At 38.2% G+C, this 134,976-nt stretch overlaps 21 protein-coding genes across 31 annotated transcripts; 6 read left to right on the forward strand and 15 right to left on the reverse strand.

Moving 5' to 3' along the window:
- Nucleotides 1-921: 921 nt before the first annotated feature.
- On the reverse strand, nt 922-3,133 carry LOC103455630 (protein C2-DOMAIN ABA-RELATED 4-like). Its single transcript, XM_008395205.4, has 4 exons — nt 3,027-3,133; nt 2,344-2,568; nt 1,826-1,921; nt 922-1,447 (listed from the first exon to the last, which is right to left on the reverse strand). Exons 2-4 carry the CDS (start codon nt 2,503-2,505, stop codon nt 1,157-1,159), a joined length of 549 nt encoding a protein of 182 aa, XP_008393427.1. The 5' UTR covers nt 2,506-2,568; nt 3,027-3,133; the 3' UTR covers nt 922-1,156.
- An 808-nt stretch (nt 3,134-3,941) lies between these two features.
- On the reverse strand, nt 3,942-9,658 carry LOC108169367 (translocon at the outer membrane of chloroplasts 64-like). Its single transcript, XM_017322519.3, has 13 exons — nt 9,194-9,658; nt 8,424-8,576; nt 8,080-8,204; nt 7,667-7,792; nt 7,146-7,328; nt 6,892-7,036; nt 6,387-6,555; nt 5,874-6,008; nt 5,530-5,730; nt 5,154-5,281; nt 5,025-5,076; nt 4,659-4,728; nt 3,942-4,365 (listed from the first exon to the last, which is right to left on the reverse strand). Exons 1-13 carry the CDS (start codon nt 9,394-9,396, stop codon nt 4,283-4,285), a joined length of 1,773 nt encoding a protein of 590 aa, XP_017178008.1. The 5' UTR covers nt 9,397-9,658; the 3' UTR covers nt 3,942-4,282.
- A 1,010-nt stretch (nt 9,659-10,668) lies between these two features.
- LOC103455631 (uncharacterized) lies at nt 10,669-14,213 on the reverse strand. The gene is made up of 6 exons (XM_008395206.4): nt 13,631-14,213; nt 13,032-13,166; nt 12,801-12,888; nt 11,792-11,886; nt 11,467-11,634; nt 10,669-11,137 (listed from the first exon to the last, which is right to left on the reverse strand). The coding sequence occupies exons 1-6, from the start codon at nt 13,980-13,982 to the stop codon at nt 10,977-10,979; spliced, it is 999 nt and encodes a 332-aa protein (XP_008393428.2). The 5' UTR covers nt 13,983-14,213; the 3' UTR covers nt 10,669-10,976.
- A 637-nt stretch (nt 14,214-14,850) lies between these two features.
- Nucleotides 14,851-17,857, forward strand: LOC103455724 (zinc finger protein VAR3, chloroplastic-like). Its single transcript, XM_029093229.2, has 7 exons — nt 14,851-15,267; nt 15,788-15,905; nt 16,028-16,374; nt 16,816-16,938; nt 17,099-17,212; nt 17,335-17,427; nt 17,528-17,857. The coding sequence occupies exons 1-7, from the start codon at nt 14,906-14,908 to the stop codon at nt 17,637-17,639; spliced, it is 1,269 nt and encodes a 422-aa protein (XP_028949062.1). The 5' UTR covers nt 14,851-14,905; the 3' UTR covers nt 17,640-17,857.
- A 311-nt stretch (nt 17,858-18,168) lies between these two features.
- LOC103455632 (ERAD-associated E3 ubiquitin-protein ligase component HRD3A-like) lies at nt 18,169-21,389 on the reverse strand. The gene is made up of 6 exons (XM_008395207.4): nt 20,751-21,389; nt 20,137-20,628; nt 19,706-19,921; nt 19,146-19,469; nt 18,824-19,066; nt 18,169-18,654 (listed from the first exon to the last, which is right to left on the reverse strand). The coding sequence occupies exons 1-6, from the start codon at nt 21,306-21,308 to the stop codon at nt 18,436-18,438; spliced, it is 2,052 nt and encodes a 683-aa protein (XP_008393429.1). The 5' UTR covers nt 21,309-21,389; the 3' UTR covers nt 18,169-18,435.
- A 553-nt stretch (nt 21,390-21,942) lies between these two features.
- On the reverse strand, nt 21,943-24,395 carry LOC103455633 (uncharacterized). Its single transcript, XM_008395208.4, has 4 exons — nt 23,830-24,395; nt 23,635-23,684; nt 23,176-23,302; nt 21,943-22,851 (listed from the first exon to the last, which is right to left on the reverse strand). The coding sequence occupies exons 1-4, from the start codon at nt 23,942-23,944 to the stop codon at nt 22,124-22,126; spliced, it is 1,020 nt and encodes a 339-aa protein (XP_008393430.2). The 5' UTR covers nt 23,945-24,395; the 3' UTR covers nt 21,943-22,123.
- A 608-nt stretch (nt 24,396-25,003) lies between these two features.
- On the reverse strand, nt 25,004-36,377 carry LOC103455635 (uncharacterized). Of its 2 annotated transcripts, none has more exons than XM_008395209.4 (42): nt 36,136-36,377; nt 35,899-35,974; nt 35,336-35,407; nt 35,155-35,235; nt 34,973-35,040; nt 34,786-34,840; nt 34,654-34,702; nt 34,324-34,461; nt 32,917-32,992; nt 32,722-32,800; nt 32,575-32,621; nt 32,233-32,427; nt 31,901-31,976; nt 31,703-31,783; nt 31,551-31,631; nt 31,392-31,468; nt 31,241-31,295; nt 31,097-31,145; nt 30,823-30,960; nt 30,616-30,697; nt 30,440-30,518; nt 30,244-30,290; nt 29,870-30,081; nt 29,675-29,762; nt 29,387-29,506; nt 29,164-29,282; nt 29,004-29,076; nt 28,791-28,910; nt 28,409-28,477; nt 28,133-28,303; nt 28,000-28,047; nt 27,696-27,837; nt 27,472-27,569; nt 27,241-27,385; nt 27,008-27,096; nt 26,826-26,936; nt 26,665-26,739; nt 26,183-26,248; nt 25,893-26,081; nt 25,693-25,803; nt 25,524-25,604; nt 25,004-25,371 (listed from the first exon to the last, which is right to left on the reverse strand). In XM_008395209.4, exons 1-42 carry the CDS (start codon nt 36,235-36,237, stop codon nt 25,192-25,194), a joined length of 4,110 nt encoding a protein of 1,369 aa, XP_008393431.2. In that variant the 5' UTR covers nt 36,238-36,377; the 3' UTR covers nt 25,004-25,191. The 2 variants fall into 2 exon arrangements, with proteins under 2 accessions (XP_008393431.2, XP_070667681.1); XM_070811580.1 differs by having other exon boundaries at nt 29,164-29,278; nt 29,383-29,506; nt 36,136-36,352.
- A 6,812-nt stretch (nt 36,378-43,189) lies between these two features.
- Nucleotides 43,190-47,558, forward strand: LOC103455725 (protein ALP1-like). 3 transcript variants are annotated; one of them, XR_003768376.2, is made up of 5 exons: nt 43,204-43,537; nt 44,742-45,192; nt 45,268-45,493; nt 46,149-47,009; nt 47,291-47,558. XR_003768376.2 is itself a non-coding variant. In XM_029092549.2 (4 exons), exons 2-4 carry the CDS (start codon nt 44,752-44,754, stop codon nt 46,658-46,660), a joined length of 1,179 nt encoding a protein of 392 aa, XP_028948382.1. In that variant the 5' UTR covers nt 43,190-43,537; nt 44,742-44,751; the 3' UTR covers nt 46,661-47,105. The 3 variants fall into 3 exon arrangements, 1 of the variants encoding a protein (XP_028948382.1); XR_003768377.2 differs by having other exon boundaries at nt 43,221-43,537; nt 47,340-47,558; XM_029092549.2 differs by lacking the exon at nt 47,291-47,558 and having other exon boundaries at nt 43,190-43,537; nt 46,149-47,105.
- Nucleotides 47,559-49,098: 1,540 nt separating this feature from the next.
- Nucleotides 49,099-50,490, forward strand: LOC103431245 (uncharacterized protein At3g17950-like). Of its 2 annotated transcripts, none has more exons than XM_008369382.4 (2): nt 49,099-49,773; nt 49,865-50,490. In XM_008369382.4, exons 1-2 carry the CDS (start codon nt 49,690-49,692, stop codon nt 50,378-50,380), a joined length of 600 nt encoding a protein of 199 aa, XP_008367604.1. In that variant the 5' UTR covers nt 49,099-49,689; the 3' UTR covers nt 50,381-50,490. The 2 variants fall into 2 exon arrangements, with proteins under 2 accessions (XP_008367604.1, XP_070668383.1); XM_070812282.1 differs by having other exon boundaries at nt 49,504-49,773; nt 49,844-50,490.
- A 1,990-nt stretch (nt 50,491-52,480) lies between these two features.
- Nucleotides 52,481-53,029, reverse strand: LOC103431264 (uncharacterized). The gene has a single exon (XM_008369400.1). The coding sequence runs from the start codon at nt 53,027-53,029 to the stop codon at nt 52,481-52,483; it is 549 nt and encodes a 182-aa protein (XP_008367622.1).
- Nucleotides 53,030-61,648: 8,619 nt separating this feature from the next.
- Nucleotides 61,649-67,372, forward strand: LOC103431244 (uncharacterized). Of its 3 annotated transcripts, none has more exons than XM_008369380.4 (11): nt 61,649-62,369; nt 62,510-62,767; nt 63,052-63,294; nt 63,448-63,597; nt 63,976-65,354; nt 65,522-65,595; nt 65,731-65,812; nt 65,895-66,020; nt 66,130-66,236; nt 66,588-66,745; nt 66,904-67,372. In XM_008369380.4, the coding sequence occupies exons 1-11, from the start codon at nt 61,929-61,931 to the stop codon at nt 67,153-67,155; spliced, it is 3,270 nt and encodes a 1,089-aa protein (XP_008367602.3). In that variant the 5' UTR covers nt 61,649-61,928; the 3' UTR covers nt 67,156-67,372. The 3 variants fall into 3 exon arrangements, 1 of the variants encoding a protein (XP_008367602.3); XR_011575430.1 differs by having other exon boundaries at nt 61,655-62,369; nt 66,102-66,236; XR_011575431.1 differs by having other exon boundaries at nt 61,655-62,369; nt 66,140-66,236.
- A 211-nt stretch (nt 67,373-67,583) lies between these two features.
- LOC103431243 (surfeit locus protein 1-like) lies at nt 67,584-70,795 on the reverse strand. The gene is made up of 6 exons (XM_029092369.2): nt 70,514-70,795; nt 70,318-70,415; nt 69,293-69,531; nt 68,595-68,769; nt 68,231-68,514; nt 67,584-68,129 (listed from the first exon to the last, which is right to left on the reverse strand). Exons 1-6 carry the CDS (start codon nt 70,692-70,694, stop codon nt 68,060-68,062), a joined length of 1,047 nt encoding a protein of 348 aa, XP_028948202.1. The 5' UTR covers nt 70,695-70,795; the 3' UTR covers nt 67,584-68,059.
- Nucleotides 70,796-71,856: 1,061 nt separating this feature from the next.
- Nucleotides 71,857-73,248, reverse strand: LOC108172941 (non-specific lipid transfer protein GPI-anchored 3). Its single transcript, XM_017331180.3, has 3 exons — nt 72,665-73,248; nt 72,306-72,347; nt 71,857-72,097 (listed from the first exon to the last, which is right to left on the reverse strand). The coding sequence occupies exons 1-3, from the start codon at nt 73,029-73,031 to the stop codon at nt 71,982-71,984; spliced, it is 525 nt and encodes a 174-aa protein (XP_017186669.1). The 5' UTR covers nt 73,032-73,248; the 3' UTR covers nt 71,857-71,981.
- A 3,208-nt stretch (nt 73,249-76,456) lies between these two features.
- LOC103455642 (ABC transporter G family member STR-like) lies at nt 76,457-79,426 on the forward strand. Its single transcript, XM_008395220.4, has 4 exons — nt 76,457-76,819; nt 76,930-77,109; nt 77,187-77,455; nt 77,598-79,426. Exons 1-4 carry the CDS (start codon nt 76,457-76,459, stop codon nt 79,258-79,260), a joined length of 2,475 nt encoding a protein of 824 aa, XP_008393442.1. The 3' UTR covers nt 79,261-79,426.
- Nucleotides 79,427-79,522: 96 nt separating this feature from the next.
- LOC103455641 (TPR repeat-containing thioredoxin TDX-like) lies at nt 79,523-82,723 on the reverse strand. Of its 4 annotated transcripts, none has more exons than XM_008395217.4 (10): nt 82,404-82,723; nt 82,252-82,285; nt 81,434-81,583; nt 81,246-81,333; nt 81,064-81,144; nt 80,869-80,933; nt 80,618-80,758; nt 80,434-80,547; nt 80,223-80,253; nt 79,523-80,021 (listed from the first exon to the last, which is right to left on the reverse strand). In XM_008395217.4, exons 1-10 carry the CDS (start codon nt 82,511-82,513, stop codon nt 79,687-79,689), a joined length of 1,149 nt encoding a protein of 382 aa, XP_008393439.1. In that variant the 5' UTR covers nt 82,514-82,723; the 3' UTR covers nt 79,523-79,686. The 4 variants fall into 4 exon arrangements, with proteins under 4 accessions (XP_008393439.1, XP_008393440.1, XP_070668312.1 ...); XM_008395218.4 differs by having other exon boundaries at nt 81,246-81,364; nt 81,434-81,601; nt 82,404-82,624; XM_070812211.1 differs by having other exon boundaries at nt 81,246-81,364; nt 82,404-82,623.
- Nucleotides 82,724-83,193: 470 nt separating this feature from the next.
- On the reverse strand, nt 83,194-87,582 carry LOC103431248 (protein TIFY 6B-like). 2 transcript variants are annotated; one of them, XM_008369386.4, is made up of 7 exons: nt 87,199-87,582; nt 85,121-85,314; nt 84,705-84,958; nt 84,498-84,588; nt 84,087-84,411; nt 83,887-83,947; nt 83,194-83,635 (listed from the first exon to the last, which is right to left on the reverse strand). In XM_008369386.4, the coding sequence occupies exons 1-7, from the start codon at nt 87,281-87,283 to the stop codon at nt 83,512-83,514; spliced, it is 1,134 nt and encodes a 377-aa protein (XP_008367608.2). In that variant the 5' UTR covers nt 87,284-87,582; the 3' UTR covers nt 83,194-83,511. The 2 variants fall into 2 exon arrangements, with proteins under 2 accessions (XP_008367608.2, XP_017186663.2); XM_017331174.3 differs by having other exon boundaries at nt 84,705-84,892; nt 87,199-87,540.
- A 3,183-nt stretch (nt 87,583-90,765) lies between these two features.
- Nucleotides 90,766-99,430, forward strand: LOC103455639 (probable serine/threonine protein kinase IREH1). The gene is made up of 17 exons (XM_008395214.4): nt 90,766-91,764; nt 92,338-92,402; nt 92,521-92,703; nt 92,798-94,171; nt 94,525-94,697; nt 94,926-95,163; nt 95,652-95,744; nt 95,828-95,968; nt 96,065-96,157; nt 96,580-96,784; nt 97,173-97,258; nt 97,394-97,479; nt 97,985-98,036; nt 98,135-98,191; nt 98,292-98,465; nt 98,583-98,660; nt 98,925-99,430. Exons 1-17 carry the CDS (start codon nt 91,056-91,058, stop codon nt 99,006-99,008), a joined length of 3,891 nt encoding a protein of 1,296 aa, XP_008393436.1. The 5' UTR covers nt 90,766-91,055; the 3' UTR covers nt 99,009-99,430.
- A 1,836-nt stretch (nt 99,431-101,266) lies between these two features.
- On the reverse strand, nt 101,267-104,478 carry LOC103455638 (probable inactive receptor kinase At1g48480). Its single transcript, XM_008395213.4, has 2 exons — nt 102,802-104,478; nt 101,267-102,262 (listed from the first exon to the last, which is right to left on the reverse strand). Exons 1-2 carry the CDS (start codon nt 104,135-104,137, stop codon nt 101,643-101,645), a joined length of 1,956 nt encoding a protein of 651 aa, XP_008393435.1. The 5' UTR covers nt 104,138-104,478; the 3' UTR covers nt 101,267-101,642.
- Nucleotides 104,479-114,502: 10,024 nt separating this feature from the next.
- Nucleotides 114,503-116,220, reverse strand: LOC103455637 (large ribosomal subunit protein eL42). The gene is made up of 4 exons (XM_008395211.3): nt 116,000-116,220; nt 115,044-115,223; nt 114,815-114,889; nt 114,503-114,727 (listed from the first exon to the last, which is right to left on the reverse strand). Exons 1-4 carry the CDS (start codon nt 116,000-116,002, stop codon nt 114,668-114,670), a joined length of 318 nt encoding a protein of 105 aa, XP_008393433.1. The 5' UTR covers nt 116,003-116,220; the 3' UTR covers nt 114,503-114,667.
- A 259-nt stretch (nt 116,221-116,479) lies between these two features.
- Nucleotides 116,480-120,410, reverse strand: LOC103455636 (uncharacterized). The gene is made up of 11 exons (XM_008395210.4): nt 119,980-120,410; nt 119,604-119,666; nt 119,304-119,399; nt 119,042-119,166; nt 118,751-118,946; nt 117,970-118,145; nt 117,544-117,673; nt 117,286-117,446; nt 117,067-117,149; nt 116,892-116,991; nt 116,480-116,804 (listed from the first exon to the last, which is right to left on the reverse strand). Exons 1-11 carry the CDS (start codon nt 120,277-120,279, stop codon nt 116,585-116,587), a joined length of 1,650 nt encoding a protein of 549 aa, XP_008393432.2. The 5' UTR covers nt 120,280-120,410; the 3' UTR covers nt 116,480-116,584.
- Nucleotides 120,411-128,550: 8,140 nt separating this feature from the next.
- LOC103455644 (nudix hydrolase 17, mitochondrial-like) lies at nt 128,551-130,594 on the reverse strand. Its single transcript, XM_008395223.4, has 5 exons — nt 129,990-130,594; nt 129,576-129,666; nt 129,375-129,458; nt 129,126-129,254; nt 128,551-128,995 (listed from the first exon to the last, which is right to left on the reverse strand). The coding sequence occupies exons 1-5, from the start codon at nt 130,169-130,171 to the stop codon at nt 128,876-128,878; spliced, it is 606 nt and encodes a 201-aa protein (XP_008393445.1). The 5' UTR covers nt 130,172-130,594; the 3' UTR covers nt 128,551-128,875.
- Between the last annotated feature and the right edge of the window lie 4,382 nt (nt 130,595-134,976).

Below are 134,976 nucleotides of genomic sequence, written 5' to 3' on the forward strand. Positions count from 1 at the left end.
AGATAAGTATTTGAAGCCAGCCCATCAAAGCGTTGGGTTGGACTTCAAGATCAAGTTTGGGCTTACGGTGGACCTTTTCATTTTTGCTTGACATCTTTGTTGAAAAAGCTGAAATTTTACTCATAATCAATGAACGAACAACGAGAGAAGTAACCTAACTCTAGCTATATAAGTCCATGCAAAGATTTCATTTATCAAATATCAATTTTACGTTATAGACGTTTATGGCTCCCCCTCTATGCCCGGCAATAATGATTCCTCTAGCATTATGATTTTATCTTCACCAAAATAATGATGTCGTACATCTAATTATTTTGTGGATTAATTGGATTTCACTTACTAAAATGAGACTGGTGAGGATGGAAATATTTCCTTTTACCCTGAGATTGATATGTCTGTTGACTTGGCAAAGTATGAAGTAAGGCAGAAGGAGGCACCGCTACTGTTTGGAAGGTCAGGGTCTTCTCATTTGGTTGGATCTGGCTTCCACTCCCTACTTGCTGATAAGGGGTGGCTGTGGGGGGTTTCCCTTGATATGTCATTGCCTCGGTGGAGATGGTTGTAAGCCTGTGCCATTACCTCAGAGGGCTCTAGTGTGTGCTCAGGATAGAAGTTTTGTATAAACACGTCACCATGCTATTAAGCATTTTAATTTAGGCTCTTCTTTTTATAAGGTTTATAATTCGACTCACATAAATAAATAATTTGTTAGATAATTATGACTGATCAATTATATAGCTTTAGACCAAATCCCCGACACCCCAATATCAATTGTATACAAAAAAGTTGAAATAGTAGATCGGTTGAAGTGTAATGATCTTACATATGTAATCGTTGTATGTCATATAAACGTACTCTTCTACGCTTTCTCGGAAGACATGAAGGGCTTGCAATTTGATATCATACCCAGCAAGATAGAGATGAAAGTTAAAAATTGTTCAACCCTAATTTAAGTACATACAATGTGAGTTTGTTTTTGTTATACATATAACGGGATTTTTCGGAGTATAGAATACTCCGGAGCACCATGAAAATTTAGCCTAGCAACAAACCATCCCAGCTTATGAAAAAACCATTCTGTTTAGAATCTTACAACCACAACAAACCAGCCCATATACTACGCAGGAACACGAATTAAGCATAGAAATTGAGGCACTCATAATCCCTTGGAACCAGGAAGGTCAATCCATTGCAACTGGACTTCGACCTCGCCGCATTCGACATTTCTCAATCTGAGGCACATGTCTTGCACCACCTTCCCATCCTTCCATTGGATGCAGCTCTCTTCAGCTAGGCAGTTTGCCCTATCTGGTTGTATTCTCGATACCGTAGTGCCGCTTGGGACGCCTTCCAAGTTCATCTTCAACGCCTCTAAATAAGGCGATATGCCGAATTCTGCATCTCCCATTTTGTCATCCTTGCTGAATGTGTCATGGTCAAACACAGTCTACAACCGCACACAAACAAACACCATCAACCAACTCACATATCTTTTGGTTTTGGAAAGCACCAAAATCCACTAAAAATCGAAAAATAAAGTGAAAATTCATCTAGACAGGAATGAATGGAAAATAGGAGAATCAAACATTAACCTATGAAGTAGAAGTGGTATCTGAAGCTAATCACGAATTGTCATGTAAGAAAGTTAAAACACATGGCAGTGCCTGATAAACTCAGGATACCGCCACCGTGACATCTAACACGTGTATGGAAGTTTCTCTCCTAAAGATGATAGCCGTTGGCATCAATCTTCTATCTGTTAGAAATTTAAAACGCTTATCACAACAGTTGGAAGGAAAAAGTAAAAAGTGCTTCTAGAGCTTACCAGCTTGATAGGTATACTGGGGTCTGTAATAGACAGAGTAAGATCTTCATTCCACTCTGGGTTAATATCCTTTTTAATTACACGAGTCTTCAGTTTCTGCATCAAAAAAAGGTTTAATCCTTGCACATAAATAAATATAAATAAATAAAGGAACATAATCCTTATTCAACAAAAGTAAAGCATTTGTGAAGCTGCAGCAAAAGCACAAATCAGATCAGATTGAGATTATTAAAAAGCTATGAAATTCTCAATCAAAATTGATGAATTTCATCACAAAAATGAAAAACCTGGATTACAAGCCAATTGCAACAATTACAAACGAAAAAAAAGGACTTTTTAAAAGGGTATTTTGATGATGCAAAATTAAAACACCCCACGAAAGAAATTAACAAAATTGATAAGAATTTATCAGAGAAATTCATAAAAAAATCAGATAAAAAAACAGAGCAAAACAGTAAAGTCAAAGTTGAAGAAATGGAGGAGGAGGAGGAGCAGGAGGAAGGGGAGGGGGGAATTACCTGCTTACCCATCTTGATGACGACGTAGGGATCGCTGCTACGGACGTCGCGGACGGCGAGATTAACACCGCGCTTGACGCGGATTCGGAGAAGACCTAGCAGATTCTCCATGAGTGACTTGCTACCGCCTTGCGCCGGTTTCTTTGGTGAGTCCGTCGACATGTGTTATGACCTCCCTTCCTCTTTTATACTAGCCACCAACAATCCTCGTTTATTCGTTATCACCTACCAATTTACCAACCCCATAAAAAAGTAATTATTATTTTTTTTAAAAATTAATACAAAATTGACCAAATGCAAATAACATGAACGGAAGCACATGACATTGTATTGTAGTGCAATGTTTATTAAAAAGAAAACAAATGAAAATGACATGATTGATTTTTTAGTGTAAGAATGTGATTTTTCGTTAAAGTAAACAGTACTAGAAACTTTTCGTTAAAGTTATCTTATTAAAACTATTGGTCAACCCATGTCTCCGACATACAAACATATGAAAGAACGGATGTCTGTATTATATCCGTTCATAATCAGGGCCAATACAAATGAAACAAAATACAAAGAAAGAAACCCTAATCGAAAATGAAATGACAATGTGTTGATAAACAACTGACGTGATCCGACAACAAATAAGAACAAAAATAATATGAAAAATGTAGGAAAAAAAGGGAATATGGCCCTACCAAGTTGGTACTATGAAGATGGAATAATCGTTTTCTTAATTTTTGTTTTGTTTTCTTGCTTCTGAGAAATTAGGTTGAATATTCTTTTGCCTCTGTTTTTGTGGGGGCAGGAAGAAGATGGGTAAAAGTAAATTGAAACGAGGTAAATTTTGGGACTCAAGGGGAAGAGATGGGTAGGTGACCGGGAGATCCGGTTGTCAGTTTCTGGATCAATGGATGGGATTTAATTATGGGTAAATTGTGGAGGTTGACTGGCAAAGATGTGAAGGCCGCAAATGACGCTTGTTTGGTCGGTCGCCGTGGTCGTCGTCGACCCTCGTGGTGTGGCGGCTTACTGGTCTCGGTCTCTCATCTTTAAAATTTTTGCAGGTACTGAAAACAGTAATATTATCATTTCACATACTATAATATAGTTGAATGAAAGATTAATATGTCTCAATTATATATAATTTGAGTTTAAAAGTCAACGACGGAGTCAAAATGAACATATTCAAGATATCTTATATCTATTTTCATTATGAGAAATTAAAGTAGGGAGTTACGCCAATCTCAGATATCATTTTGATCAAAAACCCAAAAAACTAGTACAATGTTTGAAAATTTATGTGATTTTTCTGTGGTTTCTGGTTAGTCAGGTTGTTGAAATGATCAAAATCTTGCACCCGAAATGGTATTGGTGTCTCATGCTCACTCCCAAGGTAAGGTTTTATGGTCATGGTGGAGACTGATAAATTACGATCTTTGTTTCTCTCTCTCTCTCCCTCCCTCCCTCCCTTTCTCTCTCTAAACTACGAGCTGATCACGTCGATTTTTCAGTTTACAATATGCTCAACTCGTTCTTTGATTAAGGCAATGAACGAGTCGAGCATATCGAGCGACATTATTTGCTTCCAGTGAAACCAACCAAAATACAAGTTAAGAACGAATGCAATAAATTGCAATGTGAAGGCAGAGATAAATATCGTAATGGCTGTGCTCATGATCAGCTTCAAACCTCACCTAATTACAACCGAATGTAACGTATCGAAGCAACAAAATTGGACTGTTAAGTACAAATTTTGGCGACAAAAATAATAATCTAAGGTTCCTAAAAACTGATATGATCAAACATTTATCCAGGCCCCCAAAAAAAACACCATGATCGTAAGAGTAAAGATTTTGAACTTCTCTCGAGTCTCTTCCATCCCGCTTCTCATTCGATTGGCTTAGACACATGGCAAACGGGTTTTTCACGGCCAAGCGAGAACTTCAATAAGCTACAGGAACAGCTTCCTCAATTTTTCAGCAGCAACGGCTGCTCGTTTGTTGGTTGGCTCAAGAACAAGTGTGTGTCTAAAGTCTGCAGAATGAAGCACCATCGAATCGAAGTTACTTTAGGAGATTGGAATGAATGAATTAAAAACACTCAGATGTGCTTAACAAACACACTCGTGTTCTGAGCTATGAAATAGAATACCGAAACAATTTATATCTGCAACTCCAATCTGAAATATATCTAGTTTGCACCCGGTAAACACTATTTTCCTTAAACTTTTACCCTTGGTTTTTAGCTTGAGGGTAGATGATGAGGGTAATACTGTCGGTCTCTCAGAAGGAAGTATAAAAAAAATAAAATAAACAACCAAATCTGACCTTCAATCGCTTCCTTATAGTAACCCAGCATCTCCCTTGCAGTGCCTCTTCGGAAATAAGCTTTCACATTCTGAAGAAACATAAGTAGGCAACAATGTCATTGTACGATGGTTATAAACATGTACTCAATAATCCGCACTAGAAGAATATGAAAGAACAATATCAAGGAAAAGATAATCAAGAACTTCACATGACCAAACTGTATTACTCCATTCTCTCTACAACCGACGAAAAAAACTAGAAATTTTTAATCACGTAACGTCATATAACAATGATTAATGAATGGAACACAATGAGCCCATGGTCTATAGCATCTACCCGATAATTGTGAATATCTAGTAATTATTACTTTTGGAGAGAAGTTACCTTTTTGTCAAGGTTGATGGCTTTTGTACAATCTGCCTCCGCTTGAATGAAACTGGACGGAAGAAGTAAATCAGAAACCTACTCCAAGAAATCAATTTAGAGAATAAATGTCCCAACAGATAGCGGTACCTTCCAACTTCAAGATATGCTTGAGCCCTGTTACTGTAATACGTTGCATTGTTGCCACTAAGTTTGATAGCTTCTGAATAAAAGCCAATAGCCTTCTGCCACTCTCTATCTTTGTATGCTTGATTTCCCTAATTATTTTGCAAAGATGACAGAAGAGGCTTTAGAATATGCAAACGCAATTCGAAAAGAAACACGAATAGCCATTATGCAAATATGACTTGGTAGAACTATTGTTTGTGTCAATTCATAATTCATGATGTTGAGCAAAACCAATAGAAAATTGATATCATGATGTTCTACGTTACAAAGCAAATCAACAAAGACAGCAACAACTTGAAAAGCAAAATGGACGATAATCACAATAGCAATGACCTACCTTTTCCTTGGCAATTTCAGCAGATTGTTCCTTGGTGAGAGCATTTTTGGATGATCTGGATTTTGAAGCAATATCGGCCTGCTCCTGTAAAGACATATACATAGTGTGTAGTGCATCCAGTAAAAAGCGATCACCCCCGTGCCTGGCTATGAAAGAAACTGAAACAGGGCACTTGTCATAAAATCCCAGAGGTGCTGTGACCTGAAGAGTAGACATCCAAAAAGTATAGGTGATTAGGAGAAATTAAAATCAGTAGATTCAGTACAAACTTATCACCATGCAATGAATACATAATGATACACGAAAATATTAAAGATTGGAGAGAGAGATTGATGGATTTTCACCTGACAACAGCCTGACAGGCTTGCAATACTTAAGAGACCAAAAGTACGATTCCGGAAGTCCTCAGAGAGCATCTCCTTCCCCCCAAGTTTTGCAGGGGGGTCTGCTATAGTTGGGATAACCAAAATTCCATCATCCTACAGAAGCAAATAAAAGAGAAAAGCATAATCAATATAATAAACCTCGATAAAAACATTAAAGAATTAGGAAAAAGAGCAGCATGTTTTAATTATACAGTGTCCTTAAACTGTAGTAAAGAAATGGAATTCAGGCATGTTAATCTTGGTGAACAAAGTAGCCTTAAAAGACTACAGTGGCACGTTGAGAACAACCACTATGGTTGAATCAGACATAAATTAAGAGCACTTGACAATCCAGTCAAGCTAATTTGGCTTCGTAATTAATAAGACAATCTGTACGTATGTGTGCTTGGAAGTGTGCATGTATGTGTGTAATGTATAGATATGTTTGCCTGTGAAAAAATTAGTAATAAGTTAATAATTAAAAATGGCTACCTTCAATAGAGAGCTGACAGCTGCCCGTAATTCATTCCTAATTGACTTGCATATCTCAATCTCCTCATCGGATGCCTCCAGTGGCCCACATATTTGCGCTGAAGTAGCAGACTCCAAAACAGGCTTTACCGAATCAATCCACTCCCCATGATTATGTCTGAACTCATGCCTATAATACGGAACACAATAAACCTCAATTACTATACAATCAAGGTAAATTTTCAAAATCAAAAGACAAACGAAATGAACAAAGTGAAAAACTGCCTTCTTATGACCCTCATATTTTGCCAAGTTTTTTTCTCAGGTTAGAAATTACTGCTTTTAAATTTTTATCATCTTGCACACACTTCCCCACACTTAAAAGAGTTTCAGCTTCCCCCTTCCTATTCAACCATAAGAATACACCAAAGATAATTGGAATAGAAGGAAAAAATATAAGCACAGTAACCTCAGTCTCAAAATTATGACATATACAGAAGATTGACTACTGACTAAATAACCTCACCTTTGAAGAAACTGCACAACATTGGCAAGCAATTTGAGGGATGAAGTCTTTACTTCACCATTTGTCTTCAGGCCATGAAACTTTTTCAAGCTTGGAACTTTTGAATTGCAGTAGTCCCCAATATTTTCATGTTTCAACACTTGCTCTGAACCAGTTTATCGAAAACTCAATCAGAAAACTTTCAAAACAGCAGTCCACCACGGAAAGGGAGCATATAATGGATCTATAAATCAAAGGAAAAAAAAAAAACATACTTCCAAAAAGCTTCTCAGTGGATTTGATAACCACTTGAACAATCCTATCAACTGGAATCTTTACTTCTTGAAAGCAATCATCAGCTATTACAATTTGTCTTGGACTGCGTGAAACTGCATAAGGAAGTTGCAGCAGCACATGTCCAACACGACGCAGGACATTAGGATCCCTAGCAAACCATCCTGAAAATGCGGTCTTACAAGTCAAATAATATCTCCATACAACAACAACAACAACAACAAAGCCTTTTCCCACTAAGTGGGGTCGGCTATTTAGCGTAAAGGGATTCGATTATCTACTTCTGTGGCTAGACATAGCATGGGTAGATAGTTAGAAACACAGTTAGTATATTCTGAAAGGAAATATTGACGAATTAAGGGATAAGTGCTAGCAACATGGGAATAATTTGAGTTTAATATGAATAACGGGATTAGATGGGATTGAGAATGAGGCATGGATAGTTGCACATTAACATATATTGCTGCAGCCTGGCAGCATACAGAATTGCATCAATACATACCAACAGTATCCAGACTTGTAGAAACAGGTATAAATCCAGCATGAGAAACAGAGCCATGTGAAGCTCGGAATCCAATGATGCCACAAGACCCAGCAGGTACTCTAACACCACCAACAGTATCAAGACCTGCACCGTGATGTTAGCATTAAGTAAATATTACAGTATCATACATGCAGCACTGTTGAAATTGAAAAGAGGGGCATTTTTGAGACACAATAAGATCAAGAACATGCTGAGTATCCAAATAAGAGAATTTTCAGATAAGAATCACAAGATAGGCAAAGGAAACGAAACCAATTCCTTCAAATATGCATTTCCCATGGTCAAGGCTAACAATAAAAGTTACAAAACTCAAGGGGAAATGTAAAGAAGATGAAGAACGATTTCAGAAAGGATAAGAAAAAGAAGCTTACCCAGTGAAAAGTCAACAAGATCAGCGGCTACAGCCACAGCAGCTCCACTAGAGGATCCACCTGGTTTTCTTGAAGATGCTGCTGGATTGGTGGGGGTACCATAATGCTTATTTTCTCCAGTAATACTGAAAATAAACACGCCGAAAAGAATTGGAATTATGCAACCGAGACTAAAGCTGGAGTTGGAGAAATTGAAAGGAAAATAGAGATGTCATTAGTTGGTGTTGATCCTCAAAACTATTTTCTTATTTCAATTTGATAGAAGATCCTCACAATCACATTAGGAATAGCACCTTCAGCCCGTCAAGGGCCCATTCAAAGTGTACGTTCATAGCTATACATACCTATATGCCAATTCATCCACAACAGTTATCCCAGTGCATGTGGCACCTCCTTCGACAAGAGTGGAAACCACAGGACACGTCCGGGAAGCCGCATCATGTGTTCTTCCCCAATCAGGATGACCAAAACCAGTTACATGTCCCTCAATTTCAAATCTGCAACCATGTTACAAAGTTCTTCACTTTTAACACAAGTAAATAGTCTAAAAAAACTATGACTGCAAAGCAAAGAAAAAGTGCATTCCTGTGTCTAAGCATCTACACATATCGACTCAATGTACAGAAAAGATGTTCATTTATTCTTTCAATGTCACATTCGAATTCAGCCGTAACTGCCATCCTGGGTTCCATAGATGTTCTGCTTTTTTTAGTATAGTAATCACTCCCTCTCAATCACTACACACAGCAAACCTATCGAAAACGTAAAACGAACCTATAACACAGTTCAAGTTCAACAAGCTACTTCCGAATGAGTAAGATCAATAAAAGCAACAGGCAGAACAGAAGACAGAGATAGAAAGAAAAATAAGTCATGAAGGCCTTTTCGCCATCCGGGTTCCAACCCAATTCAACTATCAATACTAACCATAACTTCAATCAGGTTCAATAAAGCTAACCAAAAGGTAAAGGCTGAAACTTTCAAAGTTCCATCCTTTATCTTTTTCTCAGCAGCCAAAGAGACATACTTTCTCTTTTTCCACTCTAACAAAATATTGGGTTTCAACTATTTTCTCGGGAAACAAACAGAGGGGAAGTGGGTAGAGAGAGCGTACACGTCGGAGACAGCGAAGGTGAGGCCGGTGAGGGGGTGTGGAGCCTTGGGAGGAGCAGGCTGCGGCGGAGGAAGAAGCTGAAGCCGCTCAACAAAGGCGCCAAAGTCTTCTCTTATGGTTTTCTTCAGCTTCCTTGTCATCAGGAGAATTCCAGCCAAACCTAAACCCAGCAGAACCCACAGATTGGCGGCCTGAGACCCCATGAACGTGTTTTTCTTTGAGATTCTTCGTTCGAACCCTCCGCAATTGCCAAAACAGCAAGTTAGGGATTTAGAGAGAGAGAGAGAGAGAGAGAGAGAGAGAGAGAGGAGGAGGAGGAGGAGGAGGAGAGAGAGAGAGAGGGAGAGGATAAAGCAGCGACCAGCGCAGCCTAACCTAGGCGGAAAGACGGCTCTCTTGGTTGAGGTATTACTGTTCACATACAGTGAAATATCACGAAGGGCCTCCAACTTCTCAACCTTTTTTTGTTTTTATTTGTAGTTAGGTCCTCCAAGTTCCTCATAATATCAATAAGGGTCATAATTGATCGTTGCTATAAAAAAAGAGAAATGCTAGGAAGACTCTCTCAAAATGTGTTTTTACTCCTTTATTGCCTCACCTCACCGGCCTCAACTTCTTCGTCTCCAAGAGTCTCCTTAACATTTTTCATTAAAAAAAAGTCACAATTAATATGGATGCAAATAACATCTCCCCAAGTTTAATAGAAAATACTAATTCACGAACAATACAGTAAAATTAAATAAAAATTAATAATAAATAAAAATTTAAAGGTAATATAGTAATATAGAGATGAAAATTCATACGTGTTAAACAAATCTAGTAACACATGAAATTAAAATTAAAGGACGGACATGGACGGTGAGGGGAAGGTAGGACCATTAGGTGATGGGGAGGAGTAAGGATCACTGAAAAGAGGAAAGGGAAACAGGCTAGGCGGAGGGGAGGGAAAATGGGGCCACCACCAATCCCAAAGCTAAAGGGGTTAACTGTGTTATGGGAAGGAGCGAGCAGCTACAGAGATCAACTTGTATTTATCTTTAATTATAAGCGATATTACTATTTTAAGCTACGTTATGAGAAAAAATGAGAGTAAAAGCCAGAGACACAATAAATTATAGAGAAATGTTTTACTTACAAAGACAATCCTTGCATTCCAATTCTTTGATTAGCAAAAAGAACAATTTGTGTTGGGAAAGTAACGAACTTTTAGCGGAAAAGTAGAGGAGTCTTAACGAAACACTTACTACTGTTCACTTTTAACATTAAGAACATTTTAACTTTAAAAAATCACTCTTGGTACTATTCACTTGCAACATTTTTTTGTCATTTTAGTTAAAAGTCAGTTTTCAAGTCATTTTCGTTAGTTTTTTAAAAATTAGAGCAAAGGAACAGTTTCCACATCAAATCCAATACCATTTGACACCGCAAAATAAGGCTTTTTTCTGCCAATAATTGAGGTAAAGAATCATAAAGAGTAGTCAGTAAATATCAATTGGATTGAAACTAATTTAAAACAAGGTCCACATCCCTTGGTAAAACTCGACACTCTGGTTTTCTTATTCCTTGTACTGCTAAACAATCACATCTAATGTAACGATAAACAATTTCCGTTTTCCAAACAATCGAATAATCGCAAAACGTTGCTTGTATTCAGACAATTTATAACTTCCGAGTGTCTCCTGAGAAATCTTTCTTCTTAGTATTTGATCAAGTTTGGTGACAGATACGGCAAACTCAAAAATGAAGTATAGAACCCAGCTACAAACTCGTCGGGATGTCCAATTTACTCCTTAATCCTTGCACGCTCTCCCACGGCACGCTCCATTCTTGAGTACCATTCACCGATGCGTGTGTGCTCCACCATATCTTTACCCGACCTCAAATAACGGATTGGTCTTAGCACCCCAAAAACAGCAAGGTCTGCCAAATTCGGTTTGGAGCCCCCTGACACAAGAAACATGTACATGTAAACAACCATAACTTACTTATTAAGGCTCACTCAGGCAAAGGGTTCACGATAGCGTTCTCTTCTCATCAAATGATCGTTGATCTTGATTTTAGTCTCTAGATGAAACTTTGTGCGGGTACATTCAAGTATCATCTAATAGTCGAGAGTACTAAATTTATTTCTTTTCTCATAAGCATATGCATCAATCTATTTCTGTGAGTGTCACTTAATTAATGCATCTCCTGATCATTTATTAAGTAAAAGATAACCCGCATGCCATCTCTATGTGACAGAACCTGCATATGCCACAAGTTAGAACACATACCAAGGAAGTCCCGCCCGTTAAGAGCATCAACCCATGTTTCTGCTGCTTCATACAGGGATGCACGCTCATCAGTAATATTATATTTCTTCTTTAGTTTCTTTGACACAAAGTACATAGCTGCAGCACCAGCATACTTCACTGAAATTTTTTCTGTGTAGCTAAAATTACCTGCAGTTACGGCAAAACTAACATCAGAATACAAATAACCACCAAAACATCAGAAGAAAACCGACGAGTAAGTATTAGCAACACAAACTGAAGAAGGTAATGAAGATTGCCGTAGAAGGCCCATAAAATCTGGGTGCATAAGATGGGATCTAGTTACCATTGCTTGTGATATAGTCAAAGGACTCAAGGGCCTCCGATGTATTTCGGTATATGTTTGGTGACAACATATGCACCAAGTGATTATCAACCCACCTATACCACAACAAGAAGCACACCAAAGTTATCAAAATTTAATATTCTATGGAACCAAATAAAAAGTATCAAAACTTATAGCAATAAACCTAGTACCACGTAATACACGCTCATGAATTTAACAGTTAGTGATACAAAGATACCAAAGCTCAAGGTATGCCACACCAACAGCTTCAAAGCTGAGGCTCCACAGAGTGAGTAATACACAACTTCTCAAATCATAACAACAATATATGAGTGTTTTTTTTTTTTTTACCTAAGAGTGTTTAGTCTAATGGTCAGGCCCTTGGTTTGTTCCCAAGAGGTCTGGGGTTCGACACCTCTCAAGGTACCCACCTAGCAATTGCTAGAGTTTCTTGCCTACCAAATGTTGTGGGGTCAGGCGGTGGCCTAGTGAGTAGTTGGGTCAAAGACCCGGAGACACTAGATTAAAAAAATATATATATATATATGAGTGTTTTTCATTTCACTCACCAAGTTCATACAAAACGAAATCTAATTTGCTCGACCAAAATCCATGTAAATCTAAAGAGGCTTCTACAAGAGATGTCTGAACCAAGGTTTATCGATAATGTCCATTTCAGACAAAGTTCCGAGCTCATTTCCCATTTTATGAACTTTCACAACAATAAAAATCTTATAAACTTTCAGCTCATTTACCAAAGGACTGGAGGCGTGCATAATTCAAAGTGGTCATCAGATCACAGATTCTTCTATTCTTGTAATAAGCTACTAAGAGGTGAGAATCACTCAGCAACATTCTCTCCTTTCCTTTAATTCTTAGATAAGTAGAACCATTAAGATCAGGGTTCAGTGGCTCACACCGGCGACCTTTTAGCATAACACCGCTCCTCCCATTTTATCCAAACACGAATATATGCATAAAAAGCTAGCTTGAGGAAAAGATAACATACTGGCGCCACTTTTTCTCTTCATCGTCATCTGAGGAAGAAGCGGCTGCTCTCTCAGGAACAATTTTGCTATTCAACTGATCAATTATAGCTGCAAACAGACACATGCTCAATTTTAATTGAGATATGTAATTATAGTACCTATATATTCAACAACGCGTAGATCACATTATTCTAATTAGAAATCGAATCAAGAAACTGAAGCAATCTAAAAACAGTCACAAGGACAGGTACCTGATGAATCTACCAGCTGCTCTCCGTCCACCATTAGTATAGGAACCTTCTTATAATCAGACCATTTAATCTCTTTCTTACTAAGTGGGTTGACCTCCACAACTTTGTAGGGTATATCGTGGTAATCCAAGAATGCTGATACAATAATAAAGTATCCCCAACTCATAAACAACACGATAATAACTATTTTTTGGATATTATTATAGTAGCAATAAAACAAATTAAAAATGTAGAAAACACGAAAAAATGAAGGTGATCTTAATAACTTCAAAAACTCCAAGTGTGGTACAGCATCGATTGCTTGTTTCAAGCAACAAGCAACCCCATTGCATTTTTTGTCCAAATAGTTCGATTCTTAGCGAAAGTTCATAATCGAGTGTCAACTACATGTAAAAGTTTCTTCTTTTATGAACATGTAAGCATTATAACTGCAGAGAAATTCAAATGTATGTTTCATCCATGCTAAAATGGTAAAATTGAACATTTTATCAAGAAAGCTCATCCATTTTTCGATATCCAGTGAAAAATTTAAACAGCTCAAAGGCAACATTAACACAACATCTCCAAAGCAATTCAACAAGTAAAGATTTAATTTTTACCTTTAACTTTGTTGCAGAAAGGGCAGGCTTCGTACTGGTAAAGCACAACTTCCTTCGGAACAAGCGCAGCCGGAGGCGGCTCTTTGGCATAGACCTCCGGAGCGAGCGACGTGGCGACCGCGACCGAAGCCAGAGTTCCGGCGACGCCGATTGCCAGCTTCCGACCCGAACCTCCGGAAAAAGAATCGAGCCATCGACGAGGAGCCTGAGAACCGGTGGAGGTGGTCCCGTACAGAGCAACCTGGAGAAGACCGTAGGTGGTGGGGGCTGAAGTTACGGCGCCGCCGCCGTGGGCGGTGGAAAGGGATCGGGAGAGGAGGGGGAGTGAGGCGAGAGTGGAAGCCCTTCTCATGGTGGAGCGACTGAAAGCAAAAGCAGAAGCAGAAAGCAGAAAGCCGATCGATTTTCTGTGGGAGATTTACTCCGGAGAGGTTAAGAAAGGGTTTAAGTCGGTTTTGTGATCCAACGGTGTGGGGTTTTGGGAGTCCAAATCACCGGCGGTTGTTTGGATCTAAAAATCCTAAATTATTTTTATTTTCTGTGATAAATCATCCTAATTATTAATTTCGCAGTCCAATTATTTATTTGGCGCAAAAAACCGCTAAGTTCTTAATTAATTCTATTTTCTTTTACTTCCTAAAACTATAAAAAAATAAAAAATAAACATTTTTCACACAAAAAAGGCAAAAAACTTGTCAAATTTTGTTTTCAAATCATTAACCAAGACCATTTTTGTTTTCTAACCATTAACTAAGATTGTTAAGTTGATGATTAACTAAGATTATGAGAAATAAGAAATAGGTATTGATTAAAACAAGTGAATTCAATCCAAATTATCGTTAATAATACTCGTTTTTATTTGCAAGTGAAAAGTCGTTTTCTACAAATGATGTTTTTATTTAATATTGTGTCAGCTGATGGTTTCGCCACAACAGTCTACCTACTCAAGATTGAAAAGACTCACAAAAACATTTCGACCTCCTCTTAACTAGCATTATGTGATTTACCAGCATCAAAATTCAAACTCAAAATTACTGTGTGAAATATGAATCTAACATTCAATTTTCACTTTGACAAAACCCACATCTTTTACCAGTTACCATCATCTTGTTCAATTTTCACTTAAATCCTCTATCTTTATTCAATTCCAATTACATCCTCTATCTTTTTCAATTTTCACTTTTTGCTCCCTCTAAAACCCATCACCCTTAAAGTACGTCACCTTGACAAAACCCTCATCTTTTACCAGTTACCATCTCTCTCTCTCTCAACAAAATGTCAGCTGCTTCAAAACTCATGCGTTTTGGGACCTCACTCCTCCACGCTCCCACAAGGACTCTCTCTCCTACCCCTTCACTTCTCTCTCTAAAACCCTTCGCCGCTCCCAAGTCTCTGCGCTTCCCCCGGTACGCCTCCTCTTCGGCTGCGATTGAAAGTATTGACACGGTCCCCGCCACCAGCACAGAAGCTCCGCCGCCGCACCACCCCTGGCCCGAGTGGGTGGCCTTCGTCGACCGCTTGAAGACCAAGGGGTACTTCACCGGAACGCCGCCGAAGGAGAGCGATGTTTACACGGATATAAATGAAGTTAAGGAGGCCTCTCTCAGCTTTGCTCGTGACCGCTATGATGTTTTCAAGTAAGGTTCTTTTTATTTGTGATATTGCTCTGTTTGGTTGCCGAGAAAATGTTGGAATTCATAAGTGTTGGTTGGAATTCTTAAGTGTTGGTTGAAGTCCCTTTGAATTATTGCCATTCTTGAGCTTTGGTGACGTTCCGTTTGCTACTGCAATTTCCATGAAGATATGATCTTTTTATATCTGTTAATGTATGGATTAAAGCTAGCTGCTTAATTAACAATCATGATTGCTTCTTATGGTGGCAAAGTAATCCATAGTTTTGCCATTCGGGTTGTAAGACTTAGGCGGCACGGAGCTGCTGTGGTAGTTGGGGAGTTAGTTATGTGATATGGATGAACTGAAAAGCTCCTGTACTGCAGTGGGAAGATGAATCTGATAAGAAAAGAGTTCATATTTCGATTGAATTGTGTCTAGTTATTATTGAACATACCGTAATATTTGCATGAGCATCTGAAAATGTGTTCGTCATTTCTTGCATGATTGCATCTAACCTTGTTTCGTTTTCATATTTTTGTGCAGATCATTGTCTATGGAAGATATTCAAGCAGTTGTGGAGGGTGGATGTCCCAATCTTTTCCGGAAAGCTGTGAATTCAGCAAAAAGATTGCGATTCCACTTGAGACTAGATGAAGGGGATGTATGTAATTGCTCTCATTTACCCGATTTTGTTTATTGTGCAGTTTTCACTTTTCGATGCTTCATGGGGAATTCCTTTATAAACCTTGAGAACTGTTTATGTGTTCTGGATGGTGCTTACAGGTTTGTGGTGGTTGTAATCTCCGAGGTTCCTGCGATAGAGCTTATGTGGTTCTTAAGGAATCTGAAGCAGCAGCACGTACAGTGGATATAGTGCGAATACTATTGTTTTATGCTCTAGACCCCGTTGTTTTTTCTGAGGGAGAGAAACCACCTGGTAGAGAGCTTCTGGAAACATCTGCAAGGAAGCTGCTCTCTGAGTTGCTTCAACTCAGTGAAACAGCTGTTGACCCATCACTTCCAAAGCCTGCTGCCAAAACTATTGAGAAGAAGAAATTTTATCCAAGTTTCATTGGTGATGAACTATCTCAAGATGTTGAAATGAAGAGAGGAGATTGGATGTGTCCCAAGTAAGTTACACCAAGTTATCGTGATCATCTCGTGCGTGTCATACCTCTTTCATTTCTGTCGTTATAATTTGATATCTTGTATGACTTTATGACTTGATCGGAGGAATTTATCTCCTCAAGTTAGGAGCCTTTTTCCCTGTTTTGTTTGTTGCGACAGATGACTAAAGTAATGCACCATGTGTATGTGTGTGTGGCGGCTTTACAGTGGTAACACTACATCAGTGACTTATAGTTTATTTCGGGAATTCCGTGAAATATCCACATCTGGAGCTTGTATACTTTATTTTGGGATTGATTGTCTTGCTTCGTATATGGATATAATAAAACTCAGTTACTGGAATTGGTTGCCGAATCTTTTAGTCAATTATTTGTTGTTCTTTTCACTTGTTGCAGTTAGTAGTGAACTAGTTTTCATGATAAACTGTTGTTATCTTGTTGCAGGTGCAATTTTATGAACTTTGCTAAAAATTTAAGATGCCTACAATGTAAAGAAGATGGCCCAAGAAAAGCTGATGCGGGTGATCTTGAAATCGAAATGAAAAAGGGAGACTGGATCTGCACCGAGTAAGCCACATCTTCTGCATGAATCCTTACCTTGTAATCAGTTTTTTCAGAGAATGTTGTTGTTATCAGTTTGTCACAGAATTACGATCCTTGTCTAGCTTACCACCATAATCTCGAGTTCCGAGTTTAACGTATCTTTACTGGTTCCATTTTGTTACAGATGCAGTTTCATGAACTTCTCTAGAAACATACGCTGCCTAAAGTGCAAAGCTGAAGGGCCAAAGAGAGTCGGTCCAGATGTTGAAATGAAGAAAGGAGACTGGACTTGCCCAAAGTAAGTCTTCTTTTTGTCCTGACAACCAACAGAGATCAGCAACTCTGAAGTATTTAAACGGAGTACGCTATTTTTTTTCTCCAAGTAAAGTTCTATTTGATCACTTAGCGTAAGTTCTTCAGGTGTACATTCATGAATTTCGCAAGCAATCGGAAGTGTTTGCGTTGTCAAGATCCACGGCCCAAGAAAAATCCTGCAGACTGGGACTGCCCCTCGTAAGCATCTCTTCCTCTTTGTTTGTGTGTGTGGGGGTGTGGTTTTAGATTTGATATCAACGTCAACTGCGTATTTACAAGATGTTTTCGTGTACTGCAGATGCGATTTCTTGAATTATGGCAGAAACGTGGTTTGCCTGAAGTGCAACGGTAAACGCCCTAAAGAAGAAACTACCGAGTACGAGGAGCAGATGTGGAGGCGTCCGCGCTAGTGTATTGTTACTAGGCCCAAAGACATTGTTTTCTAGGGAGATATGTGCATGACATGCTTGCTTACGGTGAACCTTGAGGACTCCGTAAGATATCAGGCTAGTGACTACATAGACGGGAGAGTGATGAAATGTTTGCGGTTTTAGCTTGTATACTGCCAGGGACGGAACCATTTGTGACCAATGATTTTATAGTTTCTATGGAAAGGTGTTCTACGTAAGGTTTTCAACTCTCAACAACAACAAGGTCTTATTTCACTAAGTGGGATCGGCTGTATGAATCCTAAAACGTCGTAGGCTCGGTTTTGCTTTAATTCTTCTGTTAGCTCCAAATACTCCATGTTTTTGCATAATTTAAAGTCTTCATAAATCTTCCTCTATCCTTTGTACTCTGAGCCTCTGTCACAGTCATATTTTTTAACCGAAGCATTTGTAGGTTTTCATTTAACATGTCCAAACCATCTTAATCGATTTTCTTTCATTTATCTATTTTAAATGTTGAAGACTTTTTAACTAAAATGATTCTTGAAAATGTCATAACTCGTCACTTTGATTATTGACAAAAATAATCAATAAAAGTGTTCTTTAATTTGTACACTGTAAATCATTTTGGTCATCCGGTAAAAATATGTCAATATCCTCCTTAATTTATCACGCAAAGTTAAGAGGCAAACGCATCTTCGTTTCCTACGTGCTCAAGTCTCTCTGGTACAATTTGTCCCAAAACATCGAAACCTTATCTCCACATAAACGATGGAAGAGCCTTGTCGTTCTTGGAAGACCACTGTTGCCAGCTAAACTACATGGGTGGTGCAACATGCTCATTCGGGTGGTGCAGTGCAGCCATCGCATCAGGGGCAGCAACAGCATGCCTGCGTTGTCGCTCGCGTAGATACAAGACGGTAAGGAGGCAAACAAAAAGAGTCAATATCGTCGCGTTTCCCTCATCAAGTAGCACGGTATCTACCCATTCTTCAACCTTGGGATAGGCTTCGGGCAATGAATCGATTATATGTACCTGCAGACAGACCCAGAAACAGAAGATCGCTAATGAATGAAGAGTCCAAAAATGAAAATAACCGGAAACAGAGCTTAATTATCCAAAGCAAGCTCATTCTGGACTATTAATAGCAGAGATTAACTATTATATGAGAAGGCATCAGGAAAGTAAAACAAACAGAACTTACCAGGAAACCATCGGCATAATTTTTTCGTATCCATAAGCTTGTGAGGGCTAGCGTGACAGGCAACTTTGCTGCTGAATCAATCTCTAGGGCTTGATCATAGTAACGCTTTGCAAGATGAAGATCCAAAGGCAGCCCATGTCCGTGCTCATGCATGTAACCAAGGTTGAACATGGCTTGGGCGTTAGACTGGGACCTTGCATGCTTGTAAGCCTCTGCCGCTCGTTCATAATCCCTCTCAGTACCCTGAGAAAGGAAGAAGGAAAACCAAAATACATCCCGAAGCTAGAGCAGTGACAAGCATGTTTCAGCATGAGATAGCTACCTGACCATAGTAATACGCATCCCCAATCAGCAAAGCAGCGTGTTCATTACCCTGCTCAGATGCTTGCCACCATAATGAATGTGCTCGCTGATGCCTTTCTGCATTAGTGCACAAACCGGATTCTCCCATGCACATGCTTCGCTCTCCATATTTGTCAAGAATCCATGCAGCGTTACTCTGCGCTACCTCATAGCCTAACTCGGCCATCCTTGAATACAAGAAAAATGCCTTGCCCACGTCCCCTCTTAAGTATGATTCAAGTGCCCATCGAGACAAGGAGCTCCACGGTCCCCTTTCTGCAACTAATTTGTATAATGCAGTGGCCTAAAACAAATTGAACCATAATCATGAATTGGAATTAATTAGTGCATAAGTGCCCTGGTGTATCTTAAGATCATTTACTTAGAATTAAATAGCGAAGTAAAATTTTCATTTGACAAATACAAACAAATTAATCGTCACAAAATCAAGATTATCTTGCATATTCTGTTTTCTTAAGCCCGAACAGAAAAGAGAGACGGTATGTGAACTAAACAAACATAAAAGAACAGCGAGTTTACCCGTGGAAGATTCTTCTTAAGCCCGACTCCTGTATGAAACATCTTCCCTAGCTGGTAGAATGCCTTGGGTTGACCAGCATTCGCAGCAAAGATGAAGTATTGACATGCAAGTTTAACATCTCTCTTTACCCCAATTCCTTTGAGATACATTACTCCCAGGTTATAGTGCCCGCCACCGTCTTGATTATCAGCAGCTTTCTCAAAATACTCCTTTGCCTACAACGAAAAGGATTGGCCGTAACATATGAATCAATCAACCTATCAATGTATCAGAACAAACTCAACATCGGAAAAAAATGATCTCGAAAGTTATTACAACTAACAATGTGGGATTTCATTCGCAAGGATTGCTAATTGAAATGTGTAACAAGATACAGAAACACATAAAGCTTCAAGATACACATAGAGATAGAGCCAAGGAGCATTCTTACTTTAGTGTAGTTCTTCTTCTCCACCCCATAACCTTTAACATACAAATACCCAATCCCGTTATATGCCGAATAATGATCCTGTTTGGCTGCAAGTGTAAGCCACTCCAGAGCCTTGGTGTAATTCCTCTCAACACCAGCTCCCCTAGCATAAATCTCTCCGAGGAGCTCCATCGCCCGAGGCTCTCCCTTCTCCAACGCCTTCAGAAACCACGACAACGCCTTGGCGTGGTCGCGGCGCAACCCTCTCAGCCCGAAATAGTAAAACAGGCCCAGCTTATACATTGCCGCGGAGTTTCCCTTCTGAGCTTGGTACTCCAAAATTTGAAAGTCCTCGTCTTCTTCGCCGCGGCTCTTCCTCAATGCCTCCTTGTTCTCCTCCGCTCCGCTGTGGATCCTCACAGCCTCGTTCACCGGCGAGTCCCTCGAAATCAGGAAGCTATTCACAGCTGCCTCGGCCAATTCCGAGTACAATTTCACCGCTTTATCAAACATCTGCAAAAAACCAAACAAAATCCAAACAGAGAACAACAAAATCAATCCTTCCACTTCCTCCTCTTAACTCCGCAACCAAACAGAGATCGATCGATCGATCAAACTCGAAAGAGATTCCGTACATCTTGCCTGAAGTAAGTATACGCGAGGGCCATCTTCGACTGCATGTTGCCGCCCTCGGCGGCGAAGTAATGGTACGCGAAAGCCTTGGCCTTGTTCTGCTTCCTCATCTGGCCCGTACCGTACAGAAACCCCAGAACGGACCGCGCGTGAGGGAGGCCGCGGGAAGCCGAGTCCTCGATCTCGGAAACGGCAGCGTCCATGAGCGCGGTGTCGCCGGAGCTAACGGACTTTATTAATTTGGATACGGTGGAGTAGTATCCGTCGTCGGGGTGGGTAGCCGGGTCGGCCTTAAAGGGGTCTGGTTCGAAGATTGGGCGCCAGGATCCCGGGTCGAGCTCCTCCTCTGACTGCACGGCGTCGGAGTCGCCAAACTCGTCCCAGTCCGGCGACTCATTTGGAGCTGAGTCGGCGGCGGACGGCGAGTCGTCGGGCGAGGTGGGGGTGTTTAGGAGATCGTCTTGCGAGAGAACGAGGATGAAGGGACGGGCGCAGAGAGAGAGGGGGAAGAGAGAGAAAATCAGGAGAGAGAAGAGGAGCTTTCGAGCTGCAAAATTCATTGCTGTTGCCAAATACTCACAGAATTTTGGAGAAGATGGAGAGGAAGAAGAAGATTGGGAATTTGTTAAGAGAGAAGGGTAATATTGGGACGAAATGAAAGTTTGTTTTGTATACTTGCCACGTAGCATTTTGTCATTTGGCGAATCACATTCTGCCACGTAAGCAGAGTAGAGAAATGTTCAAGAATGATGCATGTTTTGATTCCCTAAAAGGGGTGTGCTATCCACACACCCCAAATTACTTCTAACACACCCTTGTTAATTTATATCCGTTGATCTTCTTCAATTCATCCGATCCGACGGTCGAAAATTAGAATGGTGTGTGAGAAGTAAAATGGGGTGTGTGGATATCACATCCCCTAAAAATGTCTTTCTGGATATTTCTCAATGTCCGGGCTGTTCACGGAACGTGAGAAACAAATGAATAAGCATATGGTTCTGGAAAAAATCGAAGAATTTCTTGGGAATCCTACAAGATTCATTCGTTCTTTTTTCTCTGACATATGGTCAAAACTTCATTTGAGTTTAAGAATAATATATATTTTAAGATGATAAGAAATAAAGTTACTGACGCTAACAATTCAATTCACTAACGCTATAGTTTGTCAACAAAATAAATGAAAACGAATTTCCATAACCGGAAAAAATATGCATTCGGGTGCATTTCATTGCCAAGAAATAAAGTCATTCACAAAATGGACAAGGGGAGCAACCTCTAAACTCTAACATAAACAGAAGCATCTCGCCATTTATTATTACTCATCATACACGAGTACTTGGCACAACGGAAATGTTGCATTGACGAGTACTACACTTCACTCAACTGAAAACTCAAACAACATGGTGTGGCTGTACTTCTCACCGGGTTGAACAACAATAGACGGGAAGTTCGGTGTGTTAATTGCATTCGGGAACCCTTGTGTCTCCAGACAGAGCCCGGCATGCTTTCCATAGACAGCGCCTCCTTTGCCGACAACCCCATTGACATAATTCGCGGTGTAAAACTGCATCCCGGGGGCATTGCTCCATAGGTTAAGGACCCTCGAGCTGGATGGGTCCTTCACTCTTGCAGCATGTTTCAGGCCTTGTTTCTCTTCCCCACAGTCGAGCACATAGTTGTGGTCATACCCTAAACCGACCTCATGGATGGACTCACCGACCCTCTTCTCGGCAGTGAAATCAAAGGGCGTGCCTTTAACCGGCTTGATTTCACCTGTTGGGACTGTGTTTTCATCCACAGGGGTAACATGGTTTGCCCGAATTTGAATTGCATGGTCAAGTATGTTGCCCGAGTTATGTCCAGCTAAGTTCCAGTATGTGTGCTGAGCCAGGCTGACCGGGGTGGGCTTGTTCTCAGGCACTGCTTCCATGTCAAGTCTCATCGTCGTGCTTGAAGTAAGCGTATAAGTTGCAGTCAGTGAAAGATTCCCGGGGTAACCTTCCTCCCCATCATGACTGTGATACTTAAAAGTGATGGACGGGTTATCGCCCTTTTTATGTTCTGCTACCTTCCATATCTGCTTATCGTACCCCTTGTGACCACCTAATGCAACAGCAGGATGATTTGAGTGGCGTAAATATAAGCAAGCACAAATGAAGGAAAATAAAACACAAAGAATTACCGATACCATTACTCAAACGAAAAGAACGTCTGTTTTGGTGAAAATCGAAGACATTAGGCTTGAGAGTTGAGACAATATTCAAAATTCGTTCATGTCTCAATAAAGAATTAACGAAGAAGCCTTGGAAGGAACCGAATGCACGCTTATTTGTTTATTACAACGTAATTCAAACATCATAAAATTCTGCTGCAAATTAGCTAATCGAAAAGCAGTAAAAACGAGAATCAATGGTAACAATTCCATACCATGGAGACTGTTCGGAGGTCTGTTGATAGGCAAGGAGTACTCCGTTCCATTGAGCTTAAACTTCCCATCTTTGATTCGATTAGCAACCCGACCCACAATGCAGCCAAAGTAAGGAGCAAGTCCTTTCTGATCACGCATGCATCCACATTCAAAGACGAAACAAAAACATTAAAACAAAAGGCTGAAACAATCATACGAAAAGCTCAGCATCCCTATTCCTAATGCAAAACTCCAACATTTAATCCCAAAAACAACAAACAATAACAACCAAGCCTTATCCCACTAAATGGGGTCGCTGTATTAATCATATAACGTCATTGCGCTCGGTTTTGCAGCATATACAGCTTATGAGTTATGAATGCATTAGATCAACACACAAAGAACCAATTTTTGCATGATATCTCAAACAACACGATCAAAGAGCAAAAGGGTTCTCAGAAAAAGTGAAAGAAATTTACCACATAGGGATCCACGGAGTCGAATCCAAGAACAACATCAGCCAATTTTCCTGCAAAGTTCACCAACCAACAATCCAAACAAACATCAGCGACATTTTTCAGATCAAAAACACAAAACAAAACAGAAAGCATTATTCGATTAACCAATTAACTGAGAATCCAAACGGGAGATTATTTGATTGGATAGAAAGATACCGTCTTTTCCGGGAACAGACAAGGAAGTGATGGTGCAGCCAAAGTTTGTGATGAGGGCGCGCATGCTCCCATTGTTGAGCTCAAAGATTTCTGGATTCTGGTTCGCATCCGCCATTGTTGTCGTTGTCGATGTTCTTCTGATCGGAGGAGAGAGAGAGAGAGAGAGAGAGAAGTTACTGGACTCTGATGCGTGTTCCAAGTGTTTGTACGGGTTTTTGAGTTGTTGGGTGTGACGTCATGTGTCCCAGATATGTTGCGGCTTGGTTGTCGTTTTGTTTCTGACTTTGAACAGACTACTTGCCGGTCCTCTCTCAGTCTCAATCCAAGTCACGCGCCACACACGTGACCGTTACAAATTGGAGAAATTTTGTCAAAACTTTGGTTCAGGATTTGTTATTTCACAAAACAACTCTGACCCGGGCATAAGCCCGGAAGAGAAAGAAAGAATACATAAAATATTATGAGGCCACGAGCAGTGGCAGAGCCAGGAATTTAAAGCGATGTGGTCAAAAAATAGCTTTAAAAATTTGATCATACTTTTATTTATAATTGTACACGACGTGCTCTCATATTTTCGAAATGTCGTCTCACAACACCATTATCAGTAGAATCAAATACATCTTTCACATTGTACACAACCAACTATCATTCAACTATTGATCTACCCATCCTATTACGATGTGGATTCTCCATAATTTTCATCACTGAAAAACTCTTTCAACTAAAGCAGTTGCAACAGGTAAAATCAATGCTAATTTCACTAACAAGCACCAAGGGATACTATATATCCCTCTTTGTCTCTGCCAACTTTTGTACAAGGCTACTAATTCCTTTCAATGTAGTAGCATTGTTAAATTAAAAAAGTATTAATTAAAATTATTAGTGTTCATTAAAAATTATTTTTTATTTTCTTAAGGATAAGTTTAGAAGTAAAAGGTTTTTGGGAAAAGTTGACAGTGCAGCGTGCTGCTGCAGTGCCGCTATACAGGTTCATAAAATTTTCAAAGGGATAACTTGACAAGGTTATTGGGGTCAAGGGATGCCAATGCCCCCACATTGGCTCCGCCAGTGGCCACAAGACTTAGCTATATCTGCAACTAGCAACCGTTGATAAGAAAGAGTTTGCTCAAGAAAGACTGGACTCAAACTGCATGATAAACTCAAACGAGCCAAATCATCAGCAACAAAATTCTTTTCACGGTAAATATGATGAATTTCATAAGACTAATTTTGGTTCACGGATCCCAATTCGACTAGTGAAAACAATATTCTTTTATTATTAGGGTCCCTAATTCGATTATTCATCAGCTTAAATTGTTATATCAACAGTTTAGCTTCATCTGTGATAATGCTCCTTCTCCATCAAGCCTTTCCTGCTGAACCAAATAGATGCATCTTCTCTGCAACCACTGCTTTCATGGCTTCCTTCGCCGACGCCATAACGTGGACCAGGTCTTTCTTCGAGTTGCTAAGGGAATCCGTGTAAGCTTTTCGCACCTCGGTGTTTACATTGAACTTCCTCACACCATGCTCTATGCATTCCTGTTCATGGAGCCAAACAGTTTACTTGGACATTAAGCTTTAAGTGGAAGTAATGCAAATGTAGCTTGGAAGCATCTTTGAGGATCTTCAACTTGTAAACGAAAACCTACGAACCCGAATTGTTTTGAAATCGCTATGGATAAACGTTGTACCTTTATAAGTCCCTTCGACAAACCAGAAGCGCCATGAAGCACCAGGAGGACTCCTTTCTTCGAACTCAAAGCATACAGATCCTGGCATAAGGGAAAATGAAATCAGTTGCGCAGAAATTCAACAATCTAACATCAGTAATAGCGCAGATCGATAAGAGATTATCTCAACCTTAAGCAGATCGAGTCTCAGATTCGGGCCACTTGCAGGGTACTTTCCGTGCACATTTCCAATACAGACTGCCAAAGCATCTATCCCGGTTTTATCAATGAACTCCTCAGCCTGAAATTCGTAACGCCTTCTGATGATTAGGACAAGTTTAGGAGTGAAGGAAAGCTAATTCCAAAAAGTTGCAAGGAAAAAAAAATAACCTGCTTAACATCAGTCAGCCTTGCTTCATAATCTTCGACGGTTAAATCATCTTCTGTCCCCGACAATCTCCCCAGTTCCGCTTCTACTAGCACGCCTTTTGAGTGAGCAAAGAATGCGACAAACTTGGTGTATGAAACATTCTCGGTAAATGATAGATGTGAACCATCCGCCATGACAGAATCAAATCCCTGGAAAGGTAAATACAGTTACTAACGCTCTCTATATATCGACTACATTCTGAGTGAAAATCAAAGCAATGTGCAAAAACAATGGTAAAAATTGAACTTACCAACTCAAGAGCTTCCACCAGATCTTGCTTTGAAGTTCCGTGGTCAAAGTGTACAGTTATGGGAACCTGCCGTAACATATACATTATCTCGATGTCTTGATGAAAGTGGAATTTTGAAATTATTGTCGATTTTTCATGTCCAACGCCATTTGTTATATCGTGATAATGTTTACCATGTTATACCATTACAACGCAAAACCATCATGACTGTTACAGCATGGAACTGTCACGCACAACAAGAGAGCCAAGTACTAGAGTCACAGACTAAAGCCTCAGAAGTGAGAAAGAGTGGATTGAAGGAAGTGTGTGTTTCCAACTTTCCATGCATACCGCTCGATACCAGATATCAGGGACTGGGATTAGGTTCAGTAATGACAGAGTTTTCCAATATTTGTAAGCAATAAGATGGCAGCCTTCGATTTAAAGAAAAAGAATGAGAAGTCACAACCTGAAACACATGTTGAAGAATATGTGCCACTTACACTGGCTTGTTCTGCAGCAGCGATACAACATGCAACCAACGGGATCCCTCCTTGCTTCAAGGCACCTGGATGGATCTGATAATAAATGAAAATTAGTAACATTGGGCTTTTTTTTTTTAACTAAATCAACGAGATTTATCTAATGTTTATACTCTTTTAACCTGTAATATAGCCGGACTTTGTTCTTCCTCTGCTGCAGCAACAACTGCCTCTACTCCTTCCAAATTATATACATTGAATGCTCCTACGGCATATCCACCCTTTTCTGCATTCTTTACATACATATTAAATTGTCAGTACGCGAGGTGAAAATATTTACGAAACTTCAATTTATGACCCTTACCAGAAGAAGCTCTTTGGTTGATGAAAGTCTGACTGGACGAGCCCAGGACTTCACGACCTCCGCCAACGCTCTTTCGTCACCAACATTACCTAAGAATGAATAATTTTAATAAGTTTTGTTGATTTATCATTGTTACCAAAAACTTAAGCTTTCTAGATATGGACCAACTATTTTTGTTAGTGTAATACACGCTTTTAGTTAGCACAGAAATATTAGCGAACTCCAAAACTCACCAGGAAAAACAATGTATGGAACTCCCAGATGCCTACTCTCAGGACCTAGCTGCCATAAGGGAACACCAGCCAGGGCTTGTCCCACTATTTTTGCACATTTTGCTTCAAGAGCTTTCGTAGCAAGGTCAGATGAAGTGATTCCACCCTATATGGAGTGTAATTTCAGCAAGGAGGATACACATTCAATAACAGCAAAAGAGAACATTTTCTCATTTGAAAACGTATACGTACCTTTGCAAGAATGTAACGTGGTCTTGTAGTTATGCGTCTAACTATTTCCACCAGTGCCGAGCTAACTTTGAAATTGATTTCCAAACTCTCAGAGGGAGCTGCCCAGTGGACAAGAAATCGCCATTTCAGAACAGTTTGGCAACAGCAGAGCAAGTTTTTTTTGTGGTATTCGCAAATATGATACATTAATATAAATCTCTGAACAAAAAGAAATGAAGACTGACTTTTTCCGGTAATAAGCTCCCGACTGGTCATTATTAGAGTGTCCTTCCGAGCTGTAAGGAAAATATCTGCCATCTCAGCTGCTCTACTGATTTCCTCCTCCCTCTCTTCTGTAGAACTCATGGCTACTTTAGCAACCGAAACCTACTTATGGCATGTTCAGTTCTGAGTCAGTATCCGATGGCCATATTTGTTTGTAATTGTTCATTTGGGAAGACTAATTTCTAATTACAGTCTTGTGTTCAGAATTAACTGTAACTTAACAATTAAACATTAAATACTCGAGAGAGAGATTATGTTGGTCACCTCAATGCTTCTCAAAATCTGGCTGCACTGTAGTTTAAGCTCTTCCACCTATGAATTATGAGTGTGAGCCATGAGATAAAAATCAAATATAAGGAAGGTATCACTCAACATATATCCAGATAACCGGTTCAACCTGTTTTGTCGTTTTGGGAACATATGACCCGACAACTATGAGACCTCCGTTATTTTCCTTGTTTATTCCTAGATCCTTGGGCAGAATTGGAGCTTTGGGGATAATTCCAATCCTGGCAGAAACAAAGCTAGCAGCAGTGCGACATAAGAAGCGCTTGCCTTTCAGTTCCGCCTATCACACCAAACAAAAACTCATAAAATGATCTGCCCGGAACTTGATGAAAATATACCAGAAGTTTCATACAATAACATGGTATAAGTATAGCAGGGAATTTGCCTTGATCATTCCAGCTGCAAAAACAGCCATGTCCCTGTCACTAGCTGCGTTAACTATGCATGTTGATCCCTGTTTCATGTCACAAATTAAGAGTCAGAGGATATAAGTACACAGTATCTCACTAAACGACATGCTATTTTCGATCAGTAACTTCATTTATCGCAGGGATTCTTATCCTTTGACCCTTGTAAATTTTTGTAGCCTAGCACTCTTTCGCATCAAAACAAGTACGGAATTGATGCATTGGATGCACCTCCACCCATATTACACCATATATTATTAGTAGCTTAAAAATCCCTGTCCGTGGTGGAGAAATATAACCATTGTATTTTGCTTGCATGAAAGAGGGAGAGAGGGAGAGAGGCTGCTGGTTCCTCCGTACCTTCTGCAAACTGCAAAGACGCTCACAAACGGCATCTGGCCCACCTTTTCTTAGAATTTGGATAGAAATAGATGTAACACTACTGGCTGGTATGCGGCCTGCTGTTTTCTCCTCAACCCACTGCAGATAAGTTCAAATTTACAATTCAAGCTAATATCAATCATAATATTTGTCAAAGCTATGAATTTGAAGCACAACATATAAATATTAGACCTCGCGAAGGTTTGAAGATTTGTAGCCAAATGCAGCATCTTTAGCGAATCCTGTATCCCCTGCAGGGATAAGCCTGAAGAACCCATGAACCATAAACAATGTTAACTCACCATTAAATTGTTATTAAGTACTTTCTAACATGAAAATGAATGAATATTACTGATCCGAATCTGCAACATAGTGTATATCTCCAACAGTATAACGCCCTCCTTGAAGAAAAAAGGGGCAGATGATCCATGCATCCATCTCGCCCAGTACTGAAACAGCGGCATCAGCTTCCTAAACAGACAAGGCAGTCTCATCAAATGATATGACAAGTCCCCAGAGTGTTGAATGACTTTACAACATGATAATTCAATATGGTTAAAAGTCACAGTACTTGCCTCTGGGAAATGGCCACGCAAAGTTGAATCGCCTCTCAAAACTACTGTATAATCAGCATTCTCAACTGATTTGGCTGCAGTACTCAGGTTTGTGCAGATGTCTTTAATTAATGCAGTAGCCTGTAAAAACGTCAATCTACGTTACTATTTATGACCGAAGTAATTAAAGTAGGAAAAAAATCATTCCTTGGAATGAGATGAATGTTTTTCGTGAGGAATTTATTTCTTATATAATATGAAGCATGATTTAAACATTAAACCTTGATGTGTTTACACATAGGCCTTTACCTTCTCAGAACTCAAGGCCCTGGAGTTGGTCAAAATGAAAAAGCATTTAGGACCTTTTCTGAACTGCTCCGTTAGTGATTCAACGGTCCTACAAAGAACAGTCACCATTTATAACAACTCTGGAATCTCAGCTCATTTTCTGATAAAACGGTATACATGGTTTCTATATAGCCTAAGGAAAATAAAGGCACTCACCATTCCGTCAATACCTCAATATCATGAACAGTTTGAGTTCCAGTTGGATCGTCATCAAGAACAACCAAAGTCTTTGAACTGTCCTGATTTAGTCTCTGTATTTCACCAGTGGGATCTACTGGCCACTCAACTGGGAGAGACTTCAAGACAACGTCCTTCTTAAGAACCGGAAGTTTTGCTTCTACCTTAACACCCGTTAGTGTCTCATAAACCTGCATACATACAATTGCTTCAGTTAAACCACCGACTGCCACCACCATTAATTTATACTTTAACTTAACACCCGTGTGGAATTTTGTTGAGATAATTTTACATGTGCTCAATAAACCAACTAACTTCAACTGAAAGAAAAAGCCAATAAAGCTTGCCCGTACCTTAACCACACCAGCATCATCTTGCCGACCCCAACCTGCAGCAGAACCTGCCCGACAGTTGAAACAAGTATTACTTTCCATAAGCAAGCTAGCAACTAAAAAGGAACCCAAAGGCCAACATTTGTCATATTCGGTGCAAAAAATGAAACGAGTATTAGTTTCCATACAGCATTAAGATCCTATGTATTTTTCGAACCTGACAGGAAGAGTTGATGAGCAACAGTCGATATATGAAGTGGAATTTTTCGAACTGAACAATCTTGAGAAACAATTCCCTGTAGACGATTGAATATTAGTACGCTGATAATCACTTATTATTATAATTGTAACTTGTTTCCATTCAAAAAATGCATGAGTGAATGTCCATCTGACCAGATCCTTCACAAAAATATCAAGTGCAGAATGCAGAGTATAATCATTGTCGAGCATGTGTGGAACACGATTTTCAAACATCCTGCAATTGAAAATGTTTGCTGAACGTTAACAATGATATTCGTTTAGATAATACTAGCTCACATCCTAATTTGGGAACATTTGAGGTTTTGAGAAAGTAAGTACTTAAACAAGGAAGAAAGTTACCAGGATGTTCCCTCACTATTTGTGATAAAATCAAACAACATCCTTGTATTAAGACCCAAACGAGCTCCAAAAGCCATTGCTTCAGCTCCCGACGCTATATGAACTCCAGCAAGCAATTGATTAACCATCTTTACACCACTATAGAACAAAATATAGGAGGAATAAAGTAATGGAATTTCACTTCCAAGATAAAACGAAAAAATAGCGTCATAGACCTACAATGATCTAATAGACAATGAGATACGATATGCAACAAACATTGACTCAAAAGTACCTTCCAGCCCCACAGCCTCCTTTGATAACATAAAGCTTCTCGCTTAATGCTGTTCACAGAATATAGTCAAATACCAGTCACAAAACTATTTATGAGAACCCTACATTCTGAAGCCTGATGAACCTTATCGTACACACTTAGTACCTGAGAGGACTGCACCAGCACTCTTAAGAGCTTCATCTGTACCGGATGCCATAATCTGAGAAAGACACAAAAATCCAAAAATCAGTTAAAACCAAAACATTTGAATCAGCTATTAGGACAAAAGTCAAAACCAATGGTTGTTCTAGCACACCGTAAGTGCCCCCATGGAGGCTCTCACAACCCCACCAGAAACAGGAGCATCCACCAACTTGAAATTCTTTCCTTCATCTATAACATTTCAAAATCCTGAATTTAATTTCATCACAAGTAAAGCATAATTACTTAGTGCGAATGGAATGTGAAGACATACTTTGCAAGCGGTGTTCTAGTCGGCTCACAAATCCAGGAGAAACAGTGGATGAAAGGATAATAGAAGCTCCAGACGGAAGTGCTATCAAATACAGGAATATGGGGTTAGTCCTAATAAAAATGGACTAGGGAAGCAGAGAATAATTTGTTTACCTGAAATAGCACCAAAGTCTCCATACAAAGCACTCTCAGCTTGAGCTTCATTTGTGACCATTATTACCAGCACATCAACATCTAGGAGAGAAAATGCGTCAGAAACAGAGAGGTTATTGCACCAGACGAATAAGTAATGGATGGTCATCAAATTGTTTTAATCGCCTTCTACTTCTAGAACTTTTAATATGCATCTACCTTTACATACTTCTGCTGGAGAGCTTCCAATCGAGCCACCAGCATTGGCAAAACGAGTCAGTGTTGGTTTATATACCTGCATTCAAAAGAAGCCGGAAATAGATCAGTTTGACCGGTATCTTAAACTATAGTGTCAATCTTGAACTTAATCAAGGGGGTACAACAATATTAATGTAATTGTACACACACAAATGCAAGTGCATGTATCGACCCCCTATATGTACAAATACTGTTTAAGCATTGCTGTATGACGTCGGAAAATAGATGATACAGGAGAGCCTCAGTTAAATACCAGTTTCTTGTTTCAATCAGGATACAAACTGAGGACTTACATCATAACCACAAACAGAAAAGTTAGCTTTTAAAAGGTGAGTTGCCATTCCAAATCCCATTGCTCCAAGACCAATGAATCCAACTCGGTTGACGGTATATGATTTAGCAACAGTGTGGCTTGCCAATTCCTCAGGGATGTAAGTCTCAGCATTTGCTGCATCTAAAATTCTCACTCCAAGTTTCTTTTCCCAAACCTGTACAGCAATGTAAAGTGTACGAATAAGAAAGAATAAGTTGACTCGACGAAACACATATTTCAAAACAATTTTGATGTAACATGGAGGAATTCAAGCTACAAAAATGTCTTAATAATATATTTTTGGGCTTAAGTATAAGACAACCTTAATCAATGTAGCATCTTCATCATCTGTGTTATCACTTGGAGACCCTGAAAAAGGAAATGTATGAGAAAATCTTAAGCACAAAGCTGGTCATTTCCAAAGATCGAACAATATAACGTTACTTGATTGTGTTCTGAGATTCGGTACCAAGAATAAGTTGCTGATGAGCAACTGCTAAAAGCGGGAGAGGAAAGCTAAGCGACTTGGCCAGATCCAATATAACCCTCTACAGAAAATCCCATTAGTCTTATGTAATGGGATATTGCCTTTGACAGAAAACAGCCAACACCAGTATTGAAGTTGATCCAATATAAAGCACAAAAACTGTACGGTATATCTTACCAAGTTTTGAACAAGAGTATTCAAATCATCTTTGGCAGCACCCCTTAAAAACTGAGGAATATGGTTCTTGAAAACCCTGAAATGAATAAATACTTATAATAGTGGGCAGAGTATGAAGTGATCAAACATATAATAATATGGGGTGATTTTGTGTAAAATCAATAAAAAGTTACAATATTAACAATATATCAACAATATTTATGTGAATTATAAAAATATCAACAATATTTTTTACATTTGGATTCGGACACTGCATTGCATTGTCCATTTCTCATTTCTGGTTTTTTTTTTAGTTAAGCAGACTCCTTCATGTAAACGAAGGGAGGGAGAGAGAGAGTGATATAATATACATGTTCTAACTATTTATAGGATTCATATCTTCTACGGATCAATTCTATTGGGATAGAAATCCAACGGCCAAAACCTCTTCATCTTCCTCTCTTCCTCTCGACTCCTCTTTCTCCCTCGCAACGCCACACCCCACCACTATTAACAAACCCCAAATTTATTTGCAGGTCATCTGTGCTCTAAGTCTGATTTATTTTTTTGCTCTCTCTTACTGTTTTAGCTTTTTATTTGTCATCTCTTTCTTCTTCTTCATATTTGAGATTTCTCTCTCTAGTGTAACTTTGTCTCTCTATAATTCTTCCATAGTTATGGAAAAAATCTCTGCAACCAAAAGACATTGGTTTGCACGACCCCTCTATTTGTTGTTTCATTAATATCGGTTGAGATTTTAGGGTCAAGGGACCTGCAATTGAGGGGTGTGGAGGTGTTGGGGCTGATTTTGAGGAGGGTAAGGTAAGGGACTTGCTATTGGGGGTGGTGGGTTGGGTGGGTTGTGGCAATGTTGGGGCTAATTTTGAGGTGGGGTTGAATTTGACCAGGAATTGGGGGGCTGGTGGTTTGAGGTTGAGAGCTTCGAAGTGAGGGAGAAGAAGAAGAGTTGAGGGGAAGAGGGGAAGGAAAGAGATTTTGGGCGTTGGATTTGTATCAATTATGAGATCCATCTGTCCGAAGGATCCTCACAAAATTGATCCGGAGAGAATTTAAATCCCTATTTATAATAGCTTAAAACCCATATCACCTTCATAGAGAAAGAAAGAGAGAGAAGGATAGAAGAATCAAATTCTAACTATTTATAATGACTTAAAGCATATGTGACATTCATCATTGACCTATGCCTAATTAATAAAAATACATCATTGATTAAGTCTGAAACAAAAATATGTCATTGATATATGACTTAATAGTAAATTTTTTATTGACTTAATAGTAAAGTTTTTATTGACCTTATAGCGATGAACGATAAATCATATTCTCAATTGTATTTTGGCTTTGACTATAGAACATGATGCACTGTCATTAAAGAAATGTAGATAAAAAGTTGAACGCGTAGGCACGAACCATGAGTTTCCCGCAGCATTAGATATGATATCGTAGATTATCCACGGATGAATACCAGCTTTGGTGCCAAGAGAAATAGCCTCCAAAGAAGCAACAAGATGAATACCCTCAAGCAGTTCCTTAATCATCCTAATTTTGCTGCAATACCAAGGAAACTATAACATCATAAGACAAATACCATTTCTGTCTTTTCATACAAGCAAAACTAAGGGAGGGGGAGCAGATAAACATATATTGAACAAAACCAACATATTAGTTGAGTGACTATTCCTCCATTAAATACAGTTTTTTCGTATTCTTAACTACGTAAAAGGGTTACAAAGTGATTACCTTCCAGCGCCAACTTCACCCTCAAAAACATAAAGCTTATCGCACATTGCTGCAAGAAAGAAGTATCGTTCAATATCAGTCATCAAAAGTATCTTCCAATATCAGTATTGCAGTTTATTTAATGAATATTACCAGAGAGAACTGGCCGTGATTTTAAAATGGTTTCTGAACCTCCGGAAGACGCAATCTAAGGCATCAGAAAAACATCAGCACTAACAGTTAGGATGATTGGGGAGCGGGGGAGGGAGGGCAACGGGGGAGAACCTTCGCATCCACCACTACAAGCAAGAAATGGTAAATGGTGAGCAAGTGATCTTACAATGATCTTTCCATTTAAACCATCAGATACTCCCTTTGTGGCATATATATCTACAAGATCAGCTGTATCTGCAAGAATAACAAAACGTTAAGTGGTTATCTCAAATCTTAATAAAGATATCAAAACACATTTCTATAGAACTCATCATCACATAATGCCAATGATATTAGGGGTTAAATTGCCTGTGAAACGCGTCTTTAGATTCTGAATAGACGATGGTAATATTGTTGAACGAAGTATGACAACAGTATCCTTCTGAAATCCTGCATCCGATGCATGTATGTATCAGTATATGTTTAAAGCAAATAGAAAGAATAATGGATATGGTATATAATGTCAAGATTCAATAAGCTTCGGAAGGACCTTTCGATGCACCCTCATCACTGAAAGTTGCATCATTTACTTGATCTGCTAATACAACCAAAGCTGCCACATCTGCAAGCCATTGCAAAGAAAGAAGAGCGGGGGATGAACATCACTACGTCAGCCCCTTTGTAAACTAAGATCAGAGATTTAATCCTAACAAATGATCACACTGGACCACAGGAAGTAAAATGTCAATGAACAGGAGATACGATGCGAAAAAAGCCATACAATATGCTCAGATTGAATAAACCTAGACAGAGATTTAAAGTTTGATCTGACGACATATCTAAATCGACAAGTTTTCGACTTTACAATCCAAAAATAGATGCTTATGTTCAAGATCGTTGGTCTAATTAAAGTTCCGCCTTTTTGCACTACACAATACACACAAACGTATATACGTAATACACACACATACATACATATATATATATATATATATATATATCAACCAATTTACTGTATATCAAGCTAACATTTGGCCAAGCTAGGAATGGTTAGTGCATAAAAACAATAAATAGTCTGATCAAACCGGACTCCACGGATTGTATTGATATTACCTTTTCCTGCCTCCTCTGGGCCGCCACATCTGGTTCCTCCAAGCTTCAAAAACTCACTAATCAAATTCCCATCCATCTGCAGATGAAGCAATCGCTATTAGAAATCGAAAACATTTCCCCAAGATAAATCACTTCCAAATCCAAATCCAAATCCAATCAAACTGAAAAGTAACACGGAAACAGAATCGAAACGAAAACGAATCGAGCAAAGTGAAGTCAAGGAGGAAACCGAGAGACCTCGAAAGCTTGGACTTTGTAGCCACTGCGGAGGAGAGAGGAAGCCAAGTCCAAGCTCAAGGCATCCAAGCCGACGAACCGAACAGCTCCCTTGGACGCCATTCCTGCTCTGCTTCTTCTGCTGCTTTGATCGCTTGGTTTTTGCAACGACTGTCACTGTCACTAAAAACCGGACTGACCAATTTTGATTCTTCACAAAAGGAGGGATGAAATTAAATTATTGAAAGTTGAAACTTGACAAATATATAGACGGATTTGCTGACGTGGACTTGGGTAGAGTCCTACGGATGCCAAACGTCTCCACGTTTCCATCGTTGTGCGCCAGTCTTTGTTTTTTTCTCCATCTATTTTATTTACTATTTATTGGACATCTTGCACCTCAGTTTTGCGTTTTATTTCAAATTCATACAACTTTTTTTAATATAAAAGGGCTTGCAATTTCGTATTAGGGGTGTGATATCTACCCACTTCTTTTTACTTCTATCACAATTTTTTAGTTTTCGGCCGTCGGATCGAATGAATTGAAGAAGATCAACGGATATAAATTAACAAGGGTGTATGAAAAGTAAAAATGGATGCGTGGATAGCACACCCTCTCGTATTAATGTCGTCGATAAAAAATTTGTTAAGTTGACTGTTAAATAATGACATGATAAATTTATTATTTATAATTTGCTGACGTGATTATCAAATTTGTATCACGTGACAAACAACTAATTGGAAACCTAATTTTTCTATAAATGTTTAAGAAAAAATAAAATTTAGTTAGGTTTTAAATTATTAAAAAAATAGTGAAAAACAAGCAGCTACCCCCTTTCCTGTCACCACCGCACCTCTCTTTCTCGTTTTAGATCTACAAACTCCTTAAACCACTTTTACTTCCTTTTGTGCTTTTCCTTTTCCTTTATATGTGGAGAAAAAAAATAGTGAAACGACGAAAAATGGTATTTTTGTATTGGCAGTAATTTTTAAGGGTCTGTTTAGTATTTTAATAAAAAAAATCATCATTTTTAAAACATCTCTAAGAACAATTTTCTTTAAAATTTAAAAATTTGTTTGGTACAAAATTCACAATTGTTTTTAAAGAAAAAAAATTTCATCCTACACTAGGAACTTCTAAGAGCAAGTCCACCCCTAAGGACTTTGTGCCAGCACCCAGCCCATTTATCCACTCCAGTGAACAGTAACATACTCCAATGAACAGTAATTGGCCAATGCATCTCCACCCCTAAAAAAATATGTTGGCACCCAGTGAAAAAATACGCTGGCACAAACAATCTCCACCCCTACAAAATGCGTTGGCACCCAACCCATTTAAAATATTTTTAAATTTTTTCTAAGACCATCTCCAACCCTGGGCTAAAAGCCAAATTATTCCCCAAATTACCCCCCCAAACACTCTCCAACTCATGCTAAAATTTTAGGCTAAATGTCAAATGCTATTTCTGGGCCAAATACCCCCCAGGTTTCCCCCCGGGCTAAATGCGAAATTTTTATCGGAATTTAAAATTTTTTAGATTAAAATGTTCATAAAATTAATTTACAATAATCTACATATTTATTTTAAAAAAAAATTGATTTAAGAAAAAAATTTAGGCTAATTTCATTCTTTAATAATTCCGGGCTAAAATTTTAGGGTAGAAGGGTTGGAGCAGAAAATATGTTTTTGGGCTAAAAGCTAAATTTTCCGGGCTAAAAAATTTGGCTTTTAGCCCAAGGGTTGGAGATGGTCTAAAAGAATAAAAAAATAAAATAGTTTTAATTTCGGATAGGATTTTTAACCAATCTCGTCGCGCCATGTGTCATTATCTGAACGTATTATTTTGTGAATAGATTTCCGCTAAGATTTTCAACCAATCCCGACACGCCACGTGTCACTTCCGTTTTACAATAATTTAGCCAAGATTTCGATAAGATTTTCAACCAATCATGTCATGCCACGTGTCATTATCCGAACGTATTATTTTGTGGATAGATTTCCGATAGGATTTTAGACTAATCTCGACACGCCACGTGTCACTTCCCGTTTACAATAATTTAGCCAAGATTTCAATAAGATTTTCAACTAATCACGTAGTGCCACGTGGCATTGTCCAGAACCTCATCCTTTCTTTTTTTGTCCATATAAACCCTACATCCCTACGACGCGAGTCCCGCCTCTGAAAGGCTGTCGGGCACTCGCGCCAGGCAAATAACCCAGCTTCTTGGTCAGTCTCTTTTAGGCTGGCCCAGAGACCAGCTCGGGCTGGGTACCAGTCATGTTGAAGGGGTGGACTAAATTGACAAGGTGTTGGCCTTGTTTTTAGACAGGGTAATGGGCAATGTCCACTCCGGTGGACTTGCTCTAAATTCAATAGAGAGAAAGAGGAGAGAGAAGGAAATGAAAGAAAGAGGAGATAGAATAGAAGAGGATAAGAAGAGAGAAGATTAGAAGAACAAGTATTAGGTGTGAGAGGAAACATAAGAGATTCAAGATTCAAATAAAATATCAAACATGCCATAAGGTTTAGAGCTTTTATTAATGGATTGTGTTGTGGGAGAAGAGAGAGAAGAAAAGACGGTGAACATGAGAAGTTGAAGACATTAGTGGACAAATTTGATTGTCACGTCAGCAAAAATAGAATGCTAAAATTTGTGACATCAGTATTTTATTAACTTAATCAATTTTCTAACGATTGTACGATATTAGACAAAATCTTAAGCCATTTTATGAAATTGAAAAAATTAAAAGACATTGTGTCAATTTAAAATTAAATGTAAACCTAAAAGCATTGTTATTCTCAGCCTAACGCCGCATAGGCCCTAGGCAACTAGTCACCACCCCGATTAATTCTCTAAGCGTTTAAAAATTAAAAAAATGAACCTATATCTACTTAGATGCCCGCCTAGACCACCTAAGCCTCCGTCTAGGTTGCGACTCTCACTTACACATAAAATAGACAACTCTCATTTTACATTTTATTTTCAATAAAATGTAAGAGACTTGTTGAATACTTATATTATGTTTGTTCTATGTTTTCATTATATTCTAAAATTTTATATTTTATATGATATTTTATTTTGCAATATATGTATCACAATACAATTGCGTATTTTTTAAATATAAGTCTGCACTTACTTATACAATATATATACTTAAATCTGTCTAATCTGCCTACGCTCTCACCTTGATCCATCTAGCCACCTATGTGTTAGGTCTCAATTCTATGCCAAACTAGCACTAGTGTTTTTCAAAACATTGCCTGATAGAGTAAAATATGATTTAGCTTAGTTTTTTAGGTTTTATATATGGGTGTGGAGGTGGTCATCTACTTTTTTATCCTTTTGGATGGTTGGACGTGCAATTGAATCTAATCCAATGTGTAGCATGATGACGATGACGAGACGATGACTCAGAAATGCACTTTTCCATATTAAACAATAGTTTCAGGTTCAATCATTATACGTCGCTTCCCGCATATGAGGTGACCCCGTGATAGTAAGTAAATTCTTTTGGTAATAAATATGGGCCTTTTCTGCGAATATTTTATTTTATTATAAAAGATTTTTTTTTTTTTTTTTGGGTCAAACGAAAAATTTTAGACCATCTCCAACCCTTGGGCTAAAAGCCAAATTTTGTAGCCCGGAAAATTTAGCTTTTAGCCCAGAAACATATTTTCTGCTCCAACTCTTCTACCCTAAAATTTTAGCCCTGAATTATTAAATAATGAAATTAGCCTAAATTTTTTTCTTAAATCAATTTAAAAAAAATAAATAAATATGTAGATTATTGTAAATTAATTTTATGAATATTTTAATCTAAAAAAATTTAAATTCCGATAAACATTTCGCATTTAGCCCGGGGGGAAAGCTGGGGGGGGTATTTGGCCCAGAAATAGCATTTGGCATTTAGCCTAAAATTTTAGCATGAGTTGGAGAGTGTTTGGGGGGGGTAATTTGGCTTTTAGCCCAGGGTTGGAGATGGTCTTATTAGATTAATCACCGACAGGATTTAAACTCACGTCGTCATGAAAGAGCTCAACTCTTTTCCACCCCACTTTGAAAGATTTTTTTTCTTTCCAAATTTGAAAGAATGATTTTAAGGAAAACTAACGAAAAGTAAAAAAAAACTTTAGTTTTAATGAAAAATGACAAATAAAGGTGTAAGTTAATAGTACCAGGAAAGGTAAATATATGTTTTTTGCACTTGTTTAGTTTTATCGCTCAATTCTTTATTGATTTATTCAATTTAACAGTAAAATTAAGAATATACATAAAAATAAAAGTAAATGACTACAATTTTTTCATTATAAAAGTTTAGACTGAGAGGCTATCCAATCCCTGAAGAGGAATTTACACTAAGTACACAATGATATGGGTCGTTCAAATGCTCAAAGAAATACTTCATCGAAAATATTAATAAAAAAATTGGCGTTGCACACACTTTTTGGAATGCAACGGGGCATCTGGCACTATCTAGTTGTTTCCTCTGTGAGCTAACTTTTTAACTTCGCTCCGAATTATGAGTGTGAAATATATATATATATATTATAGGAAGCTTCATGGTGCACTGCATGTTAGGAACATGAGAGAAACCAAATGAAGGAAAAACACAAAAGCTTGGCTGAAAGCTTCATGTCTAACTCTGCACAACGATGTCGATGTTGTCCCAAAAATGAAAAACCCTCTGCACAAAGACAAAATTTAGGAAATTTCTCTTATATTTGGGGAAGTGACCTACCTGTCCTGGACACTTGTTGGAACGAAAAAATTTGGATCCTCCAATCCTTCAACAAGTAATCTTATAACCAGGTTAAGAAGCCCACGATTTCATTCTTCATTTGCCATTAATGAGGGAAGCAGGAGGTACCTACTGCCTACAAGAACACTCCAACACATAAATCAATCTTTCGCTCCAACAACATTCGAGATGCCCATTTGAATAATAAAAACCCTTGTATTTTAGTCTGCCAAATGACATGCTACAAGCACTAGTACAATTTTAATGGGTATTTTCCTCAAATTATAAGTGACAAATCTTAAATTTGGCTTGCATGGATGGCAAGCTTGATTCTATATTATCATTGACCTTATTGTGTGACTTAGACCTAGTTTGGGAGTGAGGTGCTTAAAAAAAAAACACTCATGAAAAAAAGCTGTAAGGGTTTTAGGTGTTTGGTAAACTGAAAAAAAAAGGGCTTATTTTGGAAGCTGCTGTGAGAATAAGCTGAAATCAAAGGAAAAAGCTGAAGCTACTATTTGCAGCTTTGGAAAACTGGCTTTTTTTAAAGCACACGGAGCTACAGTGCTCCTTTAATGAAAAGACCCACTATCAGACTGCTTTTTTTTCCAAAAGCACTTTTACAAAAAAGTTTACCAAACACTCTGCTGCTTTATTTCACAGCCGCTTATTCTCACAACACAGCCGCTTAGTCTCACAGCAGCTTTTTTCAAAGCACAGCAATACCAAACCAGCCCTTAGTACATCTTTGTACCCCAATACCGTTGTTTCAAATTTGCTTGTCTATATGACATCACGTTATGAGTTTGGGACAACGTCCCTTTGGCGTCCCCTCATTGCACGTAAGGTCATCTCCAACCGAATGAGGGCTAAAGGACTCCCTTTAACCCTATAGCCTTGCAATAAATTATATTTTAATGAACAGTGCTAGTTCATATTTTATATTATCTCCAACCGAGGGGGCCAAATGGCCATAGGCCAAACATAGCCCTTTGACAATAAACCATCTCCAACCGAGGAGGTCAAAGGATCATAGGCCAAACATAATTTATTATTTTAATTAAATTAATATGGTTAATTAAATTAAACTATCATATTAAAATAAGGTTTTTGGACATATTTTGAGTGCCACTTGTCGCCAAATGAATAAGCCTCCAGATTTCTTATCTTTATATAATCTCAATAATTTTTTGGATATGATTTCGAGCAACACATGTCGCCAACGTGAGTAACTCTCCAGATTTCTTATCTTTATGTAATCTCAATAATTTTTCGGATAAGATTTCGAGTGACACGTGTCGCTAAAGTGAGTAACTCTCTAGATTTCTTATCTTTATGTAATCTTAACAGTTTTTTGGATAGGATTTTAAGTGCCACATGTTGAGATGTAATTGGTTGTGCAAATTTTAGATATGATTCTTATTTATGTGACACTTCTTATCTTCAGCTTTCAATGTTGTATAAATGTTGTAAGTATTTATAGGAAAAAAAATTAGATTTTTTTTTAAATTCGTAAAAAAAAATTTCAAATTCCAATAGTAACATAACAGTAGCATAACATTAGCTAGCTGGTGTTATGCTTACGCTAGGTAGCCGTTGGCATTTAAATGGCCTGAGTTGGAGGGCTGGCAAAATGTCAAGCTTGACATTTTGGCGCTTGAGGGCTGGCTGGAAATGGCCAGCCGTGGAGCTGAAGAGTTGGCAAAATGTCAAGCTTGACATTCTGGCGATGGATGGATGGCTGGCTGGAAATGGCTAGCTCGCTGGCCTGATTTGGAAGTTTAGGTCCGGTGGGGCTCACAAGCCCTTTGGCCTAGTTCTCGGTTGGAGACGATTTTTGTGTCATTCCGAGCTTTTTTTAACCCTATGGCCCCTTGGCCGAGTTGGTTGGAGATGGTCTAAGTTACTATCGAGTTTGAGGCCTTCACTAGGCCTAGAATGGAGGAATTAACTTGGGCTTTATGAAAACACACTCCTACAAAATAGGGTTTCTTGAGAAATCTAGCTTTAGCCAAAAAGAGAAAGAGAGAAAAAAACCCTCACACCCGACAAACGGGCCGTGTTTGTCTTACTTATGTTGTTTTCAAATCATATCCGTTATTTTAACGGATCATGTCGTGTCAAACTTGTTGTCGTACAATGTTCTTAACAACTAATTCAATAATGAACAGATTCGTTAATGGGTCGTTTCGTGACGAGTAACTCAAGAAATTGTCATGTTTAATGTTTATGTATGACAAACGATATCTTATCAGATTCTTAAGGGGTGACTTGACTTTTTAACGAGTTCTTAACATGCGACTGAATAACAGTCCCAATTATTAACATGTTGCTCAAAACTTATTATTTTCATATCATGTCGTGTCAAAAGTAACAGTAGCAAAAGGATTTGGCAGCCTACCCTCCTCCCCCAGTCTGAAGTTTGCAGAAGACTGCAAATTACAAATTTATCGAGAAAAGAAAAAGGAGAGAGAGCGAGAGACGGCGAAGTGCAAACGGACACGCACAGAATCAACGGAGAATGTGACGTCACTCAGTGGCTCACCTCACTCACTCATAACTCCCTCAAATTCAAAAACCCAACGATTCCGTTCATCTCACACATTTCTCTCGTACCGCCCCCAAGCCGCCGGCGACGACGTCGTTTGCCTCCTGAAGTTGCAGAAGCTCAGCTCTCCGCAGGTATGGGCGTTCGATTTCGATAAATTCTCACTTGGGTTTTGTTTATTGGCGATTATAATTTCGTTCGTTCAACTTGGATTTTAATCTTTTGGTTAATTTCATTCAAATTGCAAGTAGAATTCGTCAGAAATTGATTTTACATTCGGTCAATTTCTTATTTCAGATTATAGAATTCAGCAGAATTGCGTACAATTTCTGTTGATGTCCATTTGAATGTGTAATTTCTGTTTGTGATGCTTTAGTGGTTAGGTCTGCACATATTAGATTCTGGGTTTCTGTAGTTTTCGAGTTTGATGAAGTTTTCAGGCAACTTTCGCGGTTTTCTGCGTAGATTATTTGTTACCCTGTTTGTGATTGCATTGTTTTGGTTTATGTTTGTAGTCCTTTTTATGAAATTTGATCCAGTTGGTGTAGCTTGGTTTAGCATTAGCTAGTACTTTAGTCTCCCCTGTCTATTGAATGCTGATATTTTCGGGCTTTGGACGCTTATACAACGACTAATGTGAAGGAAGTACACATTTCAGTGCACTGCCACATCTTAGAACCTTATTCTGTGTGTGTGGATGCACGCGTGTGCTTCTGTTACTAACATTACGAGTGTATCAGTGAAAAAGACCTTAAAATAGATTAGGGCCAAGTGTTTAGAAAATATTGATGCAGGTGACTCCTTCATTCGCTAAAATGAAGGTTAACTTGAGTTGAGTCTAAAGTACTTGAATTTGAGGGAGCGAGCATCCGTAATTTTCTGCATTTCTTCGCTACCAGACTTTAGTGTTTTTATCTTACTCTTCATCTTTTCTTTCCATGTGTATTGAATGGTTCATATTATGGTCTCATCATCATTTAAAGATGGTCGCTCTTCGTGTCTAAATTAATGTACTCAGTTATCCTGGTGGATTCATAGATTTTCACTTTTAAGGCGATTTACAAAAGTATCAATGTTGTAGAATGCTTATGAGGAAGCAACGCCTCTTTGAATTATGGGGTTTAACAGTTGACATTCTTTCTTGTTCATATATGACCTTTTCATTTAGAAATCATGTAATTTCGATATCATTTAGCTGGCAAGAGTTGTTAAGCTGTACTCTCTTATTGATGTATTCTATTCCAGTATAGAATCTATTCCTTTTGTTTTGTCATTTCTTTATGTTTGACCTCCATCCATATAATTTCTGATATTCAATGCATACATCGCTGTGCAAAGGTCGTTGGTAATGGAGATCTCTGATGATGAAAAGGATACAGTCTATGAGAATTATATACCGAAAGAACTCAGTCATGCTTTATCATCTACTGGTGCAAAGTTTATAGATGAAGTCCTTAATGGTCAAAATGAACGCTGTTTAGAGAACTTTCGCATGGATAAGCATGTCTTCTACAAGTTGTGTGATATTTTGCAAGGAAAAGGCCTACTGCGCCACACAAATCGAATCAAGATTGAAGAGCAATTGGCCATGTTCTTGTTCATAATTGGTCATAATCTACGGACTCGAGCTGTTCAAGAGTTATTCCGTTATTCCGGAGAAACCATCAGTCGTCATTTCAACAATGTCTTAAACGCAGTAATGGCAATTTCGTTAGGTTTCTTTCAGCCTCCAGGATCTGATGTTCCTCCCGAAATTTCAGAAAATCCTAGATTCTATCCATATTTTAAGGTAATCCCACAGTAACCAAGTATGATATGTATCTCGTTTCTATGTGATTTACAATTCAAAAGTTCTATCCTATAGGATTGTGTGGGAGCAGTTGATGGCATACACTTCCCGGTGATGGTGGGGGTAGATGAGCAAGGACCTTTCCGCGACAAGAATGGCTTACTTTCACAAAATGTTCTGGCTGCTTGCTCATTTGATCTCAAGTTCCTTTATGTCTTGGCTGGTTGGGAAGGCTCTGCTTCAGATTTGCAAGTTTTGAATTCTGCTCTCACCAGACGAAACAAATTGCAGATGCCAGAAGGTATTGCCAACCCGAATTGGACTATTAAATGCTCAGTTAATGTAGAAAACTGCGTTTCCTCCTTAAATTGATAGTCATTAAAAAAGTATTCTTCTGTTTAGTTGATTTCATATTGTTATCATATATAAAAATCAGCATGATAGCGCTAGTGTGATGCCAATATGGACACAAGTTTGATTGCCTGATTATGGATCATAATTCATGTCAATCACTAAACATCCTTGAATGTGAGATTTTCTGTTGGACAAAGTTGTCCTTTCCTATTCTGTGAAATTACACTGAAGCCACCATATGAAGTGTGAACTCTCTTACACATCTGTTACATTTTGGTGGACATATTTGTCCCATCTTCCTTCCAAAGAGCAGCTCTATCTTGGCTAGCTCGCATCATAATGGGGGAGGATGTAGTGGATTTGCATTTTCAACTGTCAAAATACAATGCAGATTAAATAGATTATAATTTACTTATTAGACAATAATTTCTAGAAGTAAATGTACTGTCAAAATTAGATATGAACTGGAAACTGCGGGATCCCATGTATGCAACACATGGTGGTTTACTTGTTTGGAAAATATATAGTAACGATCTTATTCTGTCAATACTACAATTACTGTGGGATCTTACTACCACTGTTGGGATCAAAATTTGTAACAGGCAAATACTACCTCGTGGACACCAAGTATCCAAACATGCCTGGCTTCATTGCTCCGTATCCTGGTATACCTTATCACTCAACGGAGTTTCCTAGTGGTTATCACCCTCAAGATGCAAAAGAGCTATTTAATCAGCGACACTCAGTATTACGAAATGCATCTGATCGCACTTTTGGGGCTTTAAAAGAACGCTTCCCTATATTGATGTCAGCCCCTCCGTACCCATTACAAACACAAGTCAAATTGGTTGTGGCAGCTTGTGCCCTACACAACTTCATCCGTGAGGAGAAACCAGATGACTGGATCTTTAAAATGTACGAAAAGGACACCATACTGCAAATGGAGGAATCAATTCCCCCGTTAGGGGAGGTGGAGCAACCAATCATGCATTTTGAAGCCTCTGCTTTGGACATTGCTTTTGAAACCGAAGAACTGGAATTCACTTCGCAGACGCGGGATTCGATTGCAAGTGAAATGTGGGATGACTATATCCATGATTTATCTCCCATGTAGATCAAATTGATTATGGTCACAGATTCAAGCCAGATTGACATTTTTTCTGGGTTTGAGTCCACGACAACCAGACGAAGGTTTCGTTAATGTACATTTCTACTTCTGTTTATAGAAAAGGAATATATTGGTAGGGTTTAGAAAAAGCAATCATTTGGAGGGGGTTGATGTTGCTGGCTTTTCCACCACCTTACAGCTGAACTCCAAAAGCATGAAGCAGGAAACTTTGAAGATTGGGAGTGCATGTGTGGTAGGGAATACAATCTGTGACAGAAAAAGCAAGTGTTAAAGTGGTGGATCTACATTTCCATGTAAAACTGGCTGGTTTAGCAGTGGATTTGATCACTTTTTGGTACTATTATCTTCACTTTTTTGTCTGGTCCTCCATTATTTTATTTTATTGACTTTTTTGATATTATTATCTATTTCCGGGTGACTTTTTTTCGTATTATTATCTATTTTATTGCCTTTTGGTGCACCGGGATATTAATGGGGTATGATGAAGCTATAGGATCTTTGTTTTCAATCTCATCCGTTCATTTCAAGCAATATGATCTTGTAGATTTTCCGCTTGTTTTCTTATTATTTGCTTAGATAAACACAAGTGTTCAGTGTTTAATGTGGTATTTCCAGGTTTCTAAAATTGTACCTGGGGAAAGCATAACTGAATACTGCAGTGCAGGTGACTATTTGTCAGACTCAGGGACCAAATTATAACGACCATCAGATCGTGCACGCCGGTGAGTGGCCAAGGCCAGGCGACTTCACCAGTGGTCGCGGAGAGATCCTACTGTGTATTCCGGGTACATTCCTGGCACCCAAGATTTCTCTCTTGTATGCATTTTACGTTTCGTGATAGATAAGAGATTCTACTGAGTAATCGGAGATATTAACCCCTTTATATGTCTCGCTCAAATGAGTGGGAGATGTATCTACCTCTTGCACCCAAGTTTTTCTCGTAAGATAGGACGTCCTACCAGCCATATGGAGTTTGATATGGAGGCAGATTGTCTGCCTTCCTGTTATGGTGCATTTTCCATCCATTCCTATTTGTGCGGTCACGGTTAAGATGCGTTAACATTTTATATTGATTCTTTTATAGAAATAATAAGACAAAAAGCAATAGGAATATAAAATGTTGACGTGGCTTAATCGTGACCGCACAAATAAAAATGGATGGGAAGGGCACCATAACAGGAGAGCAGACAATCTACCTCTGTTTGATATAAACAAATCCACAGCTCTGGACCATTAAAGTAAAATTCTGCTCCTCTGTGATGTCCCATGTCTTTGGAGATAAGGGCATCTGACAGTTCTGATAGTAGCACATGGGAAAGATAGGATTAGTCACAGTCAGGGGAGCCTACACCACCTCTGCGTTATAGTTCGAAAGAATTAGTTATCAATGAGACTCAAACCGATGTGGGACTCGATGCACGCCAACACGAGGTGTTACGTAGTTTTTGTAGCAAAGCAACGTCGGAGCATGATAATCTATGCGACTCGTCTGGGGGCAATGAATGCTTCTTCTGCCTGGAATATTTCACATTGAGAAAAAACTCGGGGAGAGATACACAACCACGTCATTTATATGGAACGTCTTATATCTCATAGATTCACTTGTATTTTGGTCCGGCTGATCAAAGAAAATTGGGATTTCACGATAAAATTAATTAGTAATATAAAAAATAATAAAATTACTTATAAGCACAAACAAAATTCGAGTGCCAATCCTAGAATTTGCATGAACTTTAAAATCTGTGACCTGGATTGTTTGTCCTTCCCCATTCCATCCCCTCTCCTCTTATTTGAACGATCACGGTTAAGTAACGTCAACATTTTATATTTCTAATGTTTTTTGTCCTATTATCTCTATAAAAATCAATATAAAATATTAACGTTACTTAATCGTAACCATTCAAATAGAATGAGATGGGGAGGGGGAGGGGGAGGGGAAGGAGATGGGGAGGGGGAGGCAGACAATTCAGGTCCTAAAACTTAATGTTTACTTTGACCATATTATCCATACGTCCCCATGAGAGGAGTGAGGACCATGAGTCTAGTGGTCACCGGTGTCGTGTCGGCAGCTTTTCCTCTTTTGGGGACAAAGCCTGCAAATGTGCTTCCAAAGTCGTTTGTTTGGCAAGTTAAACTGTGAGACTAATAAATGCCGAAAGATCAAATCCAAAATCTTAATTATACCAAACAAATCTACACGAACAACACGTATTAAATACGAGCACTTGAAACTTTCATTACCATAGTGTATTGAATGACTTATTTGACTCAATACAGTACGGTATAACCCCCACTCCTAAGAGGTCTTTTATATGTATTAGAGACGTTATAAATGAGAACGATACTTGATTGTTCAAATATGAAATAAGTAATCATCACGGTGATTCCTTAATTATTCAAGACGTACTTAATTTCAATGTGTTGGGACAACCCCTCCCCCACCCCCAACCCCTTTTTTATTATTTTATATTAAAAACGAATTACCTTCAAATGGGGAAAATGTAAAGAGCAAGAGCAACTTAGAATATGTAAAGGACATATAGGGCCACTAGTGATAATATAGAAACCTAAAGGGACTCATTTGATATTAACCATTTCTTCAACAAATTATGGAAAAGGACAAAGCACCTCCAAACCCCCAAACATTAATGATTTGAAACACAATCCAACTTCCGGTAAGGAGAAAATTTTCAATATGATGAGAACACGAATGATATATCATGTATTTTTATGTAAGCAGTAAAAAATTTTATTTTTAAAGTTATTAATTTTTTAATACATATATCTCACAATTTGTATAATAACATCAAACGTGATGTATTACTTCGTATGTCAATCACGTTAAAAAATCTCATTCATCACCGTCACCCCCACCCCACCACACTTTAAATAAACCTTCAAATTTCAAACAAGAACAAGATCAAAATCCAAATTCCCATCTCAATTTTCCCGAGAAACAAACAGAAAATCCTCTCCCCAAAACCAACACGCAGAAACAACAGAAAGCGGGGAAAATGCTAGATCCGAGAAATGATATGCTTCCGCCGCCCTCCTCCCCCACCAACTCCTCCGTCTCCTCCTCCGATCTCGACACCGAGGTAACTCATTTCCCCCATTTCTTCCAATTTCATCAATTTCTTAATTTTGATTTACAAAATCTGTGAAAAGTTGGGAAATTTTCAATCGCAGTCTACAGGCTCCTTCTTTCACGATCGGAGCACGACGTTAGGAACACTAATGGGAGTGAGCTTCCCCGCCATCACCTTCAGAGCTCCGAGCCAGCACCACCGCGACCCCCAACCCGGAAACATCAACAACATCGGTAGTACTAGCGCAAGCAGCTCCGGGAAGACGAAGAAGCCGAAAAAGAAGAGCGCCGCCGCTTCGTCGGCGGTGGGTGCGCTGGCGGGGCGGCGGAGGAGGTGGTGGCGCCTCTGCCAAGACGACGGCACCAAGCCGGCTTCGCTCGGGGAGTTTCTTGAGGTGGAGAGGAGGTTCGGAGACGCTGCGTTTTACGATACGGCCGCGGAGCTGGAAGGCGTCATGGTGGGCCAGCCCAGAAATGGACGGCTGTTGTTCGCCGACGGGAGGGTTCTTCCGCCGTCGAATGTTGATGATGGGATTGGGACTTCATCGACGGCTGCTGGGGTTCTCTCTAGATTGCCGGTTTCACTCACTGCCATCTGTGGTGGCGGTGTAGCATAAGCCCCCGTCCCGCTTCTTTTTTTTTCACTCTATGTCTTTTTTTACTTTTTAAATGTTTAATGACATCATCATTTAAATTTATTTGTTTAATGACATCATCATTTAGCTTCTTTTTTTGTCACTTCCTTTAACTATCTGTTAAAATATATTAAAATAATAGTTTACCAATTAATTATATATGTTTTTATATATTTTAATTATTAAATTAATATTTTTATGTTTTTTTATAAAAAGTTAATTGGAGTGATCAAGATTGCAACTTTGTAAAACACAAAGCTTAAATTAGCTAAATTAAAAATACAGCGATCAAAATATATTTTAATCATAAACACATTGACCAAAAAAGTATTTAACGCGACAAAAAGGGTTTGGCTATTGGATTTTGCTTTCTTCCTTTTTTCTCCCCTCCTGTTATTGCGTTTTCTTATCATATGTTATCCATCCACGTCACGATTTGGAAGCTAAATGGCTCTGTGAAAATAGTACGTATTTTATGATAAATCTTGCAAGAAAAAGTTGTGGTTAACTTTGGACAAAGCAACATTATCAATCACACTTATGCTAATAATTTCAGTTTAGGTACTAACTAGCCAAGGCACCTATTGTTGCGGGTTTACAATTCTACGTACACATATTAACAACGATGTTTACAACTCTATTTACATATATATGTACATCCATATTTACAATTATATTTTCACAAATATACTATTCAGCACTTTCGAACTTTGTTGATCGAAACTTCAAAGTTTGTTTTCCCTCATATGCATATGTTTCTATGTTACAAATTGAAACGAAACTGTACTTATTGAGGAGATTTTTTTTAATTGCTATAAAAGTTGGATACTTTCTATAGTCAGTTTTCAAATGCATTTAATAAGAAATGTTAGGAAAAAAAAAATATATATATATATATATGTTGATCTAAGTGAAATTTTAGTTTATTTAGCATTACTCTCTTATAAAATACTAGCATTTGTCTATATGTATGAACACATTTTTTTAGAAAATGAGAAGGAGAAAGGGAGAGAGGGAGAGGGGGGGAGAGAGAGAATGTGGGAGGAGTCACTTTTATAAATAGACAACTCCCCTCTTGGCATTAGATTTCAAAAACTTTCATTCAATTTTTCATCCATCCAATTTTTCATCCTTTTTGTTCTCATATAGTTGCCATGTGTTGTTTCCGTGATGAAGATTGATGAAAAATTGGATGTAAACTTTTAAAATCTAATGCATGAGGGAAATTGACTATTTCTAAAAGTTCAGGGGGTAATCGGCTAAAATTAAAGTTCAAGGGAGAAATTGGCTAATTATAAAAGTTTAAGGGGGTAATCGGCTAAAATTAAAGTTCAGAACATAAATTAGTAGCTCTATATAAGTTCAGGGGTAAATCGACAAATATGCATATAAAATATATATTGTCCAAAAAACATTACGTAGCAAAGAGTTGAATTCAATTTTGAGAGAATATCGCTTTAGCAAATAAGTAAACAATATTATTAGAAAAAAAACTAATGAAAATGATTTGAAAACTTTGATTAACGAAAATGACAAAATAAATGGTAAAATGAATAGTATTAGGATTGATTTTTTAATGTAAAAATATGATTTTTCATTAAAATGAACAGTACCATGAGTTTTTCGTTAAAGTTCCTTATTATTAATCAATGTCACCATCATGGGATCTAAAACGAAAAGCCTTTTTTGTTGGTGGTTGGTTTTCTTGATTTGGCTTCATCACTTTCCAGCTTTAGAACAGGTGGAAGACAAAAGGAAGACGACTAATCTAATCCCAACCATTTTTAAATTAGAAATATATTAACATATTTTATTCACAATAAACAGCTAATTAATGCTGTAACATCCATATTGGAAAACAATGTGAATTAGAAGGGGAAAGCTAAAATAATGTCGAATGGAGGATTCAGACTTTCTTGCATGTCTGAGAACGACTTAAATTAACAAACGCATCAGCAACAAAATTGGCTTCTCTAAATACACAAACGAAACTTTCTCGTCATGAAGTTAACTAGATATTTAACTACTTTTAAAATTAATCCAAGAATAAATAAATCAAAATTAATTACACTGAAGAGGATATCAATGTGTGCAAGGAGTCTCATCAATGGTCTCCAAGGCAGGCTTCCATGATCTTTGCTTTGAGTACCTCTCCAATAATATTACTGGCTCTGGATTATTGTTTGAAGTAACACTAATTATTACATAATCATCACAATCCAGTCTCTTGGATTCCGAAACATTAAACAAGCGAAAATCTCCGAAAACCGGAAAAATCCTGCTGAAATTCTTGAAGCCTCTACTGTTCTTGAGTGCCTTTGAAGCCTTGTAAGCTAGGGAGCTGAGTTCCTCATGTGTTAGCACTGAGTAGAGGAGGTCCATGGGGAGGAGGAAGTAAAGCCGCCGTCTTTCCAGCGGTTTGTCGGCGGTGAGGCCGTGGATTCTGTTGCCTACTTTGAGGGTGGTAGACTCGCACAAAAACTGGCCTGGATTCTCTACCATTAGCTCTGCTGCTTTTACTTGCCTTGTGAAAACTTCCATTCTTCCATCCAAAGTTAAAACTTTTGCTGCTCCTCCTGGACTGCTTGGGAATATGATTAATGGAGCACAAGAAACTGCTGCATTCCCCATCAGAGAGGCAAACGGTAGGTTTTCTCTTTGGAGGAGAGGAGGAGGAGGAGAGAGAGAGAGATGTATGGTGGATGGGGGTTTGGAAGAGTCCGTTTGAGTATATATAAATGAAATTTATGCATGCATGAATATGAAGGTTATTGATTGACAGTGGGGGAGAGATATGAGATGGATTTGTCGTCTACCTAGATACCTGTCACTTGGTTACACCTAAAGCATACAAGTATCATACCCCCTATGTAGACTTTGAGTGCGAGTTTTGGCGTAACGAAAATGTTGCTTCTTTGTGACCAAAAGTTCAAGAGTTTGAATCGTTGAAACAACCTATTTGCAAAGTAATGGTACGGCTATGTACGATAGACGTTTCTCCTTATCCTCGCACAACAGCAAACATATTGTTGACTTGATGTTGCCCTTTTATAGAGGTCTGTTATTATAGAACGAACTGTTTATATATCACAAATAATGTGTTGATAATTACAATAGTGTATTTTAAATGTATAGGATTTCAATGGGATTTTGATGAATTTGTCAGTGTAAGGAGGGCACATGGTGAAGCATGGAGCAATTTGTTGGGCAACGTACTACAAACGGCTCACTTAAGGACACCACCAAACGAATGATTGGACATGGTTCCTGCTACAGGCTTACCTACCATTTCTTTGATATTATTCCTGCTACAGGCTCACCTACTGTATAAGTATATCTATACAAATACCTACAAATATATGTATATATATGGGGCGAATCTGTGACACTATTTTTTTATACACGTTTTTGTGAGGCGTACTACGTAATGTATTTTAACGATCCAAATTATCTATCTTTTAGAATATCATTCATAGATTATTCTTGCAAAAAATTAGCCAAATTCAAAACTATTAAGACATCCATAATGAAGAAAATCGACGAATATGATTTAACATAAAAGTGTAAACCCTTAATCCAACGGGCATATGGTTTTCAGATTTGAGTGATTTTTAGTAGACATAATATTTGAGGAAAAACTTAAAAGATAGACTATCTAGATCGTTGAAATACATTAAAATGTTCAATTATAGGATACTAAGAAATGCATGGACATACTTTCTTAGATTTGACATCAGCGAGGAGTATCTAGGCACAGAAATGGTCACAAGGTCAAATATTTTGCTTGTTATGCAATCACTATCCAATGCTAGCTTAAGACTGATAAACTAGAGGCTACCAATTTGGAGCTATTATCTAATCTCAACTGTATGATTAGTAAGTTGGGAAACCTAAAGCTTAATTAGTTTCCTAAATTGGTCAAACTAATAACATCCTTGATCTTGGTAGATATTAGCTTAATAAAGTTTCAAGTAAGTCCAAAAACAAATTAATTGTACTAAATCTGTTGGTGGCATTATTAGGAATTCAGACAGGCTTTTTGTTGTATGTTTAATTAGATTGGTAATTAGGTTGAGTATGCTTACTTTATAACCAAATGATTATGAAGCAAATCTTGATTGTTTATTGAATCAAGGAGAGTATGTCTAATATAGTACCATTGTGACAAACCTTATACACCCTATAACATGGAAGTTTCGGGTGGCTCAGTAGTTGGGGACGAATTTCAAGCTCGTATTTCCTACGACATTTCTTGGGTTTGATTCCAAACATTGGTGAATCGCATGATGGTGCTTAGGGGGGAGCTCAAACGCCTCTGTAAGTGTTCCCGACCCCCGAAAGAGTGAATTGTTGTGGCGAAGCCACCAGGTAGTCTATTAAAAAAAAAAAGTTAACATGAAAGTTCCCATTCCATTCAAAGTAGTTTTCGCACTCTTTTTATTCTTTTTTGACCGAAGATGAAAAAGAAATTGCATAAATAATTCTCATTCATCTAATTTGTGTCCAACCACTTGAGCATAAACATAAAGAGAAAGAACGTATACACATCCGCTGTCTTATACACTCCGGAACATGAAAGTTCATGATTCATATGATTACATAGAGGTGTGCCTCTAATACTACAAAAACAATCGAATTTGATTTAGCTCATACCTTTTATGCTCAGATTAATTATAATTTCCTTTTTTTTTTTGTTGGGTTTGTTTTTTGTAGTAATGGCATCTCTCCCACTTGGAAATTCTCCAAGTTGTAGTTTAGCATGTGAAAGAAGACCAATTTCCCTTCTGGGTATTTCGGCTCTGCCATTGATGCGCTTAAAGGCCAGAGCTTTTCATGGTTTGGTGAGAGGTCAGTTGTTTCTTGCCGTTCTTGACTATTTTTTTCAGCTTCAGTTACTTGGGTTTGCTCCGAAAGACTTCCCGTTCAATTTTCGGGTCTAATTCGAACTAGTGTAGAGGATATGGCTGTTGCATTTGATGTGTTTATAGACCTTTCTGATTGTATTTGTGCAAAACTTCCATTGGTTACGCAGAAATCGACAGGCATTGTATTGGTTAGCTCTAATAGAATGTGGGGGGTTTTCGCTTTTCATTTGATTAAAATGCTATCAAGTGTTTGGAGACAGCATCAGAGAATTTAAGCTGAAACTAACTGTGTAAGGTTTGCACATTGCAAAACAGAAAGAATTGTTTTAGATTTTTAGAGAGAATGATGTGCACATTTACCGTCTAGAGATGTGAAAGGCTCGACAATTTCTTTGTGTTTACGGTTCCTCTCTTCACGCGTGCAACATTTAATGTGTATGATTGACCGATTTATCCATTTTGGAAATTCCCACGTTACCTTCAGACTTGATATTGTTTGATTGTTCTATCTCTGACCGTATGTTTTCATATACTGTGATATGTAGGAGTGTTCTACTTACTTGATTGATTGAAAGGGGTTGCATACAAATGATATCTTTTGCTTATACAAACCGGCCATTTAGCTGATATTGCTACTTTTATACTAAATTCGTTAGGTGGAGTTATGATTCACAGCTTATATAGAAAGGAGACATCCCTTTTTAGCCGTGAAGGATCCAATAGCATCAACCGCATTATGCGAAAAAGGGTGCTCTTGACCATCCCCAGGAATAGCAGTTCGTCGGACTCTAATGGCGGTGAGGATGACTCCTCTGATCAGGCCAAGGCATGTATGAGCAACTGCTAATGAATGATTTGTTCTGTAACGCGAATACGAGTTATTTAGTATAGCTGGTCCTTTGGATCAGTGGGAAGAGGGTTCCTGGGATAGAGATGTACCATGTCTTGTTCTAACACTCAGTCATATCTGACCGGGAAGGAAAGATTTTCTTATTATATCTCCTTTTTTCCATTAATTTTTAACAGAAAAAACCGTTCGGATACTCAAGGAAGGATGTTTTATTGATTGGACTTGGAGTAACTGCCATAGGGATCGGCTTGAAAAGTGGATTAGATGTAAAATTTTCTGTTCTTAATAGCTCTCTTTCCTTTCAAGCCAACTCCTACTCTAGTTGTGTAATTCTTCTTGCGGTGATGTTTTATGCAGTTTGCTGGAGTTGATCCTTTACAAGCAGGGAACGTCGTTCAGCTGGTGCTGGTGTTGGGCCTGACAATTGGATGGATTTCCACGTATATTTTTCGAGTTTCCAATAAAGAAATGACATACGCACAGCAAATACGCGACTATGAAAGCAAAGTCATGGAGGTATCTTTTCTTCTAATTTCTCGTATGTCCATCATAACTCTCTCAAATACGTTATGAGTGTTGGATTTAGATATTTGTCGAAATTTGACAAATAAACGAAAAGGAAACGTAGGGCTGGTTTGGTATTGCTGTGCTTTGAAAAAAAACTGTTTCTGCTGTGCTGTGAGAATAAGCAGCTGTGAAATAAAATAGTAGAGTGTTTGGTAAACTTTTTGTAAAAGTGCTTTTGAAAAAAAAAGTAGTATTATAGTATTTGGTAAAATTTTATGTAAAACAGATGTGAAAAAAAGCCGGTTTTTCAAAGTTGGGTTTTGCAACTTCTTGTTTTTGGCTTTTTTTCACCCAAAACTGTGAAAAAAAACTGAAGCTGAATGTTTACCAAACACAAAAACAGCTCTCAATGTTTTTTTGATACCAGCTTTTTTTTTAGAATCACCTTAGTACCAAATCAGGCCGTAGTAAAGGGGTCATAAACAGAAAAACTTATGTAAGGGGGTCTGAACTGGACAAATCTGTTTTATAAACAGAAATGTGTTTGGAACACTATTTAAATATTTTTCTTCTGTCATTCTGATACAACGGCATTCCATATTACTTTCGGAAGGTAATGAGTTTCCTGTTAACAACGAGTATTGATGCTGCCAGATGGCTCGTTTTAGCCCCCCATCCATTCAAGATATTAATATTTTAATGAACAATACAGGGCTATATTTGCCTCCATCTCCAACCGAGGCCTAAAGGGTCATAGGGCTCGTTTTAGCCCTGTCACAAAAAAACATCTCCAACCGAGGGCCAAACATAATTTATTATTTAAATTTAAAAACTACAACAACTTAAATTTAAAAACAACAACTTATATTTAAAACTAAAAATTAAATTTAAAAACAACATTAACTTAAATTTAAAAACTACAACAACTTAAATTTAATATCCATAATCGACATCATCTTCATCATCTGCCATTGTAGGAGTGTAGTCAGAGATAAACAACTCCTGCCGGGTCATAATATATATTTTTTTCCTATCAAAATAGGTCTTACTCAATGGAGTGTAATTTGAAGTGTTCATTTCCATATTCTTATCATTCATCTTTTCTTGTATTTGTTTGGCCCATTCTTCTTGCCTACGGTTCCTTTCTTCCACGACAATGGCATTTTGCTCCACCATTAATCACAATGAGGCTGCCACTTCATGTTGAGTGGTGTAATCATTATTTTCCTTGCCCTTTTTCTTCAACCTTCGGGCCTTGTTTCATCCTGTAGCCCTAGGTATGAAACCTTCACCCGAAGATGGATTTTCTACCCTTATTTGTTGAATGGTAGGAGATCCATCTTCATCCATATTTGCAGTTGAGGATGCAGTTTTGAACACCGGCATAAGACCTACTCTATGTTGAGGTGGATCTTCAAATAACACTCACCCTTTACAAATTTCTCAACAACCGTGAAACTGAAAGGGTTTCGAGCTGCCATACATATACAATTCCTCCGCTTGGTGATGCGAAAATTATCTTAACACACAAATTAAACCTTCTTGTTGTCAATTGTAGTAAAGAATGTAAGTAGGGATCGTTCTAGGCCGGGGATTAGGAGGGATTGCTAAAACACTTGAAATTGACTTAAAAACGTAAAATTAAGTTTAAACCATCAAACTAGACTCAAAAGATGCAATACAAACTAAAAAGACTCAAAACTAGTTTAAAAGACTCAAAACAGCTTAAAACAATGAATTAGACTCTAAACTGACTCTAGGGATGGTTTTGGACGAAATTAGGTTCTAACTTGACTCAAGACACTTAAAAACACAAATCAAAACATATTTTGACTAATACAAACACTTTAAAGTAAAGGGGGATTTGATTTTGAAAATTTGAAAACAAAACAAACAGATTGTAAACTAAAACATATTTTTGGACGAATTTGGGTAAACTATGGATGATGGGCTAGCTAGAGGGTTCTTCTCCACACATGACATACTTGCACATAAACCAATTTTCAGTTGTTCTTTCGATCAATCATGAAATTCAACACCCCAGGTTAATTAAGTCTACTTAAATTAATCTTCAAGTTCTCCTTAAGTTATTGAATTGGATGGGAAAACGCATACAACAATTCAAGCATTCTTCAAAAGTCCTTTACGTGAACAGCACAATAAAGATACAATCAAAGATCATTAAGCATTATGAAAACCATATGTATTGACGAGGCATTCGTTACTATGATGAGCATGAAACTTCTGCCAAGAATTCATTTAACACGATCGTTTATAAGCGATCTCCACTACTTGTGAATATAAGTTTGTAACTATTAGGTAAAACTCCCTTATACTCTAGCATCATATTTATGCATGCAAACTAAGTGTGCACTCTTAATAAACATACACGAATAAGTTATCAATCAAGCAGTTAAACAAATGGAATTCACAACTTATGAAATCACAACTGAAGGTAATCAATTCATATTGCAAGTATGTTCATGGCTTTGAATTCCCTCATAGCTAAGGGGGGTTTAGTTCCTCATACTTACAAAGCAAAGATAAACAAATTTAGACATTGAAAACAAAAGAAAGAAAACACTTAAAACGCTCCAACGATCCAAGTTGGACGGTAAGCACGTCCAAGCACTTTCCTTCCCTTCCTTTGCTACGGCACAAGGTGTTGGTGAGTGTTTGAAGGTTTAGTTGTATGGAGGAATGGATGTGAAGATGAATGGATGTGTTTGGATGAAGATTGTATTGAAATGGGGATGAATTATCAAGCCAAAAACTAAGCTCTATGGCTACCACACACACGTCCTTTTATAGAGGAAGTGCACGACAAGGAAGGTGAATTGGTGGTATGTGCAATGATTCAATGGTGAAAATGAAGTAATGATGCAAAGCATGAGGGGTAAAATGGAGTGGTGTTGCAGCAATGAGTGCAAGGAGTGGTGTTGCAATGATTCAAAGGTGAAAGTGATGTGATGATGCAAAGCATGAGATTCCAAAGGTGGTGGATGGTGCATCAATGAGTGCATGTAGTGGAGGTAAAAGTTGTATGAAATCTGATGGGTGAAGGGAACAAGGAGTGTGCAGCAATTAAGTGTAATGATTCAATCTATTGATGCATGAAATCAGAAATATGAAGGAGACAAGGGTGATGCATGGCAATGAAGTGTAATGAGTGTAATGGTGCATGAAATGAGTTCAAGAAATCTGGTGCATGAAGGGGACAAGGGTGATTATGCATGGCATGGGTGGAAATGTGAGTAAGTGGTGAATTAATGAGTGCAAGGAGATGAAAGGATATTGTGCACATGGTAGACAAAGGAAAGGAAGTGCAATGATGCAACAAATGAGTCAATGGAGGGAACATGGATGATGATGCACGGCATAGGAATCCAAAGGGAGTGCAATGGTGGTGCACGGCAATGATGGAAAGGTGAATGGTAGAGTGACACCCCTTTGTGGCTGAGCTCTTTCTCCTTTTTACATTAATTATTCTTTCTCTTTAACACATTCCTAGCCTCTTTAATCTTCAATTTCGTCCATCCACCTTGCTCCATGCATGTGCTATCCATTCCAAGCCCAAAACTGCTCCAAAATACACCAAAATGCATCTTATTGCTTTATAAGGCCTATGGACCTACAAACACACGAAAATAGCTTAAAAAACATAATTAACTAAGAAATAACAACATAAATGCATGAGAACAAGCTAACTCAGTCGCATAAATATGCTCCTATCACTTGGCGTACCTAGAAAATATAATTACAAAAATTAAAGGAAATTAATTTATGAAATTAAATGTAATATAATTAAATATAGTTACAAAAATTAAAGGAAAGTAATTCATGAAATTAAATGTAATATAATTAAATATTTAAAATAAATTGTGAAAACACTTATTTCGTCGTACTAGTTAGCGCCGCTTTCATGTCTACTTGCGGCTACTAACAATGCTTGATGCCATTTGTTCAAACTTGGATGAAGATGTTTCTTCCATCTTGAAGAACAACTCTCGTGGTTTTGGATATTCAGTGGAGTGGTGCATTCGTAGAACTCTAAGTATTTTTTGGACACACGAGTCCAAACACCTTCACTTGTTTGAGAATTCCCCCTCACACTGTCTTCCGACACCCATCTATAAGCCCTGCAAAGAGCTTCATCTTCTTTTCGGGTCCAAACCCTACCTTTTATTGCAGACGAGGCCATTTGAAAATTATTGAAAGAATTGAAGGAAATATTTTTGAAAGAGGTAAGAAAATATGAGAATTGAAATGATGAAAATTTTGTGCGGAATGGTGAATGAATGGTTTAGGTATTTATAGGAAAAAAATGAGAATTTTTAAGAATTTTTTAAAAAAAATTTGGCCCAAAAAAAAAATGAATCCAACGGTAACTAGCCGTTACTCACAATGAACTAATAATAATGTGGTTCAAATTCGAATCGAAGTTAAGACTTCTCACTTACAAGTGAAAAAGAATACCACTATATCATAGTACTAAGTGACGACTCTCTGATAACTTATGTTTACACAATATTTCATAATGATGTCATGTGGATTAACTTTAAACTGTGAGGTGACAAATGGTCTATAAAGAGTCTATTTTTTAGAGAAAAAATGGTAAAAAGGTTCTCTAAAAATGGACTTTCCAAGTCTCCATAGTATTTTTGACACAATATTTAATAAAGTTAGCACGAGAATTGACGTTAAATTGTGAGGTGTCTGAGAGTTTGAATCTCAATTTTGTGAGTCTCCTTAACATTTATCCACTATGCTTAATAAATTACATACGGTGACGGTTGATGGTAATAAATTATTTAACAATTAAAAAAAAAATCAAAGTGTTAGTTGGCACGTGTCATTTAGTACTACAATTCAGTGATATTTTTCTTCCTTTATAAGTAAGAGATCTTAGATTCAATTCTCTTAAAAACCGTATTTAAAGTACATTATTATAACAAGCCGTGTAAGGCTTAGTTCATTTTTCTACCGTACCACTTTAGCGTAGATATTATGGCTTTTTAAAAATAAACTGACATTACGTACAAAATATGATTGGATGGCGTGTAGCGTCACGGCGTCGCCCATTTCGTTATGGCTTGATGACTACGTGTTCTTCTCTCCAATACTAAAACCACCTCTCTCTCTCTCTATCGTCTTCCGGCTACCGCCGTGGCTCCTCCGCTTCTCTCTGTAAAAACTCCCTCTTTCTTTGTCTAGATTCGTGCTGATTAAAAATTAACCAGCGGTATCACAAACATGCGATTCCGCGTTGTGAAATTCCGAGATTGACCTGGAGAAATCGCCGATTCTGATGGCGGTTGTCACCGGAGATCGCTACCTGGAGAAGCTGGTCCACTTCGTGGAGCAGCAGGCCGGTTCGTTGATCGACGGCAGCCTAGTGCTGAAGCTGAACCCGGCCGGGTTCCACTACGTCAACTCGCGGCTCGAGGCCTTGCACGAGCTCGAGAGCCTCCTCGCCGGCGCTCCCGTCGACTACCTCCGTGCCTACGTCTCCGACCTCGGAGACCACCGCGCGCTTGAGCAGCTGAGGAGGATTCTCAGGCTCTTGACATCCCTCAAGGTCGTTTCGGTGCTGCCGTCTCCCGCCAGGGACCCTACGCCGCTGTCGTTTCGGCCGTTTGGGAGGCTTAGGGTTTTGGAGCTTCGAGGATGCGATTTGTCCACCTCCGCCGCAAAAGGGTTGCTCGAGCTGAGGCACACCTTGGAGAAGATCATTTGCCATAATTCTACTGTGAGTTTTCCTGGATTTTGCTCTGCTTTTCAATGTTTTGATTAATATCTGTTTACTCAGCTACTTAATCAGCATTTTAAGTTCTTAATTTGGTTAACTATGCCCTTGATATGATTAAATTGTTGGAAAAATTATGTTAGGATGCTCTGCGGCATGTGTTTGCTAGTAGAATTGCAGAGATTAAGGACTCACCGCAGTGGAATCGCTTGTCATTCGTTTCGTGTGCTTGTAATGGCTTGGTTCTCATGGATGAGTCTTTGCAACTCCTTCCTGCTGTCGAAACTCTGGACCTTAGCCGGAACAAGTTTGCAATTGTTGATAATCTTCGGAAGTGTGTCAAATTGAAGCACCTAGACCTTGGTTTCAATCAGCTCAGAACGATTTCGTCATTCAGTCAGGTATGAATTTAGCTTTCGTTTGCAATGTATTGGTCCATCTTTGATTGCTTTGAGAAATTGTATGCACAAATTTGTCTGAGAAGAGTACATTTTTATATTCCCTAATATTGAACAGAGTTCAAACTTTTCAGTTAATATTTAGTCAAGATTGTTTATTTTGGCGCATATTACATGGATTGAAGTACTGAGAAGTGCTTTTTCTATAGTTTTGAGTTCTATTGCCACAAAGTTTCTATTTAGGAAATAGATTTGGACCCATACTCCGATGTTGTTGGACCATGCAGGTCACCTGCCGTTTACTTAAACTTGTTTTGAGGAACAATGCTCTAACTACATTGCGTGGGATTGAGAATTTGAAGTCACTTGAAGGGCTTGATGTTTCCTACAATATTATTTCAAATTTTTCGGAGTTAGAATACCTTTCTGGACTTCCATCTCTTGAAAACTTGTGGTTGGAAGGGAATCCGTTGTGTTGTGCCCGTTGGTATCGTTCACAAGCATTCAGTTATGTCACTAATCCATACAAAGTAAGTTTAAGATTCATCTTTTTTTATTTTCTTCGTTCTTCGGGACCTGAAGCACATCGATCTTAAATATAAAATTTTGAACGTATTTTTCAGGTCATTTGTTAGTTTTATTTTTCTAACTTTTGTCTTTTGATCTGTCGTATGGTGGATTAGTTGAAGTTAGATGATAAGGAGATCAGCACCAGAGACTTTTGGAAGAGGCAACTTATTGTTGCTGGCCGGCACAAACGACCGGCCAGCTTTGGGTTTTATTCTCCTGCAAAGTGTGATGATAAAGGAGATTCAAGTACTAACAGAAAAAGGGTAGGTCACTGTTACATTTGTTGGGAGTCTTTATCAAGTATTGGTATAAATTCATAGGACACCTTGGTATTGGGGGCTGGTTGTTCTTTACCCCTGAATTTGATTGAACCTCTGCCTACCCCACACATAAATAAGTTAAAAGGGTGAAGTGAATGTGCCTGGATTTGGGTTCTTAATCTGTAAACTTAATCTTATTTTTTAGCGTAATCGTTGCTGTATGTTGAATGAATCATGTATACCTTTTGATTTTAAATATTTGTGCTATGCATATCATCCACTCCATTATTGACTAGACAGTCATAAAATTTTGCATTGTCCACTCCATTATTGACTCGACAGTCGACAATCATAAAACCTTGCATCCTTGCTGTTTTGCAGAAAAAGGTATCTCGTCTTGCTTCAATTGTTAATGAAGAGGAGAACACATGTTCTGACCAGGACTCTGTGTCTTGTGACAATGAGATTCAAAGCAGAGAGGAAGTTGTCATATCTGACAATGAAGCTGAAATTGTTGATTTGATGACTAGAGTTGAGCTAATGAAGAAAGAGCGCTCTGTTCTTTGGTTGCGGGAGTTCAAGGAGTGGTTAGATCATGCTTCTGAGAATGATGCAGACATTGGTAGGTATAGCAGGGCTAGACTGCATATCGAGAAGGAAAACTATTTAAAAACCAAGGCAAGCTGGAGGCAGCTGGGTGAAAAATTAACATATGTTCCAGACTACATCCAAGCATCAGGAGATGAGAGTAGTACAAATGTTTTAGAATCAGACAGTTCCTTCTTGGATATATCTTCTGGACATGCCCATCACTTTGACCAAATTGTTTCAACGGGGAATGCTGGTAGGGTCAGCCCAGTTGGCATGGATAGTAGAGACCTCAGGGAGAATTTAAAAGCCTATTCTCATGAAGGGACAAGTACTGTCAGTTCAGAGGCTAAAAGTTTCCGTGCTCAGACGTTCACCACTCAAGGAGGTCATAGGATGATCCAGAATTTGAGCATGTCTGCATTATCTGTTATTGATGATATTTCAGAGTCTTATTCATCATCTGCTAACCCAGGATCACCGCCCCATTATCAAAAGGACATTCTTAGTCGTAGACATAACTTAGAGGAGGAAATTTTACAGTTATCCGCAGAGTCATATTCAGTGGCATCATCTGATAGTAATACCAGCTGTAGTGAAGATGAAAATTATGAATCTACGCAGTCGGTTCCTGAGAACTGGTTAAATGAGAGTGCTGAAGAATACCCACTTTCAAATCGTTTCAAGTATTATGACATAAAACGTGAGGTTGACAGACGTTCGGTTGGAGTATCTGCCAGTGATGTTCCTGCTGATGCTCATGATGTTGAAATTAATAATTGCATTAATGAAGAGTGTGATTTTCTGGAGAGGAGAAAAGGAAGACAGAAGACTAAAAGAAGAGTTACTGCTCTACTAGCAGATGATAACATGATTAGGCAAGCAGAACGAGCACCAAAATCAAATGGCATTCTAGATAATCATGTAGCGCAAGTCGAAAATAAGCAAGATAATCAGTATTTTTATGGGAGTGGCTTTCATGAAGTTAATAAGAGACAGATGTTGGCAGATAGAAGCAGTACCCCACTAACTGAATTCTTATCTTCAGGCAATGATGAATTTATTGAGAATTATTTCAATACAAATGTCGCAGATTCACGAAATCACGAGATTTGTAAGCAATGTTTGTGTTGCTGTTGTATACTTGAGCTGGATTTTTTTTCCAGAGAAAGGTGAACAGTTTGAATTTGTCTTTTTGTGCTTGAACCGTATACTGTGTAGTGTCCTATAAGGCTATAACAAGGTTTTCGTGTACATTGTAATATTGGTGCTTATGTTGGGTCAGCTTTTCAGACGTTTCTGCTCTTTATATGTTTATTTATCTTTATTTTACATGCAGAGAAGTTGCTGTTGTACTTAGTAGTGAAGACAAGCTTTATATACTGCTCATCGGTGTTGTAGGAGATGGGTCAGGTTAGGTTACACAGTCCTTCCGGGTGATTTATATATCATAAAATTTTCCTCTTTGACAATGATTACTTGGACAACTTGTTCTTCTATCTGGTTAGATATATAAATGCCGATTTTCAATGGGGTCTTTGTTTGCAGGCACTATGTTAAAGTTAAAGGGTTGCCACAGGGTTGAGGATATCAGAGAAGTTGTAGTTGGTATAGGGCTCCAGGTCGTGAGGTTAGTGCTTAATGGTACTTACTACTTATAGAAAATAGGTATAATTTCAACTTTCTAACAAAGTTTTTTCCTGTTGGCTTAGGGTGTATGTTGGGGGCAGTGCGACTTACGTGTTTAAAACTAGAAGCATTGAAAAATCAAGACAACTACTTTCTACCTTAAAAGCTATCGATTCTTTTGCGCCAAATGGAGGACTTTGCTTAAGAAGGTAGTTATCCTTTTTCCCTTTCAGATTTCTATTGTTTATTTGATTACCGATGCGAATATTAGGATTTCCTTGTTGTGATAGACTCGGGTTTTGGGAATTTAAATGGCAGTTTGGAGCAGGTTCAGGTGGAGTTATTTGAGAAACAAATATGCGGAGGTTCAAAAGTGAGCATATTCCAGTATTCTATGGTGCAGTTTTGGTGTAGTTATAATGAAGGTATGCTTAGGTCATCGATTTTCATATTTAATAGTCAATGATGGTAATAATGTCATGAATTGAATTATTTACAATCAAAAGGCACGAAGTGTGCAATAATCATTTTGGTAAACATGTCGAGAACATCTTAGAATAAAGGACGTATTCCCATGGTTAACTTTTGTTACGCTATTGTCGGTTTTGTATCTATGAAATTTAATGATGCTTACGTCACTATGCTGAGAACACTTCAATACTGAGGTTTCACCATCACACTCTTCGAACATCCCTTTTGCAGTCTAATTCCTTTTGGTTATTTTGAAAAGAAAAAAAAAATTCATGCTTGGTAACATTCTTGTATCTGTATGACAGGTGAATCATGGTTTTCAAGATCATTATTTGTGGCAGGAGGGCACGTATTTTTGTGTTTTGAAGACCTTATGCAGTTCAGCTCTTTGTCCGTGGATGCGCCTTTGCCCTCATATTTTTCACTTGACTTACGTTGCTCTATTGCCGACATATCTGAGTTGGTAACGCCTCGATCTGATTTTTAGCTTTTCCCTTAAAATTCAATCTAAACGAAATCTGGCAAATTAGTTTCTGGTTCATTACCTGGATTCAGTAACATTTTCTTTAGGGCTAGGGGGTAAAATCATTCAAGACATTAATAAGCACGTCTGTCATTCAGGTTGTTGATGTCAGAGAAAGTCGGTGTGTAACCTTAGCTGTTGAGTGTGCAATGTCCCAGTTCTGCCCCTCAGGCTCAGCCGTAGCGGACAATTCAGACTCAAGTGCAAATGAGAAAAAGATAGCTCCAGGCTCCATGACTTGGAAGCTCCGGTGGTTTTCCGAAGAGAGTCCGTTCAAGTTTGTGGCATTGTTGAAGGCGATCCACGGAGGGATGACCGTTACCCCTTTGCTTGTAAGGTGTATATCGTGAATGAATCCCTTCGTTTTTTCGCCCCACGGTTTTGTTAGTTTCATATTCATTTCATTCTTTTAAATTTGTTTCTTTACCCACTTTTGTTTGCCTACCGGCGTTAGTGTGAGTTGGCCGGAATTCGTTGATTTGTTTTCTTAGTTTTAGCAGTTCTTTTTCTTATGTACATTCTGTACAGTGTACAACATATAGGAAAGAAAATCGACACTTTTGCCAATTGTGTGCACAAATTTGGTTTCAAGCGAGCATTTTATCTGATTTGATACACGGTGCGATGTACGAGCTCGAATGCCCTTACCTTGCAACACTCGGTTCCAACGGTGATATTGCCAAGTGCTGCAAGGTGAAGGGCAAGCGACTTCTTAACCAAAACGAAAAGATGAAGTGATGTAAAACAAAAGAAAATCAAGCTAGAGAGAAATAAGATGTGCGGAAATCGTATCCCTTTATCTTTTATATCATCAAAACAAACAGCTGTTTGTGCCTTCGGGCTTTAATACAAAGAATACCCCCGAAACAAAAATGCCGTAGAATTCTAATTATTATTTTACATCGTACCTCGTAGCGTTTATATTATCGCTACGAGGGCAGCACAAACAGCTGAAAGAAGCTAAAACCAAAATCTGAACCCTTCTTACGGAGCTATAAACCATTGTCTTCAAATTAGCGAGTTTAGCTTTTAGTTTCCTCGCTGGAACGCTAGAAACTTTATTGTTTTTGGCTGCAAAAATTCAGCTTGGAACGAGCGGTTTAATGGTGAAAACAGCCAATATCCACCCCCAAATTTTCCAGTTTCCAATCATCAAGAGTCTAAACAGTTCGATAAGCAAAATTGACTTGACAGTTCCAAGTACTCTGGGGCATCAATTTCTTCGTATAACTATCGGAATCTCTTGCGTATCTGCTATCTCCGGCTCCTTTTGGGTTTTAGACTCATGAGAGCCATGAGTGTAACTGCTGCAGAGAGTGGATACCTAACCAAGAGAAAACAAATGTTAGGGAACGAGCCACAGTGGGTCAATATTTTTCGAGTCCTTGATGCGTGATATGATCATACGAAGATACAAAACCATACCATGTCAGAGTATAATTCAGGTGGTCCTGAGGCATGACTGAACTCCGAATCAAGGTATTGACATCCTTTGGAAGCGGGTAAGGGTTACCTGGATTAACATTTTCATTTACGTCTTCAATGTAAATAGTATCCTCAGGGAGTCCACACGTACGAGCTATTGCAGGAACATCAACATAGAACCATTGGTAGGAGTTTGGATCATTTGGTGGAACAAATATGCTAGGCTTTTCACTCCCTCGAACTACTCCAACAACTTCAACGGGAGCAACAACGCGGTTTTGATCCTGTAAGTTGCACGAAACTAAAATTAGATCTTCAACGTTCTTTTCATCATGCGATGATTGACATAATGATAACAAACAACCTCAACAACTTGGGGCTTCTTGGTCCAGAACCTCGACCAAGACCTTCTTTCAGTATCTTGGACAGAGGTGGGTGTTATATCAGAAGATTGTTCACCACCTTCTGAAACTTTTGAAGCCTCATCTTTCCAACTTCGCAGCACCCATCCTCTGTTGACCAAAATTGGTGGCTGCACACTGGAAATTTTGCATTTAATATTGATCATCAGCGAACAGATAAGCGTTGAAATTAGCTTGAAAGTCATGATGACAATCACAAATTAGTTTCCAAACATAAGAATATGTGAGGTCTAATGGAATCTTGAAGTTCTCTATATAATGTTAGAACCTAAAACCATATACATCCGGTACAAAAAAAAAAAAAAAAAAAAACAGAAGCGGTTTGTTTCCAACCCAAGGATGTACCGGACTGTATTAGAGCCTGAACTTGACGCTCAAGCACAAACCTTAAACAATGCAGATAAAATCACTCAATGTTAAAAGAAAGCAAACTAATCGTAGTGAACTTGAATCACAACCGAAGGTGAAGCTACATTAGATCATGGAAACAGTTAGTTTAATGTGATATGAGATCCTGGAATACCAAGCAGGAAGAACTCGTAAATGGTCCGATGTAATGTACCACCCTGTTAATTCTAAACCCCTATAAGCACTTAAAAAGTAAGGTTCATGAAGTACATGGAACTCCAACAGCTTTTACCTCTCATCTTTGTCAGGGACCTGGATAAGAGGTGTGATGATATAGTAGCCATTTTCGGTCACACCAGAAATGCTTCTTGAACGAGGGCCCACATAGATCGACCTTTTCTCATCAAAATACCCTTTGCATTTGACCCTCCTAAACTCCAACTGATCCAAATTTTGACTTGACGGAGAGGCATTGTTCAAGTTTAAAGGTTCCAATTCCAACCTCTTCTGTATATAATCTAACATTTGTATCTTTACCAAAAGAAACTCACCAATAATGGTCATATTTTTATGAGATTGTAAGGTTGAATGTGAAATGCACAAGGAACCAAATCTTCAGAATGGACAGGACCTGCAAAACAAAACCTAATACCATAACCAGATCGTAGATTCCGCTTTCGTTAGATTAATTCCAGTCAATTTCCACTTTTCATTCACATACCGATAAATCGTCAATCAAAACAGTCGGCTTAATCAAAAAGTACAAAGCCTCTAGTATTTTTAGTATTTCATATAACAGAAGTGTATGGACATAAATATAAACCACAAACAGAAACCGTTTTATAAGCAGAAGTTTGATCTCACAACAAAAACAACAACAAAGCCTCGTCCCACTAAGTGGGATCGGCTGTATGAATCCCAGAATGACACTGCGCTCGGTTTTGTGCCAAGTCTTCTGTTAGCTCCAACTTCCGAGTAAGAAAATGTCAAATCACCAAAGTATAATCGTGAATCGTCACTTATCTAAAATCCGCAAAATATGCAGACTCAGAATTAGTTTCAACATCTGAAATCTTTGCCCAACACAATGTTAATACAGAACGTATCGGGTTCAAGGCATTCCTTGAGCTCAAAAAAGTTATCTATCATAAGTAAGCACTTACCTGGGAATCCAAATTGTGCAACCAATCATATTTTCGGTACAATATGAATCCAAATATTCACAATGCAGCTTTATGCGTATTGCTAAAATAATCAATCTCCAAAATTGCTAAATCTGACAAGGTAATAAAAGATAGGAAGTGAAAAAAGCAACACCTTCTCTTGCCTTCTGATAATCTGCCAAGTCCCAAGCCCAAAAGTGATAGCTCCAGGAAGAAACAGCAACCATCTCGACCATCTCGACCTTTCCCTCCCTACACAAAAACCGAATAAAGCATCAATCTTTTGAATATTTCGAGCAAATTATGAAAACCCAGAAGCAGAAAGCACACGAACATCACAGAGGGCCCACCAGGAGCTTGGGAAGAGATGGTTGATTGAGACTCGGCCGCTGGGGAAGCAGCATTAGGGGAGGAGCTGGAGAAGGAGGAAGATAGTGAGAGTGGGGCCAGATGTTTGGGGTGAGAGGAATGGAACCCACTCGAATAATAAAGCTTGGTTATGGTTTTGGCAATGGAGGTTTTTGCTGCCATGTCGACGAATCTGGCATTTGGCTGTGTTTCTTGCCGCGATCGAGAAGGAGGGCTTAAAGTTTTGAACTTTTATGTACTGCGAGAAAAGTTTGCATCTTTGTGGTTTAAACCGGGTCCAAACTTCAAACCCAAGCGAAGAAGCCCAATAAACACTGGTTTAGTGGAACTATCGTGCTGCCACATAGTATTACAATTCAATTTGGTACAACATAATTGCCAAACGAGAAAATTTTGGATAGGATACCGCTGGGTGGTTAGATACTCACGCAACGGAGTGGACTGCATCGACGTTAGTTGGTTAAGCCCACCACATGGGTACAATTATAACATAAATATAAATACCAATCACGTCGTCCATCTAAATTAATCGGCTTCGAAATTCAAACCCAAATCGCCATCATCTGCTGCTTCTCCCATGGTAATACCTGCAAGCTTCATCTCTCATCATCTTTTTTATTGGGGTATGCTATCCACACACCCCTTTTTACTTCTCACACACCTCTTATTAATTTCTGTCCGTTGATCTTCTTCAATTCATCTGATCCGACGGCCAAAAACCAAAAAGGTGTGGGAGAAGTAAAAAGGGGTGTGTGGATATCACACCCCTTTTTATTTCACTCACTGTTCTTGGTTTTTTTTTTCATCTGGGTTTTTGTTAAACTGGACTTTAGTACAATTTGAAGAGTTTTCAAGGAAAAACGGCAATGCGTTTCTTGCGCGCTTGGTCCTCTGAAATGGAGGACTGATAAAATAATGCAGTCAGCCCTTTTAGTTGCCCAGGTTTTTTGAGCAGCTATGCTTGCAGCTGTAGATTCATCAATTGTGGCTCTTGCATTCAGACGCTCGTAAATTTCGATTTTCCCCCAAATTTTCTCTTTTTTTTTAAGAAATAAAATTTTTTTCTTTCTTTTTCTGATACTCAATCAGTTTTTCAATGTTTTGAGTTCTTAAAAATGGGTTCTTTTTGCGTATGGATTTGTGGGTTTTGGACAAATCATGGTTTTGTTTGATTTAATGACATAGCAGATTCATTGTTCACATTCTGTGATGAAGTGATGTACTAAATTACTTTTACTCTACAACAAGATGAGAGGATTTAAATTTGGATGCAATGAGATGAGCGCATTACTCTAGTCAACTAGACTAATTCACATGGCTGAGATGCTAGTAATAAAACTCGGTGTATAGAATGATTCGGAGCATACTAAAAAATTCCAGCAGCAAACAAAACAAAGTACTCATTAATCTGATTAGATAGCTTATGACTGATTAACTAAACCGAAAACCCTAAAATGCTGCAATGATCAAAGCCATGAAGACGGCAGCAAAACCAGATACGGCGAGTGGGGACAGCACATAAGCTGCACTCTTTGAACTGCCGGGAGAGTTGCCTGAGGAAGAACCTGGCACAAGCAATCAGTAAAAAACACTAATCTAACTGTGAAGCTATCAAAGTCCGGCATGTTTTCGCTGTCATTTAATCGAGCAAAGATACTAATCTAGGCGAGACGTGACGAGTTTGATCGCTGATCTGAGACCAAACTAGTTGAGAGTTGAAATGCTGAGATTTCGAATTGAAAAAATAGGTAAGAAAAAGCATTAGGAACTTACTGTTGTTAGAAGGTGATGTTGTACTGGCTGGTGATGCTGCATCTGTGATGAAGAAAACAGCAAATTAAGATAAACAATCGAGAGTATGTTCGCCTGTCTCTCTCTTGATGTCATATGTCATACGAGGAGAGAGAAAAAAAGTAACCCTGATATATACACCCGGTTACACTTAAGATTTTGTTCTAATTTCAGAGCCTCGGGTAAAGGTTAATGCCTTTCCTTTCTCGTTTTTCAAACAAGTAGAAAAGAAAGAAAAACATCTATAATCCATGGAAACAAACATATGAATCCCACAAACAAAATCCAAAATATTTAAATTTAATTTGATTTAATTAAAAAAAGAAAGAAAGCTCAATCACCCTTTTTGCATACTGAAATGTCAGCATTGGCATCACAAGCCTTGGACAGCTTCAAGGCATCACCCTGCGTTATGTTAAAGTTGCTCAACATGTCATCGTTGTTGAAGAGGGTGCAAAGGCATTCGGTATCATCCGAAACCAACTTCTTGAGTGGCGAGCAGCACATCGAGGGAGCCTTCTCCGGCGCCTTCAAATACGCCTGACAAGGAATCAGTTTCTGCACGCATTGCATGGAAGAATCACTACCGCCACCAGCAGCGCCCTCCTTATCAGGCAATGCAGTAAGCTTCTGGCCATGGGAGACTCCAAACAACTCGAAAAGGGACAGAAACAAGAAGAGAAGCAAGTGTTTTGAGATCGAAGCCATTTTTTGGAGAGAGTTTGTGTGTGTTTTTGTTGGTTCAAATGGTTTGGTTTGTGAGACTTGTTTGGTGATATCTTATATAGTGATGAATGAGTCAAATATGATTCGACAGACGCTAAAAACTTATATATGTGGAGTTTGGTTTTTGGTGACGGATTTTGTTGCCAATTCCTTCTCTCACTCCCATTGAGTAGAGGTTTTTTCTGATCCAGCGATTATTTGTTATATGGGTTTTACTTTATTTTCCATGGAAGTTTTATTTTTATGGTGAAATCCGTTGTGTCATCATCAAGATTTCCTATGATTTTTACCCTCAATCAGAACAAGTATATGCGTACAGAAATGCTCCTCCTCCGTAACCGTAAGAGCATATTTATATATTTATTTATAATTGCGAGAAATTTTTTAGTGTGGCGGTTAAACTGTTACGTCGTGTTGGTGATTAACGTGTGATAACAGACGTGAAGGGCATAGTTGATGTGTCTTAGAGTTAGCATCAATAAATAAATCCACGTGTTATAATATGAATAACATGATAATACTACGTGACAATATGACAGTTACACTGAAAAACTTATCGAATGTTTGCATAACTCTTTGCTTGAAAACAAAGTAAGAAACCTGCAACAACCGAATATTGGCAGTCATGACATTATGGTAAGTTGGTAACCAGCTAACAAAGTTACTCAATCAATTTGAATTTGTCATGTTTGAACAATAATTAAGCAAAGTTTACAATACAAATTTTGCTTTGGTACGAGAATTAACATGAAACAAGGAGTTGCCCCAACCCCTTTACTTGTATTACTGGTCAAACCAAATCTATAAGTTAACCTGAACCCCTGCAAAATATTGATGTGTGATTGAAACTGCCTCGTTTATGTTTCATTTTCATGAAAATTCTTCTATGTTTTCGGCGTATCTTATACAATAAGAATTTTAACCGATAAATCTTTGGTTATTAGATCCTTAATCAAGAATATATCAGTCAAATATCTCAATGTATAGAATATCATGAAGTATACTAAAAAATTGCCTATATTATTTTCAACAATCAATCCGAGAAAGATAGGCGATTGATAACGCGAAATTCATGCAAAAAGGTGAAAGGAAGTGATAGAGCTGCCTGAACCCCTCTTTACTTTTACAACTAGTTGAGACAATGCTACAAGTTACGCTAACCCCTTTATCATATTTTAGATCAAGGTCTTGTGATAAATATTGGAGGAAACTGAAAATATAAGCAATATTTAGAAAACGAGTACCTGGAAAATGAACAGAATCACAAGATTCCGTACGTTGGGAAGTAGGTTGAATTAAATGTTTGATGTTGTATTAACTTACTAACTGATTATCGCTAATCGTTTGAAAGCTACTATAAGCTCGTACTTAATATAGCTTAGCGTGCTTTGTAGTTGGAGATGAGTGTTTGTGTAAGAAATTTGAGTTTGGCACACTAGGTATTGGCACGGCTCAAGCAAATCATGGAGTCGAATCATGAATCGACACGAGGGTAAGCTTGAACCGTGCCAATGCCGAGATTGCTATCACATGCCTCGACTCAACGTGATCGGAATGGAAGTTCTGCTTCAAACTTCTCCATTATATCATGAGAGCATCGAACTTGTCTTATTAATTTGGGAGCCAAAACTGAAGCAAACAAGGCAAAAACTTTGGAACATTAAGCAAAACATTCTCCAAGAAATATGAAGCATCTGTCCTTCTCTTCACATTAAGGCCGGCAAAGTTTAAGAATTATTAAAAACGCAGCTGGTTGATTACAAGAACCAACGTTTTCAACCTTTTTCTTTACTATCATGCAACTTCTCATTTGAATCTTCTTGTTCAACTTTCTTGATTTTTTTTTCTTATCCTGCAATGTTTTATGATAATCTAAATTATTTATTTTATAGCTCACCTTTTAAAATCAACTATGCCGAAATTCAACCAACTTCGAAATTGTTTAGCCATCTAACGGTTATCTATTAAATAGACAAACCATATCGTTCAGTTAGCACTAAAATTTTGACAAAATTAATCGAACTACAAAACGATTTCTATTTTGGTTTACTTTTTGTGATGTTGGTCTTTAAAAAGTAAACTAAAAAGTAAACAATTCTAATTATCGTGCAACATTGCAAAATGAAAATAATCAAGAAGATAGAACGAGCAAATTTGACTGAAAAGTTCGGTAGCATCCCCATCCCACTTACTTGCATTGTTTCAATTGGACACCAAATCTTTTAACCTTTTCCTGACATTACCCCACTTTGGAGCCATTGCCAACAAATTCCTGTACTGTTAGTGCAGTCTACATGCATAATATTGTTGAATTAATTATAAACTAAATACTCGTAATTGTCTTGACGGTTTTTAACAAATCCCTTCGTTGTTCTAAGAAAATCCACCAACTCAAAGCTAAGAGACAACACTTTTATCATCAAACAAGAACATTTGTTCTTAGTTAAAAGAGGTAACTAAAGTGCTTTTAGACAGTAATTTGCTCCCATACAAAATCAGTGAACCATGAACAGTCGCTTATGTGTGCATCAATAAGATTATAAATGTAAAATCATAGTAATCAGAGTCCATCCGGGAATAATATGGTCACGTACTCTAGAACCATAGATGAATGGTTCGTAACCCCCTACATTTCTGCTTACAGGCACGCTTTTGTTATAAGCACAATTAATTTTGGAAAAAATTCCACGTGCTTCCATAACCAATAAAACTCTCTTAACCTTTTTTGTCAAGGGTCGCTAAAAGCTCAGCTGGTTATCAGAAAGCACATTTGAGCTGCCTAGAAGTAATCTGAAACAAGCCCTTAACAATGTTACGAATCATATAGAACTAACAAGCTGAAATTGGGTTATTGAGTTTGGCAGGATCAAACTATTGAGTTTCGTTGTTCTTTTTTGTTCGAGCGACATCGTCATAACAACATAATCTAATCCAATTGAACTTGGGTGCAAAGGAAGAGCATACTGCTCTAGCCAACTTGATTACGTTTAGGGTTCGTTAACTATGTTTTCGTTTACTTTAGAACAACAATGACAGACAGATTTGGAAAACTTTAACTCTGCCAAGTTTTCTTCCAATCGCCAGTGAAGAGGAAGTTGTCTCATGTGCACAAATGAAACAAGAACAGAACATCATCCGGAAATATCAAAGCTATTTACTGACAAACCAAAGGAGAATCGAAAGCCACAGGGACACACGTAAAAATGCTTTCTCATAATTCTTGCCGTCCGATTGTTCACAGCCTTCCAACACTAAAGTTACTTTGATTTTTATCGTCACCTTTTGTCGACATTTCATCCGGCCTCTCCCTTCTTTTATACCATATCACACTTCAACCCTCAGGTCTCAAAAATTTCGTGAGGCCAGAGCCAAAAAGAAGGGCTCGAACTGAGCATCACTGGTTGAAAATGGCGAAAGTGGCGAAAATGGGGCGGAATGACACCAACAGAAACCTAGAGAGTCTGTTGGACATGGACAAATCAGTTGCTGCAAAAAGTTCTGTCCCTCTTCGACCCATGAAGATGATTCCGGGCCACGGACTTGAGTTCAACAACCTTTCGTATAGTGTAACGAAGAAGCTGAAAAAAGACGGGGTTTGGATCAAGAAAGAAGCTTATCTTCTCAATGATATCTCTGGCCAGGCAGTACGGGGTGAGATCATGGCCATCATGGGACCTAGTGGTGCTGGGAAATCCACATTTCTTGATGCATTGGCGGGACGGATTGCTCAAGGGAGTTTGGCAGGCTCTGTTAGGATTGATGGAAGAACGGTTAGTGATATGTATAAGTTTTTCTCTGTGCAGGACGTCCAGTTTTTCTTATTTTTTTCCGGAAACTAAAAGAGAATGAATGCATATATAAAGTTGATTCTTATTTTCAGGTTACTACAAGCTACATGAAGATGGTGTCATCTTACGTTATGCAAGACGACCAGCTTTTCCCTATGCTGACTGTTTTCGAGACGTTCATGTTTGCAGCTGAGGTTAGGCTTCCCCCCTCCGTTTCGAGGGACGAAAAGAGAAAGAGAGTCCATGAACTCCTTGAACAACTTGGCTTGCAGGTAAATTCAAAGTGTCTTTCACACGTATGAACTCAACGGACAAATTATATCTTGATTCTGATGAGGTATATATGCAGAGTGCAACGCATACTTACATCGGAGATGAAGGGAGGAGAGGAGTGTCGGGAGGAGAAAGGCGAAGGGTGTCAATTGGAATTGACATCATCCACAAACCTTCACTGCTGTTTCTTGACGAACCAACATCTGGTCTCGACTCTACAAGCGCTTTCAGTGTTGTGGAAAAGGTAAAGGAGATCGCTCGAGGTGGTAGCATCGTGATGATGACCATCCATCAACCTTCATATCGTATTCAAATGCTCTTGGACCGCATGACTATCCTAGCAAGGTAAAATTTTGCTCAAATGTGTGCTAAATTTTTATGAATCGTAGGCCTCTCGGTCAGTTAACAATTAAGGGTTGCTAAAATAGACTTACGATTTGACATGTACAATGCTTGTTAACTAAGCTATCTAATAATGTGGTTGCAGAGGAAGACTGATATATTTGGGAAGCCCGCACGGTCTGTCTGCTCACCTTTTGGGATTTGGAAGGCCAGTTCCGGATGGTGAGAATGGCCTCGAGTATCTCCTGGATGTGATTAAAGAATATGATGAATCTACCGTGGGACTAGACCCATTGGTGTTGTACCAACGCGATGGCATCAAACCTGATCAGGCATCCAGAAGGCCAGCTCTGAAAACACCAAGAAGAACTCCTTATAATAAGACTCCTGCATCTAAGACTCCTGCATCCAAGCACGCAATCAGCCTCCGTAGTAAAGCCTATTCCATTGGAAACAGGACGCCTGGACCAGGCCAGTCTGGTCGGTTTGATTATGAGGAAGCTGACGAGGATGTTGAGGATTTCGACAACTCCCTTGAAAGGAAGTCGGTTCATATGACACCAATGCATCATCAGAACAGTGGTGTGTATAACCCTCGTCTAGCTTCGCAGTTCTACAAGGACTTCTCTGTCTGGATATACCATGGAGTCAAGAGAACCCCTCACCGCCCACCATCATGGACTCCTGCTAGAACAGCTGGAGCGACATCAGTCTCAGTCTCGGGTATGAGGAGTCAAGTTTCGAGCCAATATCCCACACCTCAACTCATCCTGCAGCCACCAAGACACGGTAGTACTAAAACCCCTGTACTTTTCAGCCCTTCCATTGATTCCTCCTATGCACCTACTTATGGAGAGTTGGAAATAGAAGACGTGCTTGATGAGCCTGACCTTGGTCCTAAATTTGCAAACCCATGGCTCCGTGAGGTTGCAGTCCTCTCGTGGCGCACAGCGCTCAATGTGGTTCGCACTCCTGAGCTCTTCCTCTCGCGGGAGATTGTGTTGGCAGTTATGGCACTCATTCTGTCTTCCCTTTTCCGAAACCTGGGTGGTGACACCTTCAAGGACATAAACCGGCTTCTCAACTTCTACATCTTTGCAGTCTGCCTGGTTTTCTTTTCGTCCAATGACGCTGTCCCGACTTTCATCCAAGAAAGGTTCATTTTCATCAGGGAAACTTCTCACAATGCTTATCGTGCTTCTTCGTACGTCATCTCTTCCCTCATTGTGTACCTCCCATTCTTCGCCATCCAAGGTTACACATTTGCTGCCATTACCAAGTACATTCTTCAACTCAAAAGCAATGTTTTCTACTTCTGGATCATCCTCTATGCCTCACTCATCACCACCAACGCTTACGTGATGCTTGTGAGCGCCCTCGTGCCGAGCTACATCACAGGGTATGCTGTTGTGATAGCTACCACAGCTCTTTTCTTTCTGACTTGCGGCTTTTTCTTGAAGCGCAACCAGATACCGCTTTACTGGAGGTGGGTGCATTACATCTCTGCGATTAAGTACCCGTTTGAGGCAATGCTAACAAATGAATTCAAGGGAATACGTTGCTACAATGGCACGGCAGCAGATCTCACCCCCGGACCTTTAGGAGATATAAAGATCAGTCACCTGCACTTAACATCTCCATTAGTAAGCAAGAATTGCGTGCTTATCGGACAAGATGTTATCTCCTCGATGGATATCAAAACAGATAACATCTGGTATAATGTTGGAATCTTGCTAGCTTGGGGTGTTCTATACCGGATCTTATTCTATGTGGTCCTCAGATTCTATTCCAAGAACGAGAGAAAATGAAGACTGTTTGTATTCAAGTACCTTTGCCTCTGCTTCCAAATTGATGCTCGGAGATGATAGCCGGTACCTTATTCATGAATCATGCAGCAAGCTAGTTCATGAAAGCAAGTTATCTTTCAACATTTTTTTGTTTGGAAGACTTCATAATAAACAATAAAGCTTACATTTCGATTCTTGATCATGTCGGGACATAAACATAAAGAGAAGTAGAGGAAATGCAGATAATTTCATATTCATAACTTCCAGTAAAAAAAAATCCGACTGGGCGAGAAAGCAACATTTTATTTCCAGTAAAATACACAGATTACTGTTTTTAGGACATAAGTTTTGTCGAAATATAACAATCTTCTCAGATGGAAATTTCTTTCAGTTTATGACTTACGAAATTACCATTCTAAAATCCAAGCGCATCGTGCGAGGATTAGCTCAGATTGAGCCTGCATGTTGCGCAATCTTCCTTTCTAGTGCAGCTTTGTCTGCCCCCACCATCTTGTCAACCTCCTTACCGTTTCTTACAAAGAAAAAGGCCGGAACACCGCTGATATTCCAGTTTGCAGCCACATCTCTTGCCTCATCAATGTCAACTTTCAAAAAAACGACTTTTTTGTACTTTCCAGCTAAGCTTGTATACAAAGGAGATATGAAGCGGCAAGGACCACACCATGTTGCGGTGAAGTAGAGGATTGCAAGGCGCGATGCCTTTGAAGCAGCACTCAACTTTGTCTCTAATTCTCTGGCTGAGTGTATACCAGTGACTTCCCCTGTCAAAACCAAAAAAAAAAAATGCATTAAAAGAATCCCAAGGAAAATTGGATGAGCCGGATGAGTTAAGGAAAGAAAGAATCAAAATTAAATAGATGATATCTTGCAAATGGTGTTATGAAGTTGATATGAACCTTTAAAAATACCTGCATTAATGTAATACTAAATGGCGTACGAATAAAAGAAATCAAATGTCATACCATCCTTAAGAGCAGACAACGCATCCCATTCCTGCATGGAATTGAAAGAATTGTAGTTTAGTATAGTATGAAGGTTCTTTATCATTATTTAGTGGCACAGGGAATTGAAAGGAAAATGACTGAATGAGCTAACAAAAACTGCCAACTTCTTAACAAAAGCGATGTGATATTTCTTAACAAAAGCGTTACTAACTCTAATACAAGTACTCACTCGAGCTTCAGCTTTCCGCTTTCCCTCCTGTTCAGCACTTTTTATCTCCCTTTCTTTACTCAGGCGTTCATATTTTCTGCGATGCTCTTCAATTTTGTGGACATTAGGTTCAACCTGAAATTAAAACGAAATTGTTAAGGAACAGTTTTGCTGAAAGCTTCTCCTTTAGAATGAAGAAAATCACCTTTTTAAGCACCAAACCAATCTCCTCATCATAATCTAACTTTGATGCTACATGCAGATCACTCGCCGCTTCTTCCCATAGACCCAACATGGCCTTAGCCATTCCTCTTATTTTATATCCTTTTGCAGAGTCGGGGTTGATCTGGAAAAACGTATATATAGAGATCACTTGTCAATATTCACCGCTGACAAAAATTCAAACTTCTTGTTCAGTGGATACAAGAACAAGTACAGTGAGGGTCATCAACCAACCTCTAAAGCTGCATTAGCATCACGAATTGCCGCATTTGGTTTATTCAATTTGACAAAGAAACTAGCTGAAAGCAAGGATACCAGGTTTCTAAGGAAACGATACATACGAAAAAAGGCGGCCAAGACATGAAAAAGATATAAGGACAACTAAACAAAAGAAAAAATTGAATTTAGAAAAAATAATAATCAATTTACCTCTGGTTGCTTTTAGTATAGCTGAAGCTGGATTCAACATTATGGCTTCTGTTATAAGATCCATGGCTTCGTCCAGCTTACCTGAAAAGAATAAACAACCAATTAAAAGATAGTGAAAAGACAAGCCGAGAAATCTCAACTACAAATGCTAATTACAGTTTCACAACAAGAAGAAGCCATGCCTTCAGAGACAGCATCGATAGCTTTTGATTTTTCTATTTGTGCAGCATCCTGCATTTCTTCCGTAACTTCAATTGACAGGTCACCCATCTGGACATGAGAAATAGACCCAGTACAGCTTCTAAAGGAAGAATCATCATTTAGAGAGTTAAAATATAAGCGTAACAGGTAGGGGAGGTATAACCCTTACCTTCTGTGGAGGATCATTATCAGGCTCCACAACGTCAGTAACATCCAACTCAATATCAGATTCAACAATATTGTCATCGTTATTCCCAGATGGATCACTTTTGGCATCAAAATGTTGTTTCGTGTCTGACATGTCACCATCATCTTTATCCTGTTACCAGAACCAACACTACAACAATATACAACCCCACAAACAACAAAAAGAATGCTCGAAGTTTTAGGGAATTTGTCAAAGTAGAAATATGGGTAATCATGTTATTTCTTTGTCTGGTATAATTCGTAAAAATAAATATCATTGAAGAGGACCACATCAACAAATTCTCTTATAAGCATGAGAAAAGTGAGCAAGTGTATGGATGTTAGGAGCCGTTGACCCAATTGCTATTGCGTTCATTTAAATCTTAGCAACCCAACGGCTTTAAACATCCACGGTCACTTTTCATGGCCATAGTAGGATTCCTCGAACCACAACACGATGCAACCAAAGTACTTAGGAAGTTTAATCAAGCGTGCCTGTGCACCTGCGTGTGCCAAACTCTTACAAAAAACACAGGGGGAAATGTAATTCCCGTCACTCATAAAACCTACTGAAATTTGAAATTCTGAGAAAATGAAAATCTCCTATACAATTTCAAAACAAGGAAAAGTTAGACTCTTGACGGATCAGCTGCACAGCATTCCCGGAACACCTTAAATTATGTAATTCCACAATTCCCAACATGCATATACACATATGATACATGAATACTAACTAGAGAAACTGAAATTTGTATAAAGATTGAAGCTTTACTGTTACAGTGAAGAAATAAGAGCTCTCACCATTTTCGGAACCGGCGGAATCCGAGCGCCGAGGCTGCAAACAAATAAACCCCACATGCCAAAAACAAAGAATTAGATTCCAATCACATACAATTATATACAATCAATATACAATTCTATACAATCGTATACAGACATAGCAAAGTTGATACCTTTGGAGATATGACTTGAAGAAGGCGAGAGAAGGGGTGTGAACAATTGAAGGGTTTGACTTGCACTTGCTGATGAACTCCTTCAGTTCTTCTACCTTTGCAGCATCCATTCTTCTCTCTCTCTGTCTCTCTCTCTCTCTCTCTCGCGAATCAGAGGAATCACTTTCCAGAAAAGTCGAAAGCCGAAAGCGCTTGAAGCTTGTGGAAGGAATTTTTGAAATGGGGATTCGGTGAGGGCGCACTGTACTAGTAGTGATTGGACTTAACCGCTACTCGACCCTCCAATTTTTACCGCGTTCGGATCTTCTCGGCTTTTGTTCAAGTGGTTTTTCAGAGCGGTGTTATTCCCATGTCATTTTTTTTCTCCTACGTACTCTCTAATTTTTTATCGTCCAATCGAATGCTTTAAAGAGGAACAAAGAAAAGGAATTAACAAAAGAATGTAAAAGATAAAAATAGGTGTCTGAATAATACCATCGAAAATATAAAAAGTTGGAAAAGACAGAATCATGTGAAAATCACTTTCGAAAATTAGGATTGACCTCAGTGATACACTGTTCTGATCAACTGATCTAATTCACGTATGTGATTGTGTTTGAGTGTTTAAAACTTAATCCCGACAAGTTTGCCGGTTAGGTCATGTAATCATTGTGTTTTTTTCTTTTTGAAAAGCACGTGAGACAAAGAGAATCGAACAGAGAACCTCAGGTGTCGAAATACCTTCTAACCACTTGAATTTCAAGTCAAATACATCCATTTATCCTATAATTGTGATTTGCATTCTTAGAAGGAAAAAAAATATTTGCTTCAAATTCATCAATGTCAATTGGTACAACATATCAATACAAAAACATGGCCTCCAGAATTTGCCTTCCAATGCAGAAAGTAAAACAATATATTTTTACACCACAGTGAAAGGTCAAAAACAGAACACTTTTATCATATATGTAAATATCTATCATATATTTATCTAATCCTTCAGGTCCAAAAATGATCTTACAACCACAAGCACAAAAGAGATTGGTAAAAACAACGATCTATCATCTATGCCGGTTGGAAGCTTTTGTTACTTCTTCCCTTTTCGACTGCACACCGCCACCATAAAACTCTAATTTGTAGCTTGGGGAGGACAAGAACCGGAGGAGTTGAACGAGAAACTCAAACCTTGTGATCCGGGCATGCTGCGGTCTGGAGATTTCCCGCTGACATTGTATGGTGCTGTACTCGTCATCCTAAATACACAAAGTTCAATGTCAGTCGATAAAAGTTAAGGATGGTGCTCAAGTCCGGAGGAGATAAAAAAACTGTATCAGTTTCACATTAAAGGCGTCTAACTTTAACCTAGATGGAGTTTATGCAGTTCCAGGAAATATTGATTGTGATGGGGTGTTGAAATTTGGAAATTAACAACGAATGGTAATTTCGTTTCTGTATAAACTAATGTAAGCATCTATAGAGGGGGGAAATGACCCCTGAAAGTTACCTTTCCTTGCGCTTCTCGAAAAACCGAGCCAAGGATGCTTTACGTGCTTGAGGCACAGGTACTGCAAACACAGGAATAAAGAATTGTTCATGCTCATATTTAACAAATTCAATGAAAAAACAAGAACAGAAGACGATGTATATCACAGATATAACCGTAACATTACTAGCATACCAAAAACAAAACCCACAAAGTTATACCTGCTGGAATCAGGTTCGTCATAGCCGATCCCACTGAACTGACTACTGGAGAAGGCTCTGAGCGGTCAATAGGAGACGCGGGTTTCACTATAGCTAATTCATTAGTGCTATTAAATGTTCCTCCAACGTGAGAACCACCATGTGAAGTTGCAAAAAGAGGGCTTGGAAGCGCAGAGACTGAACATTTAATATGGGACTGGTTCCCGAAAAAACCATCACCTCCTAGTGAAGGCCCAGGTATCGGTGCATGCACTTGAGCTACAGAAGGTGATTTACAATGAGTCGGAGACAATCCATCTCCAGCCAGCAACATAATAGCCTGGGCCTAAATAGACAAATAAAGAAATTAATAACAAATAACCTAGAATTTATGTAAAAACTGAAGAATCAAATATTCAAAATATAAGATACCTTCTCAGGAGATATATCATTATAAACGTTCACAGAACCAGCATAAAAGATGGTTAACTGAGCAGGCGCCCCAGCAGACTTGGATGCGTTCCTGCATAAGAAATTCAACTTAGCTTCTCGAATTTCCAACGAGTTATGATTCAATATATGTTGTACAATTCCATTTGCTAACAAGCAGAATTGTGGTCAGAATATGTGTTAAAGTACCTGAGATCGGTGGTACCAACTACGGAGGTTGTAGAAGGATGAGCAGATACAGGGGACAAAACTGGAACTCCTCCTAGTGATTGCAGTTTTATGGTAGATCCGTTATTCCCAACAGGAGCATGGGATTGGAGAACTGGAGAACTCAAAGTAATTGGGATCTGGGAGTGATGAACTAAATGTGCATCAAACTGCGGCACAGGATATACTGTCATTCCACAGTGGTTTCCAGCTTGCTTATCAAGAACGAAATTTTTCTACAAAATTTTTGCAAAAAAGAAGCCTATAAAGCAACTTTAAATCAAAACAACGATTCAAATTTCACTTGTTCAGTAAACCGACATGTAAGAATATTGTTCTCAAATCCTAAATACCCGAGGCCACGTTGAAAAAGATTCAGAAAGTAAGCGAAGAAATACCTGAATTACTCCAGAGAACGACTTCTGGCTGGAGTGAAAAGCATCAGCAGTTGAAATAGTCATAAATGCAGATGTATTATGATGAACAGCTTTTCTTGGCCTACCTTCTTGAGGAGCCTTGAAAGACAGGAATTGCGGAAGTGCAGAAACCTTGTTTGAAAACGACCACTGCATCCCTGAACTTCTAGGTACCGCTGCAAAATCAATAAAAACGGAGTGTCGGGATAACAGTTTGGACAAATAAATCCTTCACAAATAAGCAATATGGGAAGTTTTAGGTTACATGGCTCTGTAAATAGATGCCAACAAGAAACATGTTTTCCTTGGAATCTAGTTACAGTAATTTATATCCGAGAGCACAAAAACAAATCTCAACATGAGTGTTCATCACAGCTGTCTAACTGAGATGAATATATTATTAACACAACGAATCTTTTAAGTAAAAAGATCACTATAAACGATAATATGAATACAGCCATATGCAATACGCACATTGTCAACATACGTTAGTTTCTAAACAGACGAGGAAGCGAGAAACGAACAATGAACTTGAAGAACCAGAAAGCTCCTATAAAAGACCTTAAAGATCTAGCAAACTGCTACAACATTTTATAACCCTCCTTTTGGAACATTTGCGCTGCACGTTTTGTGATAAGAAGCCGTACACTGTAAAGTATTATTATTAAGGAAAACTAACGAAAAGTCCAAAAAAACTTCCCTTTTAATGAAAAGCCCTTTTTAAAGGTATAGTGAATAGTACCAGGGAAAGGTATAAATGTGGTTTTTCGTTAAAAGTGAACTGTACCAGGAGTGTTTTGTTAAAACTCCGGGTATACTTTATATTGGGTATGTTTATTTACTACGTTTTTATTATAAATCTCGGTTCCATCCAGAGAGGCAGTATCTATTCACAACAGCAGATTTAAGAACAATGTATATAAATTTCAGAACACAATAAGCTACATGGTATCAAAAAGAACTATTCAATTACTTTGCCTTATAAAATTCATCACTCATAAACTTAATATAAATGTTTCTCATTTGCAGAAGTTTTTTAATATACATGAACCACCTGCCAACCTTGATCAATGCAATAATTCTTTTAATATGCAAGTGAACATGACACATTACTTTAATGCATGACATCTCATATGCACGTTAGCGAAAAAAATTTGGGAGTTTTAACAAAACACTTCCGATACTGTTCACTTTTAACAAAAAATCACATTTTTACCTTTCTCTGATACTATTCACTACACTTTTATTTGTCATTTTTCATTAAAGTTAAGTTTTTTTTGACTTTTCATTAGTTTTCCTAAAAAAATTATCCTGCATAACCCAACAAACTAAAATATGGAGAAAACAATTCAAAAATGGAAGAAAACAAAAGGCACATTTTATTATGTTAGCAAGAAAGAGTATAAAACTAAAGACAACTACTCCATGTTCTTGTAACCAAGTCTCCACCGGCAAACAAACCGAAACGTTTCTATAAGACTGATTGATGCACAAGTCAACACAGTTACATTCAGGAGCCCGAATTTACCTTATATGTATAAATCGAACTTTTTTTTTTAATACAAGCGATGTTCTACGCTAAATTCATCTAAACTAGTGGGAAGGTCATTCAAACTTAGTGCAGAGGGAAGAGCACTTTGCTCTAGTCAACTTGAGCAAGCTCAGGTCTGCATGTATAAATCAACCTTGAGCAAGTTAAATCGATATTTATCTTTACTGCAACGGATTTGTAGCTCAAGGTGTTAAGAGCGTTTACCCTTGCACCTGAGGTCATGAGTTCAAAAAATCAGACCCCTCTCCCCCGATAACACTTGAGTCGAAAAAAATTCATCTTTACTCAGCAAGATGAATGCTTTTGATCAGGAGAGTGGGATTAAGAAACTAAAATGCAAATTAGAATCTTTAAATGAGTTTCCAAGCTCCACATGCAACCAAACAGGTTCAACACAAGCTCAGAATCCCACAAGTACCTCAACAATTTAATTAAAACTCCATAACATACAATTAATAATTAAATACAAAACTGAAATAAATAAATAAATAAATACTTGAAAGCAAACCTGAATTCTTGGCTTCATCATTGGTTTCTTCTTTCAGAGTCACACAACCATTGTTGGAGCTCAAACCCAGAAAATCCCTCTCCATTGTTTCGAACCTTTCAGCTCAAAACCCCACAAAATTTTCAGAACCAAATTCCACCAAAAGCAACAAAGAAGCTAACTTTCTTGAATTCTTTAGAACCCCAAAAGAACCCCAGCAGGAAAAATAAAAAAAGCCTGAACTTTCAGAACCAAAGCTCAAAATTCTTGCTTGTTTGGATAGAGAGGGAGAGAGGAACAGATCACATGTGGATGAGGAGGACCAGCTAAATAATACTCTCTCTCAATAGCTCCTCCCCTTTCTCCCTCTTCTCACATTTCCATTGGGTGAGAGTGTTGAATCTGGACCGTCGGATTTGTAAAGATTGTAATTTTGTGAGGGGTGGTGGTGCCCGGCCACCGGCTGGTTCCAGGTCGGAGACCTTGAGTTACCAGTCGAAGATCACGTGCGGCACCGAAGAGTGACGCTGGAGAGACACGTGGCGGGAAATTTTATTTAGTTTTAATTTACTTTTAATTTTTTGTTTGGACGTGTTGGCTTTTTTATGGCTGGTTTAGTATTACTGTGTTTTGAAAAAAAACTGTTTCTGTTATGTTGTGAGAATAAGCGGCTGTAAAATAACTATTTCTGCTGTGTTGTGAGAATAAGCGGCTGTGAAATAAAGCCGTAGAGTGTTTGGTAAACTTTTTTGAAATAATGCTTTTGAAAAAAAAAAGCAGTATTATAGTATTTGGTAAAATTTTATGTAAAACAGATGTGAAAAAAAACGGGTTTTTCAAAGCTAGATTTTGCAGCTTCTTGTTTTTGGCTTTTTTTCATCCAAAAATGTGAAAAAAAACTGAAGCTGAATGTTTACCAGACACAACAAAAACTCCCAACTTTTTTTTATACCAGATTTTTTCAGAATCATCTTAGTACCAAATCAGGCCTTAATGAGGTAGGGTTTTTGCATGCGAGCATGTGGATGATTTGTGTCACAAAAAATAAAGAGTTCACTTTTTAAGATTAGTTTTTTTTTTTTTAGCATTTCTCCTCTTGTGAATCAGTCTTTTTTGGAGATAGAATTCCCTCCCTTCTTTTTTTCTCCCATCTTTTATTTTCTCTTATTTGAACGATTACGGTTAAATCATGTCAACATCTTATATTGATTTTTTTATAGAAAAAGAAAGACAAAATAGAAAATGTGAAACGAGGAGATGAAATGGGATAGAAATATAATGGAAGAGAATCCTAACTGCTTTCTTGTGGTCCAAAACATGACGTAGTGTGTGACGTAGTTTGTAAATTAAATAATTAACTACTTATTATTCTATTGCGCAATGTGCAAAAAATAAATTAATAAATAAATAAATTCAAATGCTTTTATTATTGCATATTAAAATAGACTTGTGGAATGCATTGTCCTTGCTTGCATTATAAAAATACCCATTTGAGCTCACCAATATATTTAATTGGTTTATAGATATTCACATTTCAAAATAGTTATATTGAGCTTGTTCGTTAAATTCTAGGTGTTGCTATTTACACTTTTTTTTTTTCATATTCTTTTTAATTTCGACTATCAGATAAAATGAGTTGAAAAAAAATTAATTGATAAACATTAATAAGAGTGCGTAGAAAATATTTGGAATGTGTGAATAACAATATCCTATACTTTTTTGTTATCGTGTGCAAAAGATGAAGTCTTACAAACAACTTTTATTTTTATAAATAAAAATAATATTCTACGATAAATTAATTGAAATTATACAATATAAAACTTATGTTCAAGTGCGTAAGTGTAGTACATCTGCTTTTTATCAACGCATAAGTGCAGTACATCTGCTTGTTATCAACGCTAACAAGTCCTTTAGTATATTAATAATTAAAAAAAATGGATTAAAGGTCCAGTTTATATTGTTGTTACTATTTACACACTTTTTTTTTATTTTTCACATTTTTTTTTCAATTTCAATCGTCGGATTAAATGAGTTGAAGAAGATTAATGGACAAAAATTAATAAGAGTGCGTAGAAGATATTTGGAATGTGTGAATGACAATATCTTATACTTTTTGTTATCGTGTGCACAAAATGAAGTCTTACGAACAACTTTTATTGTTATAAATAAAAATAATATTCTACGATAAATTAATTGAAATTATACAATAGTAAACTTATGTTTGAGTGCGTAAGTGTAGTACATTTGCTCTTTATCAACGCTTAAGTACAGTACATCTGCTCGAGGCTAACAAGTCCTTTAGTATATTAATAATTAAAAAATTTGATTAAAGGTACAGTTTATATTGTTGTTGCTATACAACTACAACGCAACTTGTGCCTAAAAATAATATAATTAGCTTACAATATCTTATACTTTTTGTTATCGTGTGCACATTTCAAAATTGTTTCTAAATTGAAAGTGTCGGGGACCCTCTTCCCTTGTGTTCGAGGTTACCCACTCCTTTTCTTGTTTAAAATATCAATATCGCTTGTTTTTTAAGAAAATTTAAAATGAAATTTTAAGGATTGTCAAACATTAGTTTGGACGAAATATAAGAGTTTATTTGATATTGAACATATGTGCCAAAAATATCAAAAATATCTATCGATTTTAGCTTAAACTGAAGAGTTTTTCTAACACGAGATGAAATTTACACTTCAGTTCTATTTTTATATTTTATTTTTTATTTTTTGAATCGAAATTATACACACTGCCATTGACAAACAAAAAATTAAAAAAATTTGGAGTTCAATTTTCTTTTGTTCGAAGTCTTGGACCCCATCCGCAATCAAGGAGGCATTACTCATAATCCAGTTTGCAAATTGGCAAATTTAACCCAACTCATTGTGTTTTGGGCTTTTTGATGTTAAATGGGCTCAAAAGTTAAGCAACTTGCGGGCAAGGCAGGCCCAACTATTATGCACTACTAGTGCAGCGTGGGACAGCTTCTATGGGTCAACGTTCACTTTACGGATCACCGCCCTCTCACTAATTCATAATATCAACGGATAGTTATTTACTACTGTGGTCTAGTGACATTCTTCTTTATTTGTAAGTGAGATGTTAGGTTTGATTATCGATAGTCGAATTTGAATCACATTATTATTAGCCTGTCCAATGTGAGGCTAAACCCTAACTCTACCCTATCCTCTTAATATAGATAAGTATCATTTGTTCACAAAAAAAAAAAAAAAAACCAACTTGTAACAACAAAATCATTTGATACCATAGTATAGTGATATTTTCCCTGACTTTAAATAAAAAGTTTTAAATTCGAATTTCATAGATGATGAAATGTAAATGATCATTGCCCTCTCACTTCTTTCATTTCATTGTGATATATGTGTTATTTTCGTTTTGTTTTGAGTGCTAGTCTAGTGACAGTAAGGAGTGATATTCAAAATTAAAATCTGAAAAGATTCAAACTCAAATTATCGAAAGTAAAAATAAATAATTTCAAACAACGCCAGAACATAACGTTACCCAAACGGTTCATCCAAAACGCATATGTCTATATCTACAACTTTAGAATTACAAATTTCAAACATAGAAAATTGGAAATATCTTGTTAACATTTCAACGGTGTTTGAAATCAAAGGTTTGGAAAAATGATCACACGCGGAGGCGCTATATCCACGCCATTCGAGTCGACTCACATTCTTCTCTCTCTTCTCTTCTTCGTCCCTCTTTCTCTCTCTACTTTCAAACCATCGACACATCCATTTCTCGAACTTCCAACCAACTCCTCCACTTTCTCTCTCTAAAAGCAGCCCTATGCTTCCACGCTAGGGCTGCGCAGATTTCACAAGCCCTAGAAAGGAAATCTATATACCGCAATGGTGTTCAAGGGCAGGTTCTTCTCTTCCAAGAAATCCGACTCCTCCAACAGCCCCGATGGGTCGAATAACAGCCCGCGATCTCTGGGTTCCAACTCCCCGATCCGATCCGATAAGAAGAAGCCTAAATCCGCATCCAAAGACGACTCGCCCGGCCCGAGTAAAAGTTCCGGCGGCGGCGGCGGATTCAGTAGGCAGAGTCTAGTCAAAGACGGGTCAAAGAAGAAGGATGCGAGGGGGAAAGAGAGTCCAGCTCAGCTTAAGACGCCGGCGAAGTCCGCGAGCTCGACTGGCGCGACTCCGAAGAAGTCGTCTGCGTCCGCATCGGGGGCTGCGGAACCGGCGGCTTCGGTGTCTCCCATTCTGGCGTCGTCGCTGGGGTTGAATAGGATAAAGACGAGATCGGGGCCGTTGCCTCAGGAGAGCTTTTTTGGGTTTAGGGCTGACAAAGGGTCGGCGCTGGGCTCGAGTAATTTGTCGAGGCCGGGGGTCGGCGATCGGAGTTTAGGATCGGGAAGTGGGGGGAAGAAGAAGGAGGCTGCGAGTCAGAGTAGGATTGGGTTCAATGACAATGTGGCAAGTGGGAGTTGGGGTGATAATGGCAGCAATTCTGATGCTGCCTCAACTGGTAGCTTGCCTTCGAGAGACCAGAGCCCCAACGGGGTGGCACCTTCGCGGTTACGCAAGGGGGAATCTTCGGCTGAAGACGGTATGATTTCGAGCAATTATGCGATGCAGGAGTTTTATAAGTTGTGCTAATTTAGTTTATGCAGTATGCACTGGGTTATCGTTAAAGATTTACCCTTTAGGTCGTGTATTGAGTTGGGAACTTGGGAGTCACATGGTTTTCGAAATCACTCTTGTAGGCTGTAGGCATTACCATAAAAATGATTTGAGCTCCAACCAAAACTATTAAAGGATAACGTTTGTAAAAGGCATTGATTTTGAATCATCTGTGGAGCTGTGAAAGCTTTATCTTTTGATGAGTGTGCAATGGTGTGATGGGTGGACGAGGCTCCGGTTCAGGCAGGTGTACCCTACCACTACATGGATGTAGTTTAAGGTAGTACTCCACCCATCAATTTGTGTAAGCTTAGGAAAACATGGACGGCAAGTGCGGTTGGGCATAGTTAGTTTATCTCATGCTTCATGAGTTGATACTAGAATGCCTTTGGTCTTTTATGCAAATTACTGGATTTTTTGGTACACTTTCATATTTTCATACGATGAGTGGTGTATTTTCCCCTCTAATGGCTTTTGATTCCTCCATCATCCTTAACAGGGAGAAACATATCATCTTTTGGTCACTCTGGAGGTTTAAGAAGTTCAGATGTATGTACACCAGAGGTGCGGGTACAATTATTTTATTTACATCTCCACGTATTTATTTACTTATTTCTGATGGTTTCCCCGTTCTATTATTTCATGTCATAATGTGTTTGCGATTGATATTTTTTCTTAATAGACTGCATATGATTGTGAAAATCCCAAGGAGTCCGAGTCGCCCCGTTTTCAAGCTATACTCCGCTTAACGAGTGCACCAAGAAAGCGGTTTCCTGCTGATATAAAAAGTTTTTCCCATGAACTGAATTCAAAAGGTGTACGACCTTTCCCATTTTGGAAGCCCCGAGGCTTGAACAACCTGGAGGTACTTTTGTCTTCATCTTATATCACCTTTTTATGAGTAGTTAAATTTGAACTAGGAAATTTTACCTGCTTGGAATCATGCTTCTGATATGCAGGAAATCTTGGTTGCAATTAGGGCAAAGTTTGACAAAGCAAAGGAAGAAGTGAACTCTGATCTGGCTATATTTGCAGCAGACTTAGTTGGAATTCTTGAAAAAGATGCAGATAATCATCCAGAGTTGCAGGAAACTCTTGAGGATTTGCTGGTTTTGGCACGAAGTTGTGCAATGACATCATCTGGAGAGTTTTGGCTTCAATGTGAAGGCATAGTTCAGGAATTGGATGATAGACGTCAAGAACTTCCTCCGGGTGTGCTGAAGCAGCTTCACACTCGAATGCTTTTCATACTCACAAGGTGTACTAGGTTGCTGCAATTCCATAAGGAAACCGGACTGGCTGAGGATGAACACGTTTTCCAGCTTCGTCAATCAAGAGTTCTGCGTTCCACTGATAAAAGAATTCCGCCAAGTTTGGCAAAGGATCCAAAGAGCTTAAGTGTTGCAAAAGCCTCTAAAGCAGCTTCAGCTAGGAAATCTTACAGTCAGGAGCAACACGGTTTGGAATGGAAGAGAGACCATGTTTTATCGGGAAATTTGTTCTCACCTCTTGTTGATCAACCACCTAAGAATTCGGAGTCTCCTGCTAGTAGGGACCGGATGACATCTTGGAAGAAATTCCCATCTCCGGTTGCGAAAAGCTTGAAAGAAACTACTGAATTTAAGGAGCAGAGTGATCCTAAGGTTGAACATTTGAAAGGTTCAGACAACAAGAGAGGGACTTCTGACATTGATCCTACTTCTATTAAGCTTCCTGAGCCTTCTGGCAAGGATTCTCATGAGCGTTCTTCCAAGCACCAGCACAAACCGTCTTGGGGTTGGGGAAATCAACCGAATGTATCTGACGATAGTTCTATAATATGTCGCATCTGTGAGGAGGAGGTTCCAACTGCAAATGTGGAAGACCATTCAAGAATTTGTGCGATTGCTGATCGATGTGATCCAAAGGGTATAAGTGTGAATGAGCGTCTTGTCAGAATTTCTGAAACCCTTGAAAAACTGATGGAGTCCTTTACTCAAAAGGATATCCAGCATGGTGTGGGAAGTCCAGACGTTGCAAAAGCATCTAATTCAAGTGTGACCGAAGAATCTGACGTTATATCTCCAAAACTTAGTGACTGGTCCCACAGAGGCTCAGAGGACATGCTCGATTGTTTTCCTGAAGCTGATAATTCAGCTTTTATGGATGACCTGAAAGGTCTACCTTCCATGTCATGTAGAACTCGTTTTGGTCCAAAGTCTGATCAAGGAATGACAACATCATCTGCAGGCAGCATGACTCCTAGGTCTCCCTTATTGACACCAAGGGCCAGTCAGATTGACATGCTCCTCGCAGGCAAGGCTTCTTTCTCTGAGCAAGACGATATTCCTCAGGTATCTTATTAATCTATTTGATTTTACAAATACTTATTTGCTCTGGGAGTTCCCCAAGCACATGCTTGTGATGCAATTGTACGGCATTTGAATATCAATTTACAACCTGAGCTATAATCCTTGTCAAATTGAAAATTCAATGGAAACATCTTGCTGTCCTCTCCAAGTCTTTAAATTTTCACCTCAAATACCGTGCACCACCTGCAGATTATTAGTGTCTGCACACGCTGAAGTGGGATATATGTTTTATTCAAACTTTCAAAGTAGCATGAATTTGATTTAATTTTAGTATGTGTTTTGCTCAAAGTCTTATTTTTCATTCTATCAAGGCTAACTGCTTTTGGATGATGCAGATGAATGAACTTTCTGATATTGCTCGGTGCGTAGCAAATATGCCTTTGGATGATGATCGCTCTATGCCATATCTACTGTCTTGTCTTGAAGACTTGAGAGTTGTTATAGACCGCAGAAAGTTTGATGCACTTACCGTCGAAACATTTGGGGCACGCATTGAGAAGCTGATTCGGTGGGTACTTGCTGCTATTTTTCTTGGTTTTAACAAGCTTCAAGCCTTGAACTAAAGTGTTCATTAATATACCTTGAATGTGGGTACTTGCTGCTATTTTTCTTGGTATCTGCATTTCTCCTGAAATGTGGTATTAAACAATTCATTAAGAAATCATCAGAACTACGTGTAACCTTTTCAGTTCCTTTTTAAGTTCAATTTTACATTGTCGTAATGTTGATATTCTAGGGAGAAGTATTTGCAGCTTTGTGAATTAGTGGATGATGAGAAGGTTGATTTAGCAACTACCGTAATTGATGAAGAAGCTCCACTAGAAGATGACGTGGTTCGTACAAGCCCTATACCGTTTTCCAAGGACCGAACATCTATAGATGACTTTGAAATTATCAAGCCAATAAGTCGTGGGGCATTTGGGCGAGTTTTCTTAGCTAAAAAGAGAACAACAGGGGATCTTTTTGCGATTAAGGTACCACATAATTAGACATGTAATTTCTTGCTGACTGTATTGCTCCATGTCACCTTTAGTTTGATTAAGCTTCCTGTTTTGTCTTTGATATAATTTTCTGTATATTACCAAGTTTTACTTTTTTTAGTTTTTTCGGTGATTTATTCATGTTATAGCCGACCTTCTGTGTGCTTTTATTGTGATAGCTCTTCTTCTCTATTTTTATTTTTAATTTGAACCTGTGGAAACTTTTGGCATACATCAATTTAGTGGTTTTTCAACCACATTCTATTTTTGTTTGGAAGCTGTGTACAATTTTTTTTTGTTAAAACTTATTACAACTACTGTAAGTATGAAAATGATGATATTTTGGATCACACCTAGCCTGTCTAGTCTATAAAATTTCTGTGTTTCCATCCCCACAAACACCCTGAAAACAAAGAAAAGAATGTTTTGGTTTTGAGCATGAAGAGGATTTGCTCATTCTTATTTTGTATCATTTGTAACAGGTTCTTAAAAAGGCTGATATGATCCGGAAGAATGCTGTTGAAAGTATTTTAGCAGAACGTGACATCTTGATTTCAGTCCGCAATCCTTTTGTGGTGAGCAGGTGTTCTAGCAAAGCGTTTTACCTTGCCTTGAGAAACATTTTGTTTCATTCTAACACAAATTTGAACTGTATCAGGTTCGCTTCTTCTATTCTTTTACTTGTAGTGAAAACTTGTATCTTGTGATGGAGTATTTGAACGGAGGAGATCTATACTCATTGTTGAGAAATTTAGGCTGCTTGGATGAGGAGGTTGCTCGTGTATATATAGCAGAAGTGGTATAGGCTTGCAACTTCTTCAGAACTATTTTTCTGCATACTTCGCTTTGCAAGTTCGTAGTCTGAGGTCGTGTTTATCTATTTTTGATTTTGCAGGTGCTTGCTTTAGAGTATTTACATTCACTTCGTGTGGTTCATCGTGATTTGAAGCCTGACAATTTGTTAATTGCTCATGACGGCCATGTTAAGGCATGTACATACAGATTTATCTTTTAGTTTTGTTGCGTTTCAATGTCAATATAATAGTGCCTTTAATATCATTGAGTTTTTCAGTTGAAGCAGGATAGTGAAATTTGAAAATCCATCTCTACTAGAGCTCGTGATAATTACATGGTTTATCTTTAGTTGGATGCATATTTTTGTTCAAGATAAATGAAACGTTTTGTATAAATTTCAATTATTTCACATCATAAAATAGAGCACTAGCACTCACGTTGGCACATCCGAAGATTGCTCTCAATCTATTTCTTTCTTAAATAAATAATTTCAGTAGTTTGTGCCTAGTGGGTTGGAAATAATTTTAATTTTTGTGTAGCAGTTAAATGGGGGTTATAGATGGCTTTCACTTCTTTCTCCACCCAAATTTAACCTTTTGTATTCCATCTGAGCAGTTGACAGACTTTGGGCTTTCGAAGGTTGGTCTCATCAACAGCACTGATGATTTATCTGGTCCAGCAGTTAGTAGCACATCCCTTCTAGGGGAAGATGAACCCGAATTATCTCTCTCTGAGCATCAGCGAGAAAGCCGAAAGAAACGTTCTGCAGTCGGTACACCTGACTATTTGGCACCAGAGATACTTTTGGGAACAGGACATGGTTCGTATAGCCTTTTCTAAGTTTAAGGTGCTATTATTGCCTTTATCTTGTTCTAAAACTCTTCAGCCTTAGATTAAGCTTCAACATCAAGAAAGAAATACTAATTAGCCTGATGTTCAACTATGGGCTAAAATGTTTAAATCATTATTCATTGGTACTCTTTAGTCTTTCATGTAAGCTGAAAGAATGTTTAAGGGCACCCAACCATAATGCTCTTGTTTTCCCTGCTTTTCCCCAAACATGCTGTTCACTTATTTGGTTGATCACTATTTAAGTATTTAAGGGCGCGGCCATTATGCTCTTGTATTTTTGCCAAACAGCTTTCTGTTCTGTTTATTGGTTAAACCGTTGTAAGATTAACAACTTGCTCCCGTTCTATGGTCCACAGGTGCAACTGCAGATTGGTGGTCTGTTGGTGTCATTTTATTTGAATTGATTGTTGGAATTCCACCTTTCAATGCTGAGCATCCTCAGGTTAATACATTGCATCTAAAATATGTTATAATACATAGGCTTGGTGTTTACAACAAAAATTGTTTGTGATTTCACAGTTTGTTTGAGTTCTAACCCTTTGGCTTCTTTTTAACCATTTTCTTCTTTTGCTTGTAGACTATATTTGATAATATTCTCAACCGTAATATTCCTTGGCCTGGGGTTGGCGAGATGAGTCCTGAAGCACAGGATCTTATTGATCAGTAAGTGAAGCATCCAAGATTTTTATGTGATGTTATTGCTTTCAAAGATATGCTTTGTTACTGCCTTGCTAAGGAGGAAATATTTGTTTCTGTTGAAATTAGCATCTCCATTGAAGTTGACCATTAGTCAGTTTGTGTTGAGATCAAGGGCATTGGCGCTCTGTTTTGGTCTAGTTTTAAGATACTTGTGTTAACATTCTTGAACTTTAATTCTACTGCAAGTTATGAACCCGTCACTCATGGTTTCAGGCTGCAGGAACTTTCTTCTTATTTTGCATGGAGGCCTAAATGTGGAATAACAATTTTTATCCAATTTGTTAATTTGTTCTTTGAATGCATGGGATTGAAAAGTGATTTTAGATTTTGTTCGAATTTGTGTTCCAGTTTAAAGGTCCATTATGTTCAAACATGCAAATGCATATTCATGCATATTTACTTGTGATGTCTAGTGACAGCATGTACTTGTGATTTTTGTTTAGTTGATGCTGATGCAACTAGTTTCCAGGTTATTGACAGAAGATCCTAATCAAAGACTTGGAGCTAGAGGTGCATCAGAGGTATTTGTTAGTTAGATTTACTTCTTATTCATTATATTTTAGTGCATGATCTTTCAAATTTCTTCGATAAACCAACAAAACTGCAATCTGTGATAAAGGTGAAGCAGCATCCATTCTTTAAAGATATCAACTGGGACACGCTTGCCAGGCAAAAGGTGTGAGACAGCGTATTCATAAATCATAAAAATGAAGACACAGATTTTTCGTCTTTGGTTTGGTTGGCACCACTCCCTTATGACTTCTCATTTCTTGCAGGCTGCGTTTGTTCCCACTTCAGAGAGTGCTCTAGATACCAGTTACTTCACCAGTCGTTTCTCATGGAATCCTTCAGATCAACATGTATATCCACCCAGTGACATGGATGATTCCAGTGATTCTGACAGCTTAAGTGGCAGCAGCAGTTGCTTGAGCAACCGTCATGAGGAAGTGGTACATTAGTTCAAGAAACAAGTGCTTTTAACTCCTGATGAGAATATATTTTATATTGGCCGTACTTTTATATAATTTGCAGCACTGACATGATCTTGGGGCGACGTTCATTGACAGGGTGATGAATGTGGGGGTCTGACAGAGTTCGAGTCTGGCTCTAATATCAATTACTCTTTCAGTAATTTCTCATTTAAGGTATTTCTTAACGTACAAGGCTGTCGTTTCTTTTGTCATCGCTAAAATGACCACTCAAGATGCTCGTACTGTAATTAGTCGTAAGTTCTTCATGAATAGTGTGTCTTGGATGCCATGTATTTTTTGTTTCCTCGTCATTCCTCATCGTATGCTGATGTTGCTTTCCCACTGCTTTGCATGGATCTATTTTTGTTAATTATTTAGTTCATTTTTTTCACCTTTTCGTGACATATCTTACTTCATTTTCTCATGATCATGGTTCAGAATCTCTCCCAGCTTGCATCAATCAACTATGATCTGCTTTCAAAGGGTTTTAAGGATGATCCGTCATTGAATCCCAGCGCATAGCAAGCTGCTCCTGGTTGTCAAAACCCGGGATTAGGGATTTGCCACCGAAAAGATTTGGGCTTGTTTTTGGGGCCTAATCACCTCGTCGTTGTTTGTACATATGATCATCGATCATTTTTTCTTTCGTTTACAGTGTGAGCAGTTGAGAGCAATTTGAGTGATGAATTTGCACCTGGAGAGATGGGAGAATTCAGAAAACTCAAAAAGCCGAAACTGGTTCGGTTTGTGCTCTCCTTGCTCTTATAGGTAACTTATCCGCCCGCAGGGGCGTCAATTTTACAGTCTGAGTAGTCTTTTGTATCTTAAGGACTTTGATGTATCCTAATTAGTATGCCCTGTGCTGGTTGAGCTTGAGGATTTTTGTCACAAGTCTCTTGGTTTTCCTTCTCCATGGCAATGTGAAAACACATCCTCTCTTCCAATTCGCACTGTATCTTGTTTTATTCAATTTTTCGACAGATGCGGAGCGTTGTTTGTGTGCAGTGGAATAAAATAAATAAGACAATATTTACGAGGTTCGGCAAGTGTGCCTACGTCCTCGGGACATCATTAGTACTTTCTTTCATTATCTAAAATAATACGAGGATAAAAATGATTCTCACTATTCTCCTTTCTCTCTAGCATGGCTGATTGGTAATTTCTTCCGCATCTCTCTTCTTTCCTCCCCTTCCTTTTCCTTCATAACTCCTCTTTCTTTCCTCTGTATGTTTTTCTCTCATCTCTTTCTTCTTCTCACTACTTCCTCTGTATGCTCTCATCTTATAGGCCAAAAGATTACTATAGCAACATTATTTACTTTACAAGCTTTTCTCAAATGAATAGTGAAATACTGTGCATGAATAGTAATCTATCCGTTTTTTTTTATATGAATAATAATCTATCTGATTTTTCTTTGGATAAATATTAACGAACTATTGATGTGGACCATCCATATGTTATATTACAACAATTTTGACTTTTATTTGGAGAATATCCATTGCAAACGATTCAAGCATTTTGTGAAAAATGCATGAGCATTAAGGAAAGGGTAGTGTAATTCAAATATTATTTTTTACCTTTCACACCTCTTATTTATTGGTTGTTAGACAAAATGAAGTAAAGAGAAATAAATGACAAAAATTAATAGGGGTGTATGAAATGTAAAAATGAGTGTGTATAGCACTATTCTATGGAAAAGTTCTAATCCAATTTGAGGGCTTGTCGTCTATTGAGAATACAATTTTTTTGTGAATTTTGAAAGATTAATGGAGCACATCAATTTTTCAGATGTGTATTAAAAAAAATTATTCTTTAGGACATAATAGAAGCGTGGTTATTTTTTTACATAATGTTGCATATTTGTGAAAAAGTCGATTTTCAAATGTAGACAATGAAAAAAGACATTTAGTTTCAAGTAAGTAGAAGTAATGTTACACTTATCATCTATTTGTATTATCGTTCTAACAGAAGTACGGCCTACCTAGTCTCATCTATATTAAAAAAATTATACAAATAATAATACAAATATATGATAAAAATAATATATTTTTTTTTGTACGAAATGAATAACTGATACGTAAAAATCATCGGGAATATCCCAAAAAAGGTTATTAATTGGTCAAAATTGGGATTAGAGAAAAAGGTTTTAACTGTATAGATTATTCATAGTACACCCAAAAAAGCTTCAGGACAGGACAGCACAAGCCCAGGACAAAAATATCCCATACTTTGGAAAAAACCAAAATTTTGTTTACTCTCATGTATTGAAGGCTAGTTAATTGTTATGCACCACATTTTAATGAAAAGAGGACCTTGGATGCCAACAAAATCTAACCACAACCAAGGGCCACTCCATCACTCTTGTCTCCTCTCTTTTTACACTTCCTCCTCCACTTCAATGCATTAGTTTGGTCCACCACCAAGCTTCATCATCACCACAAAACCTCGAATAAAACGTAATGATATCTCAGATCATTCACACACTGTTACAAAGTTTTCTTCATCCTCAATTCCATCATAAAACATCATGTTACTTTCCGTCTTTCCCGAATCCAAAATTACAAAGTTCTCTTCATCCTCGTCTTCATCACAAAGCATCGTGTTACTTTCCGTCTTTCCTTTATTCAAAATTGTTATATCATCCCATACATGTAAAGATTTTTGTAACCAGACCACGTGACGAGAAAGAGAAATATGGAGAGCGAAACAATAACCAACAAAAGTTTGCTTAATTTCATAAATCTTTCACCTAAGTATGAAAAGACATGACAACAAACACATGAAGCAACCAAAAAACATCTTAATTTCAAGTAGCTAAAACAGTTGTAATAAATGATAACAAATAAAAGACAAAGGCAAAGGTGAAGTAATAATTACATAAAACCATCATCCACCAACAACAAATGGAACAGATATCCACCTCAAAAGTGTACCTAAAAGGGCAGTAAAAAAAAAAAAGAAAAAACTAGTGCATTGGGGAACAATAGGGTGAAAAAAAAAATTAAAAAAAAATTACAGTTTGGCTCCTAAGGAAAGTGAGAGGACTTGAATTTTTGACATACAACAAAACCACCAGATGTAACACAACAAAGCAAGGAATTGCCCTGCAAATCCATGGGGGAAGATGGCCGAAGGGCTGGCCCTGAGCAACTCAACTCATCGAGAGGATACGTTGTCTAAACCACGGACAACCTCGGGCTGCTCATCTCGCAAGCTAGAACGACGTAGCTCCTCAATGCGCCTTGTCACTTCGGAGATTGAAGGGCGTTTGTCAGGATACTGAGCCGAACAATCTATTGCAAGTTGCAAGAGCTGAACCATCTCCTCCTCGACATTCTGGTACCTGAGGAGCTCAACATCGAAAACCTCTGAAGTCCACTCCTCTTTGACTATGGACTGAACCCACCTTGGGAGGTCAACTCCTTCCTCATTCAAGAGGGCATGAGTTGGGGGCTTCCCAGTAAGTAGTTCCAAGAGCAATACCCCAAAGCTATAAACATCGGCCTTTTGGGATACCTTGCGAGGATCAGTAACCTCTGGTGCCCGGTAGCCAGAAACTCGGTTGGGAGTAGATGAGGGACCAACAAGATGAGCTAGGCCGAAGTCAGAAACCCGAGCTTCATAGGACTTTGTTAGCAGGATGTTGGATGACTTGATGTTTCCATGCGAGACAGTTTGGCCTTGAGAGTGTAGGTATTCAATTCCACGGGCAGCTCCAAGGGCAATTCCGGACCTGATTTCCCAATTCAATGGGGTCCTGCCTGCTCCCTTGTTTCCTGTAGTGTCAAGATAGAACGCAAGATGGGAAGTCGAACCAAAAATCTATAAAATGGTTTTGGAATAACAGCAATTCCTGATTAATGTCGCAATATACGAAGACTATGTTGATAGCATAACTTAGATCATGCAAAACAAAGTACTAAAAAAACTGAAATTACGAAGAATGTATATATCACTAATAGATTTCAACCGTACGAGAGGAAACAAGCACGAAAATGAGTAACACGGAGTTTGTGGAGATGCAAAATTATGCATAAAAAATCCTCAGAGACAACTCAAAGAGCACATTAACATTTCTAATCTTCCAAATCGAAGTAATCATCGAGATTCGGAGAAACTAATGATGCATCAGAAGAGATCATATCCATCATCATCAAAATTCCAGCAAAGAAACAAAGAAACGACAATATAACTGGAATGGCAGAGCAACATATATATAGATATATACGTGTGTGTGTGCATATATATATATATATATATATATATATATATATATACCAATAAAGCAAGCAATCAAATAGGAAGAAACACTGACCGTGCAAAAGTGCAGATAAGCTTCCCATAGGCATGTAATCATAGACAAGAAGCTTCTCATCTCTGCTGAAATAGTAGGCCCTCAGAGGCACCAAATTTTCATGATCCTTCACTCCCACAGCTTCAATCTTTTCTTTAAACTCGCTCTCCGAAATTGTCACATCCCTCAGCCTCTTCACAGCCACCACAGTCCCAGCCTCCAGAACCGCCTTGTATGCGGTCCCGAAAGTCCCCTTCCCCAAAACCTCCGCCGAAGCTCTCAACAAGTCCTCCAGATCAAACACCCTCGCCCCATTGCCAAAAAACACCAGCTTTTTAGCACCACCGGCGCTATTGGCTTCACTTTTCCCATTCCCCACCATCGCCGCCGCCGCAGCAGCCGCCACTGAAGACCCATTTCCGTATCCCACATTTTCAGCCTCCGCGGGCAGCTTCTCGCCGGGAATCTCGACTTCCGGGTGCTTCACGGTGGCGATGTCAACGGAGCTCGTCTTCTTGCTCTTCTTCTTTCGGCAGAAAAAGATCAAAAGCATGATAATCACGAGAAAAGCCAGCACGGATCCGATCACAATACCGGCAATAGCACCACCTGAAAGCTTTCTCCTTTTGTGGTTGTCATTGATGTTTATATCTCCTCCTCCGGCAGCTCCGCCGTCTCCAGGGCAAGCATCAAGCGGACCCCCGCATAGCAAATTACCCAGAAACGAGCTTGAAGGGTAAGACTGCAACTGCTTCGGAACAGACCCGTTTAGCAAATTGCTGGATACATTGAACTGGTCGAGATTAGGAAGCTTCAGCTCTGGAATCGCTCCAGAAAGCTTGTTGCTTTCAAGATACAAAGTCCTCAGGCGGGTGAGATTGTTGAAACCCAGTGAGATCTCACCGGAAAAATTGTTGGACGCCAAGTTCAGCCTGACCAAGTCGTGTAGACTGTACAAAAACTCCGGGATTTCGCCGGAGAAAAGGTTCCCCTGCAAGTAAAGGTTACGAAGAGTAACACAGGCGGAGAGATCTGACGGCAGAGGACCTCTTAAAGCGTTGAGACGGAGACTGAGAGTGCGGAGACTGGTCAGATTTCCAAAAATGCCACTGGGAATTACGCCGGATAGAGCCACGCCGGGAAGACGAATCCCCGTGACACGGTTATTCTCACAGTTGACGCCAGCCCACGAACATGGGCTGGTCTGGTTCACATTCCAGAGCAGAGTTCGGCCGCCGACGGCGGAGCGCAGGGCCAGTAGAGCGGAGCGGTCAGAAGCCAGATCTGGTTTTGCAATGGGGAGCAAAAGCAGCAGGGAGAAGAGGAAAAGGCAAAGCCTTTGGGTTTGGGAATGCATTTTGGTGGAACCCCAGATGGCGTTTTTGGTGAATTGGGTGGGGGTGTGGATTTCTGGGGTTTTCAAAGATCATACATTGTTTTGGTTTTTGGGTTTCAGAGGAGGGGAGAGAGAGAGGAGAGAGTGTGTTTTGGGAGCTGCATTTCCTCGTTTCTTTTTGGCCCTTTTTGTTGGCCTTCTGGTTTCCCTTGAGGAGGAGAGAGAAAGAAGAGAGAGAGAGTACAGACTACAGGCTGTGAGGTAAATACTAAAAAATAGGGAAGAAAGGAGAGAGAGTAAACCCTAGCTGTATGCAGTGACAGTGAGGAGAGTGAAGGAGAAGTGGTGACCTGATGGGTGGTGTAGTCAACTGTCATTTACTCTTTTTTCTTTGCTTTTTTTGGTCTTTTGCTTTTTTTCTTTTTTTTCTTTTATTTTTATTTTTAGAAATTTTAATGAAAAACTTTCGGTACTGTTCATTTTAACAAAAAAATACATTTTTATATTTAAAAATCAATCATGATACTATTCACTTTACCCTTTATTTTATTCTTATCGTTAAAACTCAAAGTTTTCAAATTCTTTTCATTAATTTTCCTTTCATTGAGAATTTTAACGAAAAATTTTCAGTACTATACATTTTACTGGATATTTTTTAATATTTTTCTTTGTTTTCTATCCCTATAAATTACATTTTAGATGGGTTTGTTTGTTTTCTGATATTTTGTTATTTAATTTATTTAAGAAATTGGCTTTTGTGTATTTGGATTGTTTTTACAAGTGTATGGTGGATGTTAATTTTATCAATTCTTTTAACAACTTTTCCTTGTAAACGTTTTTGTTCATCAATGAATTAATTGAGAAAGTGGCAATGACAAATTTGATATTGAAGCCTCATATAGACCAAAGTAAAATTCAAATACAACAATGAGTTATATATGATTATCTTTATATTGTTACGGGGTTTAGATACGAGAATAAATGATTGAGGTTAAAAATAAAAGATTTAAATAAGAGAGTTTTAACGAAAAGTTTGCGATACTGTTCACTTTAACGAAAAACCACATTTTACACTAAAAAATCAAACCTGGTACTATTCACTTTACCCTTTATTTTGTCCCTATTGTTAAAACTCAAAGTTTTCAAGCTATTTTCATTAGTTTCCTTTTAAATAATTGTAAAAGTCAGGTTTAACAATTAAAATAATTGTAGCATTAAATGATGCATATCATTGAAATCATATCCCGAAAATCACTTTTTAAGACCCCTATATTCTGTTGTACAATAGCCTGATTATTCATTGGACATACATAATAACAAATTCCATAAACAACTTGGCACAAGCTGTTGATCGGGGTGGCATTGAACCACTCCACTCTACTTGTACATTCAACACAAAAACCAAATGTAACTCGCGTATAGATTAACTATATGTATACATTTTAGTACTGAGTTAATTATCTTATAAAATAGGTGTTTTAGAGGACTTTCCAATTGTTAAACATTGAAGTAATACCAAACGGTGTACGTTTTTTTTTTGGTTTTTTTTGTAGGTATGACAACCATATTTTTCATCAAATCTCACTTTACTTCTATACTCTATAATATTTCATTTTATTACTTGCATTTTTTCTCCGTGTCCCAATTTACTCTTTACACTCTATATTGTTTCACTATAACACATATATTCTTTCTTAATGTCCCACTTTATTCTATTTCATCAAATAAGTTAACAAAGTCGTTAATTATGCTAGGGTGACATGAACAATTTAGTTCTTTCAACTATGTTGGTGGGTTAAATCCTTACAAAACGATCCAAAAACTTTGAAATTGACTCACTAACTTTGAAGTTCAACCTTCTTTTCTTCTTTGTTTTTTGTCTTAATATGGAGAAATCAAACTCTAGTTCGAATTTAACTCACCTCTCTTTATCCATGAGTTCTACTAAATTGACATGTCATATGCTACACAACTATGAAGGAAGGATGCATGTGATATAGTATATCAGATAAAGTGAGACACGAAGTAAGAGTGTAGGTGGCAAAGCACAAAAACAAAAAAAAAAACACTCAAAACTGCATTGGATACTATTATTAGTAAAGGGCAGTGAAATAACATAAACTTTCATCCCAATTTTCAACTGAGAAAAACTGAATTTTTGTCATTTAACTTGTTCAATCACCAACAATATATTTGTCGATATTTATGATAATCAACTTGCTTTTTCCAAAAGCCAAAACTTAAAGTTGATGACAAAACAAAATGTCTATTTCCAAAGAGGTTGACGATTTGGCACTGCTTTGCTTAACTTATAATCTAATAGCTAGGCATATTGTATTTTCCCAAAAGTTTAAATATTTCTAAATCTGTGTGTTTCCGGTGTTCATTTTATATTTCTTGGGGGTAATTCCCGTTGGGTTGTCGGATATTGTAAGCAAAAGATAAAGTATCACACCAGCTTTATTATATAATCAAGATGTTATTTATTTAGCTGAAAACAAAATTAAAGTACAAAATATTATTTGAAAGATTATAATGAGAATATTTTTGCTTACCAACCTCAAGTGATGGTGAAGTTCACAATCTTATTTATTATCGTTGGATGAATTTAAATTTCATGATTAGGGGCCTAGCGCCTAGGCGGTTGTTTTAGTTTTTAATTAAATTTGTTATATTACATAGAAATAAATGTTTATTTATACTTTAAAAAAATACATCATTGTATTAGGATACATAAATTGCAAGATTGAGTGACATATAAAATATAAAGTATTAGAACATATTGAAAACATATGAAACAAAGCATATAATAAGTGTTCATCCAAGTATTCAACACTGTCTGCAAAATGAAGGGTAATGCTAGGGAGACTCAATTTTTAGACTCAATTTTGGAAACTAAAGGACATGAAAGTTGATGATTTGTTTATTGCTTAAGAGTTGATAAATGTGTTTATTTCTATTGGTGACACATCATTTAGTTTGCAAATTTAATCTCCCTAACATTACCCCAAAATGAAAGTTATCTTTTTTTCTATCTAAGTGAGAGTCATGACCTAGGTAGGTGTCTAGGCCTAGGCGGGGGCCTATGCAGGTTTAGAAGTGACACACCCCGATCCAGAGGATCCAGGTGTGTTGGCCGTCACGTGAGCGTGACGTAACCATAAGTGCGACACGGAAGCGAAACAACAACATACATAAGCAGGAATTCAAACCAAACTCTAACAGAACAACCTACTAAAATATCCGGACTAGTTATAAAGAAAACAAGTGAATTCAGAGCATAGGTTTAAGTGCAGTCAAGTAGGACTAAAATAAAAATACATCACCCTCAGGTGAGTCCTACATGACAAGAGTCTGTCAGAATGCCGGAAAAAGACCTCGAGAGCCACCAACTGCTAACTAGAACCTGGAGGGGCGCAAAACAAAATGAGTGGGTCATTAAAACCAAAGAGTTTTTCAAAACATTTCATTAAAACAATTCTAATCCCCTCACCGTAAAAACCTGTATACTTTCCCAGAAAATAGTATTTATACATATATATATACGCCACATCATAACTCAGCACATATCCATCATCATAATATCTCAGAAATGATATGCCATGTCCAAAATATAATCAGAATGCATCAATATCAATCAGGTGAAATAATAAATCAACCGGAGACCCTACAATGGTCCTGTACGGCTGATTCTAAAGCTCAACATCCAATCCAACCAGAGTCACCTCGGTGACCTGTACGGTTCAACTCTGCACGTCACTCGGAACTACATATAGTAGTCTGTACGATGACAGGTGTATAAATACGCTCTAGTGCTTCTCTCATCAATCATCGGCGCGCATAACTAAGGTCACCCACTAGTTGGAATCACATCTAGTGATCTGTACAACTAGCATGTCGGAACCCTCACATGGTCTGTACGACATCCACCTACTTGGATCCAAGACGAGCGTGCGGTGTGGTGAATAACAATATAAGCACTATCACCTAGGTGCAGGTTATGAGCTTTCAAGGCAATTCACATATATAACTCAGCTGAAATATAAATAAACTCACCTGAACGTCCACCGCGTCAATTCACATATATATGCATCAGTAATCAAACTAAATATCTCAATGATTTCATGCATGGCAATTAAATTCATAACTTCCATAAAAACGTATTTTCTGGGAAAAATAACTGTATATAGGTAATACGAAATCAAAACTGCCCACTCACTGATAAGTCGAGGGGTCGTAACCCCCGTGGCGTCCCTGGATGCGCTCGTCCTCGGGATATACGTCACCTATATGCGAAACAACTATAAAAACGTTAATTTTAAACACATCACCAATAATTCGAAATAATTTCTCATACGGTGCTCAATTTGGGTATATGAATATACCACATCGATCTACTCGACGTCACGGACGTCGCATAATTTTTAGAACAATTTTTGGACTCTCCACACGCCCTCACGCGCCGGCCAGGGCACGGCCCTACGCGCGGCCCACGCGCAGGTGCCCTAACGGAAGTCGCAGACAGCGTCAGGAATATTCCGTCAAAAGCTAACGGTTACCGTTAGGGTTAACTAACGGTTACCGTTAGGTTTAACTAACGGCGTTAGCATATTCCGTTAACTTTAACGGAATATGCCATTGTCTTCTCCGGTGACTCGCCGGTCGCCGGTGACGTCGTCGGTTTCTGGGCAAAACTTCCAATTATGGTTTCTCACTCATTTTTCAACCATTTTTCACGAAATTTGTACCAAAATGAAGCTCTAAATTCCATTACACCAATTTCAAGGTCTAAATTCCACTAAATTTTACCTGAGGTAGTTCGATAATTCGGCCAACTTTGAATTTCACGATCCCGACGTCCAAAACTTCCCAACGAACGTCCCTGAGCTTCCTTAGGACCTCCTAAAGCTCACTGTGAGCTTGGATTGTCCTAAAAATCAACCAACATAAAGTTCATGAATAGTGCCACATTTGGTCCTCGGGTTTTAAACATGAAAACGAAGGAGTTCTTACCTGAAAATGGTATCTTTGAGTTCGTAGGACACTCACGAACACGATGGTACTAATTTCCACGTCGATCCATGAAGTTTGGGGTGGTTTTGGTGTCGTTCGTACAGTTTTTGGGTGAGAGAGAGTGAGAGAGGATCGGGGTAAAGGAGAGAGAGAGTCCACGGGATAGGGAGAGAGGGATGGAGGGTTTGTGATGTCCCAAAATGATCCCCACCATCCATTTGTCTAAATCCTTAACCAACAAACAATCCAACCATTCAAAATTTTATCCAACTTCATCAATTTTTTCCAAAGAAACTTAGGAACCATGAAAATTCAAAACATATTCATACCTTAGTAACGTCGAAGGTAAAATCGTCATTTCATGCTCCCGATATATAAATCCCGGGACGGGCTGTGACAAGAAGTCCCTTCTTAATTTTCAAACAACTAAGAATTAATTGGTAGAATAGCCAACCATCTAACGCTTAGACGAAGATTTTTAAAACAATGATTATAACATACGATAATCTCATTACATGGCGGTTTTGTCCTCTCACTGAAAATTTTCTGCAAGTAAATAAATATCTCACAAAAGAAAAAAGAATTTGCCTTGTTGATTGGCTGGAGTCGGCCTTGTTTTTGTATTGTGCTACATGCTGTTATAAATTCAATTAGAGGTGCTAATTCTTAATGAACACTTGCTGGTGATGTAAAACAGATTAATCCTGATACGTATGAACTGGTTTTGGTCACTGTGAGCCGTCGGATGCATTGACATGATTGCCGCAAGAGCCACCGACGAATCATAGCGTTGGAGTGATGGGACGATATACAATACATATATATATATACACAGGTCCACGTTCGAATATATATATATGTTAAGAAAACACTAATTTTATAATTTGGTGTTGAAATAATGAAATTTTGATTAAGACCGTATATCTACCAACTCAATTATTTAATTTGTAGGTAATATATTTTGAATTATATATGGATCCACACATATTCCAAATGATATCTTGTGTAGTTGTCGTAATGGTCAATTAAATTTTGTATTATTTTCCGTAACTTTAATCAAAATCTATAGCTAGCTTTTCTGCACCTTAATGTCATTTGAGATAAGAGTTTGCCGCTAATAATTGATATAAAAGAGTATTGTTAAAACTTGTTTGATAATCATTTGATATAAGAATAAAGAAACGAATGATTAACCTAACTGACAATCCAAAAACATTTTTCCACTTATCCTTAATACTGGTTTAATATCCAGTGACTTTGTGCTAGATTATTACTTGGAAGGAAGCTTCTTATAATCTTCTTCCTTATAAAAGATTCTTATTTATATATAAGAGCTTCTGCGGCCACCCTATATTGTATGAGATAGTCTTAGTTGGACTGGATACTGGCTTTACGAATCGAATTTTCGAATATAGTTAATTAAAGAATATGAAGACAATAAGTTTTAGATTAATCTATTGTACATTGGTTGGTATTCTTAGTACGAGTCGTCGATTAATAAATCAATAACTTCGATTCATGGTGTTTGTGAAATATACGATAGTGGTTAGAAGAGACTAAAATGTCTCATTGAGTCTTTTTGGTCTCCAAAAAAACTGAATGCTATGATGAAGTCACCAACTGACTCAATTTTTAGAAAGAAAAAAAATGATTAATAATCAATAACAAACAACAATTGGTGGGTGTTTTATTTATTATTATTATTATAGAAAAACTATGTACATTTTTGTATTGGATCGCCAGGCAGAGCTGTTGAAATCGTATTCGAGTAGGAGAGTAGGACCATCTATCTAACAAACACTTTTTACGGAAGGTGCGGTGGGAGACGGATGCATGCACTTTAACTTCTCATCACTATTTTATCCATGAACTGTGTATGTATTGACACACAGGAAACTAAGAGAACCAATTATCCACCAAGTATTAGGCAACGACTAGATGTTAATCAATAGAAAATAGCCAACTACATGTTGATATGATATTCATATTCTTAATACCGAGTCAATATCATGTTGATATAATGTATCGATATATTGGTGGTACATAGTGTTTGATAAGTTGTCGATATTCCTATTTATATAGCAGTAAAACGAGATACGCCTTGGAAAGCTTCTCGTATATTTATACAGGGAGGAAGACGTCCATGCACTTTCTTGAAGGCACGTAACTATCGAATATTGGAATGTATATTATAAAAGGAGGGCCAACACAGCCAAGTTCCTCACAGCTAAGAATAATGACACAGAAATTACGTAGCTGTTTGTTTACAGAAGGAACCTCACTTGGAAAGCCAAAATTCATGTTGCATGCTTTCCCTGTGTCGGCATCTCTCTCTCTCTCTCTCACACACACACACACACACACACACACACACACACAAACACAAAAACACCAACACATGCAGAAAGAAAGAAAGAAAGAAAGAAAGAAAGAGAGAGAGAGAGATCTGCATTGCCATTTGATCAGCTTATTAAATTCCTATCTGCTATCTCCCATCTGATATCTGATTGGGAGGCCACAATATTGATCGATATTTGCATATTTCTTGCACGTAGCGCTGTACGTGTACATTTCTTCTACTGAATTAGTTGAGGCTGTTGGTCCGAAACAAAGAAAACCGCAATCTTTTGATTTAATTAAACAAAGAAAACCGCAATCTTTTGATTTAATTAGTTGGTAAATACTACGCATATATGTTTACGACACATTAAGTCATATATGTACAGCTAGCTAGCTGCAGTTACTTTCTTGCATGATTAACCATAAACGACTAATAAGTAATGAGAAATGTTAGCAATCTTCTCGATGAGAGTTCTTCTACCCTTTCTATTGTTTTTAACAATCCTGCAATGTTGTATGATGATGGAAACTATCAATTTTTTAGGTCATACATTAAAGATCATCTATGCAAACTTCTAAAGTGGATTTTTTTGATATAAACGGGACCATCAAATTATTATCCAATAATAAATAGGACCATATTTTTAGTTAAATAGAAGTAAATTTAGACAACACTAATCAAATGGTTAAACGATTGATGTTGTGTGTGTTTTTATTTTTATTTTTTATAGGATTGATTTTTAAGGGGTGACCTAGATGATAGACAATTTTAATCATCAAACAACGTTAAAGGATTATAGAGAAAAATGAGAATATACAATTAAAAAGTCTAAATGAGAACATTGCTAGCATCCCCGTAGTGACTAGGAGGGTTAATTACTTTGTAAGAAAATAAAGCTCCATTTTATGGGAGCTTACTTGCATTTCAATACTCAACAAACAAACATCTCTTTTCATGCTTATGGTTTGCTTAATTAATCAGTTACGACTAGTTAGGTTAGTCCGATTTAATTAGGTTGGTTAGATTAATTATACATTTTTCAAGAAAGTGTGAATTTTGGGAGGAAGACTGAGAAAAAGACAGCTCAAGTTTATTCACAAGAAAAGGTAACCCCTCAAAATATAGTTGGCATTAACTGAGAAATCATGAGACCATCTGTCAATCTACACATTTTGGTCATGGTCGACAGCATTTTCTGATGGATCCGGTTCTCTCCTCTTCCGTTTTCCCTCCCCTTCAGTCTCTTCTTATTTGAATGTTCATGATTTAGCCACATAAATATCGTGTGTTGACTTCTTTATAAAGAAAGAAAAACAAAGAGGAAAATGAGAGAAGAAAAGAGGGAAGGGAAGAAGATTTAGAGGGGAGAGAAAAAGACCGAGGAAAATGATACCACCTTTACTTTTGTAGCTAGCTTTTTTTGGCTTATGATATTGAAGGCCGTCCTCTCCACCTCCCATGAATTCTTTTCCTTTTTGGATTACTAGGGACATTGGAAGAAGAAAACCGAACACACTACCCCGGGTGTATGAGTACATATGCTTAATCACTTGAGTTATAAGTCTCTTATCGCTTAAGTTATTTTTTAGAGCATATATTTGATTCTATATTTCTGTAAAAGTTTTGCACAGTTATTTGAAAACTTTGATAATCTCTACCAACTAGGACAACTTTCCTGCCTAAGATTGAACCAAGAGTGAGCGATCCAAAGTTTATAAGAGTGGCACTACGAATGGCATGGTTTAAGTGACCCTACACAAGTTTTTCTCATTTTTATAGTACAGAGCAAGGTCACACCATGCTGGTGATTAGTTGGTATACATCAAATTATCCCTTTATCTGATACACACTACAAATTGCTTTGCCTTTGCAAAGCACAGATCTGATTCGTCTGCATTTGCTTTACTAAGTGGGCCAATTTAGTTCGAACGCAAAAAGAATTTAAATTCAAAGACCTTGTTTAGTTGTTTTATCATTAGCACAAACAGTCACATTAGCCTGCACGTTATATCCAAATGGAAGCCCTACCATTGTGATCATAAAAACATAAACCTTTGTATGAATAAAGTCGTGTGTTGGAGCCGAAAAGATTCGGGTCCTCCGACTATTATTTTTCGTTGTTGGGGAATTTAATATTTCTGGCGTACATCGCCATTTCATGAACATAGACTGAAAAGATTTTTAAATGTGCCCGAACTAGCAGGAGTTAGCCATATGTTATTATCAGGGAAGTGTTTTTTTGCTCAACTGTATCTAAACTTGTATAATAACATATGGTGCATGCATCCATATTCCGAACACACTGAAAATTCTCTCCATAGGCTGGACTGGCTGACCTTCCAGAGCACGGTTTTGCCACCGACAGCAGAGCACAGCGCTAGCAGGGCGGCACAGTCGGAACCCAAATCTGGTTTTGCAATGGGGAGCAAAACCAGCAGGTAGAAGAGAGAAAGGGAAAGCTTGGAATGCATTTCGGTGGTGTTTTTGGTGAATTGAGAAGGGGGCGGGGCGGCGCAGTGGGGGTTGGTTTTCCTGGGTTTTTCAAAGTTCATACAGTGTTTTGATGGTCGGGTTTCAGAGAAGGGGAGGAGATAGCTAGAAATACAAATACAAAGCTCTCGTCACACCATGCTGGTGATTAGTAAAGATAATGCTAGGAAGACCAAATTTGCAAACCAAATAATGTGTCACTAATAGGAAATAAGTATGTTAATCAACACTTTAGTAATAATTCAATCATCAACATCCATATCATTTGATATACAGAATTTAATCTTCCTAGCATTACCCGATTAGTTGATATATAGCAACATCGACGAACGCAGCGGAATAATCAGAAAAGCCTTAGACGAGCTTCTAAAACTGAAAACACACCAAAAACACAATCTCTGGAATCCACCAGATTGACTAAAACTCAAAAGTTTAATTGATCTGAAATCTGAAAGTTACAGCAAAGAACTAGGGTTTATATAGCCATCAACTCCTAATCCCATGATAACGAAATGAAAGAAAAGATCGAATTGCCATATCAATTTCAAACAGAAACTCTAACATCAATTTAAAGCAGGGAAAAGATCGTCAAGAACAATCTGATGTTTAACAGAAACCTAATAACACGGATAATTAAAACCATGATATTTGCTTTAAAGCTCCAACAAGATAGAAAAGTAACACAAAATCTGTTGGAAGTGGTAGATTTAGAAAAGAGAGGTTCCCTTCCCCTTCTTGTCTCCACCAATCTCGAAATGCTTGCACCTCTGCAGAAATCAGTGATAACAACCAACCATTAGCGAAAATCACGGTTATACACAAAAACGAGCAAATTGCACACACAATACACTAACCTTGATTGGGTGCTGGGACACATGCTTGCAACCCTGGCATTGGAGCCTCAGAACAATCTTCTTGGTAGTTTTTGCCTGTTTATAAAGTTAAACGTGATCATCATTGAGAAAACAAACAATAAGAACAGAGAAATCAATCTTGCGGAAAAAGAAATATCTAGACATTTGGTTTTCATTTATTCTTTATTTATTCCCAGTAAGAAAAGGGGGTAAGAACTCAATGCTTTACCTTCTTGTGGAACACTGGTTTGGTCTGACCTCCATAACCTGACTGCTTACGATCATAACGCCTCTTTCCCTGAGCAGCAAGGCTATCCTTTCCTTTCTTGTATTGGGTAACCTTGTGCAAGGTGTGCTTTTTGCACTCCTTGCTCTTGCAGTAGGTCTTCTTTGTTTTGGGAACGTTCACCTAACACATTACCACATTTGTAACGATCCATTATCAAACAAATCACACAGAAACACAAACTACAACAGGGATTATGCAATCTGAAAAAAAAAAAAACAAAAAACCCAATTACAGGACGCAGCATAAGAAATTACCAACCAACACCAAAATAATCACAAAAGAACAGTTTTACACGACGTGTGCAGAGCAAGAATAACTTAGACACAACAATCTAATAACCATATTCAAAAATCAGAACACACTTCACAAATCATCCCAAACACAATGAAGCGGACTTCGCGCAGTTCATTGTCAGATACGTAACTTTGCAGTCTAAGAGGCATTCATAATCCAAGGCGTGACTAATGGAGGCAACAGTGGCAGTTGGGTATCTTCATACTTATTGAGTACTCGATCACAAGCAAAACCCAATGTGCTCCGGTTCCACAGTGGGTACCGGACCACCGTGAAATCCCGGACACCCATTTTCTATTTCGGGCACTCGATAGTCATCCATAGGAAAAACACCTACAGCTTCAATTGTTACATTTTCTTCTGAGCTAGACCAAAACAAGTTTATGCCAATTTTTTTCGACGATTCAAATATCGCATCCATCATACAATCAGACTATAATCTTAACACAAATCCCAAGTTTAACCCACAAGATTAAAGCAAAGAACAACAGCAATCATCTCATAACCACTAAATACTAACAGACTCACATTGGAAAATCAAACACAGAAGCAGTAAATATATGATTAATATTGTTGTGAGAGACATAGAGAGAGAGAGGTACCATGGCGACGGCGGGTTCGTATGGAGATGACTCTGCAGTGGAGCAGAAGCGGCCTCTCAGTAGAACCCTAGAAGAGGCACTTGCGTCAGCTGTTACATGGGTTACCTTTTAGGGTTTTTGTCGATTGAACTTGGGCTCGGGTCTAGGTCCACCTCGATCAGCCCGTAAAATCACCCTGCCCACTATTTTGACTAATTTTTTAGGGTATTTGGGACTCTGTCAAGTCGTGGTGTTATTGTTTCACTCAAATAATTATAGGAGAGTGACTTTTACGTAGATTTCACTCCATAAACAAAGAATAGTACACCAGTCGCCGTGTACCCGACACAAAAACTTCTCCACTATTACGTACATCACAAAAACTAGAGTTGATTAGTGTGTTGTCTCGGTGAATTCCGAGCTCAAATCACTCTCCTCGTAAAGACTAGATGATATCCGAATTTTTTCTCGACAATCAAGACCATGAAATACAGTTGGACGAGAGAGGAAAGGGCGTAGATTGCAGGGCAAATCCTAAAATCCAATGTATAACGTTGTATGTAAAAACTACATTATAGTTAGCAACGTCAGGACTTTGTATTTCTATCAACGTTGTTCTTTTTTTGTTCTACGAGTGCGAGGAGAACCATCTTTTTGCTGTAATAAAGTGAGGTTACCGGTCTTTCCCATGACGGTACAAATACAAGTTACGACTAAAACTGTAAAAATTGATGCCATATGCAACGGATCCGGCTGGAATGAGCCCCATAATAACGGTGGCCTGTCCACGCTGACTGATGCAAATCCCTCTCCCGACTGCCTCTTCCTGCGAAATGAGCAAATGGTTAAGAGAGGCTAGTGTGTATGCAAGATGAGTTCAGAACATATAGAAAAGAACTCGACTGAGGCATACCCCAACACGCCCTTTATCGAGTCCCACAGGGATGCAGAACGTTTAGTTGCCTGGCTTGACGCATTGGTTCTATGCTTGCCAAAGTTCCTATCTCGTATCCCTGAAATAAGCATGAAATTAATCCTACTACGGTTTTTCAACTAGATAGATGTTGATAAGAGTATGAAACCTATACCGGTGCCTTTAGAAGCAGCTGAATGACCTTCTCTAGATGCTTTAAGCGAAGCCAGTTCTTCGACAAGTGCACGTTCCTTATCACTGTCATTAAAATTACAATAAATTCCAACGAAGAACAAAATGCAAGGTATTGGGATATCAAGCTGGATGCCAAGTTCAACTAATAAGTTTAAATTATAGGAAAGAAGGGAGCATAACATAGTTTAAGGATACCAACCTGATTATCTTTGGGATCAGAACATTGACAGTAAAATGATGATCTCCTCGAGAAGAAGGTCTGTTGATGTCTGGAACCCCCATGCGTCGCAACTTTACCGTCTCTCCAGGCTGAATTCCAGAAGGAATCTGAAGCTCTTTCAAGCCTTCAACAGTTTCAACCTGACGTTATATCACAATTTCCATGTCATACAACTTATACCAAATAATAGAACATTGATATTCATAGACCCTCACTGAGAGATAAAGCTAGGATTACCTTTATAACGGTCCCTAAAATGGCTTCGGTATAATCAATATTGATTTTTGAGTACAGATTGAGACCATCTCTTCGAATTCCAGCCTTTTCATCTACATGGAGTACTATGTAGACATCTCCAACTTTACCCCTGCCAAATGCAGATGACAAAGAAATTAGCGCAGAGCTTGCCTTATTATCAAGTCACATACAGCAACATTCGTGAACAAGTATAATCACACAAACTCTAAAAAGGTGTAACATAAAAGTGCATGCCATGGGTAGAGATCAGAAAACGTTGGTGTTTTATTTGGAATTTGTATCCGTCGTAAAGGTAGATTGTTTTCAAACGCATTGGATTAACAACCACTTAGGACAGAAATCAACAACTAGACTATATGAGCAAAACATATTTGACGTATGCTTAAATTGGAACTGTGTATAAACCTTTTCTTATCCAAATTCCCCTCCCCTTGAATTTGCATTGTGGCTCCATCATTAACACCGGCTGGAATGCTTATGCTCATAGCTCTTTTTGACTGCACTTGTCCTTTGCCACTGCATCTTTGGCAAGGATCAGTGATTATTCTACCATCACCACCACACTTTGAGCAGGTTGATACCTATTAATAAAAAAATATCATCTATGAAGCACATCTCTAAGACGTATAGTGTAATCTTGAAAGGATGATAGGAAGAAAGAAATCTACGGTGTCTATGTTATGAGGCTAAGAAAATTTATGCATAAGACCATCTCCAACCAAAAGGGCTAAATATAAACCCGTCTTGAATTATAGACCTGCAAAAAATTATTTTTAAATGACCAATGTCAGGCCATACTCATACACCATCTCCAACCGGAGGGGCTAAACATAGCCCCCTTAATAATTTATTAGTTTTAAGTTTATACTTTAAATTTATTGGTTAATTTGATTAAACTAACTTTGGATGTTTTTAAATCTAACTGTTGAATTTGAATCAATTATTGCATTTGAGGAGCTGGGCACCAAAAAAGGGCTAAGAGGGGCTACATTTGGCTAGCCTAATGCCCTTTTGGCTAAGTAATGGCCTGGTGGGCTCCACATAATTATAGGCTAGCCATCGGTTGGAGATAAGTTTTTGGGCAAATCAGGCCAGCTTTTGGACCTTTAGCCCTTTCGATTGGAGATGGCCTAACTGGACTTAATGCGGTTTCAATGACTTTTAATGTTAAAACAGGTCTGTTTACCTGCGAAATCATTCCAAATGGTGTTTTCTGAGTTTTCATCACCCCTCCTCTTCCTCCACAACCAGTACATGATTTTATGCCTTTATCAGATTTAGCACCTGTTCCACCGCAGTCATCACATGTCTCAACACAAGAAACTTGGATTTCTCTCTGTACCCCAAAAATGGATTCTTCAAAGCTCAAATACAGATCGTACCTGCAACATGAAAGTTAAAAGAAAAGCCAATAAAACATAAATTTATGTGCCTTCATAAAGATAATTCAACAGTACGAGTGCCGCTAGACAGTTACCGAATGTCAAGACCCTGGTTTCCCCTGTTGCTGAAATTGAAGTTCATGCCTCCTGATTCACCCCTTCCTCCAAACATCCCATCCGAACCTCCAAAGAATGTATCAAAAATGTCAAAAGGATCCACCTATTGAACGTTGATGGTTCCATTAGCATGCAGTTAAACTAGTTATTTCCTTCACTAGAAAAGCAACCAAAATTAAATTATTAAGTACAATACATGTTCCCGTGTCTGTATTACTCAGAAGACCAAGAAGATCTTACCCCTGATGGACCCATGGTTGAGGAACCATAGTCTCCCTGTAAACCTGCTTCACCAAAGCGATCATATAAAGACCTTTTCCCATCATCTGATAGGACCTACAAAGATTCTTCATTAGAATATGAATGATGGGTTCATAGAACAACAGTCAAATCAATAAATGATGATAAATGAATGAAAAAAAAAAACCATCTTGTACTGAAAATTGATACCTAAAGAACAACGGAAATGCGAAGACGAAGAGAAAAATGACAATGCAGCAACATTGAAGAAGAAAAACTAGAAATCGTAAATTGTAATACCTCATATGCAGCACTAATCTCTTTGAACTTGTCCTCAGCTCCACCGCCCTTGTCCGGATGATACTGCTCCAAGTTACAACATTTCCGACATCAAATTTCAATTCACCTTAAACTGGGATTATATTATATCATCTCCCCTATCATGCCTAATTACAACATAATTAACACCAAAATCACCGCCTTCCGGACGAAAAATCTAAAGCTTTCGCTAACCGCAACCCTTTCGAGCATATCAAGCAGCTTAAAACCAGCTTAGCTTACAGTGCTAAATTGGGTTTCGAACTATCCAACTTCAAACTTGTAAAAATCTTTTCTTTGGCTTCAATTTCTAGGCAAATAACACGCATTGTGACATTAGCAATAAGAAGTAGCTAACCTTTCGGGCGAGATTTCGATAAGCGGACTTGATCTCCTGCAGCGTGGCGGTTCTGGGGACGTTGAGAGTCTTATAGTAATCGGTTCCGGCGGCTCTGATGGCCAAACGAGCCCCGCGCGGGGGATTGGCGCGGAGGAAAGAAGCGGAATTGGGTTGGAAGATTGGGTTTTTACTTCTGGCGAAGAATGTAGAAGCGGCGGAGCTGAGGGCGGAGCAGCTCAAAGAATAGGGCGGAAGTGGAACCGCGGAGTTGGGATTTGGCGGGAAATTGGAGATGCAGGTGGTTTGGAGTACGGGCATACTTCGGTTTTTGAGATTGAAAATGGACGGTGGAGATGGTTCGATGGAGATTAGGAGGGTTTGGGGGTTTTGCAGAGGTTTTAGGGTTTAGGGATTACGCTGAAGAAGAAGTAGAAGATGGTCAGACTGTCAGAAGTCGGAATGAACAAAAGTTTGGACCCCAATTGGCAAATATTTTCACATACGACAAACAACATTGAGGCAGAAAGTCTGTTTTACCCTACTAGAGCATCAAAATAGTGGGGCATAATTGACCTTTTGTGATCCATTTGTGAACTGATCATTTGAAAGCCTCTTTTTTTTTTTTTTTTTTTTTTTTTTAATGAACTTGCAAGTTTTCACTTCAACTCAAAGCTTGCTCAATCTTGTTCTTCTGCCGCCGTATCCGCCGTGTTATAAATTGAGCAGCATTTGTATCAACGGTTTTTGTTTTTGTTTTCTTTTCTATGATGGAGGAAAGAAATTTCGGTTGGGCTATTAGTATAGCTCTCAGGTTGGGAAGGACTATCGTGAAGTAAGGTGAGACCAAAACAAACAAAGGAAAGTATCGACACTACCAAGTCCCAACCAGCAGCCCAGTGAGTGCAAACAAGTCTATCACATAATCCTTCAGTTGAGTTGCAGCATGTGAAAAATGCAGGAGGACTCATCCAAAAGTATCAGTCATATGCTACCTACTCGGATAAACATGTCTCCGACGCTACTCTCCCAGAAATTCCACCTAAGGTCAAAAGACTCAAATCTACGACAACTAGAGCTAGGTGCTCTTGTTGTTAAGCAACATATTAAGTTGCAGTAATATAATATCACAGAGAAGATGAAGAGGTTTTAGAGATAGAAAGATAGAGAGAGAAATGAATTATATTTCTGTACTACAAAGTTACTGAATTACTCTACTTACAATTGTTATATAGTTATCTATATTACTTCTTCACTAAGACACCTTATCCTACTTATAACAACCATACTGATCTTATAACAACCACACTGATCTCTTGACACATGTCAATGTATCTAACCATCTATTATCTATACTGTTAACATCCTCCCTCAAGCTCAGGAGAAGGACCACGAAGCCTGAGATTGCAGCAATGAGCACGAAAAAGTGGTGCAGATAGGCCCTTTGTCAGAATATCAGCAAATTGCTCATTAGAGGAAACAAACTGCATTTGAAGTAACTGTTGGGCAACCCTGTCACGAACAAAATGGATATCAATCTCAATATGTTTGGTTCGTTGATGCATCACTGGATTACAAGTCAGAGCAATAGCCGAGAGGTTATCACAAAACATAATGGATGGAGTCGAAACTGTAATCTGCAGAAAAGTGAGAATCTGTCTTATCCAATCAAGCTCAGCTGCTATTGTAGCAATGGCACGATACTCAGCTTCAGTAGAAGAGCGAGAGACAGTGTTCTGCTTCTTTGATGACCACGAAATGGGATTAGAACCCAAGAAAACAACCAAACCTGTTGTAGAGCGTCGATCATTCGGATCCCCTGCCCAGTCCGCATCACTAAATGCATTTAACTCCAAGTCGCCCTTTGTATATTGAAGACCATAATGTTGAGTGCCATTAAGATACCGTAATATCCTTTTGACAGCCAAGTAATGAGACTCCATGGGACACTGCATGAACTGAGCAACCTGATGTACCGAAAAAGCAATATCAGGTCTTGTGAAAGTTAGATACTGTAAGGCGCCCACTATACTTCTGTACAATGGAGGATTGTCAAATGGTATGCCATCATCCTTAAGAAGGCGATGAGAAGGCAGACAAGGAGTAGCACAAGACTTGGACTGATGCATTTCTGTCTTTGTCAATAAATCGGTGACATATCTATGCTGAGACAGAAACAACCCTTCTGTATTGGTTGTGATTTGAACACCAAGGAAATAATGGAGTGGTCCCAGATCCTTGATATCAAATTCTGTAGCCAACGCAGAAATGAGCTCTGGAATTACAGAAATGGCACTGCCAGTGATGATGATATCATCCACATAGAGAAGAAAAAGTACTATTCCAGAAGAAGTATGTTTGACAAACAATGAAGTGTCGGCATAAGTTGTGTGAAATCCCAAGGAAGGCAAGAACTTAGTAAATCTCTCATTCCATGCCCGGGGAGCTTGTTTGAGACCGTATAAAGACTTGTGAAGTTTACACACTGAGGATGAATAGATAGGGTCTACAAACCCCGGAAGCTGCGCCATATACACTTCTTCTTCCAAAATACCATGCAAAAAAGCATTTTTGACATCGAGCTACCGTAAACCCCAACCATAATGTGCAGCTAAGGCAAGAACAAGACGTACTGTAGTAGGCTTAACAACAGGACTGAAGGTTTCACCATAATCGATTCCTGCCTCTTGATTGAACCCCTTGGCCACAAGCCGAGCCTTGTATCTCGAAATGGTACCATCAACATGTCTCTTGATCTTAAAAACCCACTTGCACCCCACAAGGTTTCTGTTTGATGGTAAAAGAACTAAGGACCAAGTTTTCTGGGAATGCAAGGCTTGTAGTTCCTCCTCCATGGCTTTATACCAAACTGGCGATTTAAGAGCAGATTTATAAGACAGTGGTTCAATCTGAGATAAGTCAACGTCTGTAGTTGGAGAAGTCAGAGCACTAAATGCTTTCTTCTTGACAATACCACTCTTCGATCGTGTTTGCATAGGATGCAAGTTAAATGGAGGTAGAGGAAGAATGACTTGTAAACTTTCTGGAAGAAACTCAGGAGCCACAGGAATGGAAGGAGAAGTACACTGAGGGACATTGCAAGTAATGGGGGAGCTGATGTCGTCGGTTGCTGTTGGCTGAGACAGTTCAGGTGCAGGAGAAAGATTGGAAGATCTAGGAGTGGCAGTAGCAGTGCGAGGTATAACACTAAGGCTAGGCACGGATGAATTAGATGACACTCCAACAAGCAGGTTATCCCGTGTAATAGACACTGGATTCATTGGTATTTTAGGAACAGACTGTGAAGTAGAAACAGATGACTTTTGGACAAGAGAGGAATAAGGGAAATCACACTCATCAAATATAACATGTCGTGAAATATAAATTCTCTTTGAGCTAACTTCAAAACAGATGTACCCCTTGTATTTAGATGCATAACCCAGAAAGATACATAATTTGGTTTTAGGTTGCAGCTTGTTACTAGTATAAGGCTTTAAGAATGGGAAACATGCACAACCAAAGATTCTAAGGTGTTGAACATCTGGAACTGAATTGAACAGAACCTCAAATGGTGACTGATTATTTGTAGTTGAAGAAGGCATCCTATTTATAAGGTATATCGCAGTTTGACAAGCAAATGACCAGAAAGATGCTGGAAGATGTGCATTCTGTAACAATGTGATGGAGGTTTCAACTACATGCCTATGTTTGCGTTCTGCCAGCCCATTTTGTTCTAGAGTATGGGGACAAGAGATTTGATGAGTGATCCCTTTATCTAACAGAAAAGATTGAAGAGTGTGACTTGTATATTCCCCACCCCCATCACTTTGTAAAGTTTTAACAGAAACTGCAAAGTGATTAAAAATGAACTGATAGAAACCAATGAACACAGAGCAGACTTCACTTTTATTATGTAGAGGAAAAAGCCAACAATATCGAGTACACTCATCAATGAATGTCACGTAGTATTTAAAACCATCAATAGAGGTACAAGGAGCAGGGCCCCAGACATCACTATGAACTATTTGAAAAGGATTTACAGCCTTAGACACAGAGGATGAAAATGGGAGCTTGCTGAATTTTCCTTGTAAACAAGAATGACACACAGAAGATGAGACATCATAGGGGACTGAGATATTGGACGTTCTAAGAATAGTAAACAAAATGGAATTGGATGGGTGACCTAGTCTGCTATGCCATAAATTGGAATGTACTTTCTGTCCAAGAAATGCAGTTGTAGAGGCTTGATTCTGAATTGCAGCTGGTCTTGACATTGGTAGTGGATATAACCCATTACTGCACTGGCCCTTGTACAGAATCCTCCCTGTGGCTTTGTCCTGAATCCAGAAAGTAAAAGCATCAAAGATTAGCCAACAATGGTTATCTAGACAAATTCTGTGCACAGACAACAAATTCTGAGTAATTTTGGGAACATATAAAATGGAATTAAGCTTCAAATTTTGAGTAGGGGTCCGAATGATAGAAGAACCAATGTGTGAAATGGGTAAACCTGCACCATTCGCAGTTTGAATGGTCTCTGTGGATGAGAATGAAGTAGCCAAGGAAAGATTCTGTAAGTCTGCAGTGAGGTGATTTGTTGCCCCTGAATCTGTAATCCAGAACTGCTGAGATGAATCATTTGATGGTGGAGTGGATGAGGAAGAGTTTACATGCATTGCCGTCATTTGAGAAGCAGAACCAGAAATATTGGCATTTCGAAAATGACAGAACTGAGCAGTGTGATTCTTCTTGCCACATATTTGACAACCATCAACTACAACAACATCAGTATTTCGAAACCGACAGGTATCAGCAAGGTGACCAAATTTTCCACATATTTGGCAAGCTGATTGGGTTGGAGGGGCACCAAGAATACCAGGAGCAGGAGTTGTATAGGTATTTCGTGAATTCCCAAATCGAGAATTAGTATTATAGTTGAATTTTCCTCGACCCTTGTTCTTGATGTAATTATTCTTGAAATATGTATGTTGCTGAAGTGGGACACCAGAGACACCAGAAGATTGATGTGGTGAATACCCGGGACTTGGATTGGCAGAAACCCCTTGACTATGACCACCAGATTCAGAGTTCTTGGCAATCATGGCAGACAAAAATGGCGTAACAGCTGTATTCTCAATCATTGCTTCTTCAGCAAGCAACTGAGACCTCAGATCCTTAAGAGAAATAACATTCTCTCGACCTCGAATGATAGACCGGATGGTATTATATTCTCCCGATAAGCCATTAAGAGTGAGAATGACAATATCATCATCCTCGAAATGAACTCCGGCAGCTGCCAAATAATCACGAGCAGCCTTGATCCTCTGCAAGAATTGAGATATAGAATCAGGGCCTTTCTTGATATTCTGTAACTCAGACTTCATCTGGAATATGGTTGCACGAGTAACAACAGAAAATTGCTCCTTGAGACGAATCCATAGATCCCGAGCACTGGTGCTTCCAATGACACATGAAATAGCGGATGGAGAAAGGGTGACAGTAATAAGCTGCATCAAAGCTCGATCATGCATCTTCCAGATCTTGTATGCATCTGTTTCAATTCGGGACGAGGAATCTCCAGAATCTAAATCAGAATCGCCAGACCCAGAAGAGCCAAACTGTGCAGGACAAGGACTAGAACCATCCAAGAACCCCATAATTCCATGACCTTCAAGTAGGAATTGCATCTGAAAGTGCCATGTGAGGTAGTTGGAATCATCAAGCTTCACAGTCACCGACGTAGGAACGGTGGAGATAAGAGATGTGATAGGCGATTGCACAATTTGTAGTTGATTGGCAGTCACCATTGCAAAATTGTCGAAGAAGAGTTCTCACAGGAAATGTATCGAACACGTAGAGGGCACGATTGCGCAGACGAAGAATCACAACCCGAAGAACTATGAAAAATTCCCAGATCAGAAGAACACAACAGAGAAAGAAAGAATCTTGAGCGGCGGAAGTAAAAATCAACAATTCCAAGATCAGAAAAAAAAACCTTTCAAGCACGTAGAGCTTGATCGGCGAATGATACCATGTTAAGCAACATATTAAGTTGCAGTAATGTAATATCACAGAGAAGATGAAGAGGTTTTAGAGATAGAAAGATAGAGAGAGAAATGAATTATATTTCTGTACTACAAAGTTACTGAATTACTCTACTTACAATTGTTATATAGTTATCTATATTACTTCTTCACTAAGACACCTTATCCTACTTATAACAACCATACTGATCTTATAACAACCACACTGATCTCTTGACACATGTCAATGTATCTAACCATCTATTATCTATACTGTTAACACTTGTAACGTTTGGTTCATGTTGTTGAATCCCACATCGCCCATACAAAAAAGAAAAGTAATAGTTTAAATATCATAATCCCACTTTAACTAATACCAAGGCCTTTTGTGATAAAATCTCACACCTGACGGATTGTGCAAGTGGTAATTATCAAGTTGGGGATAGTATCGGTGTTGTTGGAAGTGGGTCGTATGGCCTGTCTCTCTGATAATTCTACACATGTCACTTCGTTGTTTATCTCTTCTCGTTGCAGCTCATCCATCAGCAGATCGATCACATGTGCCACTGATCTGTATCCCATCTCCTGGCCTTCACTTAAGCACAATGTGCAGAAAATTAAGCACTGAATGTGGGATTTAGAAGAAATGTAAAGGAACAATAGAGATACATACATTTCTATATTATAGAGGGCTTCAGTGGAACCTGTTGTGCGGAAGCGGCATTCAACTGTAAGTGAATAGTAAGACAGAACAGAATAAAACCAACACCAACAAGAACACCAAGATTTATACTGGTTCGGCAATGCCTACATCCAGTTTGGAGACGACGGAGTATTCCACTATAATCAATGAGAACATACAATAGTGTTGATCACTCAATTTCCCAAAGACCCGAATAACCCAAGCTCTCACACTTACAATAGGAAGAGAAAACCAAAAATACAAAGCAAGACAATTTGAGAAAATTCTTCTCTATGCCGAATGGCTTCTTGCTATTTTTCTCACTTCCTTGTTCTCCTCTTGTCTCTACTCAATGCTTATGAGCTACACCTTGCTCTCCTTTTATAACCAAAGAAAAGCTTCTCAAAGACATCAATGGCCAAAGGGCTAACATCATCGGCAATGCCTACATCCAGTTTGGAGACGACAGAGTATTCCACTATAATCAATGAGAACATACAATAGTGTTTATCACTCAATTTCCCAAAGACCCGAATAACCCAAGCTCTCACACTTACAATAGGAAGAGAAAACCAAAAATACAAAGCAAGACAATTTGAGAAAATTCTTCTCTATGCCGAATGGCTTCTTGCTATTTTTCTCTCTTCCTTGTTCTCCTCTTGTCTCTACTCAATGCTTATGAGCTACACCTTGCTCTCCTTTTATAGCCAAAGAAAAGCTTCTCAAAGACATCAATGGTCAAAGGGCTAACATCAAGTCAAAAAGAGTTAGGCACAATTGCATGCATTTTGTTTCCCACATGTAGCATGCCATCCAACAATTTTGACCACAAAAGTAGCCGAAATTTTTTGATCTTTGACTACAAGTTTGAGTCAATAATCAACAATCTCCACCTTGGCTCAAACCCTCTAAGTAGAACTCCTAATAGTCGTCTCCCACTCCCCCATGGGGCAATCAACAAATTTTACAAACGCCAATCAACAGAACCATCTTTCTCCTGTAGGCAGCTCGGCCTAACACCAGCGAAAGAAGTTGGTGACTCCATAAACTTGAACCAGCAAATGCATTCTGTCATGACTCATGACATGGTTGGTCCATGTCGAGGTTACCACATCGCTTGCGGTCTTTTTCGACATGCATCTTGTTTCTTGTTGCTGCATCTTTTTTTGAACAGGTGAGGAAAAGTGGACAATTTGTAATCTTTGGTTCATAAAAAACAGGCTATGCAGGCAAAGAGACTGATCCATACTCCACACGAACGGGAAATTAATTTCAGATCTGAACCCTTTCGTTGAATGAACAGTGGATCTTCCTCAGTATTCATCGCAAATACAAGGACATGTATATGATTGAGTTTTTCCGTTGTGTGAGGATAAACTTACACATAACATATATTATTGAACACGTTTGAAGAATGACCTTCTCGAATAGCTTACGTGTTACAATATGTGTTGACAACAAGGTTAATATGGGTTGACATGTCTTCGAAATTCGTTTGTGGTTTTACTTTGTTCCTATAACAACCCAAGTCACTTGTCCACTTCTATAGTTCTCTTGCTCCCCAGATACCGTCTAACACTACCATTTTCCCTCCTATTCTAATTTTCACGGTGACAAAGGCAATGCCATCGGTCTTCATTCTTTGATCGAAGCTTAAAGAAGTGATTTCCGTGACAAAAATAAAAAATAAACAGAGGTATGCGAAAATCATTTCCCTACATACATTACTCAATTTGATGAAGTGGTTGTTGACTTGGATTAATTCGGATTAAGGGTTGCGAAAATCATTTCCTTACGTAAGGGGTTGAATAATCGACATGGGCTGAAGAATCGACAAGGAGTCAGTAACATAAATTCATGAGAGAAAATGAACATAGAATTCTCAAGTTCACATTAAAGAATCAAAATGAATTGAATTGAAAGAATGGAATTTGTAAATTTACATGATGTTCTGTTTCTACATGATCTTCTTCAACTACATTGTACAGTTTTGCAACCAGTCCAAATTTTGGCGACGACTTAACTCGAGAAGAAACGATGGGAGGAACACAATCTGTGGGAATGCCAGCGATTGCGATTCAGCGAAGGCAATTCTATCTGACATCCTGTTTCCTAATCTGAGCTCTTTTTTTTTGGAAAACTACTTCCTCCCTACGTACACCGCTGTGCTCCGCCAAAACTCGAAAAGCAAAAACAACCAGCCTAAGACTGTCTACGTACAAGTTGCTTCTCCTTCCTCTCCTTTCGGTTGGGGCTGTCGACAAACTAATTTCTCCAAAGCCTCCTTCATCCACCAATTTTGACATGCTTCTCTAGCTTCAGAGACCGTCACCTACAAAATACGAAAAACATACATTTAGAACATACAGTACTATGAATGAGAAATCTTCATAGAGTTCAGCCAATGTAACACAATTTAGAAGAAGAAACAATTAAGCAAAGTATATTGCAATTCCACTTACCCATTCACGTTTTCGGGAACTTTTCTCGGGCCAAAGTTCCAACTGCTGCTGAACAAGCAAAGGGAACATGTAGCCCTCATGAACCGTGCCTTGGGTTTTGCTCGTGTAACGCCACGATCCCAATCTAGTCTGCAAGTACATCATCCAAACAATCGATGAGTAAACGGATTCGATTTGATTCGATTCAATAAAATTAAACTAAACTGCTACAGAACATGATTGCTCTATTGGTAATTTGCAGATACTCACTTCAAGATGGCCAGTCACACCAGCTTCCTCAAACGTCTCTCTTTTCGCCGCCTCTTCAATTGACTCATCCATTTCCCAACCTCCCTGTAATCAATCACATTGCGAATGCACAAACGTTAACGACAATCAAAAAAACGAAAGCAACAAAACCAAAACAAATGCTCTCTAGTTTTGTATTGTAAAATTGGACAAAATTGGTACCTTTGGGAACAACATTCCTTTCCCCTTCTGTGAACTAATCACAAGAACTTCCAATTCCTCATCGGTTTTCCGATATCTGTATGGTATGCATCTGCAGGATTCAAAAATTAACCCAAGAAAAATTAGATTACAAACATACAAAATCCCAACAAAAAGGTCAACCATATCAACCCATGACAATTGACAACAATAATTCATGCATCTAATCATGAAGACCACAACTTTACCAAAAACCCACTTGAGAATTTCTTAAATTCATGCACTTATTCACAAAGACCACAACTTTCATTCATTTAACAAAAACCCAACTGAGATTTTCATAAGTTGAGGGGTGGAAGATTCAAGAATTTTGAAAAAGGTCCAAAACCAAAAATGTAAATTTGAAAATAACCAGAACAGAGATATGAAACATACCCTACAACTTGGCGGCAACCTTTTTCATAGCGCTGGAATTGTCTTCCGGTCCGGGAAACCAAAGAAACCATGTTCTCAATTTGCATGGGGATGAAATCTCCGCCATTTTTCTTGGAGAAAACGGGAGAATTCGAAGAATTGCAAATCAAATTCACAATATTTTTTGAGAGAATGAGACCCATCGATTACTTCTCCAACTTTCGCTACGCGTATAGATTGAAAGGAAAAAAATAAGAGAAAATTGGAATATTTCTTCAAAAGAAATAGAACCCACCAATTTTAGAAGGTTAAATTTGGAAACTGAAAATTCTGAAAATTGATTGGCTTTAATTGTGTGAGCAGAGAGGAGGAGGAGGAGAAGAAGAAGAAGAAGGGGGTTTGAGAGTTTCAGTTCAAAAGCGCTTTTGTTATGGAAATTGGAGAATCTGAGTGAGTGATGAATATCTGAGGATAACAAACTGCTTCTGCGTTTTGCTTCTGCTTTTGTTTGTTGGAGATTTTCAATTATATAAAGGGCTTCTGGAACTACAGGCCACTGCTTGTTTGTCTTGAAAGGACAACGGACGCGCATGTGGTGGTGGCAGTTGATAAAACAGTACCTTTTTTTGGTATGTGAAATTTAGAGATGGAATCCTATGTTGCTATATTTATTTTAACTTGGTGAGCTTCTTTGTCTTTTTTGGTAAATCTATTTGTTTATTCTGTTTTCGGTTTTTTGAATTTGTTTGGTTAATTGAAGAAGTATTGGAAAAAAAACAAATAACCATACAACTAATAACAAAAAAACAAAAACAAAAACAAAAAAAATACTTTACTAGAAATGCCCTTAATTTAATTTACTAAACCTAATTTCTTGTTTCTATTAATCTGAAAAACTACCATGCAATATTTCGTTAATTCTTAATAAAATGATAAATTCGTAAGGTTGCGATTAACTTGTTATTTTTCATTGTTGACAAAAAAAAAATCTTATTTTTCACTTGTTTAACATATGTAATTTTAAATAATTTGATCGAGTTGTATTTACACATCGTCTAGTTTTGCATGCTAATTCTTTGCCAACTTAAGCTTTTTGTGCCTAATCATGGTTATATAAAACCATGCTAGAGTTATAGCTCTAGACCTGTTCCATTGTATTGTTTATTTGTTTGTCTATTTCTTTGCAAGCAGGACGGGACAGGACGGGGCGGAGTAGAGAGGGAGCAAAGATGCCCTCAGATGGAAACAAGAAGGAAGAAGAAGAAGACGAATATGTTATAATTTTGTGTTCCACGGATGTGGAATGAGTCGTTTCAAGGAGGTGGGACGGAATGAAAATTCATCCAAAATTCGTCATGTGGAAGAGCACGTTCCACCCGTTTTAGGCGCATAAAACGTGGGACAGAATGCTTCATCTCACTCCGTTCTGTCTCATCCCACGTACCAAACGATACCTCATTTCCTTGTCTTTTTTTATTTTTTATCAAGCTCATTTCCTTGTCTTTGTAGATCCCCAGATTGTATACTTTTCACCAACTGTTGGCACAACTTGATTGATACCCCGGAAAAGAAAATGACCAATAAGTCAACAATATGGGCGGTTCAGATCATTGTCTAGTTGGTGATCAAATGAGGACGCTCGTACAGTATCAATCAAAGCTTGATATTGAATTCAGCGATTGTCAACGCGCCAAAACGAGAGTAGGAAGATTTTTCAACTTATGGATTTTTAGAAATTTAAAAACTGCATGATTGCAAGATTAGAACAAAGAAAGTGGGCGTGCGAAGGAGAAAGAAAGGAGGCTTTGGCTTATCTACGAACGTGTACGTGACGCGTTTTAGAGTTCAGTCGCAGCTGGTTTTCAATAAAATTATAAAAATGTGGGGTGACTATGACAAACGACCTTACACGGTTTCAAAGTGCTTTTACTTATGACCGAAGCAATACAGTGCAGACTCCACTTCAGCAGTGATATTTTTGCCTTAATTGTTTAGGAAAGTCATTGTCGTTGCCTTTCACTAGGGTTAGGATTAGGGTTTTAGGAAAGTTACTGCTGCTTGCCTTTCACTATTGTGTATCTCTTGTATCGAGCTGGTACTGGTATTAAGGTCATCTCCAATCGAAGGAAGATTAGATGACTCATTTTAATTCTATAGTCTTTAAAGAATTAATATTTTAATGAACACCATCTTCAACCGAGGGGCTATGGCCAAATATAGCCATGTGACAAAAACTCATCTCCAACTGAGGAAGCAAAATGATCATAGGCCAAACATAATTTATTATTTTAATTGAATTAATATGGTTACTTAAATTAAACTACCTTAATAATTTTTCGAGATGGAATCTCAATAATTTTACGTCTCGGATTTCGAGTGCCTTGTGTTTTACGTCTCGGATTTCGAGTGTCTTGTGTCGATATGTAAGTAATTTTGCAGATTTCTTGTCGATAAGGAATCTCAATAATTTTACGTCTTGGATTTCCAGTGTCACATGTCAATATGTGAGTAACTCTTCATATTTCTTGTTGATATGTAATCTCAATAATTTTTCGAATAGGATTTCTTGTCGATATGTAATCTCAACTTGACTACTACATCAACGGCCGTCAGTATAATATGGGGTATTATTTGGCCGATGTCATCTACCCAAAATGAGTGACACTTGTCCAAGCAATTCCAAACCATGTGGATGACACCAAAAAGTGGTTTACCTTACACCAAGAGGCATACCAGAAAGATGTTAAGAGTGTTTTCGGTATTCTACAAGCACAGTTGAAGATCATCAAGGAACTGGCAAGAGGGTGAAGTCGAGATAAATTGAACTCCATCATGATGTCGTGCATCATATTACACAACATGATTGTGGAGGATGAACGCTATGGATATATTGCTGGAGAATCTGATAACGACCAAGATGATCCAAATAGGTCAAGAAAGGATCGTGCAAAAATATATGACGGGTCTAATTTGCCTTTCGATCCAAGAATTGGTAATATCTTGTTAAACAAGTACATGAGGCGCAATAGGATGATACGTTTGCGTGGCACAAACAAATACCTACAACAAGATATTGTTGCACATCTTTGGGTCAAAAGAAGCATGGAGTTGATATTTAAGTTTTATGTTGTTAAATGTTTTTTGTAATGTTGTTTAAGTTTAATATTATTTAATGTTGTTTAATGTTACTTAATGTTATTTAATGTCGTTTAATGACGTCAGCTAGCAGGTAGCAGTTGGGCTTGAATTATGGATCGGTGCGGGGTTGGCTAGTTCAGGCCAGCCGATTGCCCCGATTATGCAATTGTGGTCCGATGGGGCCCAAGAGCCATTTGGCATAGCCTTCAGTTGGAGACGGTTTTCGTGTCATTTCGAACTATTTTCGACCCCCTGGCTCTCTGGTCGGATCGGTTGGAGATGGCCTAACAATTTGTCATTGGTGGTTGAAGCTTGAAGGGAAGGAAAGTGACCTTCAGTTTTGTTAATACCATGATTAATATTTAATTTTAGGTTAGGATGTCTTAAGTTCAATATAGTACAAAGCGGATAATTTATTTATATTCTGCCGAACATGAGGGAAAGTTGTTGAAATATGAAGGTTTTGTGTTGTATGATGCGTGTGCGTCTCATTGTATGCATATAAGGTTTTATATAAATAGCATTTATTCCCCAATTATTATTTTTAAGTTGGATGTTACAATTTATTATTAAAATTGCTAAACAAATATTAACGTTTTTGCATCGCCAGAAACCTCATGTTGAATTCCATATGCAAACAGTACAATTATCAGATCGAGCATGCTAAGAATATTTTTATCGGAGAGTTCTGCATGCAACGTGATCGATTTGGTCTTGAACCCTCGACATAAATTAGTAGTAAATTAGTCGGTATGAACATTTTCAAGCACGTTGAAAAGGTGGATACATAAAAAAAAAATTGTCCTGCAATTTCAGTAATGGTTTGAACTTTGAACACACGCACAACCGTTTACTATTTTGTATCATTTTGTTGATTTAATCTTTAAAGTTCAAAGTCAACCTATAGCTATGCAAGTGATTAATATGTGAATATGTTTCACACCAAGTTTATTTATTAACTTGGTCATTTGGCTTTTGTTGTATATTAAAAAATCAACCCAAAAAGTTCTCTTAGTTAATTTTGATTGTCTAAGAGCTCATTTATAAACGATTTTAAAATGATTGAAAACGTTTTTAGATAAAATGTTCTTGGATTCCAAAATCACTTTTCTTGCAGGAAGACCTTCAAGTGTTTTTTTTCAGAATTTACTTACAATTTTTTACAAAGAATTGGTTCAAAAAAATATTTTCACCAAAAATAATTTCAACTATTATAAAAATACTTCCAAATAAAACCTACTGAATATCTTCTTTTTCCATTTGGTGTCGAGTCACTCCCTCAAATTTTTATAGTTTTTTTTTATAAATCTTCTGGTAGATCATGCTTCTATGGGAGTAACATATAAGCTCATAATTTCTTCATAGATAACCAGCTTTGGAGGTTTATAAATGTATACCAACTACGAAATAAACTTGTGATAGGATGCACCGACAACGTCATTTGTAAGTGTTCACTGAGTAGATTATAGTCTACTTATATCATAAGTGAGATAGCCAGTAGGTAGAAGTAGTTAGTAAGAATATATCATAAACTAGCTAGTAAACCAATCCTACTGGATATCTTCTCACCAACAAGACTATTTAATATACTGATACTTATTTATCCACCATCTCGTTTCTGGAGGAGGATTATCTACCCTCCTAATCTCTTTACCCTTTCATACTCTCCTATTTGAACAGTCACGGTTAAACCATGTCAACATCTTATATTGATTTTTTTTATAGAGATAATAAAACAAAAAATAATACGTGAGAGGAGGGAATGGAAGGGGATGATAATAGGAGAGTAGAGAATCCTCCTCCCTCGCTTGTATATGCAATACTTGAGGAGCTAGCTAGAGGGACCGCACAACATGCAATGGTCCACTGG

This window comes from Malus domestica, chromosome 14 (assembly GCF_042453785.1).
Source record: "Malus domestica chromosome 14, GDT2T_hap1".
Classification (NCBI taxonomy): domain Eukaryota; kingdom Viridiplantae; phylum Streptophyta; class Magnoliopsida; order Rosales; family Rosaceae; genus Malus; species Malus domestica.

What these genes read in the sequence shown, in the direction of transcription:
- LOC103455630 (XM_008395205.4), bottom strand. Translation starts at nt 2,505, where the DNA reads ATGTCGACGGACTCACCAAAGAAACCGGCGCAAGGCGGTAGCAAGTCA. An exon ending in TCATCAAGATGGGTAAGCAG is followed by an intron (nt 1,922 to 2,343) that starts GTAATTCCCCCC and finishes TTTTTGATGCAG; the next exon opens with AAACTGAAGACTCGTGTAAT. An exon ending in CCAGTATACCTATCAAGCTG is followed by an intron (nt 1,448 to 1,825) that starts GTAAGCTCTAGA and finishes GTGCGGTTGTAG; the next exon opens with ACTGTGTTTGACCATGACAC.
- LOC108169367 (XM_017322519.3), bottom strand. Translation starts at nt 9,396, where the DNA reads ATGGGGTCTCAGGCCGCCAATCTGTGGGTTCTGCTGGGTTTAGGTTTG. An exon ending in TACAAGTCTGGATACTGTTG is followed by an intron (nt 7,329 to 7,666) that starts GTATGTATTGAT and finishes CCGCATTTTCAG; the next exon opens with GATGGTTTGCTAGGGATCCT. An exon ending in CACTGAGAAGCTTTTTGGAA is followed by an intron (nt 7,037 to 7,145) that starts GTATGTTTTTTT and finishes AAACTGGTTCAG; the next exon opens with AGCAAGTGTTGAAACATGAA.
- LOC103455631 (XM_008395206.4), bottom strand. Translation starts at nt 13,982, where the DNA reads ATGAGAAGGGCTTCCACTCTCGCCTCACTCCCCCTCCTCTCCCGATCC. An exon ending in TTTCTGCAACAAAGTTAAAG is followed by an intron (nt 13,167 to 13,630) that starts GTAAAAATTAAA and finishes TTATTGTATCAG; the next exon opens with CATTCTTGGATTACCACGAT. An exon ending in TAACGGGCGGGACTTCCTTG is followed by an intron (nt 11,138 to 11,466) that starts GTATGTGTTCTA and finishes TTCTTGTGTCAG; the next exon opens with GGGGCTCCAAACCGAATTTG.
- LOC103455724 (XM_029093229.2), top strand. Translation starts at nt 14,906, where the DNA reads ATGTCAGCTGCTTCAAAACTCATGCGTTTTGGGACCTCACTCCTCCAC. An exon ending in GACCGCTATGATGTTTTCAA is followed by an intron (nt 15,268 to 15,787) that starts GTAAGGTTCTTT and finishes ATTTTTGTGCAG; the next exon opens with ATCATTGTCTATGGAAGATA. An exon ending in GGAGACTGGACTTGCCCAAA is followed by an intron (nt 17,213 to 17,334) that starts GTAAGTCTTCTT and finishes TAAGTTCTTCAG; the next exon opens with GTGTACATTCATGAATTTCG.
- LOC103455632 (XM_008395207.4), bottom strand. Translation starts at nt 21,308, where the DNA reads ATGAATTTTGCAGCTCGAAAGCTCCTCTTCTCTCTCCTGATTTTCTCT. An exon ending in ATGCGTATTACTATGGTCAG is followed by an intron (nt 19,067 to 19,145) that starts GTAGCTATCTCA and finishes TTCCTTTCTCAG; the next exon opens with GGTACTGAGAGGGATTATGA. An exon ending in ATTATGCCGATGGTTTCCTG is followed by an intron (nt 18,655 to 18,823) that starts GTAAGTTCTGTT and finishes GTCTGTCTGCAG; the next exon opens with GTACATATAATCGATTCATT.
- LOC103455633 (XM_008395208.4), bottom strand. Translation starts at nt 23,944, where the DNA reads ATGGCGGATGCGAACCAGAATCCAGAAATCTTTGAGCTCAACAATGGG. An exon ending in GTCTGTTCCCGGAAAAGACG is followed by an intron (nt 23,685 to 23,829) that starts GTATCTTTCTAT and finishes TGAACTTTGCAG; the next exon opens with GAAAATTGGCTGATGTTGTT. An exon ending in ACTCCGTGGATCCCTATGTG is followed by an intron (nt 23,303 to 23,634) that starts GTAAATTTCTTT and finishes ATGCGTGATCAG; the next exon opens with AAAGGACTTGCTCCTTACTT.
- LOC103455635 (XM_008395209.4), bottom strand. Translation starts at nt 36,237, where the DNA reads ATGGCGTCCAAGGGAGCTGTTCGGTTCGTCGGCTTGGATGCCTTGAGC. An exon ending in GGGCCTTGAGTTCTGAGAAG is followed by an intron (nt 29,507 to 29,674) that starts GTAAAGGCCTAT and finishes ACGTTTTTACAG; the next exon opens with GCTACTGCATTAATTAAAGA. An exon ending in GGCTGACTGATGTTAAGCAG is followed by an intron (nt 25,804 to 25,892) that starts GTTATTTTTTTT and finishes TACGAATTTCAG; the next exon opens with GCTGAGGAGTTCATTGATAA.
- LOC103455725 (XM_029092549.2), top strand. Translation starts at nt 44,752, where the DNA reads ATGGAGATCTCTGATGATGAAAAGGATACAGTCTATGAGAATTATATA. An exon ending in GATTCTATCCATATTTTAAG is followed by an intron (nt 45,193 to 45,267) that starts GTAATCCCACAG and finishes TCTATCCTATAG; the next exon opens with GATTGTGTGGGAGCAGTTGA. An exon ending in CAAATTGCAGATGCCAGAAG is followed by an intron (nt 45,494 to 46,148) that starts GTATTGCCAACC and finishes AATTTGTAACAG; the next exon opens with GCAAATACTACCTCGTGGAC.
- LOC103431245 (XM_070812282.1), top strand. Translation starts at nt 49,690, where the DNA reads ATGCTAGATCCGAGAAATGATATGCTTCCGCCGCCCTCCTCCCCCACC. An exon ending in CCTCCGATCTCGACACCGAG is followed by an intron (nt 49,774 to 49,843) that starts GTAACTCATTTC and finishes ATCTGTGAAAAG; the next exon opens with TTGGGAAATTTTCAATCGCA.
- LOC103431264 (XM_008369400.1), bottom strand. Translation starts at nt 53,029, where the DNA reads ATGGGGAATGCAGCAGTTTCTTGTGCTCCATTAATCATATTCCCAAGC.
- LOC103431244 (XM_008369380.4), top strand. Translation starts at nt 61,929, where the DNA reads ATGGCGGTTGTCACCGGAGATCGCTACCTGGAGAAGCTGGTCCACTTC. An exon ending in GATTTTTTTTCCAGAGAAAG is followed by an intron (nt 65,355 to 65,521) that starts GTGAACAGTTTG and finishes TTTTACATGCAG; the next exon opens with AGAAGTTGCTGTTGTACTTA. An exon ending in GGAGGACTTTGCTTAAGAAG is followed by an intron (nt 66,021 to 66,129) that starts GTAGTTATCCTT and finishes TTTAAATGGCAG; the next exon opens with TTTGGAGCAGGTTCAGGTGG.
- LOC103431243 (XM_029092369.2), bottom strand. Translation starts at nt 70,694, where the DNA reads ATGGCAGCAAAAACCTCCATTGCCAAAACCATAACCAAGCTTTATTAT. An exon ending in GTCCCTGACAAAGATGAGAG is followed by an intron (nt 68,770 to 69,292) that starts GTAAAAGCTGTT and finishes CAAAATTTCCAG; the next exon opens with TGTGCAGCCACCAATTTTGG. An exon ending in AGAAGCCCCAAGTTGTTGAG is followed by an intron (nt 68,515 to 68,594) that starts GTTGTTTGTTAT and finishes TGCAACTTACAG; the next exon opens with GATCAAAACCGCGTTGTTGC.
- LOC108172941 (XM_017331180.3), bottom strand. Translation starts at nt 73,031, where the DNA reads ATGGCTTCGATCTCAAAACACTTGCTTCTCTTCTTGTTTCTGTCCCTT. An exon ending in CATTTCAGTATGCAAAAAGG is followed by an intron (nt 72,348 to 72,664) that starts GTGATTGAGCTT and finishes TCTTCATCACAG; the next exon opens with ATGCAGCATCACCAGCCAGT. An exon ending in AACATCACCTTCTAACAACA is followed by an intron (nt 72,098 to 72,305) that starts GTAAGTTCCTAA and finishes TGCTTGTGCCAG; the next exon opens with GTTCTTCCTCAGGCAACTCT.
- LOC103455642 (XM_008395220.4), top strand. Translation starts at nt 76,457, where the DNA reads ATGGCGAAAGTGGCGAAAATGGGGCGGAATGACACCAACAGAAACCTA. An exon ending in TTAGGATTGATGGAAGAACG is followed by an intron (nt 76,820 to 76,929) that starts GTTAGTGATATG and finishes TCTTATTTTCAG; the next exon opens with GTTACTACAAGCTACATGAA. An exon ending in TTGAACAACTTGGCTTGCAG is followed by an intron (nt 77,110 to 77,186) that starts GTAAATTCAAAG and finishes GTATATATGCAG; the next exon opens with AGTGCAACGCATACTTACAT.
- LOC103455641 (XM_008395217.4), bottom strand. Translation starts at nt 82,513, where the DNA reads ATGGATGCTGCAAAGGTAGAAGAACTGAAGGAGTTCATCAGCAAGTGC. An exon ending in ATGCTAATGCAGCTTTAGAG is followed by an intron (nt 80,759 to 80,868) that starts GTTGGTTGATGA and finishes ACGTTTTTCCAG; the next exon opens with ATCAACCCCGACTCTGCAAA. An exon ending in GTTGTCTGCTCTTAAGGATG is followed by an intron (nt 80,022 to 80,222) that starts GTATGACATTTG and finishes TGGTTTTGACAG; the next exon opens with GGGAAGTCACTGGTATACAC.
- LOC103431248 (XM_008369386.4), bottom strand. Translation starts at nt 87,283, where the DNA reads ATGGAGAGGGATTTTCTGGGTTTGAGCTCCAACAATGGTTGTGTGACT. An exon ending in CGTTCTCTGGAGTAATTCAG is followed by an intron (nt 84,959 to 85,120) that starts GTATTTCTTCGC and finishes AAAATTTTGTAG; the next exon opens with AAAAATTTCGTTCTTGATAA. An exon ending in GTTGGTACCACCGATCTCAG is followed by an intron (nt 84,589 to 84,704) that starts GTACTTTAACAC and finishes TTTCTTATGCAG; the next exon opens with GAACGCATCCAAGTCTGCTG.
- LOC103455639 (XM_008395214.4), top strand. Translation starts at nt 91,056, where the DNA reads ATGGTGTTCAAGGGCAGGTTCTTCTCTTCCAAGAAATCCGACTCCTCC. An exon ending in GTGTATATATAGCAGAAGTG is followed by an intron (nt 95,969 to 96,064) that starts GTATAGGCTTGC and finishes TTGATTTTGCAG; the next exon opens with GTGCTTGCTTTAGAGTATTT. An exon ending in ACACGCTTGCCAGGCAAAAG is followed by an intron (nt 98,192 to 98,291) that starts GTGTGAGACAGC and finishes CATTTCTTGCAG; the next exon opens with GCTGCGTTTGTTCCCACTTC.
- LOC103455638 (XM_008395213.4), bottom strand. Translation starts at nt 104,137, where the DNA reads ATGCATTCCCAAACCCAAAGGCTTTGCCTTTTCCTCTTCTCCCTGCTG. An exon ending in CTTATCTGCACTTTTGCACG is followed by an intron (nt 102,263 to 102,801) that starts GTCAGTGTTTCT and finishes TTGACACTACAG; the next exon opens with GAAACAAGGGAGCAGGCAGG.
- LOC103455637 (XM_008395211.3), bottom strand. An exon ending in AACCAGTGTTCCACAAGAAG is followed by an intron (nt 114,890 to 115,043) that starts GTAAAGCATTGA and finishes CTTTATAAACAG; the next exon opens with GCAAAAACTACCAAGAAGAT. An exon ending in TGTCCCAGCACCCAATCAAG is followed by an intron (nt 114,728 to 114,814) that starts GTTAGTGTATTG and finishes TGATTTCTGCAG; the next exon opens with AGGTGCAAGCATTTCGAGAT.
- LOC103455636 (XM_008395210.4), bottom strand. Translation starts at nt 120,279, where the DNA reads ATGCCCGTACTCCAAACCACCTGCATCTCCAATTTCCCGCCAAATCCC. An exon ending in CAACCATGGGTCCATCAGGG is followed by an intron (nt 119,167 to 119,303) that starts GTAAGATCTTCT and finishes AACGTTCAATAG; the next exon opens with GTGGATCCTTTTGACATTTT. An exon ending in CATTTGGAATGATTTCGCAG is followed by an intron (nt 118,146 to 118,750) that starts GTAAACAGACCT and finishes TTTTATTAATAG; the next exon opens with GTATCAACCTGCTCAAAGTG.
- LOC103455644 (XM_008395223.4), bottom strand. Translation starts at nt 130,171, where the DNA reads ATGGGTCTCATTCTCTCAAAAAATATTGTGAATTTGATTTGCAATTCT. An exon ending in GTGTGACTGGCCATCTTGAA is followed by an intron (nt 129,255 to 129,374) that starts GTGAGTATCTGC and finishes ATGTACTTGCAG; the next exon opens with ACTAGATTGGGATCGTGGCG. An exon ending in GTTCCCGAAAACGTGAATGG is followed by an intron (nt 128,996 to 129,125) that starts GTAAGTGGAATT and finishes CGTATTTTGTAG; the next exon opens with GTGACGGTCTCTGAAGCTAG.